Genomic DNA, 144,179 nt, shown 5'->3' on the forward strand with positions numbered 1-144,179 from the left:
AAGGGAGGGGTGAGGAGAGCTTGGCCGGGCAAAGCTGAGAAACAAAGTGGGGAGGGGGCGGTATGAACAAACAAGCAAGAGTGAGACAATGACGAGTGAACATGATGGCGAGTAAGCGGGCATGCGGGTGGAGCAACAGAGCAGAGCCCGGTGAAGGCTGACCAGTGAGCAAGTAAGGGGGCAGGGGGATGAGCAAGTAAGCGGGCGAGCGAGCAGGAACAATGACTGGCCGAGGGAGCAGGCGAAGTGGTGAGCAACAGAGTGAACCTTCAGTAAACAGGCAGACGAAACGAGGGCGAGCGAGCCGGTGGACGAGGTGAGCCTTGAGTGGCCAGTAGGGCAAGCAAGTGGGCGGGCAGGCGGGCAAGTGAGGGGGGCAAGCAAGCGGCGAGTGGGTGGGCAGGAAAGCGGGTGGGGGCGAGCGGGCAGGGGGAGCGAGCGAGCCAAATGGCTCTTTGACTGAAAAAGGTTCCCGACCCCTGATCTAGACGAAGGCAAGGATTTCTATGCCAGCACAGAAATCCAATGCGAAGGATGATATATTGTGTCTCAAACCAACTAGACCAAGGGATGTTCAGGCCAGTATTGAGCACTGAGGCTCGGGTGTGCAGTGTTTTTATACCCCCTTGCGCAGGTAAGGCAGGAAATTCAAACTTAGGTTTCGTTTCTCTGCAACGGCTTGGGGTTTCCTTGCTGGACTTGCGGAATTGAGCTAATTAGCAGCTCGATCTATTGTTTCTGCTTCCCGGGACAAAGAGGCCAATTGGTCCTTGATTATATCAGTGAAAGCTTGAATGGTTTATGCAGAGGTACTTCCTACAGTCTCTGCCTAGAGTATTCAAATTTGGCTGAGGCTTGAGTGAATCAGGGAGGGATTGATTGTTAGGGAGGTCACATCTAGAGGTGGAGGAAATGCAGGTAAGAAGCAATTGTTGAGGAAATGGTTTCTCAAAAGCAGATTAAATATAAAGTCCAGTATCAGGGAGTTCTCAGAGATCCATTGTGTCACAACAGCTTTAGCGGGGTGTGGTAATCAAGATATGTCCATGGTCAATGAAGCTTCCAGATTCTATTGCCTGGAGTAACTCATTCACTGATTTAATCTTGCAAACAGACCTTTTGCCTGTGGCCTGCTTTTATGGTGGACATTCTGCTACCTACACATACAAACATGGAAACTGGTATTTTATAGCACACAGTGTAAGAAATAATATGAAGATCCAATATTTCATAAGGCAGGGGTTGAAAGGCATGCTAATGTAACCTCAGCTTGTGAGGTTCTGTGGGGCAGAACTTGGAATGAGTTTGCAACAATAATTTTTAAAAACAAAATGGTTTACTTTCTTAACATATAACATCAAACATCAACAGTTAACATCACACTTCAAGGTCCTGTTCAGGTTGCATTTTCAAGTCCTTATATTTACAGTCTACTGATACTGCCAAGTCCAATTCTTCTTTGCAAGTGGGTTGGCTCCTGAAGACTCCAAGGGCTTGATGAACAGGATTCAACATGCTGAAGGTTTCCAGGAGAACTCTCACCCATTACAACCACAAAAAGAAACCCTGAAACAATAAACTCCAACATTTACAACATAGCAAAAATAAACAACTACCTTCCCAGTAGTTCCCAACAATATTGCAATTACCTTTACAAGGTGTTAAGGGCTTATAGAAATCAAGGTCCGAGTCTGGTAGCCTCCTCTCCTCCAAACAGCTCTGCAGCCTTCTGCTGCTTTGAGTCTCCACCCCTTTCTGGGTCAACCCATTCTGAGCATGGGGGTTACACTAACAGGAGCCTAGGGTCAGCACACCCTCAGGCAGCACAGGCCTAGCCAAGTATTCCCTGGCAACTGGTATCAAGGGACAGCGGCTCCAGGTGGGATTTGAAGATCCTGCAGAATTACAGCTTGTCTCCAGACCACAGAGAAAATGGATGCTTTGGAGGGGGCAGACTATGTCAGACCCCGCTGAGCTCCCTTTTCTCACCAGCCTCCATCTCCAAATCTCTGGCAATTTCCTAACCTGGATTTGGCAACCCTGCCTGCCATCTGCTGCTAGCAGCCAGAGGGAAAACTGGCAACCCTACTTCAGACACATTAACTTTTAATGGAAGATGTTCACACATTCAGTTCTGGTTCATTAAATGGTGAGGGGTCTGGTCAAATGCAGTTCAATGATACACTGTGTCTGTGTGATTCATCCCAGCAGCAGGCTCTCCTGCTCCATAGTTTTCTGGTAATCTAGTGATCAGATAATGGATTGGGGCTTATGTTAAGGACCCTTCCAAAGCTAACAGGAGTTCATAACTGATTCAGAGGCCATCTGGTTTCATGCAATTCTATATACCTTTACTAAACTAAAGAAAGAGTCTGAAGTAGCATTATTAGACAGAGTTTAATTTCTTTTTCAGAAATTCATTTGTTTCTAGGTACAGCCATCGATTACTCTTCTTTTTCTGTGTTCTTTTAAAAATAATGTTATATTTATTTCTCTTTTATTTCTCTTTGTAGCTTTCTGTTTTACTTACATACACACTCTTTAGTAACTTCAGCCCTTACGAGGTTTTTTAATGTTAAACATTGCAGGGTGCTTTAGCAGCAGGGTAGGAAGGTTGTGGAAGATACGGCCTTTCCTCTGAGCATCTGCAGAATGAAATTCGGAAATGTTGTAGAACTCCTTTCTTGCCCTTTGTCTATTCAAATTTCTCTTTTGCTCAAAGCAGATATTATTCAAAACTGACTCCCATCCCAAATGAATTTCTAAGAAAAGGAAAAGAAACCAATTGCTGGATTTGAGGAGAAACTGGGTAAAGAAGAATTAAAAGAATCCGCCTTAACAACACTAGTCTGAAGTGATTATTTTTATGATGCAAAGATATTCTAAATAAAGGGATGGCTTTCTCACATAAGGCTTCTTGGGAGGATATCATTTCTGCACATGATGGATTCTTTTTAAGAAGAGAATCCAAGGAGAAGCATTTCAATCTTCCCAGTACTTTACAGGAAACACTGGCTAAAATAAGACAAGAAAACTAACATAGTGGCACATATGAAGAGTACAACTGAAATCTTTAATTGCTGTCTCGGTGGCATATTTCTATGGTTTTAGATTAAAATGTTAATATAGTGTACTGTTAATTACTCGCATAAATGCTAAGCATGCCAGAGGTGCTTTCATCAATGCAAGAAACATGTGACTCCTCCAACTTCAACACACAATGACTTCTTTTTCGATTATTGCACAATAGTAAAGCAGAATTTGATCACACTATTCTTAAGATTCATGTCATAACCATCCTCCAGTCTGCAGCACTGTATGGAGAACAGAACAGCAGGAATAGGTAACCGATACATAAAACAGGTTTGCTAAATTTGCCTGTCGGTAACTTCATCACCATATTTTGACCAGCTAAACTATTTTCAGAGGCACCGACACATCTAGCACATTACAACCGTATAACCTAGACATTACACAAGCATGATTGACTGCAGCCAGATTGATAACGTCCCTTCAGTGCGGTACTTGCAGCCAGCTCAAACAAAGCTTGGCAATTCACCACCCACTTTCTATCACCCCACCCCTCGTGGACTCTGGAAAGCGATGTAGCGTAAGAAAAAGAGAATGAAGAAAATCAGCTTTTCCCTCAACAGAATACATTCCAAAAGAAGAATCAGCTTCATATTCAAATATATGACAAAGTAAAGGTTATGAAGATAGATTTAAACAAATGAAATGAACATGATTCTTAAAATTTACGTGTGTGGGGGTGGGGGGTGGGGATGCTGTCCACTTTCAATATTGGTTGAAGCAGCCAAACTGTAATTTAAATCAAGAGCACCGACACTGACGCCTTGTTGCAGGCAAAGTTGTTATAGCTTTCTAGCATATGGGAGGTTAAGACACCAGTGTAAATTCCAGTTGAAATGTCAAGCAAATATATTCAGGCCTTTCTAAATTAAAGGATAAAACGGTGGTTGCTGGACAGAAGGTAGGTTTCAGACAGCAGATTGGATCCAGCCAGCTTTTTCACTCTGTCTTGGACAATTCCCATCCGTGTTATAGACCAGTGATGGTGAACCTTTTCGAGACCAAGTGCCCAAACTGCAACCCCAAACCCACTTATTTATTGCAAAGTGCCAACACGGCAATTTAACCTGAATACTGAGGTTTTAGTTTAAGCGCACATTACTCGGGAGTAAGTTTGGTGGTAGTCGGTGGCTTTGCTTTGAAGCACCTGTTCAACGCTTTGAATGGGTGAATCACAACCCTAAGAGGGTTTAGAAGCAAGCCCCATTGCCAGCAACTGAGCTTACTCCCAGGAAAAGGATTGCGCTTTAGTTCTTCCCATGAAAAGCAGTGGGGTTTAACAGCACTTAACAGGGTTACCTACACATCGTGCCCGGCAGCCCAGGCCAGCCTAGATATGGGTGTGTGTGCGATTTTCCACCCCCACATGATTAACTGTGCATGCGTGCCCACAGAGAGGGCTCTGAGTGCCACCTCTGGCACTTGTGCCATAGGTTTGCCACCACTGTTATAGACCCATCTTCACATGGCTTTTGTTCAGGTCTCATACGCCCAAAGAAAGTGTTTTTAGTAGTTTTAGTGAGAAAACTAGTTGGATCCAATCCAGTGCAATCCTAAAAACACTTTAGCAAGAATAATCCCCACCTCATTGAATAGATCTGAGCAAAATTCTTAATAGACCTGCTTACGATTGTTTTCAGGGCTCACCCGTACTTTACAATAGACACACAGGTCATGTTGGGGAACCCATTTGGTGTGGCTCCAAGTGCTGCCAATGGGAGGAGGGCTTCAGGGTTCCCTTCTGTGCCATTTTTTGCAGTAGACACAGCTCTATGGAGGCTGCTTCCCCCTTTCTCAGGCTACACATGCCCTGTAACACAAGGTTGCAAGACATGTAAAGCCCAAGGAAGAGCCAAACAGTCCCTCCCCCAGCAGCTGTTTCGACTTGCAAAAACAGTGTGGAGGGGAACCCTGAAGCCCCTTTTCCTCCCTCAGAACACCAAAATGGCAAAGCACTTTGTAAAGGTGGATCTCCTTGTCCATGACTTGTATTCATTGTGATAACCAGTAACTGAATCTGGTCACAAAACTAATAAATCAAATAATTAATTTATCTGCATAGGAACACATATACATATTCCTATTGAGAGAAAAAGAGGCCTCCTTACCACATCCAGAGGTAGGCAGCCCATGATAATAACCCGGCATTAAGGGCTTACTGTGACTCCTGCAGGAGTGTGTTCTCTTTAAAGTATTCATTTAGCTGCTTTTGGAGCTTGTGGCTACAGTATACTTTGTGTGCATCTGTGCAGCTACGATTCTTTATATATAATTTCAATATAATTCTAAGGAGAAGTTACATCCCATGTTCACTTTGTATATATATATAGCTTTATTGAAATATTAAGGGACTGTATTCAATATTTAAACATTATATTGGTGTTTAATACACAGCACTTGAGTACTTGGAGCTTACTGGTACAGATCATTCAGTTTTCGTAGCCTCCAGGTAGGGGCTGTTCATCACCTGGAAATACCACTGATCTCCAGAGATCAGTTCCCCTGGAGAAAATGACTGCTTTGGAGGATAGGGTCTGTGGCATTATATGTGGTTGAGGTCACTTCCCTCACCAAACCTTGCCCTCCCAAAGCTCTATCCCAAATATCCAGGAATTTCCCAAGTTGGCGTTGGCAACCCTGAGGTGGCCCAGACCGGATATCTGCCGTATTTGCAGGAGATTCACTGTGATTCTGAGCTCAGAACGTCTAGATGTGCTCAGGGTCTGTCTATCAAGTCCTACCAGCATGGCCACTGCCATGCTGACAGAGGCTGATGGGAATTGTAGTTCCTGAACATCTGAGAGCCGCAGAGGTTCCTACCCTGCAATAGTTCAGGGGTAGGAACCTCTCCAGATGTTCAGAACTGAGATTTACGCATCAGCCCCTGGCATACATTATTGCTGACGAAACTGATAGGGTGATTCCTGATAATCAATAGTTCTTCAGGTTGGCAATCCTCGGAGAGAAGAAAGCGTGAAAAGGGGAGAGGCCTTTCCCTCAAGAAAGGGAAAGAGAAAATAGTGGTAGGGAGAGGAATGTGAGATGCTTCCCTCAAGTCTTTGCAGTTTCCCACTTGTACATATGCAATCTTGGATTTGGAGATATATAAAACAACAACAAGTATCACTAACTCAACAATGCCTCAGTAGACTCAATAGACTCCCCCAGTAGCACACAGACTCACGAAGAGGCATAACATGGGATCTCCCTTTTAATAAAATGGATAGAACCACACCAAGAGAGCCAAAGTCAAAGCTACACTGTGTTTGGCAACTGTATGTGAAGGCAGAAATTATCCATGCCCAGGTTGGCAGAGCACTTGAAGGTTAGAATGCTTATCTCCTGTTCTACTCTGGATATAAAATGCCTCCAGATACCTGCCATTTTTGCATTTTCATCATAGCCTTTTAGTTTGGCTTACTTAATAATACTGATACTGTCTTAAGAGAAGAAATGAAGCTGTCCTGATTTACATCTATGGGAAAAGAAAGGATCCTGGATCAGAAAGCAGGGTTAACTTTTCATTTCCCCACACAGATGCAGTAAAGAATGGAGCTTGGTTTCTTCAATGGGAATATAAGGGGATTTTTCCCCCAGATGCAGTTTCTGGGGTTGCTGCAGGGCTAAGGTAGGCTGCATTTGCAGAAACTCTTTACTTGACAAAAGCTCCACACTCTGTTACAAATAGTCACCTAGCATTGCTCAGTGGATGAGAGAGAACCGATCAGGCTAGTTCTGCTGGCAGGATTTGCCCCCTTTTCTCCTACTTTGACTCTACAGATCAACTGCCATCTACCAGTTTAGATCTGAAGATGGCAGGGGGGTGGTTGCAGGCAAGATAAAAGCACAATGGCTTCTGTCGGCAAGGACCATTCCAAAGGCATGTCATCTTTAACTGCTGTGTGGGGCTACAAAACCCATCATTCTTCATAAGCTGCAGGTTTGTTTGTGATAAGGAAAGCCTGACAGCCTAGTAAATACAGTCTCTCAGCAAATGCCTGTTACACAAAACACCTTCAGCACTGAGCTTAGCTCAGGGAGACAGAATTCTCATTAGAAGTCCTGGAGAGACAGCAGCTGGCCTCTTACTTCTCTGAAGATTTCACAGAAACTCTGGAAGTCCCATTTGGCAGTATCTTCCCATGCAGCATCAGCTGTTGCCGACCGGTTCTTTGTTCTGCAGATGAATCTACAACTGTCCTGCATGAGTACTTTTTTCCATATCATCCTTTGCTCAAATGTTTCTTTCTCTGTTAACTTTTAAGACAATTTGTATATAATTGGGGTGGGGGTGCAATTATCAAAGGTGGAGGGAATTAGCCTCAGCTCTTTCATTTTAATGCCATAATATTTGAAGGATGTTTTATCTTACCCATATTCACATTTCAAAAAATACAATTCCCTATAACATAAAAAAATCCTCATCTCCTACAAGTCTCTACTTTCACCATTTTATGCAGATCCTGAATATAAACATTACGTTTCTTATAATTTCATGACTAGTGTATGCTAAGGACATTGCATGGAATAATCTGGAACTGGCATCTATGTTTGTGGCGGCTTCTTGAAGCTGCCCCATGTTGTTTTCCCAGCTACTATAAATCTGCCAAGCACCAAATCCAGGCAGCTAGCAAAGTTCAAGGAAGAGCAGAGCTATTATGGAAAAGCTCTAAGTCTCTCTAGGGAAGCAGGACTAGGATCTGGCAGACCGGGGTTCAAATACCTGCTCTGCCAGGAAACAGGTTGGAGGACTTTGGGTCAGTTACCCTTCTCAGTCTAACTTAACTCCAGTGGCGTAGCGCCAAGGGGACTGGGGGCTGTGTGCGATGGGCATTCTGGGGCACGGCAGGGGCACAGGGGGCACATGTGCCTCCGGGAGAAGTTCTCCCTCGCTCCGGCCTTGCCTAACTCAGGGTTGTTGTGAGGATGAAATGAAGAAGGGGGGAGTGATGCATACTGAAGTGAACTCCTTAAAAGAAGGGGTGGGATAAAAGCGTGCTAAATAAATAGCAAGCTTTATTTACTTAGATTTCTATCGTGGAGTTATTCCAAGGAGTCTGTGTGGTCTCCAGTCTCTTATCGTCACAACAACCACTGAGAGATAGCTTAGACTGAGATATAGCAATTGACCTAAAGTCACCCAGTAGCCCATGGCAGAGTAGAGAGTTAACTGCTTTTTCAAAATTTATATCCCACATTTTTGGCCTGCGAGGGCCTCCAAGGAGGAATTAAGCCCACCTTTCCACAATAATATTTCAACAGTTTAACCACTACCTCACGCTGGCATTTGGAAAACTGTACCATAAATTATGGAGGTTGGAAGAAGCAGTCACAACTAAGGATATTTCCAGCTTCCCCTGCATGACAAACATTATCAAATTCTTCCTAGCATTACTTAATAAGTTACTGGGTCAGCACGCAGAAAAGAAAAACAAAGAACAGCAGCACTGGTATTCCTCCAGTCTATTAAAATATTTGGAAGCTGACCTGCAGTTTTGCCCAGCACTCCCAAAATCAGGACTGACTAGATTCATGTTGCTTTAAAAAAAAAAACCACTTGGAGAAAGCATTCCTTTCAGGGCATCTGGCTGGTTATTGTGGGAAACATGCTGCACTAGATGGACCATTGATCTGATTCAGCAGGGTTTTTTCCCCCTCAGTCTGTTATGCAAAGCAATCTACATTTTACCAGAGTCAAATTAAGCAAAAAGATGCCCTTAAAGTACCAGGTTTTTCACCTTCCAGAATTTTATGGACATAGAAATCCATTCCAATTTGGCATCTATCGCAGAACTTGGATTCCTGTGAATTTCACATCTCAGTTACAAGGGGGGAAAATTCCAGTTTTCATGACTGGAGATAATACCTGTACCAACAAGCTAAATTACTACTTATTATTATCCTTTTCCACATAGATGTGACATTATGAATTAATCTCATAAACTATTCTCAGTTTACACCCATTGTAGGAGGGAGGTTTAGAGCCCAATTTTAAAAAATAGCCCTATTTAAGCATGATGCACAAAAGGTGCATGCACTAGCTCTCCCGTGAACAGTTTTTTTGTTATAAACCATACTTGGCATTTGTGGTAACTTCCTAAATTTGCAGTCAAAAAAGAAAGACAGGATTCTTACTCTGTGAATTCTTTCAATGTGTGTTTACATGAGAAAGGAAGCCACTGAAAGAAAACAACCTATTCCCTTCAAACAAATCATCAAGTAGAACTTCTAGTCTGGTTAGTTTATCATTTCAAAGAATGTGATGTGCCTGATTAAGCGTTCCTTAGCAGACTTGGGTGGGTGGGTTTTGCCTGGGCTCAAAGTCTCAGCGAGTACTATGGGTTGGGCTGGGTCAGGATTTTTCAACAACAGATTTGGCAGTGAAGCTGCAATTTTGCAATCCCCCGCAGCATGGCTTGGATTCTCTGTGTGACTCTCTTCAAACTCTTTGCCCTAGAGTGGCTTCCACAAGGAGTCTGCTGCTTCTAAAGGTGCTAATGGATGGATACTTGCAGCTTGAGGCCAACTTGGGACTGGGTGTTTATTTGAGTTCCTTCCTACTCTGGGATTCCCAAGCCTTGAATTGGGATGTAGGTAGCCTGCACTAATAAAGTATTGCAAGTTTGCATTTCCCAAGCTGTGCACGTAGCAAAACAATGCCAGTTCAAACAGCTCAGCAGTTGCTGTGGTGTCCCAACACCCTTCTCTGTGTGTGGATACAGATTTTCCTGCCTTTATTGAGACTCAGCCGCCTTTCAGGTAGCATGTGAGGCCTTTTAGCTAAAGTTCTAATACTGCCCCACACTATAGTAGGTATTTCTGTGGCGTATCTATTCATCCAAAGAATTCCTGAAAGATTGAGACTTTTTATGTAAAACTTATTCTCCTTTCTATTACCCTAGTGAACTGCGACAGGTTCAACATATAAAAACAAAGATGTGTTGAACACAGAGTTAGGATTAGAATACATTTCTTCTAGTTAGAGGAAATTTCTAGTCAAACCCCAAGGGCCATCAAGTCCAACCCCCTGCAATGCAGGAACACACAATCAAAGCACTCCTGACAGATGGCCATCAAGTCTCCCTTATAAAACCTCCAAAGAAGGAGACTCCGCCACACTCTGAGGTAGTGCATTCCACTTCCCAAAGCATGATATATAATTCCCAATAGCTGAAGCAGCTCTGACAGCAAGATCCTTAAATGCCTTTCAGATTCCATGATGGCCCTGCATGATCAGAGTACTGCCTTCTGAGACACAATGTGTGAAGGTATGGGGGTAAAGCCCCTGTAGCAGAGTAGCACAATACACTGGAACGTAGTAGGATGTCAGAGGCACACAGCAGCTCAGCTTCACAAAAGCGGTCCTACTTTTATTTGTTCACAAGTATAGCTCACACAGACAAAGTGCTCCGCCAGGCAGTGCGACGACAAGTGTCTCACAGACCTCAGTACACTGCAGCCTTATATCTGGTTCACTGGCCAATCACAATTCTTTACCAATTAAACCCAGAATGAGGCTGTGTCATGTGATATCTGTTAGTTAGATTTTGATGATCAGACACCAGTTACAACAGTGCTCTGACACAATGTGGCACAGTAAACTGTAAGATTAGGATCCAGGTGACCCAGGTTTGAATCTCCACTCTGGCATGGAAGCTCACTAGGTGTCCCTCAGCCAGTCACACACTCTCAATTCTAAACTGCCTCACTGGATTGCTATGAGGATAAAACGGAGGAAGAAAGAAACATATAAAACACTTAGGCCCCTTCCGCACACGCAAAATAATGCGTTTTCAAACCACTTTCACAACTGTTTGCAAGTGAATTTTGCTATTCCGCACAGCTTCAAAGAGCACTGAAAGCAGTTTGAAAGTGCATTATTCTGCATGTGCCTTAGAGTCACCACTCGAGAGAAAGGCAAGATATAAATGAACAACTTAAGAAAGAGCTTGCTTGATCAGACTTGCAGTGGCCCACCAGATGCCTCGGGAGCTCACATGCAGAATGTGAAAGCAATGGCCCTCTGCTGCTGCTGCTGCTCCCGAGCACCTCGTCTGAATGAAGTACTAACCAAGCAAATAAAGTAAATATGAAAATGACAAGGCTTGAAGCTTAGAATTTCTCCAGGCAAGGCCTATGCTCTGTTACTGAGCCTTGGACCCTCTGTGGAAATGTAATTGTTGTATATATTGAAATATTATTATCATTGTACAATCACTCTGGGAAATTATCAGTGTATATCGATGAAAGTTACCATTTAAGATAAGAAACCCACCAGATACAAATCCAGAAGTCAGGATCAAAATACTGCTTGAAAATAACTAAAGATCTTGCACATGCCCTATGAAAATTTTGACACCCCCCCCCCTTGGCTCCTCAGACTCTTATTCCATGTTACATCAAGATCAGTCTAAAGAGACAAACCTCCTACACACCTTTGTTCACTGTCACTTGGCTCATAAGACTTGCAGACATCTCATAACTGTCTTACTTTTTTTCTCAAAGAACTCAAAGTGACCTTCAGGGTGATCCCATATGGTCTCCCACTGCCTTATTTGCCAGAAACTTTGCTAACTGAATAACAGAAGCTACCTCAAACCCCCAAGCCATTTTATTGCCCTTGAAAACCAAAAACTGTAGCACAGTAATGTACGGCAGTTGTGTTTGCTTGTGCAAAAGTTCAGGATCTGCAGATATCAATTGGTAAATTATTATACATTCTGAAGCCCAAACTTCCATCCAAGGAAGTGAACACAGGTTTTAGCAAACAGAGAATGTGTGACTGTTCACTTCTGAGAACTGCTAGAAACTGCGTATCTGTTATGTTTTGTACACAGTACTATATGTTCTCAATAACACATGCAAGATAGCTGGGGTAAAAACAAAAGCCTGACACCGTTATTAAGTGCATTGGTATATTTCTGCCTGATTTCCGAAGACAGTTAAGAGAATTGCACAGCTGGAAGAAAGCTTGAGAGATCGCCAAGCTTGAGGGTTGCCAGGTCAAAGTACCAAAGTAAAAGCCAACTGCCGAGCAATTATCTTTGCTCAGCATAATTTTTGCAGACCTGGAATTTAATGAAACAAGAAATAACCATTACTTGGGTGCTGTACTGGTGCGGTCGTATTCTGTAGTATTTTCTCCTGGATTTAAGCCAGCATCTGTGGTTTCGGGCTGTATACCCAGCATCTTCAGAGATCCTCTGAAGATGCCAGCCACAGATGCAGGCGAAACGTCAGGAGAGAATGCTGCTAGAACACGGCCATACAGCCCGGAAACCACACAGCACCCAAGTGATTCCGGCCGTGAAAGCCTTCGACAATACATTAATAACCATTACTTTTACAAAAGGATGCCACTTGAAAATAGATAAACTTAAGAAACCTGCTGGATTGATTTTTCCTGTCCTTAAGAATGATGTATTCATAAATCTGCAAAAATTCCCAACAGGAGTTTTGTTTAATTAAAAATAGGATCAAAAACATCTCTTCCATTGCTTCATCTCCTATGCTTTGGGATGGTTTCCGCAACAAATGGAGCAATGCTGAGACAGATTTTCCTTTGTTCATTACTTTCTCAGGAAGTGGATCTGACAATATATAGATTGACATTTTCTCAAGGAGGTGAGTTGCATCCCCAGCGCAGTATCATTTTCCAGGTGTCCCATATTTCAGTGGTGGCTGCACTAGTAACCCACTGCTGCAGTTCTGAATGATTTTGTTGCATTTCCCTTTTTTCCTTATTGTCACATCACTACTCTATCATTTGTGAAAAGAATTTCTGTGGCAGAGTGACATTTGTGATTCCTGGTTAAAGAAGTCTTTCCTAGATGTGTTCTACAGCTCCAGCAAAAAAGATTGTACTGTTGGGAACCAAACCAGGCCAGGAAGTATGGATGAGGTTGCGTTATATTTCACAATCTCTTTCTCACTACACTCACATACCATAATCAAACATAGATATGTCTGAGAACTATGTGAGTTTGCAGAATGCCAGAAGCAAAACTACTAGACAGGGCAAGAGCATCCATCCAGATAAGATTAAATTATTGTTTCTTACCCATGGATCCCTTTTTCTTTCCCACTGGCTTCATAATTCCCCTACTGAATCTGAATCTCTTGGAGGCCCTCAAACAAAAAAACCAATGATGCAGAAGGGAGAACCACAGAAAGAAGAAATGCTCAAACAGGCCAAATCAAAGGTTCCACTATGACAGTGTCTACTCTGTCAGTGTTTGCACCAGACTTAACATAGCAGCATGCCTATGCGTTGCCCACAGCAAAGTCAAACACACAATAATCACAAGGGAAGCATGAACTTCAGCATCTCTTACAGATCTCCTGGTGACTCTACCACCACTCAGAAATATGGTGCTCATTGATGACTTCTGGACATGGAAAGCCACCAGCCACCACACACCAAATGGAATGCCAGGATGGGAGCACGGAACACATCCAAAATGTCCTCTGACATACATGGCACAAGTAAGCTACCAAGCACAGTCTCCATCCACTCCCTGTCAGAGTCTTCCATCATCCAGTGAACCTATAGACAACAAGCCTGCAAGAGAAGGGCTCCAATCCTGCTATATTACCAAGAGTTCCAAGGACAGAACATTGCACATACCATGTATGTATTGGGGTCTGACTGGTGAGAATAAGCATTTTTGCTAGTGATGGAGGCCCTACAGATGAGGAAAAATGAATGAAACAAGGCTACTGGGGGGAGGGGGGGAGCTAACCTGACTAACCTGACTGATGGATCAGTGGGGAAAAAATCAGTGGGGAAAATGAGATTGGGGCTTCTGGGAGATGTGAATGAAACCTATATGTGAAAAAGTCCACCTTTGGGAAACTGGATAACAGAATTAAATGTTCTATGGAAAAGAGAGATGCAACAGAACAAGAACCCAAATCTCTGACTCCAAAGAGCAACACCAGAGACCACAAAAGAAGATCTGGAGGAGGTTGTTGTAGGTATCTAGACCAGGGGTCAGCCACCTTACCTCCCAGAGAGCCATTTGGACCCATTTTCCATGGCCCCAAAGATCTACCAAACTGGAGAGGCGGCTCCGCATGGAGCTGCCTCCCGTTCAGCCCCTCTACTCACCTTTCCTTCCAGCGCAGCTCTGGAGGGACACGGCTACGCTGCCCTCCAACCTCCAGGTCATGCGGAGCCACAGTATAAGGCTGAAAGAGCCGCATGCGGCTCCAGAGCCACGAGTTGCAGACCGCTGATCTAGACCATGATACTACCCATTCTCTCACGGGAACTCACCCAGGTTTGGAAGTCTACAGACAACAGGCTGGCATAGTGTATTCAGTCTAGAAGATACCTTTCAGATTGTTCAGTAACACAAAAATGCTGAACTACCACACACCTTTGAGATATCCTAGAGCCATGGGAAACAAGATGAGTCTGCATACCTTAGCATAGTGTAGGGGGGAGGGTGGAAGATGCTAAGAGTCTTGATTCCCCCTGCCTCTTTGCTTGCATTTGTGGAGCATTTTCCCCTTGCTGCTTTACTTACAGAAAGGAGGGAGTTAGGACTCGTGTGTGTGTGTGTGTGTGTGTGTGTGTGTGTGTGTGTGTGTGTGTGTGTGTGTGTGTGTGTGTGTGTGTGTGTTGATGGATTCCTGAGGTAGAATATCTGATCAGTAAGTGCTCAGAAAGTCCAGGGTCATAAACTTCCTTCCTGTATTTGTTAGCCTTATCTACTGGAATTTAGTGCTCGTTTGCTGAAGCTCATACTTTTGGGCTAAATAGTTCGATAAACGTAAGGACAAACAGATATATCTTAGAGTTGCCAAATCTGGCCTGGGAAATTCCTGGAGGTTTAGGAGCAGTACTTGGGAGGGAAAACTTTGGAGAGGAGAAGGTAGGGAGCTCAGCTGGGATATGATGCCAGAGTCTGCCCTCCAAAGCTGCCATTTCCTTCAGGGGAACTGAGCTCTGTAGTCTGGCAAACAGTAGTATTCTGGGAGAACTCTGCGTCTTACCTGGAGGTTAGTAATCCTAATCTAGCTCCATAAATCGTGAACTATGAACTGAGTTCCCTTACTGGGGTCTATATCAGTGGTGGGATTCAAATAATTTAACAACCGTTTCCGGTGGTAAGATTCAAATAATGTAACAACTGGTTGTTTACAAGTACCATTTTAACAACCGAAGTGGTGCGAGCCTGCTGAATCCCACCACTGGTCTATATACTCCTGGGGCTGTGCTACAATTGACTCTTGACATGCTGAACAATGCACTTCCATTCCTCTTTTCAATGAACTTTGCAACTGCATTTTACTGAGTGAATTGGCAAAATGCACTTGCAAATTATTGCTGAAAGTGCAATTATTGAAAGTGCATTATTCAGTGCGAATGAAAGTGCTGAATCGACTGAATCCTATCATCTCATCTTAGATCCATTCCACACAGCACAAATAAGACATCCTGGGGACATCTTTAAAAAATGCTGCCCCTCATTTGTTTTGCAGACCACATAGGCGTCAGAAGAGGGAAGAGACTTTTTCCCACCTGACCGGTAAGCTCTCTGGTCAGTTTCACCCTCCACTTGTGCCAAACATTTTGTTGCTTCTGAAGGGATTCTCCCTACCTTCATTTGCTGAAGGTTACCACAGGACATTTGCTCTGCAGGCTCTGATCCTGGGTGTCTTTTCAGCTTGAAAGGTACACAGTTGTACTCAGCTCTTTCTGCCAATTCTGGCAATATATAGTTTTCTTCATTTTTAAAATTTGTTTTGGAAAAGCTGTATTCGAAGATATGCAGACACCCATATGAGAATCTTAGCTGCTTGGAGGACTCACTGACAAGCATTGGGACCACACTATGTTCCAAGAAGTGATGAGTTTGGGCTAAGCTACCCAGGTCAGGGCACTTGGAATTATGTGTGTGTAAAATGCCCGTTTCAGCCAATCCATGGTGATCCCGCAATATTCAGAGGTGCTTTGCCATTGCCTGCCTCCATGTCACAACCTTTGTATTCCTTGGTGATTTTCCATCTAAATACTTCTCAGGGCCAACCCTACTTAGATTCTGAGATCTGATGAGCCTAGCCTGGGCCACCCAGGTCAGAGCACCTGGAATTATACTATATCTTTAAAGGAGCACGAAGATCACTCCTGTAGCATGCAAGAGAAAACTTGGACTTTATGAACAGATTGTTTTATAACAGAAGCTCGCTAAGCAAAACATTCATTAAATGTATGATCCATGCAAGAAATGGAATTTTTTCCTTAGGTTTGGTAATTGCCAGGGAGTTGCTATTTATGTTTATACAGAACACAAGCTCTGACTTCAGGTTCTCTGATCAGGAAAATGTAGCTATGTAGGAACATAGCTAAAAATGTTCCCTTTCATTCTTTGTTTTTAATGATTCTTAATGAGCAAACCTTGGTAAGGAGAAAAAGTGAAAATGTCATCTGGAAAGCAATTCCTTTTCAAAATCTTGACACTTATCTGTAGCTCATTGCTATGATTGCTTGCAATAATAAGTGGGGAGTTCACAGAAGTGACACAAAGGATAATACTGAATAGTATTGCTAGCGTTGGCTGCTGTTGCTGAAAGAATTGTCAAGGCCATTAGCACTTGTTCGTTTGCTTCTAGATTAACCCTGGGTCACTATCCACTCACCATAAGCCGCGGGGTCACCTCTGTAAAAGCCACGGGGGTCCTGGATGCTCCCCACATCTCCGGCGCTCACTGCGCGGCTGCCAGGGATTTACCTCTCTCCCGCCTCCTGGTTACAGTAGCGGCAAATTAAGCTCCGCTAAAAAACAGCAACTTTTAAAACCCGCGGGTGCCGCTGAGAGTTGTATGGGCGAATTCCTCGGCTGTTCTTGTACGGGCTGATTACGCTGTGCCAGACGCCGCAGCTCCACGGGCCAATCAGGGAACAGGGAGCCATCTTGTTAAAGTTAAGGGGTGTCCCCGTCTAAAAGTGCGCTGTAAGCTGATGACGTAGACACGTGTTGACACCCAATTGCATCTTTCGCGGAAGATTGAGACGTGTACACAACAAAGGCGCTCTCAACATTGCTTTTTTTCTTACTTGCTCGAGCTCTCACAGGTTTATTGCCGGGTTTGCAAGCGCCCATTCAAGACACATGTCCGGTTCCTAACGGTCTCTGTGCGTTTTTCTGTTTTCGCTTTTACTGCCCTGAAATATTTGCTTTTCATTTCGATCCTCGCGAGAAGGTGTGCAGCGCCTTTCTGATGAGCGTTCCTGCGACGCACGCGACGCATTTACTGAACCAATCCACAACTTCAAAGCGTTCCAGCCAATCGAGACGGAGACCAGCCCTCGGATGGCCGCGTGGACGCCAGATTTCTCCAGCCAATCGGAACGCTCTATTCCCCCTATTTCCATGGAACTTCTGCTCTTTGCTGCCCGCGCAATTTTCCTGTGGGGAACAAATGTCTCCGTGGTCAGAAGCCGCGGAGGTTTTTCACTGCGGGGTCGCTGCAGCGTTGCGATTTGAAGAGGTAAGTGGATAGTGGCCCCCTCTTACCTTATCATATTTGACTACTGTATCATATTAACATACAGTAACCATTACAGGCTGGGTTCATATTGTAAGTTATTAAAATCTTGATAATGTTCCTATAAATCACTGCTCTGCCCAAAAATATTTAAAAAGGTAAACATGATTGTGGTCATAAGGGCAGGGGAGGAGGCGAGGAGGGAAAGATGCACACAGAAATCAAGATGGAGTCAGTCACAGCTTTATTGATTACACCATGGAGTATAGGCTGGGCACAGGTCATGGATCCAAGCATTGGATTACCTGTCTGTTGACCAGTGGAAACCTTTCCCCAGTCCACTTACTGGGGCTAAACCAGAAATGGCAAATCAGTGGTTCTTCCTTGGGCACAAGCCTCTGCATGTACCTTTGCCATCTGGGAGCAAAGCCAGGTGAAACCCCCTTGCTGGCCATACTGCTGCAGGGCTCCACTCCCAACTCTGACACTGGAGGAAGGGAACCCACCCTTTCTACCCATACTGTGAGTAGAACTATCACCTGAGAAATGCCTTTTAACATAGCGCTAACCTGATATTCTCAGAAGGCTGGGTGCAAGGCCAACGGAATGTACCCTAAATCACACTAGGCATGGTTTTTGCTTGCATTTTAATTGAAAACATGGGACTTCATTCCATTTAGGAAATTATGAATATATCTTTCTCAGTGTGGCCTCATCTGTGGATATTTAAATTCAGAGACTGGACTATGGACAGACAAGACAGAATCTTTCTACAAACCTAAGAAAAGTTCCAGGTTTGCAGAAAAATCTGAAATCTTAAAGCACACACACAACCACCGTGACTGATCAGAGAAATACACTGCCTCTGAAGGCAAAAACAGCCACTCAGCTGTTTCATCCCTGAGCCTATGGGACTGCTGTTCTACCATTCAATCACCCTTTGGTGGTGGTGGTGGTGGGGGGGGTTGAAATGCTGGAGAGAAATACAGAAAGAGTTAGTTGAGATCTGCCTCAGGGAGGGTGCAGTGTTAGTTTTGGTCTGTCTCAACAAGACAGCAAACAGTTTGAAGGGTAGATCTCCCTGGTAGCTTGGCAGAGGCTTAATTCTATCAAAGGGAGAGGACAGATTATTCAATTGTTAAACTTGTCTTGGGTAATGAGCAGACTCATACCATTCAGTCTGACTCTTGGGAAATAGCAGGATGGTGTAGGTAGAATCCTGTGTGTGAGAAATGATCAACCTAGAGGCTAGTCAGTGAAAGCCTGTTTGTACCTGCCAGTATCAGACCACACTCTGAAGCCATAACTAGTTTAAATTTATGTGCCTTAACCAAAGTTCTCCGTTGACTGTCTGGAGATCTGTGCTGCTGATCTGTTCTTTGAAACCAACCTGTAAACACAGTTATCTCTTCCACATCACTGGGGTTAGGGGTGCAGTGCCCCCCACAATCTGGAAATCTGTGTAAAAAAATTTGGCCCTTCCTTTGTACCAGAGAATAAGTCTGATTTTTTTCTTTTCTTTTAACTTTTTAAAAAGAAATTGTGTATATTTATGGTATTAAAAGATAAAATATGTTCCTATTATCCAATACTAAACATATATTTTCTGCATTTCTGAGTTTCTAAATATTTTCTGTGTCATCGTGTTATTGTCTGTTATGATGAGGTAGGAATAACTGTAAATAAATCTTCTTTGGCCTTCCTCAGTGATTTCTATATTTGTCTTGTTCACCACAAAACTTTCCTCAACAAACCCAAACTTACCTCAGCAAAGCTAAAACCTTTTCACTTGCTACCTTAATAACATCTTGTAACTGAAGGAAAGGTTTACAGTTCTGAACAAACCTGGTTTCCCAAAATTATAAGAAGTTGTGTAATTCTACTCACTTTGAAGAAAGGGACTGCCATATAGCCCTGCAGTAATAGAAGCAGCATCTGTACGTTTCATAAATGAATGCTCTCAGTGGATGTTACCAGACAGCCACAAGAATATTGCCAGCCTTCAAGGCTTTGTTTCTGTCAGGCAAAGGCAGAGGGAGATACAGGGTCCTTTCCAACAAGGCTGGTTTGGAATTTGAGGGAAGACTTATTTGGACTAGGCTGCTGGCAATCCCCAGGCAACTAGTCTTGCTACCATGCAACAATCATGACTGCAGCCTAGCTGCTCGCTACAGTTTAACAGCAACCACGCCATGAAAACAGTGCAGTATAAAGTATTTTATACAAGGATCTGGAAGACCCATATCCCTATTCTGCCTTGGAACCTCTCCAGACGACCTTGGGGCAATCACACATTCTCAGCCTAACCTATCTGGAGGTGTCCCCTGCATGTAATTTTGGGTTTCCTACGTCAGAACTGGGCCCAGTGAACCACACTGCACAACTTGGTCATAGTTTTCCCTGGGAGACAACGAAGGGAAAGCTGTTTCCCTGCCAGACAGCTAAAGGAAGGTTGGCTGGAGGGTAAAAAACAAAAGGAAGCAGGGAAAGGGGAGAGGCTATGTGGGCTTTCAGAAAAAAGACAGAGTTGGAGAAAGGGAAATTAGGTGTTCCCTACAAGTTCCATGCAGCTCTTCATATATTTCTGTTAACGTTACTTGGGTAGTGTACACAGGTGTAAAGCTCATTTGTAGGTGTTTATAGCATGGAAGTATATTTAACCCAGATTCAATTCTAAACGTGTTACTAACTGCAGCTCAGGTTTTATTTAAAAAGTGTCATATCTCTTTCTTCAGGTGTAAGTCACCAAAGAGCCATTGTATGTTTATTCATTGAGCAGTTCATCTTGTGCAATATTTTACACAGGCATAATTCTCATTTGATTCCACAATCCAATCAGTCAGTCAATCAAGCCTTTATTGGCATAAGATTCCACGATTCAATATTTATCCTTTTCCTTTGGAGCATTTTATTCATCTCCCATTTTAGCAAGCTCTAATGTTTTATTTCACGCAAAGTCCTTTTTGTGCTGCTAGTCCTTTTTTTGCAACACACTTTTTTTCACTCTGCCTTCCATCCTGATGGAATATAGAGATGCGATATTCATGAGATTAACACTGAAAGCATATTAACTAGGGTTACAATCTTTAATTGACTTAATTGGTAGATTAATCAGCTAAAACTATATTTGGTTAATCAGTTCAGACCAGTTTTAATCAGCGGAGCCATTAAGGGCATACTTTTTTAAAAATTGGTTCTTACATATTAAGGTAGTAAGAAATGAAAATAACAGCCCAATCCTTTGTATATGTTTGTGTGTGTGTGTGTGTGGGGGGGGGAATGGGCTGATGAAAGCAGCCCACAGGCAGAGAGGGCAGACGGCCCCCTCCCATATCTCTGTGGTGGTGAAACCTGGAAGTGGGTGCCACCAGGGAGTTACGTTAGCATCTGACCAAATGCCAGCGTGGGTGGGGAGTGGGGGTGGGGGGCTAGGGCGTGTCCCTCACGTTAGGAGCACTGTAGCCCTATAGAGAGCTTTAGGTGGCCAGATGGTTTGTGGGGGTGGGATTCGGGTGACTGAGGAGACTTTTCGGGTTGCATAACTCTTTAGCCCTTTGGAGGGCTTTCAGTCAACTGAAGGGTTTTTTTTAAAAAACACATTTTTCTGCCTCCCTGTGCTGCCTAAAAGCCCTCTGGAAATGGTGTGGTGGCGCAGCAGCAGCACTGTCCCCAGTCACCGGGGGCTTGTGGACTGGGCTGCCCAACTATTCAAGATGCACTTTTCTTTCAAACAAATAAAATTTTGTTTATTAAACTGTGGATTTACTTTATGGCTGTGTAGGATCTCAATAAGGAATCTATATTGAGATTTGGACAATATGCATGTTTGTTTAAGTTTAATCCATTGATTGACTGAACTAAAAGTAACATAATAGGTCAACAAAAACTAATGAACCAGTTGTCAGCCCTTGTGTCAATCTAGAAAGGTATTAAGAACTTTATCCTGAACCACTAATTAATATCCTCTCACATTTCTTCCAGCATTCTATATCTTTGAGCAGCTTCAGGGAAGCTATCAATTTATAAAAGCTCCACATATTTTTCATATATCTTCCAAAAAGTATATTGATTTGAGACCTAAGAGGAATGAGAGTCAATCCTGAACCAGCAACCATTTTGCTGTACATAAAAATGTTACAGCTTTGGAATCGGATATCTTCCTGCTGCAAGCTATTGTATTGCTGCAAGAAAAAAAGAAGAAGAGTTTTTTCCATCAGAAAGAGGAGACAAATAGCTTTTCTATAAAGCGCTTTTCTTCCTCCTTCTAACCTTGAAAGTTCTTGAGATAACAATCCAGTAAAAAGACTGCAATCTGAAAAAAATGTCAGGTGATCTCCATTTAAAGAATTCTAGCTCAGACTGAACCTATCTGTGCCTTTGGGTCAATAAATTCGGGTTGCCAGCCTCCAAGTCATGGCTGGAGTCGGGAGATCTCCTGGATTTACAACTGATTCCCAGGCAACAGAGGTCAATTCATCTGGAGAAAATGGCTGCTTTGGAAGGTAGACTCTACCCCATCGAAGACCCTCCCCTCCCCAAACCCCACCCTCCTCATGCTCCACGCCCCCCCCATGCGCAAACGTGGAGCTGGCAGCACTAACAAGAATACCTGGACCAAACAACAGGTCTGTGGACATGTTTTTCTCAGACAACAGTTTCCCCATGCTGTAAAGCAGCACTGCTTTTGAAACTGATGAGATTTTCAAAAGCAGCCCTTCATAGGTCTTCAGAGATTGCTGTTCCAAAAACTCCCATGGTGCATGTGTTAGCCATTGAATGGATTTAAACTAGTTGGATCTCATGATTTTGAAACAAATTTACAGTATACTTCATAACCCTCATGGTGCTTTTATAACCATGGAAAGGATTTGCCATATGGCTCAGTGAAGCCTCTTCCATTCTTTTCCTTCCCTGGTAGATCTTTAAGAGTGCACGCTCACACTGCAGAATACCAATCAGTATACAGAACGGAGAGCCTGTGCATGCCTCCCTGTATCTTTCTTCTTGAGAATTTTGGCCTGCACCTTCCTCTCCTTAAACCATCTTTCAATAAAACCAGGGGCATAATGAGGGAGCCCTGGGCAAACTGTAGCCCTGGGCAAAACCTGAGTTGGATGCCTGCCCCCCATGGGCGGCCACTCCACCACGACCAAAAATTTTTTTGCACCAGAACATTGGTGCCTACAGGGGTTGAAGTTTTTAGACCTAACAGCACCAAAATTTCAGCATATCATCAGGAGACTGTCCTTATGCTACTCCCCAAGTTTGGTGAGGTTTGGTTCAAGGAGTCCAAAGTTATGGACTCCCAAAGGTGGTGCCCCATCCCCCATTGTTTCCAATGGGAGCTAATAGGAAATGTGGGCTACAGTTTTGAGGGCCCATAACTTTGGCCCCCCTGAACCAAACTTCACCAAACCTGGGGGGTATCATCAGGGCAGTCTCCTGATGAGACCACAAGCTGAGAGACTGTGCCTTCAGAAAAGCCCCAGCCTGCAACCCCCCATTGACAGCAATACAGAAAACTCAATGCAGAACAAAGATTCTTGGGCAAATTTCTGGGATGTTCCTGCAGGGGGCGCATTTTTGGATGTATCGGCACCAAAATTTCAGGGTATCATCTGGAAACTGTCCTTATAAGGTACCCCCAAAGTTTAGTGCAGTTTGGTTTAGGGGGTCCAAAGTTGCCCTTGGACCCTCAAAGGGGCACCCCATCCCACATTCTTTGCTAAGGAGATGGGGGCTACCCTTTTGAGGGTCCATAACTTTGGACCCCCTGAACCAAACTGCACCAAACCTTGGGGGTGCCATCATGACAGTCTCCAGATGATACCCTGAAATTCTGGTGCTGATACGTCCAAGAATGCCCTCCCTGCAAGAACATCCCGAAATTTGCCCAAGAATCTTTGTTCTGCATTGAGTTTTCTGCAATGCTGTCAATGGGGGTTGCAGGCTGGGGGGGCACATTTTTGAAGGCACAGTCTCAAAACATTCAGGGTCTCATCAGGAGACTTCCCTAATGATTCCCCCCAAGTTTGGTGCAGTTTGGTTCAGGGGGTCTCATCAGGAGACTTCCCTAATGATTCCCCCCAAGTTTGGTGCAGTTTGGTTCAGGGGGTCTCATCAGGAGACTTCCCTAATGATTCCTCCCAAGTTTGGTGCAGTTTGGTTCAGGGGGGCCAAAGTTATGGACCCTCAAATCTGTAGCCCCCATCTCCTATTAGCTCCCATTGGAAACAATGGGGGATAGGGGCACCCCTTTGGAGTCCATAACTTTGGACTCCCTGAACCAAACCTCACCAAACTAGGGGGGTAGCATAAGGTCAGTCTCCTGATGATACGCTGAAATTCTGGTGCTGCTAGCCTAAAAACTGCGCCCCCTGCAGGCCAAAAATGGAAAACCATTAAAAATACCCAAAAATGAACCCAGCATTTTGATGCCCCCCACAAGGTGATGCCCTGGGCAGCTGCCCACCTTGCCCAATGGGCATTATGCCAGTGAATAAAATGGTTAATCTTGATTATATAAAATATGCAATCTATGTGATATTCAGTGGTTATCTAAAGTACTTTTTGATAGAACTCTTTAACCATGAATACTTGCTGGATCAAATTGATATGATGATAATTTGGAGCATGGAGATCTTGGTTCAAATTGTCTTAAACTAGATATATTGAATGACCTATGAGCAAATGTTCTCCTTTTAAAAAAAATAAATCTGATAATAGCAGCTGTTGGGGGATTTAGGTTGGGGCTGCAGCAGATGGGCAGTGGGATTAAATTATTCTCCTAGTTTCCTGACTTAAATCACCTCCTGGAGTTATTTGCTCCAGGGAAAAAAAGGCAGGAAAGTCATTCATGGCCTTCAGCCATTGACTTACAACATAGCCTTCTCCTTACATTCACAGATGTTACCTTGGCAGCAAGATTGACCTATTCCCATAATAGGGAGAAGGTTTCTGGACTTGGCAGTAAAGAAAAACAACATCTATTTATCAGCTATCTAAGGTAACACTACCTGCTACAAACCTAGCATAAACACCCATTTCCCATGAAGTCTGGAGCATCGATATTAACTAGAGAAGATACAGCCTGGCCAATCATACTGTTTCACCAGCTAAGTAGAATGTGGCCCAAAGGAACAAATTATCTCTCCCAAGGCAAAATATTTATGAACTTGGAAGAAAAAGATTTTGTAAGCTTACATGTTACTGTGACCAGATATAACACTATCATTTTAGCACCCACTTAAACAAGTTTATCTCTAGTAGGGAATGGTTTAACTTTTCAAGGCAAATATTAAATATGAGATGAAGAAAAATTAGAGGTGGAAATGAGATGGCCTCATGAGACTGCACATTCAACTCACATTGCAATCCCATGCAGAAGTGCCCCAGTCTACGCCCACTAATTTTATTGGGATTAGACTGGATGAACCCTGCATAGGACTGTACTGTCGGAAAACTTTGTTTACAAGAACATTTTAAAAAGGAAATAAAAATGTAATAATATAAATTTAATTTGAAAGTCACTTGTATATTTTAAAACAATACAGGTTGACTTTTGGGCTTCCTGGCAATTTAACGATAGGACTGAATGAGGAAAAAAAGGGGATGGCCAAAACATAGCAACAATTGTGCTGCAAGATGCTACATTTAATACTAATTTAATGGCTGAAAATGCAGTTTTGTTTTTTGAGGTTTTCATGAACTGGAAACCTGTAAAATGTCTGTATTAAAATGATTGCATCCCAGCATGGAGTTAAGCTGGACAAAGTTAAATACTTTTCAGTCCCATTCATTTTGGTGGACACAATGAAGTCATCAGAGCACTTAAAATGATTAGAATTCTGCTTTTAATATTTGCAGAATTCAATTTTTTAATCTTTAATAAAGTACTCTGTGTGAGTATTGCTTGTGAAGATCCAAGTAATAAATGATTAATTGACTATCGCGTGAATTTTCCTATTACAGAAGCACACAGCAGCAGATACCAAAGGTCAGACAGTCCCCCTGCCCTCTATGCATGTTGACTTGTGGTTCTTTAGTTCACTGTTAAGCATGCTACATTATTATTGAATACCCCCCCAGCCCCCCGCCCCCAAGAAGCCAGAAAACAGCTTTCCAATAAAGGCAACTTTATGATAGATGCATACCATACACCGATCCTCAGGGTATACATTCAAAGTGACCTTGGAGCCTCATGGGCATGTTAGGTTAGCTTTCTATTTGTTATGTGGCAAGTTTTTTAAAAGGGGGAGAGTGGGGAAATTTAGGATTGTGTCCTCAATGCTGGGTGAGCAGTCTAAAAGAACTAACTCGCTCTCCGAAGTTATTGCAGGGGGAGAGGAAGGGATGCCCTAAATCCTGAATGCTCCTCAAAACACACACACACACACACACACACACCCTCCCCAAAAGTATAGCTAGCCGGCTTGCAGAGAAACGCAGTTCGTGGTCTCTTTCCTTTCTAGAAATCTCAATAAAAGGCGCCACAATTTGGTGATTTTTTTGAAAAAAGATCAAAACGGGGTGGCGGGGGCGGGGGCGGGGGCGGGAGCAACGAATGCGATCTTCAGGTCAAGTTCCTCTAGAAAAATATTGCTCCAGTGCAACGGAGTCCACTAAAGTATTTCTATTTCAGCCTACATTACTGGCTGAATAGTACCGGTTTGACATCTTGTGAGACAGCTGCAAATGTCCTGCTTGAAACGATGAAAGCTTAAATTGTATTCATTTGTTCATATACTGTTTATCTACTATCATGGTACTGTAGTACTGTTGAAATCCATGCCAATAAAGGCTGAGTATTATTTACTGTTATTATTATCGCTTCAGTGCAGGGATGGGTCTTCTTCTCTGCAGGTGATGTTCCACCTGTAAAAGGAAGAAGCGCGTGTCTGTCTGGGCTCGTGGGTCGGAGAGATTAATCTTTTCTCCCTGCAAGTGGGAGGCGTGACCCTGTGCGCGAGGCAGTTTCTTCTCCGGGCCAGCCGGGGTGGGGTGGGGGTGTGTGTCTGTTGCGCTGTGTGTGTGTGTGTGTGTGTGTGTCGGGGGAGGGGGGGCAGAGCCCGAGAGAAGGTCTGAACGTGAAACCTCCTGCTTTCGGCAGAGCCCGTGAGATTACTTGACCCGCGAGGGGCGCCGAAGGAGAGGCGGGGTGGAGGCCGGGCCTCGCTCCCTTCGCAGGCCCCACTGGCCGGGCCGCGTTGCCGTGACGACGAGGCAAGCCCGCGCCCTCCGCCTCGCCTTCCCCGGCCCTCCCACCGCCCAGTGAGCCGCAAACATGGCAGCGGCCGCCCGGAGACTCCGCGCTACGGTGGTAGCGGCGGGGAGGGAAGGTCCCAGGTGAGCCCCGCTTCGCCTCTCTTTTGCCGAGGAGGGACAGGAGGCTGGACGGAGGGGCTGGCGCGGCGGTGGCCAGCCTCGGGGGTTGGCTTCAGCATCAGGGCTTGTGGCGACCTCATCCTTTGGCTTCATTTTCCTCCCCGGCTCCCTGGTTTGCAGCTGGAGATCAGCAATACTCTGAGCAGCGCAGAGCGGGTTGCTGCCCCGTTCGTGGACGGAGCCTGGTTTGCGCTGGCGAGTTTGGGTGGTTGTTGGGCCATCAGCCCTCTTGCGCTGCTTAGTTTACTTCGCTGATGCACGTGGGGATGCTCCTGGAGCCCCCCAGCCCTTTCGATGCGGAGCCTCTGTTTGTCTGCTCTTCCTCCTTCCCACACGTGTGTGGTGCCTTTGCTCTGCCCTCACACTTGTATCAGCCTGCCCGTTTCCCCTGGCCATGTGTTTCTGCTAATACTCTGTTGTGTCTGGATAGGGGTCTCCCACCGCATTTTACCCTCTTTCTCTTCTCCACTTCTTAGGAATAAATAAGACGGGGCCCCCATAAAGCCGCTTCTCCTCCCCTCCCCCTTTCCCCCTTGCCATCCCCTGAGAATGTGGAAACTCAACAAGACTGGCAAAGTTCTCCTGGATGATTCTCCAGAGGAGGAAGAGAGCCATGCACATGATTCTCCACCTTCACCAGCAGCCACCTTTTCAGCCCAGGTAAAAAGACTCCATAGTACTGATTCTGTGCACTGCAGTATTTTTAGTATCTTTGCAGCTGAGCCGCCTGTCACCTTTCATTCTTTTGTAGAACAGTCTCTCTTTCCTCCTTTACCCATGCCAGGACCTTGATGCTTCTATCTTTGATCTGACATTTTGAGTAATCACTTTCCATTCCTCTTGGATGCCTTAATAATGAGTTCTGTGGCAAGGAGGAACTGGTATGAACTACTGCTGTTTTCTGAAATCGCCTCTAGGAAGCTGTTTTCTAACCCCCACCCCCCCTCCTTCAGCAGTGTTAGGATCCCACAGCCCAGGAGCTTTTGTTTCAGAATACTTTGGTCTCTTTACCTTTCCCTCTGTTCTCAAGCATAGTTCTTTTTATTAATGGCACTGAACAAATGCATAGACAGTAGCAACATAACTTCAGTGAAACATGTAAAAAAGTGGGAGAAAGAATAGAGGCTTGTTGAAATGTAACATTCATAATAAAAAAACAAAAACTACTTTTGGAAAGGGAATTTTCTTACATTTTGCCAGTTGTTGATATTCAAGAACATGTTGTTTTGACTCAGACTTTTTTAAAAAACTTGTTTAATATTGTATATTCCACAGTTGTTTTTAGTGGAATTCACCAAGTACATAAGTACTGTAATCAGCATTCTTGGGCATGTTTGTGAATGTAAAATCTACATACTGCACTTTTATCAATTGAAACTTGCTACAATTTATCATTATGGCATACTGTTTTTGTAAATTTTATGGGTATCTTATTCTTCCACAATGTTTTGGAAAGAAGAGTATGAAAGAGGAATAAAAGAAATGACTTGAATGTTTGACTGTTTGATGTACATTCTGAACTGAAATGCTTCAAAGAATCTCCATCTATATGTGAAACTTCTGTGAAATAAGCGCCAGAAGCATAACGTTTGCTGCTTAATTATAAATACAGTACCAAGCCAAAAGTCTAATCATGTTAAAGAAGCAAGAATTATCCAAAAAAGTTATACTTTCCTATTTTTTGAATATGAAACTTAGAATGTTGAGCAGTAGAAAACTGTAAAGGCACTTCTCATATTTAAAACTTTTAAAGACAGGATTGGTAATTGATTAAGGCAGAATTTATATTAATGATGAATGTTATTTTGAATATGATGAATATTATTTTGAATTAAGAAATATTTAATCTGAATCTGGATGTAACCGTTTATGTACCTTCTTTAACTTGGGGAGTGCACATAAACAGGCAAAAATAGAATGAAAATAATAATAAATAGGATTGCCAACTCCAGATTTATTCATGGAGATTTGAAGGCAGTGCGTTTAGAGAGGGGAATCACACAGGATGTGATGTGATGTCATGTCCAAATCAAAGATCACCTCTGCCAATTCCTCCCTTTCCTTTGAGATCACTTCCTCCAATCTAAATTCAAATGTCCCTCTTTTTAGCACTTTTCTCCCACTGTGCATCACTTGTATAGGCTTCTGTATACATACATACATACATACATACATACATACATACATACATACTATAGGCTTCTGTATGTCATACTAATCTTTTCATCCTAAATATTCATGCTGGTATAGGTTACTGCTTATCTTTTATGTGTTGCTCAATCTTTTTTTTTTTTTAGCTTCAGAGTTCTCTTTAGGTTCAATCAGAAAATGCCATAGGAGAAATAGAGGTCCTAGAGCCATGGTGACGAACCTATGGCCCTCCAGATGTTCATGGACTACAAATCCCATCAGCCTCTGCCAGCATGGCCAATTGTAGTCCATGAACATCTGGAGGGCCATTAGCTCGCCACCGCTGTCCTAGAGCGTCTGTCCTCTAGCTACTCCAGACCTTCCATTAGTCATATACTCCATAGTGCCTACTTAATTGCCACTTCCTCCTGGAAAGCTAATCTCAGAAGACTGGAGATCAGTTCTAATTCTGAAAGTTTTCCTGGCCCCACCTGGAGATTGATAACCAGGGATACTACACACTTACCTTAATGTAGCTAAGGAGATCTGCATGTAGAGGAATGCAGCAACGTGTTAATATTATCTATCTGTATAGTATTACTTTTACTGGATTCAGTTGACATTCCCATTCTGAACCAACTAGTCATGTGTAACATTCATGTAATTGGTATTGTGATTAAAGCTTGATCAGGGTACCTCTTTGCTGTTGTTCAAAGTATTCCCTTCTCTAGATCCCTTGTAAAGAGAACTGTTGTAGTGGCTGTGGAGGCCCATAATGTACCAACACTTGTAAAAATCACTTTTGTGCCTGCTATGCAAATTGTTCAGTTGTCTTTTTCTAATTTTTCTCATTAGTTCAGGTATATTCCGAGTATATGATCACTCACTTAGTTGCACCACTTTATTTTAGGCTATGCATCATAGACTGCACTAACTCTTAACACATGGAGTAATTCTGTATCATAATGAATTTCTTGATAAAGATAGTCTAGCAGAGTATCTGTTTTATTACTGTCCTTCCTCTAGGGAGCTCAGGCAAGCATCGTCCTCTTGTGGGTTACTCTTGCAACAATGTGAGGTAAGTTAGGATGACAGAGAAATGACTGGGCTGGGGGCACTTAGAGAGCCCAAGGGCAGAAATTTTAGCCAGGTCTATCCAGTCCTACTGTAATGCTCTGACCATTATAGTGTGCTGACTTTGTTGTTTTGTGACCTAATTCACAACATGTTTTAAGGAAAAGATCTTAGATTGAAGTTTGTTTGGCTGAAAACATCATCTTAATTGGATTGTAGATTTGGTTACCTCCGTAAATCCTATTAATTTTCTTGAATGGGATTCTTTTTGAAAGGTCTTTGAAAAAAAACTAATTGAAGAGAAAAATAGGCTTATTTTATTTGATGAAAGCTAGAAAATGTTAAAGAAACAATCTTCCAATCTAAGGTATTTCTTGGAAGTGTTGCATGTTTAGTTTGAAATTCTAACATTTGATTCTTCAATGATACTTGGCTGCCTCCTAAACAACATTAGGGAACTAGAACGTTGATATTTTAAAGTCAGAACTGAAGTGTGCATGCTATAAAAAGTAGATGGAAGGTTGCGTAGTTAAAGCCTATAAACTAATGAAAGGAATTGATATCACCACTAAGAATTGACCCCTTACTATGGAGCTGGTATGGTGTAGCACAAAGACATTCATGGGAAAATATGGGGTTCTTTGCATTCCTCTAGTGATACACTGAAATAAAAGACTATATTATGATGCAGTCATCAAGTATATCTTGTTCATCAGATAGATTTTCTTTTCTAGGTAGCAAAAATTGTTATCCTAAGCCGTGGTGGTGAACCTTTGACACTCTAGATGTTCATGGACTACAACTGGCCATCCAGATGTTCATGGACTACAATTGGCCGTGCTGGCAGGGGCTGATGGGAATTGTAGTTCATGAACATCTCGAGTGCCTTAGGTTCGCCACCACTATAATCCTTGGATAACAATAGTGCTGTCATTGCCTGTTGTGCTTGTATATTAAATGAATATTTAATGTTAATTGTAAGTTTTAAATTATCATTTTAACCTGATAGATAAATAATGTGATCCTTAAAATGAAGAAGGGGACATGGCTTTGACCTCCTTGGAGTAAAGGCAGGGCAAAATTGTTTTGGAGTGATTGAGCAGTTCTTGGTCATTTGGGATCCCATGAATGCTATTTGAGAAAGTCTCTCCATTTAAAATTGGTGTGTGCATGTATAGTACCACTGTAGGTAACAGCTAAGGAAAACTGGAACAGAGTCTAGCGCTGGGGTGTTGAACTCATATGTTATGAGGGCAGGGTATGACCTAAATTTGTTTTGCAGGCAATGGCTGCTTCATCTGTCAAGGGTGCAGTAGGTTTGCTAGCCTAGAATGGTACTGGGGAGGTGGTCAGCACTAGGGAGGGTGGCTGCCTCAGCTGCAAGTCCGCAGCCTTCTCGCCAGTCCATAACGGCACTGGGGGAGGTGATTAACACAACTGGTGAGCCCATTAGCCTTGCTAGCCTAGATAAGAATGGGGGGTTTGCCTCAGCTGGCGAGTCCACAGCAAGATCACTAGCTCAGATTGGAACGGGATGTGTGTGTGTATGACTCACCAGGACAGATTGGTAGTGGAGGATGGGTGGGTGCCTGGACTGGCTAGCATTCAGTGAACTTTCCACATCAGATTGGCAGCAAGAGGGAGGTTTTTGCTTCAACTGACTTGTGGGGCTGATAAGACTTCTTAAGGGGCGTGATCTGAATCTCCGGCTGCATGTTTGATACCCCTAGGGTAGTGCACTCTGTTGAGACAGTCTGTTGCACCAAATACATCTCACCTATTTTCCCCTTGGGATTTAACTGGCTTTTGAATTTGATAGTACGTTTTGACAGGTATTCCCAGTGGTTGAAACAGCTGATAGGATGATTGCATTCTTCAATTTTTCGGTCCTCTGATTCTAAATATTTGTATCAGAATGTTTGTTGGCAATACCAACAAAAAAGTACCGCAGCACTATCATAGTGTCATGGTTTGTGATATCCCATACAACACATCGGTGATGTGTTCCAGGATAAGGACTTAAGCTCAGAAGTCTGGAACATATATGGGCAGCCTTGGGCTACATTCCTTTTTCTGTTTGGCAACTTGGAATTTCCCTAGGTCTCTACATATTTGGCCAGTCTTTCTTCACGTCAGGTCATGTGATTCTACCAAAAGTGGGTTTATTGCTCCCCTTTTTATTGGAAGGGTTGGGGAGGACAGAACCAGGATAGCTGTAGTAGCCTAGCCACAGATGTGGATTGAAAGTGACCTATATAATGTTGGAAATGTGATATGCAAATCAAGTTGTCACATCATAAAGCCTGGAAACAGTTTAATTCTCTCTCTTTCCCTCCCTCTGTTCCCCCTCTTGCTGGATTCATGGAGGTGGTACCTTTTTATCCAGCCTAGTGTAGCTAACCCTCAACATATGAATAAGCTGCATGCTGCCTCTGAACGCTAAAGGTGGGGCAGGGGAGGGAGGGTCAGAAACAAAACAAAAATAGAAGAGTTTGAAGGAAGGAGGAATTCGCAGTTGCAGAGAGAAAGAGCTAGAGAGACCCAAGAGATGGACAAAAATTAAAGGAAGATAACAAAATTTGGGGTCCAGAGAAAGAATTTGATTGTAAAAAGGCAGAAAGAAGAATGGAGAGAAAAAGCAGGATTTGAACTTGTGGTGCAGAGAGAGAGAGAAAAAGAAGAAAGCATAGGCTTTTGGGTCCAGGCAGAAAAGAGAAATTACACTGGACTGGAAACACTGGGAAGATTGAGTGGGGTGTACAAGTAGGGAAGGGAAAAGATACATTGGATTTTAAGGAGGAACAGGGTTTAATTTAGAGAGGCTTAGAAAGAAAACTTTGGCTTAAAAATGGGACGGAATACTTTTCCATAGTTCACGTAAAGATGTGTTATTCTTGAGTTTAAAAAAATGTAAATGTGCCTCAGGATTATGTTGTCTTGTCCTGCTTTGGCCTAGAAACATTTCTCTGTCTTTTTACTTCTCAGAGCAGATTTGAATTCTGCATTGTATATTCAGATACACATACCTTACTAGAAAATGTGGAAAAAATTGTGACATTCCCCAGTTAAAAACCTCATATCCCACTTTAATTATATTTATTCCAGATCAAGGAAGGGGAGGAGAGGGTGTATATTTGGGAGGCACTAAAAAGATTTCACTAAAATTAAAATTAATTTTATACAAGCAGCAGGAACATTTTAAAAATCATGTATCGTATGTTTTCTGCTTTGTCTTCTTGTTCCTGGAGTAATTTCAACAATCTTTTCAATCATACATGACAATGTATATTTGCTTTGTAACATAATAAACTTATTACAAGTTGTAAGCGCTTGAAAACTGTTTGCTTTAGTCTTAGTAGACTCATGCGTTGCCATTCCTGTTAAAGTTTTTGTTTATTAGCTTCTATAGTGGACGGTACGTAGATGCATGGCATGAGATTTTAAATATACAATTTTGTACTTTTACTGGTTAGAAAGTGCTGTAATGATGACCTTGGCTATTAAAAAGGGGCAATACTAGGGCTCATTGGATCTGTATATACAAATCCTTGCAGATTGAGAGCTCTAATTGCAAGCATAATTGGACAAATATATGGCTTGCAGGACAGAGCTACTGTTTGAATCAGATGAGTTCAGCCAGATCAAGGAAGAACTCTGGACTGACTTTCCTAAAAAACCCTTGCTAGACAGTAATTGTAAAATAGAATATTTTCCTCTTTTAGCAGAAAGCAAGAAAACTGAAACTCACTGTCCTCTTGTACAGCAATTGAATTCCAAGCCCAGCCAGAATTTTTGGATACTTTTGCCTTTTGCTCAACCAGGTATCTAACATTTTTGGCTGAGTTTGATAGTCAATCATTACGTTGAGTAGTGAGTGAAGCTCAGCTTGTTTTTCTTCAGTTGAGCAGGTAGCACTAAATCACATCTTCTTGTGTAGCCTGCATAGTGGGTATCAAACCAGAGTAGTAGCAGGTATCTGTGTTTGTCTCAACTTCCATCCATGTTGCTGATGCTTATGCTCCTAGCATAAGACACAGCCACATGTTGTTTTGAAAGGAGAACTTTCTGCTCCTGTGTTGTAAGCAGGCTTTAAAAATCTTGTTATGCTTTTGGTGGTTCAACAGAATTAAGTTTCAGATTACCTTTCAAAACCCAAGAACTGTATTTTTTTAAACCTTTGTTCCACGTTCTCCTTTGAACCAGCTGCGGTAATCCTCTGTCTGCTTACTTAGCTAAAACTGTTCTAAAGTTCTGTTTCTGTGCCACATGCGCCAAGCTTCAGCAAATGTAGCTAGCTCTACCATGTCAAGCCTGTGTGAAGACTGAAGTGAAATCCACCACATCAAAATTCAGGCCCCTGCATCGCCTATATATCATTTCTGACCAAGTGCAGTTTGAAACAAATCATACACTCAGTCTCTTTTCTTTGGTACATGATGGGAAATATTCCACAATGTCCAACAGTTGTCAGAAGTATTTTCCATGTACGTGCCCAAATTTGGGCAGAAATTAGCATCATAACTGTCTACTTTGTCATGCTGATTATACTGTTTCACTTCTGAACTTTATTCCTTGTTTTCCAACTACAGCTTATTGTAAAAGCCAAATCTTGTGCAACTGAAAGTCACTCTGAGGTGAATTTGTCACGTTGAATTTGTCACATAATGACAGTTTTAGGAATTCATCCTCATGTAGTGAAAAGAAATATTTATCTTATAAACACTTGAACGTTGGATCCAGCCAACTGGCTTTCTGATGTCAAAAGTTGGTGTGGTTGCCTCTGACTGCTACAAAGCCATACTGGGACCTGTATGGACAAAATCCATATGGAATGGAGGCTGTAGAAAGGAAGGAATTGGGTGAGATCCTGTGAAAGGTGCTGGCTGGATGCCACACAGATGTTTAGCTTGTGAGGCTATACCAGAACTCTGTACAAAACTGCATCGTATCAAAGTCATCACACAAAGCTGATGTAATAAATTGACTTATGGTTGTTGTCCAAAGGGCATGAAGGTTTCTCCTTTGCCACACCTGGTGGAAATAAGACTGTGTTATATTGATAAGGTCTATGTTTTGGTGCTGGTTCTGAGCTTTTAATGCTTTGTTGCGTATGTAGAATTTATTGTTTTTATTAAACAAACAGTAGAAAATGATAACAGTGCAAACATAGAAGTGTAGAGTTGGGAAGGGCTATGGAAGCCATCTAGTCCAACCTTCTCCATTCAGGATCAGCCTAGAGCAGTGATGGTGAACCTTTGGCACTCCAGATGTTATGGACTACAATTCCCATCAGCCCCTACAATTTGCCATGCTGGCAGGGGCTGATGGGAATTGTAGTCCATAACATCTGGAGTGCCAAAGGTTCGCCACCACGGGCCTAGAGCATCCCAGGCAAGTGTTTGTTCAGCCATGACCTAAAGACTGACAGTGAGAGGGAGCTCACCACCTACCTAGGTAGCTGATTCCACTGTTGAACAACTTCTACTGTAACTTTTTCCCCTAATATCCACCCAGAACCTTTTTGCCTGTAAATTAGACCCATTATTGTGAGTCCTATTCTCTGCTGCCAATAGGAACAGCTCCCTACCCTCTTTTAAGTGACAACCTTTCAAATACTTAGAGAAATCATGGTCGATTCCTCACTACAAAAATTGAAGTAGATACAAACTGGTTTGCTTTGTTTTGGGACCTTTTGATCGTACTTTCAAGGTCCCCACTGCAGCTTGTGGTCACCAAACTACCCCTGCTCCAGGCGACACAGGAGCCATGCAGAACTCCCCACTGGTCGTGGATCTGCAGCGCGATCCACTCAGGGGCTTTTCTGATTGGCTGCCGTGTTGTGCTGGGGTGGGAATTTTTTTAAAATTTCAACCAGTCGAATCCATTTCTGCGCAAGCATGCGCAGAAGAACTGTAAGCACAAACAGGGAAACGGGCATTTAAAGCAATGCCCCATTTCTGTTTCGGTTTGTCTCCTCATATACATGTGGATATGAGGTGTAGCGTTCGTTTAGTCTGTCTTGCAGGGAAAAATCATTCAAAACCGGCCCCATGTTTCCACATATACACATGGATTTCGGCTCTGAACGTTTTTTTAAAAAAGGGCTATGCACACATCGCGCACAGTTCACTGCGCCCTGATTGGCTGGGAGGTTTCACGTCACACACAACGTCAGGAAATTCAGCCGCCAATCTTCCCCACTGCTCCCCTCAAATCCGGATTGATCCCGGCTTCATTCAAAAGGTCTACTTCCATCCAGGTCCGGGAAAAGCGCGCGCTAAGGGGGAGAAGCAGCGGTGAAACTTGGTTCAACCAGAACACCATGGGTAAGTCTTCCCCAAACCGGGTTTGTTAAGTTTGTTAACACGTGATTTTTGACCAGTGAGGAATTGACCCATCTCACTCTCAATCTCCTCCAGATTAAATATTCCCAAATTCCTCAGTCTTTCCTCATAGTGCTTGGTCTCCAGGCCTCTGATAATCCTCATCACTCTCCTCTGCACCTGCTGTATTCTGTCTTCATCCTTTTTGAAGTGAGGCCTCCAGAACTGTACACAATACTCCAGGTGAGGCCTGACCAATGTGGTGTACAGCAGGACTATGACATCTTGCGATTTAGAAGTTATGCCTCTGTTGATACTCCCCAAAATTGTATTACCCTTTTTTTGTCACTGCGTTACACTGGCTGCTCATGTTTAACTTACAAACCTGTACTCCGAGATCTTGTTCACACGTACTGCTATGCAGTAGTGTAACCCCCATCTAGCATTCATGTTCCTCATTTTTGTTATGCATTTTTTATATATATTTGTCCTGCGTAGGTACAACTATTCCACAAAATATCGTGTTTACTGCCATGCTGCAGGCATGTGCATCATCACAGCCTGTCCATTACTTCATGGCATGGCCTCCCATTCTTCTTCTGGAAGCATCTTTCCTGGGAATGTAGCATTCAGGATACCCCTAGAAAAGCACTAGTAGTACTACATAGGACGCTTTGGGAAATGATACATTGTTAGATGTTCTCAGGAGAATGCAAAAACTATATAGACTGTGTGCAGCGCTCTGTGCCCGAGAACTGTGGCAGTGAGCTCTTCATGGAAGACGTGCGGTTAAGGAAGCATTTGTGGAATCACTTTCCACGCTACTACATGCACAAGGACAGCAGAACGTCATGTTTTATCTTTTTTAGTGTAAGTATAATTAAAATAGCTAACAGTCTGCCACAGCAATGCTACAGCCACCAGGATCACAGCCTCGTATCTTTATTTTCCATAAAAAGATATCATCCCAGTTCCTTATTATTCCATCTGCGTAATTAGTCCCCTCCCTCCCAAAAAAACTATTTATGTAACTATTAAGGGGAGGAGGCTGAGAATGTACTAACTGGTGTGCAGTAATATGTAAAAGCTGCCGGTAATACACTAAATTGTAGTTAAATTTTTTTTAAAGAGAATGTAATAAGATCAGTCTTCAAAGCAAACTTTTAATTATGTATGTTGAGGATGGGCTGCCAACTTGATTTCCCGATCCTTAAAGAAAGGAAAAATATAAAACCAGCTAGATTTTATTGATGTTTTTGTTTAACCAATTTTTGTTTGATCTTATATTATGTTGGATTTAAGTGGTAGAACTGCAGAGACATGTTTCTCATTAATTGCAACTTACATCTGTTCAGTGAATGTTCCATAAGTTAACTGTGGAGTTTTTCCTGTATATTAATTAATGTGTTTAACAGTCTTTAATACAATTTTGACACTAGCTTTTATGTTAAATGGAGGAATCTCAAGAGAGACCCTGAGGAAGAGGGAGGGGATCAGTAGCTTCCAGGTATACTTTGGCAAAATACATCTAATGAGGTTAATGATGTCATGTAACATAGAGAACAGAACAGAAGGCAAGTAAGACTTGGAGTCTTTACTTTGAAAAATGAAGATTTGGGACAAAACCCAGAAAAAGAATAGTACAAAATACTGTTCTCATGGCACCTTCTCTAGTTTTGTGCCTGGCACATTTCCCAAAATTTGCAGTTAGTGCAGTGACCCTACCACCCGCAGCCACCAAATGCAATGTCCACTCCTTTTTCTTTATGAATAAAATTTCATCATAAGTGCCAACTAATATATGTTCCCTTATCCCCATATGGTAGCTGCCAACAGGAATGTGATTTTTTTTTTAAAAAAAACCTTTATCTCTTTTTGGTAGTGTGTACAAGTTTATAAAGCAAAGTGGATGGGCTGCGTGGTCCTAAGAAAAATGGGGTGGGATTCCAATACTTCTTCAAGCAAAGTAATATTTTATTTATAACTGATAGGTAACGTCAAGGTTTCAAGTAAAATATTTACAAAATAAAATCAAACTGAGACAAACGTACACTTTGAGGGCTTTACTCAACATAAATTCACTCTGACACTTTCTGACGGCTTCTCTCTCTGTCTCATAGTTATCTCAGACTCTCTGTCTTTATTTTTAACAGTTTATTGAGCCTCTGATTTTCTCTGTGTACTCTGACTTTCTGACTGATTCTCTCATAGAGCTTTGACACTCCATGACTTCTCACTCAGAAATCCTAACACTGACTTTTGGTCACACATTGAGCTTAGGCACACTGGGTCTTAAAAGCCCGAGCACATTCGGCTATGATCACAGAGAGATTTAACTCTCTCTGACTAGAATTTCGACACTCTCAGTCTTTTCACTCTGAACCCCTGTCACCTTCTTTTCTATGGTGGATTCCACATGAGTGGAGCCGAGGGCTGTCTAAAAAAAAAAAAAAAAAAAAAACTTGAGGTGGGAGGCTGACCCAGAGTAGGTGCCACAGAAGCTCATGGAGGTGCTCTCCATGCATATGGAGGCGCCTCCATTTTCTTTTTCCACACTTCTCTCCCTGTGGAGCTCTGCAGGGACAGGGAGGCATGCCTACACTGCTCTCCAACCCCCAGGGGTCGAAGGGCAGCGTGGGCCTGTCTCCCTGTCCCTATAGAGCTCCACAGGGAAAGAAGGTAAGTGTAGAGAAAAATGGAGGTGCCAAAAAAAGTGGCACCTTCAACCTGGTGCCGTTTGCGTGGCACAGGCTGGGAAACACTGTTTCCCAAAAGCCTTACTCATTGAGCGAGGCAGGGAAACAGCACTTTTGCCCCAGTGGGGAGGGGGGGAAGCGTGCCGCTGCCTTGATGTAGAGGCGGCAACCGTGCAAACAGCACTCCTGGAACAGTGTTTTTACCATTCCTGGGGTGCTGTTTTTGACCTGTGCAGACTCTGCCTATCTCTGACTCTCTGACACCTTCATCCAGTTCAGGACAGCCCTCCCACATGCACATGCTAGAATCAACCAGTCCCCTCTCTCTCTCTCTCTCTCTCTCTCTCTCTCTCTCTCTCTCTCTCTCTCACACACACACACACACACACACACACACACACACACACACACACACACACACACACACATATTAAAATCATTACAGCTAGTCCTAAATTCTGAACTCTGAAATAATTATACAAATTGTTATAAAACAATAATTTTACTCACACGTTTAATCTGAAACTTTTGTTTTTACTCATGCCTCCCTTTTTTTTAAAAAAAAAAATCAACTAGCTTTTAATGACTTCTGGCTTTAAGGGCGAGGTCCTGTGGCCAGAATTGAAGTTTCTGAACACAAGGCTGTAGTAGTGATTGTTGCTGAGATCTTTGGAAATCCAGCACCTTTGGAGGAAGTGCACTGTTTATTGTGTATCAGTTACTATTTTTAGTGCATCCTTTTGAACTAATATGAGGGGAGAAGGGAGGAGGAGGATGAAAAGGACATTGAAGCTTGGGGTTCTTTGGCAATGTCAAAACCATAGCTTGGCATTATATTTGAACCAAGCTGATATGGGGTGGGCAAGCAACACTAGGTGCATGAGGTGTCCAACTTAAGGCAGGGATGTATCTTTTAACACTGGTAGGAAGTGGAAGTAATTGATTTCATCTCAATAGAATATATCTTCAAGTTTTAGCCAACTATACACTTGCGATTGTACCACTCAAGAAATTCTTAAATGAAAATGTATGCCAGTGTTGTGCAACCAAATGAGTGTTTGAGTGTTCAATAGGAGAGAATAAACCATTTAGAATATTCAGTTATTGTCAAAATCCACTAGATCTTGATTAACATTGTAGAGATAATTTGGGCTTTTAAATAAATAGAAACAGAACAGGGGAAAAAAAGAAAAAATAGAAACCGTAACACAACAACAAAGAAGAATAAGAGCAGAAAAATGTCATCTAATAAACAATGATATACCAAACAATAAATTATACCAACAATTATGAGCAGTAAGTAATTACACAGTAATGAACAATTTACAGCCCAGTCCAAAGGTGGGGACGACAACACATCACTGCTTCCAAAGAGGCAATCGGTGTTGCAGGCACTAGGAAAGAGGGAGAAACTGATTTATTATTTAACCACAAAAGAAGCAGAGGGAATGTGGAAGTAAAGTGTAATCCATATACAAAAAAAGATTTGTGTCCTTGTTGAATTAATCCATTGTACGCCTTATGGTGTGTAGAACACTCAAGAAAAGAGCATTTGTACATTCCTGTGTAAGCACATTGAGTGCTCCACCACTGTGTGACCAAAACTGGAAGGTTGTTGCCAAGGTGTTAATCAGGATTTTCCTCCTGCGTGGAAAGCAACCATTAGTTACCTGTTGATTAAGAGAAGAATGCAACTCAAAGTATTAGGGGGGAAAACATGTCTTAATCAAACAAAAAATAGGTGTTAACCAGTATTCAGAATTTAACATTTTCTCTATGGCCAATGATAATAGCCTCTGATTAACTGAATCTTGGAAGAGAAACATGAAAGAAACTAATATTAGAACAAAAAGAAGATATAAAGATATATACTTGATACTTAACTGATTTTATATATATATATGTGTGTGTGTGTGTGTGTATATATATATAATATTATATATTATTGTGAAAACGTGAATTGTTAAAAGTAATGAATGACCAACTTTTCATGATGTTAGGTTGAACAGAAATTACCTTCTTCCGTATTGTCTTGCCTAGACACTGAGGTCATCATTGGATGCTGTCCTTCACGTCTTAAGTGACTTGAGGATTGCCAAGACAGAGAAAGAGAGAGAGAGAGACTTCTCTTTAGTTGCTTTTAGTCTCTAGGAATAAGCTCACTTCCACCCAGTTTTCTCCACATATCCCTGTTCTCGCTTGACCCTTTGGATTAAAAGTATCACGCTTTACTTAGCGTCAAAATATTCAGCAGAGTGTCTCAGTTTCCTTTGGATTTGCATGTGCTGCAGTGGCTGTCTGCTTCCGACTTTGCTCTTAATGCTAGTGATTTTAATTCATAAATGGTGTTTTGCTGTTTAATTTTACCGACAGCTGCCTCGAACACGTTATTGAAAGGTGCAGCATGAGATATTTTTAAGTAAGCAAGCAACTATAAACAAGAGCTGTGTTTCTGTTTGGCTTTTTTCAAGAAACATGAAGGTCATCCTGTAGCTGCACATATTAAAAAATAAATAAAACACAAATAAAACAAAGTGGGGGGAAAAAGGGGGGGAAAAACAAACAAACTGCTCTGCTGAAAATTTAACAGAAGCATTTTTAATAACTATCTGATTACTACAGCCGAAATTTAATAACTATCTGATTACTACAGCCGAAATCAAAAAGGGGGGAAATTCTGTTTTTAAGGGCAGTTGGGCTAAGTCGATACAAACACGGTCCTCTCTCTCTACAATTATAACTGGTGGCCAGATGAGAAGCTTTGCTGTGCTGCTGAGGCTCCTGATTGCTGCAGGCCGAGAGGGCAAACAGACCACACACCTGCCCCTGCCGCATTAAAAATGTAAGCTATCACCTGCAGGCTGCCAGTTTTACCTCTGTGGAATATTTAACTGTATTTGGCTGATCGCTGTCGAATAATAGGTGGTCAATTAATATTTCACCAGTTAGCTGACTGGATGCCAGCTTTGTGCCAGTCTGCTCCCTCCATTTGAATAAATAGAACAGTTTTCCTTCCAAGAGATTTACAGGCTTATTGGAGCATTCTTGGGTGTGCTGACCAACAATTTGGTATATCTGTTAATTTGTGCAACTCTCCTGTATGAATAATTTCGGCTGTAGTAATCAGATAGTTATTAAAAATGCTTCTGTTAAATTTTCAGCAGAGCAGTTTGTTTGTTTTTTTATGGGAAATCTCCACTCTTGTCCATGAAGCTGGCATATCCTGTTGAACAGGCTTTGACCAGGAGACTAAATTACAAGAGCTAAACAGGTTTTATCCTGAGAGAAGATAGCTGTAGCATGGAAAGGCAATCTGCAAAATATGACCCTCAGAACGGGATTTTTTTCAGACGATTACTTTTGCAGCAATTTATAGAAAGCTTACTAGTGCACTTTATTGTCATGTGCTTTGTTTTTGGGAAGAACGTGTACATTTTACCTATTTTGATGTTGACAAAGCTCCTATAATTCTGTATTTGCAGAAATTTTATAAATGAGAGATTTGTTGTAGTTGGCATGAGTATAAATATAATTAAAAAGGAGAGTTTTGAGGACTTGCATGGAAGGAGAAATCCTTTCCCCGCTGCTGTTTCCACTTCCTCTCCTCAACTCCCAATAGCTTCCTATTACCACTACTGTTTCCTTTAAAACCACAAAACAGTCATGCACTCAAGAGTACGCAAATAGCTAGAACACCTTTGGAACACTGGCATGTAAGTATCCCCCTTGTAGTGTCCGTGTTCCTTACTCTACCTCATGCATTGGTCTAAACTGGATGCTTCATAGGAAATCCTAGCAGGGAACGCAAAAAGAGAAGGGGGAAGGGGGTAGAAATCCTATCTTTTCCTGCCTGCTCACTCTCCAGGCGGGCTACTTGCCAAACAGTCAGCCTGCCTGCAGCAATGTAGCTTCTGCTTGACCAGCTCACACAATGATGGGATAGCCAACAGTTGGCTGCCTGATAGCTGCAGTTAGCATGCAGGGACCTATGAAAAGAGATGATCCTTCAAATATGTGGGTCTCAGGTTGTAAAGGGCTTTAAAGGTCATAACCAGCATTTTAAATTGAACCTGAAAAGTGAGTGGCAGTCAATGAAGCTGCTTCAAAATGAATTGACATATGTTCCCAGTGGCTTGACAGCAGACAGTATTCTGGAATAGCTGAGGTTTCCAGATTGTCTGTAGGGCAACCCCATGTAGATGCATTGCAGTAATCCAATGGTGATGTTACACAAGCATGGATCAGTGTGGCCTGATCAACTGGGTCTAGGACCGTGGTGGCGAACCTTTGGCACTCCAGATGTTATGGACTACAATTCCCATCAGCCCCAATTGGCCATGCTGGCAGGGGCTGATGGGAATTGTAGTCCATAACATCTAGAGTGCCAAAGGTTCGCCACCACTGGTCTAGGTAGTGAGAAAGTTGGTGTATCAGAAGCAGCTGATTGAAGGTGCTGCTGGATACCATGCCAACCTGCTTTTCAAGCAGTCCATGAGCACCCCCAAGCTCTTTACCTTCTCTGAAAAAGCCAACATTACTCCATGCAGAACAAGTGGATTCAGTCCCTCTGGAATACCAGCCTTCCCAACCAGCATTACCTGACTTACTGAATTTGACTTGAGTTGGTTCTACATGAGCCACTTGACCACATTCTCAAAGTACCAGTTCAGAACCAAGACAGGTGCATCTGGAGAATTAGATAATGAAATATAGAACAAATTGGTGACACCCAACTCCAAAGTTCCACCGAAGGGCTATGCTCTTAATACCTACTCCATATTCAAGACAGTGCATAGGAATGGAGTGGTCAACTGAGAGGCCATTGAGAGGTCCACAGGGAAGATTATCCTCTGCCCAGCTTTAAATGATCATCCACTAGTGCCGTGGTGGCGAACCTGTGGCACTCCAGATGTTCATGGACTACAATTCCCATCAGCCCCTGCCAGCATGGCCAATTGTACTAGTACAACTGAAGCCATCTTGGTACAAAACCCAGGCCTGAAACCAAATTGAAATGTATCATGGGCAGAAGGGTCATTCATGAAATCATGGAGCTGGTCTGCCACCTTCTGTCATCTTCTGGAAAAGATGATATGGAGACTGGCCTGTTATTGCCTCTCTTGTGCCCAGCTAATAAAGGTTTTTTGAGCTGAGGTCTAATAACTGTCTCTTCAAAGGCCTAGGTAAAGCCCCTTTGATCAGGGAGAAATTGGTGATTCTCACCATGGCTCCAACCAATACCTTTTCCTGGCAAGATTTAAAAAGCCATGGTGGGCATGGGTCCAGAGCACGTGGTGGCCCCCATATTCCCAAGAACCCTGTTAGTATCCATAGGCAGAATCAATCTGAAACTATCCAAAAAGAAAGGATAAGCAGACTCTTCTGTCCCCTCAGGTAATTGCATCGGCACTCAACATGTCCTTTGAGTCAGAATGGATGGGAGAGATTTTGTCAGCAAAGAACCTTGAAAAAACATCACAGCTGAGAGCCAGATTTTCATCACCCACAGGGCTGGACTCAGGGGGTACCAAGTCATGCACTACATTGAATGACTGAGTTGGATGATATTTTGTTGATGCAATGCTGGCAGAAAAGAAATTCTTCTTTGCTGCTGTTACCTCCTTCTCAAAGACCTGCAAACGGACTTTATGACATGTCTGATTCATCCCAAGATTCTGTGTAGCTGATTCATCCAAAAACTTCCACCAATATTGTTCTAGTTTCTTCCAGACCACTTCATGTATAGTTTCCCTATTTTTTTAAAAATTTCCAGTGTGGTTTCTGTGAAGAAATACAGACACGCTATGAGAATCTTAGCTGCTCGGAGGACTGGTCTACCTCCCATTGAAATGTTGAAGAGCTGCTATCTGAGATAACCTCATTCCCTGGCATTATGTGGTTGACTTGGCCTCCTGTGGCAGCCATTTTGTGGTTGATCCACCACCCTGTGTCAGAATTCCAAAGGTGCCTGCTGGCTGAAAAATGGTGGGGAGCATTTGTATTATGGTTTTCTCACTTTTTTTGTGAAAGATTCTCCAGGGTAACTGTGAGCACATTCTATGAAAGCTATGGCAGTATATTGCTTGCACACAAAATGTTCCGACAGCGGACCTTTGTAAAGCAGCTACCTGGGCATAGATCCACATATTTGGAAAACATTTTTTTCTGTTGATTCTATTCTTATGCCAATTTGGAAGAACAATTTAACAGTCACCGATACGCTTCACAATTGCCAACTGGGAAGACTGCTTCTGTTTGAACTATCTGTGGAACTGTATAGAGGTTGTCACAAAAGGAGGCAAAATCTCTTTTTTAAAAAGCGAGAAAGACTCTTTACCATCTTAGAATTCTTTCTTTTGTACTCCATTTTGTAGTCATAGTTTAGGCTCTGTTAGAGGCTTTGAAGTAGGAATGAATGGAAAGTAGAGAGCACCTATTCCTTATATTTCTTTGCTTGCTTTCTTGGAAAAAAAGGATATGGTATGGGAACATCCTATGAGTGCTGCTTTCTCATTTGGATGTTTCTGTGTCTCCAAAGAACGGTCATTATAAGCTAGACCTTTTGGTGGTGGGAAAGGGTATCAGGGGCTGTTGTTTCAGAGGACTAAGCACCACATTATAGCAGAATTGCTACACAGACATTCTAAAGTATAATAAAAATACACCATAGCATTTTGATTCAATGAAGGACTATGAAGGCCTTTATAGCATGCAGAAATGTTTGTATGAATTAGTCATGCATCTAAAATACATAATTGTACTCTCTGTATTTCAAAGCTGCAGGGGTATAGCTTCACTGCATGGCCTATTGCCGCAGGCTTCCAACCTGAATTCAGTTTCCAGGCCTAAGGTTATATGCTGCCGCACAATACTTGGTCTTCTGAAATCAGTGTTTTATTGGTTTTTTGGTGGGTTTCTTTTTGGAAGTTCTTCTGACCCTTTTTGTTGTTTTTGGTTGATCTTATAGTCTAATAACAGGCTGCCCCATCCAAACCTGGAGGCAGCGGGACACTGCGCCAATACAGCACCACCCCGCAGCCTCCAAGAAGACTTTCCGGCAGTGTGGGGAGCAAGAAAGAGCACTGACACCCTCCTGCCACCAGAAAACCCCTAGAGCTAATAGCACTTGTGCCACCAAAAAAGGTGGCGTAGGCCCAAGGGCCAGGCTGCTGCTTTCTCGGCTCTGAATCCTGGGAGAGAACCAATTAATGTTAGTCCCTGGAAACGCCCTGCCCTGCCCTACCTACTCTGGTGTCTGATTGGAATGCCAGCACAGCCCCACCGCAGTCCAGACATCTGGGTATTGCATCATGGGGCTGAGGGATAGCCAACTGCTGGCGCATCAGCCACCTCCGTTGGGGTAAGTGCCCCGAGGAGGGCAAATGTGCTGGAGCAAGGCTGTGCCTCTCCCTAATGCCCTTTTGCTGCCCACAATTGGATGGGGCTGCAAGTCAGCCAAATCTTTGGATGCTTAAATCTGGTGACTATGGAACTATGAACAAGCAAGACAGATCTTTCTACAAACCTGAAAAAGGTCTAAAGTTTGCAGAAAAATCTGAAACCTAAAATATATATATTGGGGGATTTAAAAACCCTGAAAATGGTAAAGGGAGCAATTGTGGCTGTGGGCAATAGATTCCCTCAGTGGCGTTTGCTCAGTAGCCACAGCATTCTAATCTTCAGTTTCAGTGAGTAAAAGCAAGGGGAGGGGGAGGGACTTTTTCAGCACTATTTTGGCCTTTGAGGAAGACACCTTGGTGCCAGGTCTAATTAAGGCTGCCAACTCCAGATTGAGAAATGCTTGGAGGTTTTGTGGTGGAGTGGGAGGAGGGCAGAATTTAGGAAGGGGAGAGGAGTATAATGCCATAGAGCTCATCCTTTAAAGTAGCATGATTTATTTTTAATTCTATGGTTCTAAGGGTGAATTGTAAGATTAAGGAATGTCCGGAGATAGCCCAAGGGACATCTTCCATCCCACTTTTCATAGCAGTAACAAAACATTTTGAAAGCATTTTGAAAATGTTTTAAAAAAATATTTCTGCTGTGTGGCATGACCCATTGCTGTGCTCAGATTTGTGAATTGGGGCATGTTCTACAATATGATGGTGACTTTGAAATGACCTGGTGGAAAAAAATCATTGTTTGGTCATGGTAGGAGAGGGTGGTTGCCCATTGAGGGGGGGGGGCATTAAACTCAGGTTTTGCCCAGGGCTCCAGTTTGCCTACATACGACACTGCTGATATTATGAACTTTCTTAGAATCTGCTAATCTTGCCAGTCTGCTGTTGAAGACGGTGAAACTACTAATTGTTGTGTCCAATGAGAAGCACCTTTTACACCATTTGGTATTGATCATGTTCTGTCCATGCCACTGAATACTGTAAATTTGATCCGCCTGTGGATTGTTTTCACTGAAGTGTTAAGAATCTAGAGGTGTACTGCACAGTCTAATAATAGTTTGGTGGTCACGGTTATATTCTGAATTGCATCCCTCAGCCACCAATTTAAGGTGTGGGTAGTAGATTATACACAGGTGGTAGAGGTTTTTTTTTCTGTTTTCCCCTTTATGTATCTTTTAAAATCAGGAACAATTATTCTGCTTTCATATTTTATTCCAAAAATAACAAGAGGAAATTGGCACTAGGGTTGATTCTTACACTTATACCTACTTTTATAGCATAAAAGTAAATACAAGTTCTAGAGGAATGTGAATCACTACCAAATTATAAACTGCCTATGAACTTGCCAGGGAGGGAAGGGGTATTACATTTTCCACAGTGTAGTGTGCATTTTTCATTTGATAAGAACATTTCTTTCATTGTCTTTGGACACTTAAAGATTCTTGCAAATGCGCTCACAGAAGTGATTTACCCACACAATTTAGTTAGCATATCTACCCACACATTCTTATATTAATCATTGTAGCTTACTGCTAGACTGAAAGAATAAAAGAATCAACACCTTTCTAATTTATAAAATCAAATGGTAACATTTTATCCCACAACTCTTGATATCTTCCTATGTCAGTGATGGCGAACCTATGGCACGGGTGCCAGAGGTGGCACTCAGAGCCCTCTCTGTGGGCACACAGAAAATTACCCCCCCACACACACATCTAGTCTTGCCTGGGCCACTGAGCATGATGTGCGCATACCATGGTGAGAAGGGAGGACTTGGCTGGCGGGCCTGGTGCCTGTACTCCTGGTGGCTGCTGCCCGAGGAGGGGTGCAGAGGAGGCAGAGATGCTAGAAAGGCACAGAGCGGTGCACGCGGGACTTGCTGGAGGTTAGAGCAGGCTGGCCTCTGCTGGAGCGGGTGGGGCAGAGGAAGAGGGAGCCAACCAGTTTTTTCTAAACTAAAACCTCAGCATTCAGGTTAAATTGCTGGGTTGGCACTTTGCAATAAATAAGTGGGGTTTGGGTTGCAATTTGGGCACTTGGTCTCAAAAAGGTTTGCCATCACTGTCCTATGTGGTTAAGTTCTATGGTAGGTTGTCTGGAAGCTACACTGACCTCAAGGACGTAGATATAGATTTTTTAGGGGGGTTTCAGGGTTGGGGCCACACCCCCACCCACCCCTGGGGACGTGGCCACACCTCCCCAAGCCCTGCCCTCGGCCTAAGTGCTTATAAATGCAGCTCTCCGAGGCCAGGGATGGCAGACTCCCCCCCACTGGCTGGGCTCCCAGCCAGCAGCTGGCAGTCCCTTCTGCCCTCCCCTCTGGGTAGAGGTGTAGCTAGGAAAAATGGAGCCTAGTGAAAAATCTGAGTTTTGCAGGGGGCCCCCATGGGCAGCCGCTGTGATGCTGGAATCCACCCCCAAACAGCATCACTTTCAATGGTGTTTAAACTAGGGGCCCAGCTAGCAGCACCAAAAGTCTCTCTTTAGGAGACTATCCTGATGATGCCACCCAGGTTTGGTGAAGTTTGGTTCAGGGGGTACAAAGTTATGGACCCTCAAAGGTGTACCCCCCATCTCCTATTAGCTCCCATTGGAAACAATGGGGGATGGGGCAGTACATTCAGTTTCAGCCATGTTTGTGGTATTTTAGTAAACATGTCTTTTTTTATCCTCATTAAAGGAATAAAATAAGCTAAGCATAAAATGTATGACATAAATATGCGCAATATATATTAAAACACTCATTTTTCATGAGTTTCTTGGGCATGTTGGCCATCTATTGAAACATGTCCTGCTTTCTTCACTTTTTTATAAGAGAAGTTTGATAGGAATTCCATAGGTAGAACCGTAGGCAGAAGAAAAAGCAGGGTATCTGTGCACAAAGAACCATTGCTTTCCTTGTAGATACACAGAATCTGAAACAGTGTGCAGCAGTGTTTTAAATTATAGACTATTTGTTCTATGAAACAAAAAAAAATCTGTTGCTGAGGCCATTGTTTCTTCTGAGTTACCTCATCCTCCATTTCTTCTAGACAGGGTTCTGGAGCCATTATAGCGGTCAGAAGGTTGAATAGAGGTACTTTGTGTAGCTTAGTGATTCCATGTTCCCTTCTGGGAACATGGTATGTATGGATCCCTCCTTTCCCACATTTCCAAAAGCGGAGTACCTTCTGTTTCTTTTCCCGAGATACCACTGGTTTCTGCTGCTTGAAGCAAGGACAGCATTCTACTGTTTGTGTGATTAGAGGAAGAAGAGGAATGGGCGTTTCAGTTGTAAATCTGAGCACTGACAGGTCTTTTCACTGATGGGGTTTTAATTCTGTTGTATATTTTCATTGATTGTTTTATTTCTCTGCCCCAAGCCTGACTTCAGTTGAGAAAGGGTGGGGTACAAATTTAAACCTCATTCCCCTACCACCTCAAAGATGGACAAAACAAATACCCAACTACACAAAACACTCCACACTGTGCCAGAGAAACACATCTCATGTGACATGCTCCTGAAGATGCCAGCGTTAGATGTGAGTGAAATGTTAGGAGCTAAGAGTACCAGGCGACAGCCACGCAGCCCAGAAAAGCCACAATAGCCAGTTGATTCAAGCCATGAACGTCTTCAACAATACATTGACTACATATTCCTTTTTTTTAAGAGCAAGGATCCATTTCTTCATGATGAAGTTTCATCCTCTGTTTCACAAATTGCAACAAAGGTATGGATTAATTTTTAGATGTTTTGTGCAATATCTATTCTGGATATCTCTAGCATACTATACTTCTGTTCATTAAAGACTGAAAACAACATGATTTTATTCTCATTGATACCACTTAGTTATCTTGCAGTTACAACTGCATGATTTTGCGCTTTGTGCTTAACACATTCATGTAGTTTTAATATATGTGAGATGTTTGCTAATGGTCTTTCAATTGAGAATGTATGGGCAGATTAAATTTCTATTCATCATTATGGCTACACTGTAGTTGACTTTGGGAGTTCAGAATTTTTTTTCCTTTTTAAATAATAGGCACATGGGACCAGTTGAGATCAAGATTTCAACAATGGAGGGGGGTGGAGGGTGTTTAGGGTTTAACCTTTCCTTTTGGGATATTTTCCTGGCCTGAAATGGTCTACAGAGCTTTTGTTTGCCCCATGAGAAGAACTTACAGAAAACATATAGTGTCTCCATATTTGCTCCAGTAGGCTTTTTCAGGTTGGGGAAAAGATATAAGGTGGAAGGGTTAAGTCCTTTCTCCTCCCCTTCCCCCCTTGAGATTCCCATCTGAACTGGGTCCTTGTGTGCCTGTTATTTGTGTTTGTTAAGTGCTGTCAAGTTGCTTTCAACTCATGGTGTGACCCTATGAATTAATGACCTCCAAAATATCTTATTGTTAACAGCCTTGCTCAGGTCTTGCAAACTGAGGACCATGGCTTCCTAGAGTCAATCAATTTCATGTTGGGTGTTCCTCTTTTTCCAACTTCCTTTCATGTTTCCTAGCATTATTGTCTTTTCCAGTGGTCTTCTTATAATTTGCCCAAAGTACAACATTCTCAGTTTAGTCATTTTGGATTCTAGGGTAGGTTCAGGCTTGATTTGATCTAGAACTCACTGATTTGTCTTTTTGGTGGCCTGCAAATTCTTCTCCAACACCACATTTCAAAGGAATCAACTTTCTTCCTGTCAGCTTTCTCCATTGCACACTTTCATATCCATACATACCATGTTTCCCTGAAAATAAGATCTACCCTGAAAATAAGCCCTATCATGATTTTTCAGGCTTTAAAAAAATAGTTTATTTAAGCTTATTAAATAAAAAATAATAGACATAAACAAAATGTTGAGTATAGTAGAATACAAAAGAATATCATTCGTTCATGTGTTGAATAGTTTCTTTGTGTTCTAAATATATGTAAATTTAACAACTTTACATACCATATCTAAAAGAGAGAAAGAAAAGTAAAGAGAAAAAGGAAAGAATAGAAAAAGAAAAAGAGAAGAAAATTATGAGAGAGAAATAAGGGTAGAAATCAATATGTAGATTACATCTTAGGAGAGAAAGGGAGTAAGTAAAGAGAGAAAGGAGAAACAGATCCAAGATTTTTCAGGCTTTTTGGAGGAGGCTTAAAATATAAGACCTACTCCAAAAATAAGCCCTACCGATAGTTACAGATCAGGATGGTGTGATCCAGCAGGGTGCTCCCTGCCAATGAGGATGCAGCTTGCATCACATGTGTCAGGGAAGCAACAGGGCTGCCGAGAGCCCGCCTTAATGAATTGTGAAGGTACCGTATTTCCCCTAAAATAAGCCCTACCCCGAAAATAAACCCTAATGCATCTTTTGGTGCGAAAATTAATATAAGACCCTGTCTTATTTTCGGGGAAACACGGTAGCAATGGGGAATACTATGGTATGGATAATCTTGATCTTGGTCTCCAGAGACACATCCTTACAACTGAAGAATCTTCCTCAGCTCCTTCATGGCTGCCTGTTCCAGTCTCTATCTCTTTCTGATTTCTTGGTTGCAGTCTCCCTTTTGGTTAATGATGGAGCCAAGGAATAGAAAACCTTGAACAATTTCAGTTTCCTCACTGTTAACCTTAAAGTTGAGTAGTTCCCCAATTGTCATTACTTTTGTCTTTGTGCCTATTATTTAAAGGGGGAAAAATAAGATCTCCTGACATGGAATTTCCAGCATTATGTGTGATTTGGCTCTAACGATCTTGAGTGTAATGCCAGTCTTTGTACTGAAAAAAAGCATTACTGTGGGCAAATTTATATATTGTTATATGGCTAATAAGTTGATTCTTAAAACTTTTTCCCCCTGCGTATTACTATTTTGGAGAGAAAACAACAATAGAGGTATATCACCACAACTTTACTATGGTATTATTAGAGAAATAGTTTTTGCTATAAAAAGCAGACATACTAATGCAAATATTTAGCAGCATAAGTCAGTGTTGTTTAATAATTCACACTATAAAACTAAATTTCATTTGCATGTACAAGGCAGAATTTTTCTAAAATTCAGATCCTTAACCTTACAGTGCAAATAATGTTTCTTAAGTTTTATTTTCATTTTATAGAAGTTTGCAATATTAGAATGGGTAAATTACTGTACACCCTTGCTCTTCAGTCATAAATTATCAGGTGGCCTATTTCTATAGTCTTAATTGGAACATTTGCTACGCCAAAGTACCAAAATAATTAACACCCGAGTGGGATTGCATAACAAGGTACTTATGACAATACAACTTTATTCAGTGTCTAATTTTATGAGCATAACTGCCATTTTCCATTTCTATGTTTATTCTAAGGGTCACTTTCTAGTGTTTCCTTCTATCAAGTGGCCACTTTGAATTCCACTCCAGGATGTAGCGTACACCGTTTGCATGCCTCCAGAGTCTGTCTGAGAGTCTATTTCCCCAACAGTTCTCATTGTCTCCTCTCTGCAACTGCTTTTTAAGTTGTAAGCAAGGTGTTTTTTAAAAAATAGGCTTAGGAATTCACCCTGAAAGCCACCAAAAGGTCAAAGAATGTCTCCCATTCATTCCCACTTCCTGTCACCATTGCACAGATACTTTTAGAACGGAATCAGCCATGTTATTCCCAGGCATTCTTGTTTTAATGCATGGTTTCTGCTTTTGTTCAGTAGTATGAGTTAGGCTGTTTAGGATGTTTGTATTCAATTGTTATTCTGAAATGCTGCCAGTTTTTTCCCGGATGAAGACCAGACAAGGAAAATAATATTTTACCAGTTCATTATTTGGGGAAATAACTTCAGGAGAAAATAAAGTGATTTCCAACAATCTTAAAAGGAGCATATTGTCAAGGATTTTTTTTTACTGTTGAAGCTCCTTTATCCTTTATTTGTCAGTTATAAAGGCCGTTTCTGCACGGCCAGGAGGCGCCCCCACGCCGGCAGGAGTTCTGCCGGCGTGGGGGCGGGAGCCTGCTCGCACGCAAGCGTGCGAGCAGGCGAAGGGGAGGCCGGCAGGCGGCTCCGCACGGAGCCGCCTCTGCGCCCTCCGCAGTGTCCCGCACCTCACGGCTTCTCGACGCCTGCTGGGCGTCAGAGCCCCGACGCTGCCCTCCGGACTTGGAGGTCGGAGGGACAGGGTTGGGCTATGGCTGCTAATGCAGGCTATCGCAGGAGGACACCGTGGAGTGGGCTGAGATCGGAGACAGCGTTTTCAGGCGGGCGCTTCACGCAGTGCCGCCGGAAGACGCCTTCCCAACAACAACCCTTTAAAGGGTTTGTTTAGCGACGCGTTTGACGCCTGAGGAGGGAAGAAGATCAGGTGCCGCTGCTGCGTTGCAGCGGCGGCTTCTATCTGGCGCGCCTGGGGGCCTTTTGCCTCCCAGGCCGTCATAAATGGGCCGTGCGGAAACGGCCAAAGACATGTTCTAAGAATGATTCTGCCAGAAATTATGTGTGTCACTGTGGAAATTGCATTCAGTGTACGAATCCCAATGGCCAAGAATATACCCTCTTCCATATGCAAGATGCATAGTCTCCACATAACAATACAGGGCACATAGCTATTGGATATTAGTTAAATCATGGTATAGTTTTCTGGCCTATATAATTTGTTTTTTGTAGCAGACGGCTTTTAAACCATGGGAAAATGCTGCCTGTGTGACTCAAGCGGATTCCGCATGGGCCAAAAACAGCTGTGTGAAAACGGTGTGAAAACAGTGTAAACCCTTTTACACTGTTTTAAACCATTTTACATTGTTTTCACCCCGCTGTTTTTGGCCCATGCGGAATCCCCCTCAAAATTCACTACTCCGTGACTAGGATTGCCAACCAACAGGTGGGAGCTAGAGATCTCCTTGAATTACAACTGACCTCTGCACTACAGACATCACTCTGTCTGTCTTGTCTTGTCTGTCTGTCTGTCTGTCTGTCAACATTGAGAAAATTAGTGCTTTGGAAGGTAGACTTCAGGGCATTATACCACAGATCCCCCTCTCCCCAAACTCCATCCTCAAATCTCCAGATATTTCTAAACCCAGAGATGGCAACTCTATACATGACACGTGCCCTGGAATGTATAGTCATACTTTAAAGCTGAGCGTAGTATATGTCCTTATGAAACTGGGTTCCACCAAATAGTTTCTTGTTCTATCAAACGTTGGTTCAGGTTTTAAGGTCTACTTGAAAATAATAAGACTGGAATTTACCTGTGCTGTGTACTTGCAATGTAGCCAAGCCCTGACCTTTTGAAACTGAGATAAGGGACCAGGTGGTGGGAATGAAACCTGATCTCAGTCTTGACTCCCTGTGTCACCAAGGCCACAGAACCACTGCATCACATTCCAGTTAATTAAACTGATGAAATTATTGCTGTGTCATTGTGAGAAGGGAGGGTTGATGGCTATAGAATAGTTCATCCCACCCAGCACAAAAAAGACATCTGTGGGATGTCTTAAAAAGAGGCAACTGCCTCTTTTCACTCTGCACACTCAAAATAAATGTCATCTTAAAAAGAGGCGGCTTCTGGTGTGCTTTCTAGACAGCAAAGGTGTCAGAAGGTAAAATAAGCTGTTTCCCGCCTGACCATTTTGCTGTCTGGTCCTTTTCATCCTCTGCTTGTGCCTGACATTTTGTTGCAACTGAAGGGATTCTCCCTGCCACAATTTGCTGAAGGTTGCCCCAGAACGTTTGCTTCAGGCTGTGATCCTGGGTACCTTTTTAGCCCAAAAAGTACATAGTTGCAGTCAGCTGGTCCTCCGATTCTGGCAATATACAGTTTTCTTATTTTTTTTTCAAGGAGCTATCTTCATGGCTATGCAGACACACGTGAGAGAATCTTAGCTGCTTGGGAGACAGGTCTGTTACCCATTGAAAAGCACTGGGTTGACCTGCCCTCTGTGGACCAACTGCACAGGAAAATTAAGTTAGAGGAGAGGTCAACCCAATGTTTTTCAATGGGCGGTGGACCCATCTTCCAAGCAGCTAAGATTATCTTCTGCGTAGCTACAAAGAGTCTCCTTTGGAGGTTTTTAAACAGAGGCAAGATGATCATATGTCAGGAGTGCTTTGCTTGTGTGTTCCTGCATGGCAGGGGGTTGGACTTGATGGCCCTTGTGGTTTCTTCCAACTCTATGATTCTATGAAGATAGCTCCCCACAGGTTTTTAAAAAACAAGAAAATTATATATTGTCAGAATCCGCAGGACCAGCTGAATACAACTGTGTGCTTCTCAAGCTGAAAAGGTGCCCAGGATTGGAAGCTACATAGCAAATGTCCTGGGGCTACCTTCAGCAACTTGTGGCAGGGAGAGTCCCTTCAGCTGCCCACAAAATGTCAGGTGCAAGCTGAAGGTGAAACTGACCTGAGAACAAAACAGTCGGTCGAGAAACATAAGTCGCGTCCTGAGCTCTGCATTTCGCACAGCCAGGCAAGAGACATCTTGCAGATGGTTTGTGGGGCAGGGAGTGCACTCTGAAGTGTATTTTAAAAAGACATCTTATTTCAACTATGCAGAATGGACCAATAAATCCTACTTCATTATCTCGCTTTGAGTTTTTATTACCTGGTTAGTAACTGAGTTGTATGGTTATCTTAGATCACCAGACATGGATTTGGTTGATCATTGGGCCTTGGCCACCTAAAATCCTCTGCCCATAAAGTTAGGATATTCAACTTAAACAAAGTGTGCTTCAGGATTTTTTTGCTATGGTTCCTTCAACCATCATTTGGACCTTGACAAATGTGTTCTTGGTGCCTAATACTATGTCTCCCTGACACCTTAGGACTTTGCTTTGTATAGAGTAGCTGAAACTGAAGGATTTACACCTGGAATGGTAATATCTTGCTTCTTGAATTTTGAATCAGGTGTCTTCAATCTAGTCCAGTCCGACCTGGTTAATTGTTTTATGACACTCACTCTGCAAGTGGTCTACCTTGCATGGGTGACTTTCTTAATTGTAATCCCAGGAAAGTTGGAAACTTGCTCCGCTGGCTGTTTAGGTAGACAAAAGTGCTGGTGGCAGCTAGCAAAGTTGGGGTTTGTGGATTCAGACCTCAAGGTTTTGTTCTGATCCTCCCTTTAAAAATGATGCCCCGGGATTAGGCTGTCATTGCAGTCCGGTCCCTAAAAGACAGTGTAATAAATTTAGAAACTTTGGTGCAAGAAATGACCAGTCAGTTTGAATCTCATGCTGGGCATTTATTGGTATCCGAAACTGGCCCTTTCTGCACAAACCATTTAAAACATTTGGGAAACATTTTAAAAAGAATCATTTTGGCTTTTTTGTCTACATAGCATGAAAAATAAAGCATTTCAGGGGGGAACGGTTCTTTTGTCCACCATTCAGTTTGATTCTCTACGCTGCCCACCATTTTCTGATTCTTTCCTTCAGACATTTCCTCTACCGGCATCACAGCTGGGTGCCAGTTCAGTGATGGAAATACACAAATGCCTGCCAATTACAGAAACATGTCACTTCCCCCTTTTTAAATAAAAAAGTATCTCCAAAGCTTTGATTGTTTGATATGAGAATTAGTATGTTGCTGTAATCGGCAGGCACAACCGAGTTTGTTCGTGTACTTTAATAATTAGAATGGCGCCCAGCCACGATGCCAGTCTGTGGAAAAGAATCAGAGAATGGTGGGCGGCATGCAGAATAAGTCTTGAGGTGGCAGAAAATGGTGGGCACAAGTGACAGACAAAATGAAAGTGAGAACTTTACATTCAGTGGGAAAAATAAAACCTCTCCTGCTCTCTACGCAGCAAGCTGGAAATGTTTTTAAACTGGCTTCAAGAAAAAGTCTCTAATTTAGCATTTTCAGAATAACCTGTTTTGTGCACAAATAGAATATTTCCCAAAAGTTTTGGGTAAAAAAAACTCCTCCCTAAAAAGCTTCCCCCCCCCTTCATGAAAATGTTTTATTTGTGGTGTGTGTAATGGGTCACTGAGAAACCCAATAATCTAGCAGTTCATCCTTCAGGAACACCTCACTGAACTTAATTCTATCAGAATGTGTTCTGAGGCCCTGTAAGCATTGAAAAGCAGGGAATATTGGGGCATTTTTCACCCACTGGCTAGCTGTTACCTTTTTGTCAATGAAACAGGGTGCTGACAGAAAACAGATCTTGGTTACAGACCTCCTCACAATTTCTCTCCTCAGACCTCCTCACAATTTATCAGGGATTAATATGCAAGCTTGTTTTTCTACCTTGGCATTACTCCCCCCCCCCCCAAAAGTTTTACAGAATAGCCTTACTAGTTTTTCAACATCCTCCTTCCTGTGCTCTGCTTCATGTAACCTTTGACACTGAAGGAATGTAGCACCTTGTTGTGAACCAGAGGTTGCTAGCAAAAAAAAGAAAAGAAGAAGAAGCTTGGATTAGTTAGTCATTGTCCATAAGCTGATGCTCTTCATACTGTTCTTCTAATGAAATTAGAAGCAATGTGGATTTCCTCAGATTGTACAAAGCAACGTGGATTTCCTCAGAAACTATCTGGCTTCTAGGGTGACACTCACTAGGGAAAGAAGACCGTCCACTTATACGGTCAACTTCTGGGGGCAGTGTTATGGTAGGAACTCCTGTGGTAAGATGTGCTTCATTGAGGATAAAAGGAATGGCATGAGGGGAAGGAATTTACTAGTAACGAGTAGTAATCTACCAGGTAAAACTGTTACAATAATATAATCGTTTTGAATTCAAGAAAAAAAATAGGTGCTTTTGCAGTATCTGTGAATCGTTTATCCTAAGTATGCGGGTAAAGACGCTTGTATTCAGGAACAGAATTTGAATTGTGGATTAATGATCTGTCCTTAGTAGTAATATTGCTTTTTCATATTTCTTCCAAGCTTTACTTTCAAGAGTTTTCCATAAAGTGCTGTCTCTTATTTCATCTCTACTAAAAGGCATATTTGTAAGACATATTGATTTGACATGAATTTGTTAGTTGGAATGCCCTTTTCTTTTAGGAGCAGGAAAATCTGTACATTTTTCATCCGTCCAGTTAAAATGGGCGGCAGGACAAGCCCTTGACCAAGAGGCACAAAGCAGCTGAGATGTGGGAGCTGCTGGTTCTGCTCACTCAGCCATAGACAGGCAGCTGTCTTGTTGGACCATCAGTGTGCATAATAGAGGTGGGATGGTGGGAGCTGATTCCCAATCAAATAATGCGTGGTGATACCATTTTAAAAATACATTAGGGCTAGCTACAATTCTGGGTAAAAGCAGGAGTCCTCCGCTTGTCTTAATAAATAACTGCAGATTTGAAGGATAGACAAATAAAAACTGAAACAATGATTTGTTTGTTTATTTATTTGGAAAATATTTTTCTATAAATATTCTCATCCTTTACTTAAGATTGAGGTACATAGTTCTAAGACACAATATTCTACAGGTAGAAAGTCTGTAAAAAGTCTTTGGGTTCAGTGCCATGTGGTAAGTTTTGTGGTACACAAGGAGATTATTGAGATAATTGAGGCAAGATCAATATATTAATCACTAAGCTTTATTTATTTACAGGTTGGTTTAAAGGAACAGATTAGCAGCATAGACCTCCAGGTAGACAAAGAAGAAACCTGGCTGAAGCACACAAATTTAAATTAGTTATCACTTCAGAGAGTAGGTTTTTTTCCCCCTATATTGCTTTTCTATAGTTTTCTTATAATGCTTTCAAGCACAAACAGGTTTTTGCTGACTAGTCACTAGATCAGCTAGACACCCACCCATACCAGTCTGCCCTTTCCCTAGAGTCCAACTGAAATTGCCAGAGACAGGCTTAACAATTGGGTGCTCTGTTCTCTCCCAGAAATAGATCTAAATCACTGTGCCACACTACAAGGCAGAGCTACCCTTCACTCCATCTGCTTTTTTTCTTCAGTCAGACCTGAGCTGTCCCTGCTCTTTCCTTGAGGCAGAACTCTTCTCCTGTGTTCCCTCCAACATCTCATCCCCCTTTCTGAAAGTGAGTGGATGCTGGAGTAGCGCTCACATCATGGGCTCTTCCGAATGACTGTTTTCCCCTTCAGTGGCAGAACAGCCTGTTCTATCACAGTATGTGATTTATCATTAGTGAAATGATCATGTTTTTAATATAAGTTTTGAATTACTTATTTTCTGCATTAAATACGATGAGCACTGAAAGCAAGGTGCTCTGTCCAATCAGTGACGTAGTAAAAAAGAAGTAACTGCATTTCAGAATATCCAGTGTCATCAATGGGGCTGTGCTCCCTTAAATCCAATTTCTGCTGCTTAATTGCACTGGGGACTTGGCCTAAAATAGGTGAGATTCAACTTTAAATATTTCCAGGCAAGCCATATAAAGGTGTCGGTTACCAGTTATGTAATCTCAGGAGGATGTAAGAACATCAGATTGTGCCATGTTAGAATAATTGCAGACATAGTTTTCCATTGTGTATTCAACTACCGCAAGTGAGACAGCACAGAAACTGTCCCATTATATTCTGTCTTTTCCTCCCGCCCATCAGTTATAACCTGCCAAATATGCAGTTCTGTAAATTTAGGAAGCACCTTTGGACACGGGTATATTGTGTCACAGTGGTTCGTTCTACACAGCCTAAATAAGACATCCTAGGGACACTAAAAAAAGTCATCCTGGGAAGGCACTCCACACAGCTTTCTTCCCAAGACATCCTCAGGACACCTTATTTTAGCTCAAGGCGCCTTTTTTTGGAGAACGCTTCAAAGTGCACCGCTTCCCCCTAAGCCACTCTCCTGCCTGGCTATGCAAAATGAAGAGCTCAGGAGCCATCTTATTTTTCCCACCTGACCATTTTGCTCTCTGGTCAGTTTCACCCTCAGCTTGTGGCTGACTTTTGTGTGCAGCTGAAGGAATTTTCCCTGCCACCATTTGCTGAAGGACCTTTGCTCTGCAGGCTCCAATCCTGGGCACCTTTTTAGCCCAAAAAGTACACAGTTGTACTCAGCTGGTCTTTATTATTTTTTTAAAGAATCCATTGGTTTTAAAACATACATGGCATTCATTTATCATTCTCACTTTTCCAAATGCCCACCGTATGCATTATATTCCTGATTCTTGATGCATGGTGTGATCTTTTCCAAACAAATCCAAACCGTTTCATTTTAGTTGTGCTGTAGTTTCTATGATCTCCTTTTCCCAGCTGACATTTTTTCTCAGAACTGATGGCCTTTTTACTATTTAAGGGCCTGGCAGAATTCCTGAGCTGTGACTTCACTAACACTGTACTAGTAACACAAGTTGATTCAGTATTGTCATCCTGTTCTGTTTTCCTTTAACAATGACATGTAGCTGTTCACCTTCATTACCCTGGCTTCTGTGCAGTCCTACATGGGACTATGCAGGCACAGTCCTGCTGCAAAGATGAAGATTCTAAAGCTTTCTGGAAGAAACTTCTCACAAGGAGTGGCCTCCTCCCATCTGCCCCTCATTATAGTTTTCTCACCCCACTGGGCATTGTAGCAGAGATGGGGAGACAGGAGCTGAAACGTTCTTTATCAAGATTGATCTTTCTTCAGAGCACTGATTGGTAAAATTCTAACAGTGGCTCATTTCAAAAATTTTAATTAGGGGACAAAAATGGCCCAGTTTAGTGTAGCAGCCAAATGCAGGACAGACCCTTCTCCGGATACATTCTGATATCACCTTTCTAGCCCTGCCCACTCTGACTCTTGATCCTCTGGGACCTGTCTAACAGCACCTGTATCCCACTCCTGCAGGTAGAGGACCTCTGTCCAATTTCACAATGTCATGTCACAACACCTAATGGCCTAAAGGTGGGATTTCAGGGCTCTGGCCATTCAGAGTCGCTCAAGTCTTTACTGCAGCCCGTAACCCATCAGCTTGCAGGTCATATAAGTGGAGGAGGTTTATCCTGTGGGCATGCGAACAAAGAATCTGAATAAACACCAGAATCTTGCATGCTGACTGGTGTCTTCTCTTACCTATTACCCCTGAAGGTTTCTGGTTTCATTGTAACATCTGTTATGGTGCACCTACCTGGGATATCAGCATGTGGGCTTAGTAAGTGGCACTGTGCTTTCAAACAGTATGTCTAAAAGATTTCTAAAAGGTTCGTACAACCTCTACTCACCAGTGTCCCCTTCAGTACCCCAGTGGGGTTTATCCTTGGTTTGGTTATCACTATAAACCTTTTAAACTCATGACCACTTGTGACTTGCCATTCCTACATATAAGACAGCATTTCTTGTGGCTATAACATTGGCTTGCAAGATGGGAGAAAAAAGGCTCTGTGGTGTGGCCCTCCTTTCATAAGGCTTCCGCAGACAAAGTGTTACGTAGACCAAGTCTTACATTCTTCCCCAAGGTAGTGTTGGCCTTCCACCCTTCACAGTATTCCACAGTGTGTTTTGCCTACCCCCTCCTTAGAAGTGGAAAGAAGCCTCCATACACCCAGGGTTAGAAGGGACCTACTTTTCTATTTGCAATGGACAAAAGATTTCCAAGCATATTATAGTGGTTAAGAGCAGGTGGACCCTAATCTGGAGAATCGGGTTTGATTCCTCACTCCTTCATGTAAATGGCGAACTTGAATCTGGTCAACCAGGTTTGTTTGCTTACTCCTTTACATGAAGCCTGCTGTATAACCTTGGGACAGTTACAGTTCTCTCAGAACTCTCAGCCCCACCTAGCTCACAAGGTGTCTGTTGTGGGGAGAGGGAAGGAAGCTGTTTGTAAGCTGCTTTGAGACTCCTTACAGTTGAGAAAAGCAGGGTATAAATCCAAACTGCTTTGCTTCCTCTTTGTCATATGTCTCAGTGGCCCCAGTAAGGGTGGAGTGTCTTCATCCCAGACACAGACCTGCCAGGTGATGTGGACTACTAAACATGCATAATGGAGGACTGAGATCCTGTGTCCATTCCCTGTGAAGGCTCATTCTACCCGAGCACATGCTTCTTTGGCAGCTGTTGTATGCAAGGTCTGAAGTTTGCATCCTTCACCTTTATGAAACATTACTCAGTAGACATTGATTCCAGAAAAAAAGCAGCTGTGGGGAAAGCAGCGTTACACAGTTTATTCTGCTGCTTGGCCTACCCTTTCCACCTCAACATCGAGTAAACTGTTGTTCATGGAATGGCCTTCTGTGAAGGCACACATGCCTCCCTCCTTTTCCTCATGTGGGCCTCTTCCCAAGGAGTTCATGCGCAGCTTTTACAGTGGTGAAGGGTGGGTTGAGGGAAGGAGAGCTCTCAGTCTTTGGGTACATGTTGGTTTAGGTGGGAATCAACGTGAGATGAGGGTAGAGGGAGCACTCCTAGCACTGTAGAAAGTGCTTGAAAGCAAAGAAGTTCCATCTGTGTGACTGGTCTGCACAAGAGCAGTCTCTATATGCAACTGCACAGAAGACCATCTGATGAAAAACTGTCATAGGAAAGTGCAAACCTGTTTTTTTCATTTATAAACTAATTAAAAACGAGTAGATCAAAATAGTTGTGCTCTGCAAGTTTTATTCTGCTCTATTTTCCTTTATCATATATTGCAGCAAGTGGAATGGACGTACCTGTGGAGAACATGTGCTGTAATTGCATGGTATTCCCTATTATAGTTTTAATATAATGTGGGATTCTGTTAATCCCTCACTGTTACCTGTTTTACTTGACTGGAATGCAAGATTATTACATATATTGGAATGCATGGTCATCTATTTTACATACATATATTAATTTATTTTTATAGGTTCAGGGAGCAGGTTTTCGGGGCTGGAAGGAAGTAACCTCTATATTCAATAAGGATGATGAACAGCAGTTGCTAAAAGGATGTAAATCTCCAAAATCTAAAGGGTATGTTATGGTGGGAAATGAGAAATGTAATTAATTGTGCACATGACAAAGTTGGAAGAAACATTAAAGCTAGAATCAAAATCACCACGGGAGAAAAGCAAAATCCATTCTAGTTCTGGACAATGAAACAGTTTTTACATTTTAATACTTTGTCACCTGCATGGTGTATTGGTTAGAAGCAGCAGACTCTAACCTGATGAACCAGGTTTGATTCTCCACTCCTCCAATTGAAGCCTGCTGGGTGACTTTGGGCTAATCACAGTTCTCTCAGAAGTCTCTCAGCCCTACCTAGCTCACCGGGTGTCTGTTGTGGGGAGAGGAAGGGAAGCAGTTTGTAAACCCCTTGAAACTCCTTGTGGTTGAGAAAAATGGGATATAAATCCAAACTCTCCTTTTCTTGTTGTTGTTCAGATTTAGAATTGCTGATGGAACTAAGATGGAGCAGGGTTTTAAAAAAGACAACTCAAACAGATCTCTAGCCAGCACATTACAGTCTTCTCCTACCCTTTTGACTGGAAGTTCTACATGGTTTGGTTTCACTTTAAGATAAGCAAAGGTGCATATGGGGAAATATTTATCACCTCCAATAATGCCAGTTTCCAAAAACAGGCAATCTGTACCATTACTTCCTTTCTCAATCACTCAAGTCAAACAACTCTAAAATATTTTGGTTGATTGTTTCAGGTACTCTCTAAAACAGATACACTCTACCAATAGGCAAGACCCCAACCCAACAGTGGGTTGACTACTTTTTAGCTCTGTTGACAGATTCTTCACACCCAATATCCAACAACAATCTCAAATGGCTTAAAGACATCCCAGCTTGGCCTAAGGTTGAGATTGACAAAATAATTCCCTTAATGAAGCTCTTAAAACTCAGTAAGCACAGGGACCAGATGGAATTCCAAATGAAATTAAAATCAGTCCTCAGTAGGGGCTCAGCCCCTGGCTAACCTTTTTACACTGCTAAATTACTCCGGATCTTTTCCAGACAGCAGGCTTAATTCATTTGTTATCCCCATTTTCAAGAAAGGTGCGACTGATCAACCTCAAAATTACCATCCACTAAGTTTCCTTCAGGCAAGCTCTGTGCTAAATTCCTAGAGGGGAAACAGGTTTCCTGGCTGTAAAATAAAAATGGCTTGACACTTAAGCAAATTAGTTTTGTTATGGTAGATCTGCAACTGATTATTGCTTGGTCCTGACTTTGCCAGCCAAAAAATATCTCAACACTGGACAGAAAAGGCTATTTGCACTGTTCTTAGACTTTAAGTGTGAATTTGACATCATACCCAGAGAAGCATTATGATATAAGCTTGCCGAAACAGAAATGGACCCTTATCTACTTATCCTTTTGTGCAATGTGCATTTAGAAACTTCTTGCCAACTCAAGTACTCTTCTAATGTTTAACTGACTCCCAATATTCCAGCAAGTAAAAGAGTCGAGCAAGGCTGTGTTCTAGCCCCACACTTATTCAATCTGTTTGTTAATGATTTATCCTTGCGCTGGGCAAGAAAAGATGGTCATCCCCCCAAAATGGGGAAACAACACATACCTTTACTCCTTTATGCAGATGATGCAGTAATCCTTTCTTGTACTTGTATTGGCCTTAGATACTATCTTCATGCATTCCAAATTATTGCCATCTCAACTCCCTTACCTTTAATGTTGACAGATCTAAAGTGATCGTTTTCTCAAAGAAGTGGAAGTTCAAATGGAAGGTTGAGAATGTAGAACTGAACAAGTTAAAAGTTCCAGGTACCTGGGACTGAATTTTAATTACAGCCTCAGTTGGTCACTTCATACCGGTAGATCCTGAGCTGTTAGCTTAGCTAAATGTACATCATCGGCAGTCTCAAATTTCTACTTCCACTAAGGAAACGTAACTGCTGCAGCAACCATCTTTAATGCGAAAATCATCCCAGAACTCCTATGTGGAATCCCTGTGTGGCTTGTAACAGCACAGCGAAATGTCCACAGGCTCATTTTCTTCCTCATATAACAGGAATGCCTAGATGCTATAATTATTTTACCATTTGTTGCAGAAATCAAACAATCTCCTGTGAAAACCAAAGCCTGGATAATTATCAAATATTGACTGAACATGCTCTTTAATTCTCATCCTTTGAATCTGCTCTCATCAATGTTAGAAGTGCTTACCAATCCAGCTAGCATAGGAAAATTGTTCATATGATTGGATCTGCTGATACTGACCTTGACCTCTTGGTTCAGACTGGCCAACCTAGTCTTTTGAGGACAATAACACAAAGAATTTGTGGTCATGAAATAGCAACAATATTCCCACATGAGCCAAAAATCTGTTCCCCCACCAATTCTTTGGCATCCAGTTTAACCACAATTCTAATTTATCCTACTTATCTGCTCTTGACTTACCTTCCCACCAACTCGCCTTCAGGATGGCTAGATTGAACTCTTTTCCATCATCTGTTCTTTCTGGAAGATTTCTCTGTGTTCCATATTCTAAATTACTTTGCTCTTGTGGGGGAAAATCTCCAGACGTTATCTCTCACATATTTTTAGACTGTCAGCTTTATAATGACCTGCGAGAAAAACTAATCAATCCAGCAATCCAAGCCAAAACTACCCTGAACAAAAAGAAGCAACTCTCTTTCCTTCTGTCAGGTAGAGATCCCATTCTTACCAGCTCTGTTGCCAAAATTTTCTCAGTGATGCTAAAAAATAAAATCTTGTTAAAATTCGAAAAATGGCCAGGCTGCTTAATCACTGTTTTTTTTTCTTTATAACCTACTGATTTGAATGTTTAATAATCTTAACTTATCTTTTGTATGCCAATAAAGGTTTTTGAATCTGTACCATTACCCGTAATCTGACCATCAATGTGTACACAGAGATTTATGGCTTTGTTATCTGTTTTTAAATCATACTATTTTGATTCCTTTTGAATTAGTTCAGTGTGCAATCTCTTTAAATTCTAGCAAGATATGATTAAAAAGTCTGTATTTATGTGTTTATCCTTAAATGTAAAATAGAACCTGCACTGTTGGCACACAGGCTCCCAGCTTCCAGTCATAATTATTAAAAACAATATGACTGAACAACAGTATCAACTAGAGCAAGCAACAGCGCAGTTGGGTTGTCACACGTAGGCGGGCAGATGGAATGATTCATACTTGGCAATGTATGGATCCAGTGGGTTTCCAAAATGATCTGGTGGATTTTTAAAGCGGTGATATGACTGCTCCAGTGAAGCTGTAGCTGTTATCTGAAATGACAGATTATCGGGGACAGTAAACACAGTCACTTACTGGTGCTCTATCCCTACAGCATCAACTGGTTTATTGAGTAAGGGGGTGAAATGAAAAGGGTTAGAAAGACATCTTCCTGCAAATAACTTGAGGTTGCATTCTGCCTCAACCACATATCTGAGGCCAAAGTAGACATGACAGTATCCTCATGGTTACCATGAAGATGGTGATATCATTTAAAGTAAATGAAAAAGGTTCTAAGGGCAGAGGCACTGTTGTCCACCCTTCATGCCTTATCAAGTGCCAAAATGGGTGCCTCCCGTGGCTGTTTTCAGCATTTGGAAAGACTTGAAGGGGAACAAGAGTGTCATGCTGCAGACCTGATCAGGTCTAGTTTGGCCTTGAATCTAAGCCACGTTTCAACCACAAAATAAACTGCTCAGGCCTTTGGAAGAGGATCCATTCTCAGTGAACCTTCACATTACCCAGAATGGATCTTACCTGTTCTCACTCTGTCTGTCTCGTCTCTCATTGTTGGTAACAATCCCTAACCAAACACAGAAGAAACAATGGTAAACTGAAATATGCACACGCTAAAACTGGCCTCACCCTCTTTCATTCCCCAGTTATGACCCTGTTGGGTGATTTATAGTAATAAGGCTTGGCCAGTTATACAAGAACAATGTCAAATGTTTGTCTCCTGGCATTCCTGTCTTGAGTAAATATTTTTTAATCATTTCTGTTGAAACAGGCATTCAAATAACAGCATTTTTTAAAAATCATTCTCTAGAGCAAGTTTAAAATTAAAAGAGGACATGAAGCCAGAAAAGAAACCTGGATTTTGGGACAATTTGGTTATCAAACAGAACATCCAGTCAAGGAAACCAGATGAAATTGAAGGATGGGAACCTCCACAGATTCCTGCCAGTGACCATCTCAGCGATGCAGGAAATACTTTAAGTGACTTTTCATCTTGGTCAGGCTGGGAAGATGAAACCAAAGGCTCCACAAAATACACAAATCTGGCAAGCTCGGCTAATAGTTCCAGGTGGAGTATCAAGTCTGCAGGAAGATTGGTTAGCATTAGGCGACAGAGCAAAGGTAATCTGGCCGATAATTGGGAAGAACTAGAATGATACACAGAATGTGTAATGTTCTATACATTTATGGTAGGTGACATGATTCACGTATGTCTTCAAACCAAAATCAAATCTGCTTAATATTGCACCTTTTTACAGAGCTATTGTTCACTTTACTACAAATGTCCTGGTACTTTGGTTTTTCACACTGAACAAAGCACCTGATTTGTGCCTCTATTTTACTCAGTTGTACTGGCTAGTATCTTGGTTTGTTCTTTGAAATATAGTGAATGTATAACCAGTTGAATATTCAACTGCCTTACGTAAGGACTTCATTAGTTTGAAGTTCTGCATTTTCTAATGTTTGGATATCATAAGTTTGTACTTTGAATGCTGTTCTCGTTATGCAGAGGTGCTAATTTGCATCTCTTGATAGCGGAATATCAGCTTTATACATTGTTTTTCTTAGCCATGAAAGCAGGATTCTCAGGCTAGAGCATCACAAATACTGCATTTTCCAAAATACTGAATCATAAATGAAGTGTGAAAGCTGTACACTCACATGCTTTTATAATTCTGTTAGAAGGTGTTTAGAGATAAGTAGAACCAGGCTTCTACATATTGTGTTGACTAATCTGCCATACAGCTAAAACAAGTTTGTCATTATAGGTTGTCAACAAAGCTGAGGCGGCAATAAAGGTCCTGTTCATCCATTCTCTAGGTGTTGTAAAAACCAACACAAAATAGCTTCCACATGATTCAGCTTCACATTGCAGCAGCAGCAGCAGCAGCAGCAGCAGCAGCAGCAGCATAAACAAGGCTCACTCAGTTTCATAGTCATGTAGATTGCTTGGGTGCCCCCCTTGCCAGCACTATTTCTGCCCAGGGTCTTTGCATGTGTCAATATTGCACTGTGGATCCTGAAGTGGGTTTTCGGCAGCTGCTGCATTGTTTAGTATGAATCAGGCCTGAGCTTCAGAAAATAGTCTATGCAGAAACCTCTTTCCTCAGTTTGGAGGCCTGTTTGTCAACCTTTGTCCTCATTCTTCTTCAGCTACTTGATTTTGTGTTCTTACCTAACACTCAATGATGCTCTCTTAGTGCATTTTCAGGGTTATCCAGGTTAATGTTCAGTCTGTACTGTGTTCAAGGGTAATTTTTAGTCTGAGTGTTGTCATTGTAAGGTTCAGTCTTGCTGGTTGCTGCTAACTTTCTTTTTATTACTAAAAATGAGCTATGCATTAAAGTTCACGTAAAAGATTACAAATGTATTATAAAGGTAAGGTTTATTTGGTTCTAGTTGAACATTTCCATATGCACGTTTTATTTAAAAGTGTCCACTTTGTGTTAGTGACTGAAGGGCACTGTAATGCAGTGTGCCAACCACTGTGAAAGCCATTGCAGAAAAGGATTGTGGTGAAACAATTTGAACAAGTCTTTCTCAATCAGCTGAAGGAAGAACAATATTGCAAACATGTGTGTTGTTTTTGCATCAGTCACAGCCAGCCTATCTGAGATGAAACACAAGGTCATCTTTGTTGTTCAAGAAGTCAAATATTTCATGGACAGAATAACTGAGCATCCATGCTTTTAAGTTCTTATGACTTGGCTGCATGTGCAAACTTCCCTCAAGGTTCAGAGAGTTCACCGGCTAGAGATATTTTGCCACAGAGTGTTCTTCCTTTTCTAAAAGCAATCCAACATGATGGACACCACTGCCTTTCAGAAAAATGGGAGGAAGCAGCAAGTTACCAGAGTAGCAGTGGGAGTGTGGAGGACAGACGCCATGGGTGAGCACCTGACTCAAATGGCTGTTACTTGCCATTTGTGATTTGAAATTGGGGGGGAGGGGGAGATGGACAGACGGACATAAAAGTGCCTTGCTCAAGACTAATCTATCCTGTCAATGTTCAAAATCAGACTTTACATGTAATTTCTTGCTGTTTCTTATGCACACTTGTTGACCTCCTGTCAATGTTTAATCAAAGATGTTCAAAATCTGTTTCCCCTCAACTGACATGAAACCGAAATCTTTACTTGACACTGATGCCGAGCTTTATATACCACTGACCATGTAATCTCATTCAGCAATACAGACATGCAAACTCAAATCAAGATCCGCTTCCACCAGTTTGCAGTTTTTACGTGAAATGAACTATTTTGTAACTATGCAGAGTGTTTCCATTTTGTAGATGTTCTGACAGTTTAATTGCCCAATTTGCAGGAAGACTTTACAGCACTAATGCATGAAAGAGCAAGGGTTTCCTCCATCCCTAAGATATAGTTGTGTGCCCTCTCCTCAGTAGACAGACATAGCCCTCCCCACACACAGCTGGACAGCCTCTTGCAGCAGTATAAATATTCTCCCCTGCCTTGGAACATGGCATGATCCTTCCTCTTGGCTGTTTATGTTGCTTATGCTGCCCGTTTTAGGATACAATCACAGGATTCTGGCACAAGTCCAGCACCACCAGATAATACTTCTTTAACAATGAACCCTGTCCCTCTCCATGCTTCAGTAGCCCTGCAGCTTGGACTTTTGGTCCGTCTCTTCAGGCTTATTTCTCCAGAGGGAGATATTTGAAACCATTGAAATCTTGCTGTTTTGAAGAACGGATCCTTCGAATACAAAACAGCCTTGCTTGGTGTGACAGAACTCAGCCATTTGTTGGGTTGATGGAGTTTTTGAAGTAACATCGCGAAAAGCATAAATTTACATTAGGCAAATTTTTTAAAAAATGAATTGGAAGCACGATCCGGTCAAAGTTAATTGTATTTTAAGTTTCATGGAGTTCAGTGAGAGAGTTAAATGCCCACATGGTACTCTCTCAGTGAAATCACTCATATTTAACTTTGGGTAAATCAGCCTGGATTTTGCTGCTGGTATTGTTGCAGATGTAACGGCAGAAAATAGGCATTTTCCTTGTTCATAGATGCCTCGACTGTACAGTATATGGAAGGCCTTCACAAAAGAGGAGCAATGGTGTTGGCCTGGAACCCTGACAGATAACAGGAGTGATAAGAGGGACAGAGTCTGGAGCACGTGAGAGCTCATGTATACTGTGACATATAAAGGATACGCCTTGCACATTTTACTGTCAAGTGTTTGTGTTCCACCATGGGGACGTTTGTTATGCGCAATTGAACTAAATGTAAAATTAATGTTCACACATTTGTATTATGTTTGGATATTCAATGAAGGATACGCAAAGGCATATCTACTAAAAATAGTGCCCAGCATACGAGCTGCATGGCCTGCCCTTGGACTCCACGTGGAGAGGGGGGGGGGGGGACAGAGTTGAAGGCTGGGCTTGGCCAGGTTCAGCTTTAAGCTGCAGGCATCACCTCCAATGTCTGCAGTTTAAAGCTGGACCTGGCCAGGTCAACCCAGCCTTAAACTGTAGGCTCTGGCCTGGCCAGGTCCATCTTTATACTGCTAGATCTGCCTCTGAAGTTCTGAAGTCAAGTGGACTTCAGAGGCGTAGCCAGGGGTATAAAGCTGGACCCAGCCACACCGACCCTGCGGTTCAAGGCTGGCCTCTGCCTGGCTGGGTCTAGCTTTAAACTGCAAGCTTCAGAGCCTGCAGCTCAAAGCTGGACCCAGCCAAGCCCAGCCTTAAACTGTGCATCCCACCCCCATGGGGACGCAGTTTGACAGTGAGCCCTCTCTCCTTCGCCCTCTTTTCTGTGCCCTTTCTGTAATGGGGGTGGGATGGGGGACTGCTGCCTATCTGGCCCATCTGTTTGCACCTGGCACTGCCATGGCAGGGCAGGCAGAGGGATCCATGGAGGAGGCAGCAGCAAGGGCAGATCTTGAATGGATCTATCGGGGGGTAGGACTCTGGGCTTCCTGGCACCCCCCTCAAGGAGCGCCCAGCGCATCTGCCCTGCATCCCTTAAATACGTCCCTTAGGAGAGAGATAAAGCTGATTTTTTTTGGAAGACAAAGACAGAACCCCTATCTGAATTCTGTGTGTTAGCTAAGCTGCAGTAGCGCAGGGAAATGACTGTCACTGCTAAATGGCACCCTCATGCCTGAGAAGCATTGCTGGTTTCACAGAAGACAACTATTCCCTGCTTTACTTTTGGTTATATTTGCTTATAGCCACTGCAAGTCCTGGGGGACCTAGCCCTGGCCTTTCTCCATCCATAAAACAGCACGTAATGGCCCGGAACAAGAAATAGTTCTGCACAGGATTCAGTGAACATACACTGTCACACAGCATTGATTTCTGTGAAAGACAGCTATGTATGGGTTGAACTCTCCCACTGAAATCAGTAGAACTTACGTGTCCTTAACTTTGGCTAGAGCAGCCCATGTTTTTCCTAAAGCATAATTGTTTAATTTTAAAAGCAGTAATTATATTTGAAATAATTTATTGTTGTTCTTTGGTAGAATAATTTGTTTGAAATGAGAGTATCTTCTTTTGTAGTGTTTTATTTGTTGGTAATTTAAAAAGAAATTCTGCCTGTTCGTTTAAAATATCACTACCTAGTCATATGTGGGACTTCCCATGAATGGTAAATGCCGTTGCTTGTTTGCTTTTAATTATTTGATTTGTATGTCCACGGGTTTTAAAGAAGATTCTAAGATTGCACATATGTGATGATTCCAGTGTTGTCTTTTCACTGTGCATAGGCACAATTTTTGGCTTTAACTCAGTGACATTGAAATGCTTTATGGGACTATAACCAGTCACAATGTTCACTCGGTTCCTCTTCTCTGGTATTTTGTTAGCAACACTTCAAAAATATAGTATTTTCACACCAGAATAAAAATTACTAGTTGAAACCAAAGAACTGAATTTCTTTATTTAATTACTATTCTTTAAAGTCTTGTATATACTGAGAGTGTAGTTGGGCCTATATCTTAAAGGCCTTGAATATTCCTCTGATGATCACACCCCTCTAAATAACATGGGCGAACTTTGCTGGATGTCATTGCAGTGTAAATGACATTCCATTCTAAGAGAATAATTTGCTTGGCCCTGGCCTGGAATATCCACATAACATTAAATGATCTGGATGCATCACAGGTGCTGCAGCCATTGAATTATGCTTTGATTAGATAACTGCCTGCTCAAGAACAATAGAGAGGCCTGTGATTTACACCAAAGGTTTTCAATTATATCTTGTTAGTGTTTTTGACATTTAGTGATATCAGAACTTTCCCCCAGAAACACATGAACCTAGCCAACTCTCTCCCTCAACTTTACCCTCTTTATGCCAGCACCCTGTCCTATGTGGCTTTTGTCCACAGCTTCTTACAAGGTCAGAAGGGATCCCCTTTCTGTCTTTATCACTAGTGGGAAATCCAGTTGGCACTAACTCATTTGCATGCAAGTAAGCAGGAAGTTGGACAATTGTCCCTCTGGTTTTACTATTTTAAAAACATTAAAAGAAAATATAAAACATGTCCTCACGCTGAAAGATTTGCATAATATCTGTATGCTGACATCAGTCTCTGTATAAGAAGGACAGACTGATAGCCATCAGTGAACTTTACTTCCTTTTTGGTTTCTTTGTTTTTCAGCACAACGCACCAGCTATTGAATGGCTTATAATACAACCAGCTACATCAATTTTTTAACATACCTATCAAACATAGCTATGTTTACATAGCTGTGAAAAACAAACAGGAAAAAATGCAGATAGGTGTGCTGGTCTAATAATAATAAAAAATCCAAAAGCATAAGCATAAGCATTTTATTGTCATTGTGCACGCACAACGAAATTTACAGCAGCATTCCTTGATGCACACAAATTCAGACTCATACATCATCCTCACTTTCCCCTTCCTCCACCCATCCCTACACAGCCCCAAATACATCAATATGAAGCAGCGGAGTTTAGCATAGCCACAGCTCTAGAGTAGAAGCTGTCTCTAAGCCTCTTTGTCCTAGTTCTGAGGGCCCTGTATCGTCTGCCAGATGGTAACAGTTTAAAAAGAGAGTGTGCTGGATGAGACGGGTCCCTCAGAATATTTTGGGCTTTATTTAGGCTTCGGGAATTATAGATTTCTTCCAAGGAGGGAAGAGGGCAGCCGATAATCCTTTGTGCAGTAGTGATCACCCTTTGGAGCGCCTTCCTATTCGCCACTGTGCAACTGGAGAACCATACACAGATGCAGTAGGTTAGGACACTCTCTATAGCACAGCGGTAAAAGGACACCAGAAGTTTTCCATCCAGTTGTTGCTTCCTTAAAAGTCTCAGAAAGTACAGTCTTTGCTGGGCTTTCTTAACCACCGCGGCAGTCTGTACGCCCCAGGTCAAGTCCTCTTTAATCATAACGCCCAGAAATTTAAAACTAGCCACCCGCTCCACTTGATCTCCATTTATAGTCAAGGGCTGAATTTCTGAGCTATTCGTTCTATATTTCTGAGCTATTCCTTCAAAAGCAACACTAGCACAATATTGTTTATTAGGAGTCAGTCAGTTCAAAATGAAGTGAACCAGTTTTACCGTTCTCTGGAATTCTACAGAATTCTAAAGAAAATGAATGGATAGGGGAAGAAGAAAGATGTTTTGGAGAATAATAACAAAGACCTTGGTTTATAGCCATCTTAAGGAGGAGTAAATGAATGGGTTATATAGACTTATCTAAGGAAATATTACATGCCATACTAGGAAACATCCGGGGGGGGGGGGGGGGGAATACACCCCACCCCACAATCAGTGGAAATTTCTGTATCCAACCCATGGTGCCAGTAGTATTATGTTTGTACTAGCGGGGCCCGGCCACGTGTTGCTGTGGCTTATTGTGGTGAAATGGAAAAAATTGCATGAGTCTGAAATTGTATGAGTCTGAAATTGTGTGCATCGAGGAATGCTGCTGTAAATTTCGTTGTGCGTGCACAATGACAATAAAATGCTTATGCTTATGCTTATGCTTAAAAGGAACAGTAGCAGCAAATCAATTGCAGAGGCCAGCAGTACGTGCTCATGCAAACACACAGCCTGATACTGTGTGATGTCATTGATGTGTGTGCCCGCATTCCTTGGGGGGGGGATGGAAAGGCACCCCTCCCACACATCTAGGCTGGCTGGTCATGATCCTCTACCTGGGAGTAAGTTTGGTTGGTGGCAATGGGTGTCGCTTCTGAGGAAACCCTCTGAGGGACGCGACGCAGCCATTCAAAGTATGTCATGGTTGCTGAATCGATCTTACTCCTGAGTAATGCATGCCTGGTTTTCTTAACTGTAACCGCAGTATTCAGGGAATCTAGGGTGCCTGGCCCCTCCCTCCCATCCCTTGCATGTTGCCCCTCACTCTCTTCCCTCCCTCACTTCTCTTCCTTTGCATGTCACCCCTCCCCCTCCTTCCCTTCCCTTTCCCTCCGCTAGGGTGGGTGGGTCATATCAAGATGCTGGGCCCCCTGTCTCCCCTCCCTTGCATGCCACCCCTCACTTTCTCCCCTCTCTCACTTCTCTTCCCTTGCATGCCACCCCTCCCTCTCCCTCTCTCCCCTCTTCCTCGTGTGTATGTGTGTGTATGTGTTTCACTTCCACTCGAGTTACTACCTATGTACTGTTTCCACTGCTCATATCTGGCCATCTGAGCGAACATTCTAAGCTGCATGTCCTTCACCAGGAAGCGCCAGGAAAAAGGCATTTTACCTGAGCCAGGTGTGAAATTTCAGGTATGTGAACATCTAAAAACACTCTCGCCTGGCTGACTATAGTGGCTGGGAATTTTCAGAGGAATTGGCCCAGCAGTTACTAAGGTATACTGTCATCAACGAAAACACTGTTACCTTTTTATATATATAGATGACAGTCTGACTAAATAGTCTGACTAAATCATACACTTCTTTACGTTTATTACAAAAATCTGTGTATTCTGTTTCAGATTTCAAAACTAAGAAAGTTGCTTTCTCTGTCTAGTCTACTTTAACATATATATGTCGTTTTCCTTGCGAAAAACTAAAACGTGTTCCAATCAATATGTTATATGTTAATTGATGATCCATCTTAGGTTGCTAACACATAAAATAAGTTTATAGTAAAAAAATTGCAATATGTTTCAAATTCTCCTCCCCCATTTCCCATCATCACCAATTTTCCGTTTTTACTGGGGAAAACCAGTTGCAAAATTTCTGAAAATTTTCTCCCTTGGACATGTGTTGCTTACAATTCCCACTCTGAGGTAGGCGTTCCCTCGCGGGAACATGCCAGAGCTTTTGGAGGTATGTGGAAAAAATTACATAATGTGTTTGCCAATATCAGGGTACAATTTTAGGGTAACGGGTTGCCAAAGGTACACAAGTGAAGAAAGTTTAGGAACCACTACTGTAGAAGAATAAATAAATGTAAACAGTGGGTGCTGAATGCCAACAGACTCAAAAGGTGCATTCTCTTATAATTCTGTGTATAGTTGAAATGCATACAAGATAAGATTATTCACCACAGTAATAATTGGTAAGAATACAACCTTTTCTGTTTGGCTATTCTAATTTAACACATATAGAGGGAGAAAACTAAATGAATAGTCTCAGATTTGCCGACTGGCAATGTCATGCTGGAATTTCCCTTAGAAGTTCCTTTGTTGAATAATAGTAACCTACAGGTTAATTGCAGAGTGTCCTTCTGGGAAAAAAGAAATGTTTCATCAGTGAATATGGCCCAAGACTCCTGCTATGAATGGTCATTATTCTATTTAACCTGTGTAAATTTCAGGTTTGTATAAAAATGTCACAGGCTTTAACTCTTGCATTTTTGGCTCCACTGTTTATATTTCTCTACATGTATGTGTGTGTTACTGACTGACAAATTCATAAATCCATGGAAGTGGACTCTAAACAAAGGTTTTAGGCCACACTAAATTGTTAGCCTCACTGCCCAGTCCAAGGTGGCGAAAGAAGGCGCAGATACTATGTGCCCTCCAGAGGGCATGCAGGGGGACAAGAAAAACTCACAAAAACCCAGCCGCCCAAAAGCCCTCCATAGGGCTAAACAGAGAAAAGGGGATGTAAGTCCGATTCCCTTGCCATCAGCATTCCCAGGACCAAGGTTATTTTTGCTCTCCCATTGCAACTCCCCACCCCCTTCAATTGCCCAAAACAAGGTCATCCTCACCCCTTGGAAGAGAATCTCCAGAGGTTCACCACAGGGAAGCAAGGAAGTTAAACTATGCAAGCTTTTTGCCTGCTCATATTATTTTGGAGACAGCCCATGAAAAATAACTGGTAGACTAACAGTCCCATAAGTCCAACTTCCAAGCCTGTCTCAGGGAAAAGGCACTCAAACTTCTATGTATTTTAAACTGGGGATAGTGGGGAGGGTTGAACACATGGAGTGTTCGACTGGAAGCAAACTTGAGTATTGTGAGCAGGGTATGTTTAATTTTCTTATAGGCAATCCTTTCCCCAGGTAATATGCATACAATTCTGGCAGCACTCTTTCAGGGTGACCTCCAAACCGAGACAACATTAACATATACCTGTGTGATGCAGTCACATACTAAAGCTCCCCACATAAGTGTGTGCTCAGGACAAGTTCACAAAGGGGGGGGGGGCGGTTGTTGAAAATGAATGCCTGTGAAACAATGCTTAGTAGCTTCTCCTAGCATCCCATTTTAAATGAGTAATAATGAAAATTGTTTAAAAATGACCTACCACAGACTTCACATATTTTTCCACTGTTGATCAAAGACCTGTGCTCTTCCCTCCCCCCCACCCCCTCTGTGCATTCTGTTTAAAGGGTAAACAGACTCACAACAATAACTTGGCAGTACAGCATACTCAGCAGCAAATAAAAGGGAAACGAATCGGGGTTTCAGTTCCCATGCGGATGTAAACTATTGTTAGATACAATCAACAAACTTGTGTCCATCTGAGTGGACTGTAAAAACACATGACAGATTTTTGCACCACAGTAATTAACATTCCTAAAGTAAACTATTTTACATAAAGAATAAGTCTGATTGATCATTGATCATAATAAATCACTCCACATTGTACCCCAGAAAGAAAGAAATACACACACATAACACAAACCTTTAATGGCATAAGATGAATGGTAATAAGAGAAGGAAATACATCTTACTGTGACATTCCTCTGAAGATGCCAGCCATAGATGGGGCAAAACGTCAGGAGCAAAACCTACCAGACAGCCCGGAATATCCACAACAGCCCGTTGATTCTGGCTATGAAAGCTTTTGACAGTACATTGAAAAAAAAATAAGCCATAGTTCCAAAGAAGCATAAAAACTGTTAGACTTCTTCAGCAGTGCCAAATGTGCTCCTTAGAATAAAGCACTGGGAATATCATTCACCATTCATTGCATCCACAGTTTTGAATTGAATTTGGGCCAGAGAACAAACTCCTTTCAATTTTTTTTTATTCAGAGCTTGGCTTGTATGACCCCTAAAGTTACTGCTGATCAATTTCCAGATTCAGCCCTCAAACCCTCTGAAATGTTATTTCTGGAGGATGGGGGACTTCAGTAGTAACATCAAGCAGGAATCAGCAAAATCACCCTCTTTTAGTTGGATCAGGAGATCCAACTAATTGTCCAGCAGTAAGGGGTCATACAAGCCAAGGGGTCATACAAGCCAAGCTCTGAATAAAAAAAAATGAAAGGAGTTTGTTCTCTGGCCCAAATTCAGTTCAAAACTGTGGATGCAATTGTCCTAGAGAGGCATTGTCCTGGCGCCTCTACTTGGCCTTTAGAAAAGAGCTATGCTCAGTCAGACCAATAGTCTTTTTAGTTCTGATCATTTCCTTGGCCATCACTGATTAGATTCCCACAAAAAAATTTCACCCACAAAATATGCCTTGTATTCCTGCAGTGCATTTGAAGCAGATGGCAGGGTATGCTTGCCTGTGCTCCACCATTCATAACCTGATCTTAAAAACAAGGCTCTTCACCAGAAGAAAAATAACTTTGGACAGAAATGAATAGTTATAAGAGGATTCCAGCATCCTTCTCCCATGCTTACCACAGGCACTCAGCCCTACCCATTACTGCACAGCAGATCTAATTCAGATGTGAAGGTCTCCTACTATATATAGTTTTGTCCTCTCCGAAGTGGTATATCTGTGTTTGTATAGTATCACTTCACATATAGCAGATGGAGGTCCCATTATACAATGTCCCTGTGTTATTTTTTTTAAAAAAAGCATTCCCTGCGTAAACAGTAGCAAGCTAGTAATCAGGAGGTAGACTAACTACAGTTCTCTTCCTGATAAATGATTACTATGTGGAGGCAACTATTTGTATGGAAGAGCGTTCAATTATGTGAGAGTCAAGTGTGTACCTTGAATGGTGCAATTCCACAAGGTAAGAAATAGGTCTCTGTTTCTCTCTGAATTTGAAGAATCCAAGCATACATACCACCACGGTTGCCCGGCTCCTTTTTTCTAAACCAAACAAAAAGTTCTAAACAGACCTGATCATAGGAAATAAACAATTGGTCCTCTTTCTGCAGTTTGTTTTCTCTACAAGCTGGTGATTCATTTTCTTGACAAAGGTTCCTTAATTCATAGCTATAAAAGATAGTGCCTGCCTTAATTGGAAGGAGAGAGTGCTATAAGAAAAGCCTTCATTCAGACATCTCCTAGGGTTTCTGAACATCAATGAAAAATTCCACCTGAGGTACTCCTTCAAGCTTTGAATGGCTCCTATGTTTCCTCTCCATGCTGAAGCAAGAGACAGAAAGCGCAATTGGGCCATTTTTTCCTCCTCACTGCTGCCTCCTGTTTTGCATGGCATTTAGTCTGCACATGTCTCTAGTCTTAACCCCAAGCATTGCCTTTTGGGTGTTCAAAAGTGGCTGCTAGGGAGCAGAAAGGTGGGAAATATCCACCTCTAATGGTGACTTCTGAAGGAGCTGCGTAGAGAGAGAGTCCTATATTGCTTTGAATTCCATACACTAGATCCAGTGTCCTTGAACTGTCTAACTGTTTGGCTGGACTGGATACCTCAGCTCTGCACATTTGGCCAATAGAATTAAGAACAGATGAATTCAGATTAGGGGGCTAAATTTCCTAATACAATGCCAGAGAAACGCAATTTCCTCTAAGGCTAACAAAGCGAGGAAAACAAGATAAGAAAATGCTGCATATTTTATACCCACTCTGCTTCAGCCTGACCGTACGTTGATCGTACTAAAAGACGCACCACCAAGTCTTGAGTGAAGTTTCCACTGAAAATGTTGGGGCTGATCCAATTTAAGCTATGTGTGGCCTGGCCAACCAACCCACAGCAACTCAAGACCCTTTGGAACTATTAGCTGCAACACACTGGTTAGCACAAAGGCATTTTTAGTAACTTCTAGCTTTGGTGCCAGAGTCACCTGATCTCTGCTCATTCATATGTGCACATTCTTCCACCTCAGGGGTACATAATATATTTTTCAAAAATGTCTAAAGGCCGATTTTGTGTTTAATAATGTGGGCTGTATTGCTGCATTGATTGTGAACATTTTCTGGTAAAAACATAAGAAGTTTGTTCTCTATTCAGCCCATTAACTGATAACCCAGTTTTCTTGATCATGTAGTCATATCTTTCTCTCTCACTGCAGATTTCTGAACTGTCCATCCTCAACATTCTTTTCTCTCTGCATCTCCTAGCATTTGTCACTCACTCACACATACATGCATACTATTTGTTGCTTCCCTCTTGCATATTTCCATGTGAAGGTTTCATGTTTCCCCATCTTTCTGCACCCGCACATCATAGCTCCCACCTTTTCTTCCCCTATTTTCTGCTCTGTTTCTGTGTCCTTCCAATCTTTATTCCCGAACTAGCATAGCATACAAGGCTTTACCTGGCAGGCTACAAAACTGTTTCCAATTCCAGCTCAGTTGCAGAGCTTTATGTGTGTATATTTCCCTTTGCGGAACAAAGAGCAGCTGATGAAATGGCCAAGGAGAAAGGGTTAAGTATCACCTTCTTTCTTTGTTGCTTCTTTGACCCTATTTCCTTTTCCTGTCCGCTATTTTGATTTAAAACAAAAGGCCACAAGAAATTTTAATCACAGACCTCCCTGATCACATCTAGTTGGGTTCTTTAAAGAATGAATAGTTGGGATTCTTCCAAGAAGCCATAAATACTCAAATAGGAAGCTGTAATTGAGCTTGTGTACCACATTCGAAAACAGGCTGAAAATGTTGTCCTGGTCACTGTGCTGCAAAAAGGACCCCCAAGCTAGTGCCAGTTTCGTCAGTGGAAACAGCTGAGACTTGACACAACTAAATAAATTATAGCAACTCCACCCAAAGCCAATTTCCCAGCACAAATATAAATCTTGCATAGAAACTGGACATTCTACCAGTTACTAGCTGATCTCACACCTGAGGCTTAACAGTTAAGAGTGCGTGTGTAGACAGAGAATGGGAGAGAATGCCAGCATGGCATAGTGGTTAAAAGTGGTGGACTCTAATCTGGAGAACTGGGTTCAATTCCTCACTCTACTACATGAAGCCTGCTGGGTGACCTAGGGCCAGTCATAATTCTCTCAGAACTCTCTTGCCCCATACAGAGGAAGGCAATAGCAAACTACCTCTGAATATCTCTTGCCTTGGAAACCCTATGGCAGGGGTCTTCAAACTATGGCCCTCCAGATGTTCATGGACTACAATTCCCATCAGCCCCTGCCAGCATGGCCAAGTGGTAGGGCTCATGGGAATTGTAGTCTATGAACATCTGGAGGGCCATAGTTTGAAGACCTCTGACCTGCGGGATCACCATAAGCCAGTTGTGACTTTATGGCGCACGCATGCACACGCACACACACAATATTTAATGTGTGAAAAGGGAGATTTCATGAAACAGAAATATGTAACATCACCTAGTAAATAACATGCTATTACACTTCAACTAAGGACAGTCGGGTTTTTTTGCTCCAGGCAGTTGGCACCCCTCCTTCGTGGATCTAGATTGCAAGTCAGAGTGGTGGACCGGCAATTTGACTTCATGTGCAGCACCTGTTATAATGCTCTAGAAACCCCACCAACTTTTTGGAGGCCTTGGTCAAACATGGCCAACTTTTTGGAGGCCTTGGTCAAACATGGCCTTATTTTTGAATTGGCTGTAACAGTGATGCACTTGAGTGCCAATACAGAGTGACATTACTTATGCAATTGCTACACCTATTTCTGCCATGACACAAAAGAAGCTACACTGGGTAATGAAGCTATTCTTTGAGCAAGCACGTGGAGCAGGAAATCAGCCATCCCCTGTAGGGCTCTGGATGCATTTCCAGATATACGTGTTTATGATATGATCAGGCTCTTTGAGATGGATTTCCCTCAACACTTTTATTTCCGGGGATGGAAATAAAATGCTCCCTGCATTGTTTTCCTTTAAAAAAGCACACATGAAGAGGAATGTGAGATTCCTATCAGGCGAGTGACACGAAAAGGTAAGAAAGGGGGGTTAAGCTTTCTCCCGGTACTGTTTTCCCACCAGAAAATGGGGAGCTGCCTTGTGGTAAAATCACACACAGTTCCAAGCATTTGTATGTTTACTTCAGTGAGGTAAAATAGCGGCCTCCCAGGGCTATCAGGAAAATGGCAGTGCAGGAAAAGCCCCCCTGCCCTAATCCCAGCCAGAACTTCCTCCTTCCTGCACACTTGTTAAAAGAAGAAATAAATCTTGACATTCTTGGTTGTACATTTTCTGCTCTCCTAAAAGGATGCAGTATAGATAGGCTTGCCATCCTCCAGGTATGGCCTGGTGAGCTCCTGGAATTGCAGTTGATCAAGACAACAGAGACCAGTTACGCTGGATGAAACGACTGCTCAGGAGAGTGGACTCTATGGCATTATACCCCAGTAAAGGCCCCTCTCCTCTCCAAATCCTGCCTCCCGAGGTTGTACTCACAAATCTCCAGGAATTTCCCAACCTAAAGGTTGCCATTCTAGGCACAAAGGAGGTGTTTTCCGCTTTAGGACACAGCCCCAAGCGATCCCCAATTTGGATCACTAGTGGCAAAAAACCAGGGTGTTCTTTTTCTCATTCAGTAAATAGCTAGTGCGGACCCCATATAACTTTCAGGAAAATGTTGCCAGACAGAAAGCACCCCACCCCCTCATCAACCCCCAATCTGAATCGGCTTTGTAGCTATTTCATCATTAAATTAATCATGTCTTTCCCAACATCTAATTTGGCTTGTCTTTCAGGTGTTCAATGTTGGTGTTCAAATCAGACTCCCTGGCAGTTAATCGCTACATTTGATTCTTTCCCCTAAAATAAGACCTACCCTGAAAATAAGCCCTAGAATGATTTTTTGAGATTTTTGGAGGATACTTTAAATATAAGCCCTGCTCCAAAAATAAGCCCTAGTTACAGAGATTCCCCGGCGCAGCTGATCTGGTCACGTGGGGGGCTCAAAATCATGGAAAAAAATAAGATATACCCTGAAAATAAGCCCTAATGCATCTTTTGGAGCAAAAATTAATATAAGACTGTCTTATTTTCGGGGAAACACTGTATTATGTGTGACTGAAACAACCCCATGTGTAAGGAATTCCATAGAAGCAGAAATAAAAGGCTTTTTGGGTGTAAAAGACCGTTTATTAAGACATCTTAGAAAGCTCACGTACACGCAGTGGCAGGAATGAGACCTCCCGCCAAAAACACAGGTTATAACTCACTGCATCCCATTCCCCCTCCCGGATTCCCATGGGAACGGAGGCCTCATCTCCCTCGGAGAGATAAGGTCTCCGTCGAAGAAGCTGGCCCGTCGCCCGCGCTGTGGAATGTAGTCAAGGTCGGGCGGCTGGCCCGTACATCAACACCATTGAATCCTTTACACTCTGCCTCCCTTAAAAAAGACTTCTCCCCCCCAGGTTTGTGCGGAAAGGCCCGAATCCTTTACACATGTATTTTTCATGCATGTAAATCTTCTGTACACATGAATGGCACCTCAAAGTTTTGAGGGAGTGATTTTTGCATATTAGTGCAAGAATACCACATTCACACAAAATGGCAACCATGTTTATGAGAAGAACTGTACGTAGTGCTTGCTCCCATGATGCCCAGTTGGGAGGGCAAGAACTAAATGTCTAGAACTGCTTTTAGCAACAAAAGAAAGCAGTAGGCTATCATAGCTCAGCAATTATTGCATTATAATAAGAACATATGTAGATTCTTGCTGGTTCAGACTAGTGGGTGATCTACTACAGCATCATATTTCACACAGCATCCAACCATTTAAAAAAAACAAACCCCAGGGAAGTTCCAGGTTCAAATTCTACTAAGGCTAGTCATTTTTCCTGTTGGAAGGATAAAATGGGGGAGGGGAGAACCACACATACAGTCCCCAACTTCTTAGAGAAAGAATGGAAGAGAAGTATGTTGAAAAAACCTGTCATACTTGTTTATAATTTAGACACTGTATAAGAACAATGTCTTCACCAGGCCAACCAAGTGTCAAAGGGAAAAATTAAGTTCACCTGAAATGGCTCCCTCTTTTCCCATGACTGAACTTATAAATGAAGCAACTGTTACTATATCATAGGCTATTTTTACTTGGCCAACTCTGGAAAGCAGGATGGTTGGGGCACAGGACAATCTACAACGGCACGCCCGTATCGACGACTTCCACAAAGCTTCCCTTGTAGAGTTTGCTAGGTGCCGGCTTATAGAGGAAGGGATTCCTGTGATGGGCCTGCCCTCACTCTTAGGAATGGCAAGGGTTTCTGGACCCTTAATTTCCAGGACATCCAGAGCATCGCCCTACATACCTGGTTTTCCAGTTGGTCATGATACCATGTTCTTCATTTCTGCCTCCAGACTTGCCCCTAAAGGTGTTAGGGATGCCATGTGGTACCATTCACAGAAGATATCAAGTTTAACCAGAAATACCAAGAGGTTCCTTTACTTCTACAAAGTACAATTTAGGGCAGCTATGTTCAAATGCTGGAGGGAGAATGAGCAGAGAAGCCCCAATAACAGTAGTCTAAACATATTCTCATCTAGTGTGAAGGTAATTGGCAAATGGCCTTGCAGAATATGCATATTTGCCTGTATTGCATGTGTGCAAAACTTTGGCAACACAAGGAGCATTCTCCCTGAGAAGAGATGAAGAACGGCATAAAAATCACCATTTTGTCTCAGGGAGTGCTCATCCTGGAACAGTCTGAGTCAATGACTCAAGTGGTTGTTGCTCCTCAGTGAGGCTTGCATTTTATTCTGGCAAAACAGTCATTGAACACCGGATCTGAGGCTTGCATTTCTGGTAACCTGTTGAGAAAATGTACATTTTGTGCAAAACTGATAAGTGGAGTGAGAGATTATGCTCCTTTCGCAATATGTCAAGAAGTCTCACTTGACCCACAATAAATTCAACAGGTAATCTTAGGACCCAAGTAAACATTACCAGCAAAGGAGAGGAAATAAGCCCTCAACAGTTTTATTCTGTTTATTTCTGAAGAAGAAGAGTTTGGATTTATATCCCCCCCTTCTCTCCTGCAGGAGACTCAAAGGGGCTTACAATCTCCTTGCCCTTCCCCCCTCACAACAAACACCCTGTGAGGTGGGTGGGGCTGAGAGCTCCGAGAAGCTGTGACTAGCCCAAGATCACCCAGCTGGCATTTGTGGGAGTGTACAGGCTGATCTGAATTCCCCAGATAAGCCTCCACAGGTCAGGTGGCAGAGCAAGGAATCAAACTCGGTTCCTCCAGATTAGATACATGAGCTCTTAACCTCCTACGCCACTGCTGCTCCTAGAAGGCTATTTCGAACAGAAACATGGCAGACTGCTCAGCCCTTTTCCTTGCCTGCTTGCTTTTCTTGTCGAAGCAGATCTTGTGGAAAGATGGCCAGCAACTAGATATGTTTCATGTCCTTCCATGTTAAAGTTCTGTAATCCCTTTCGGAAGTAAATCTCATAGTCTTATAACTATCTGATCTATCTGATCCACTGCAAGACTAACAAGATAAAATACATTAAACGTACTCTTATATTAAATACATTAAACGCTATTATATTATAAGATAGGGGCTTGCATTTGGAATTCCCTTCCACCTTCACCCAGTAAAATCTCTTCAGGAGAATGTACTGATTTTCAAGTGTTTTAACAGGCTAATATCCCCACTCAACTTTTTTCCATTTAACTGATTCTCAAGTGCTGTCAACTTTCTAGGCCTCCCAGAACATGCTCACTTATCATCAGGGTGGGATTTGAGGGACGGGATGACGACTGTTTTTCTTGCATACCTGTAGAACTGTAAATATTTATACTGTGCTTTTCTCCCTAACGGGGAACCAAACGACCTACATCGTTATTCTCTTCGTGTCTCAGCTACTTGCTAAGCAGGTGAGGCAAGTTTCCCTGGCAGCGCAAGGATTCAAATCTAAGTTTCCCACATCCAAGTCCAGCTTGCTAGCCACTACACCACCATGGCTCACAAAAACTCCTCATCTGTTGAGGGCCTGGTTTTACTTTCCTCATGACTGGCAAGTTCTTCCCCATTAGATTTAGTGATTGGAAAAACAACCCGATTCTCTTAGTGTACAATGAATTGCCACAAAGACGACAAAACAACAGCAGTCGCGTACATCTGGATAAGCACTCATTCTCACAAAAATGCAGAACTGCAAATAGTCACATTTCCTTCCGTCCTTCAGATTAGAGTTAGGGTATCAACAGAAGAACACGTTAGTTATAAGGCAAAAACATGATTTATTCGTGTACAAAACTAGATTCAAAACACAGTTTGGCATATAACATAAGGCCTATAATCATCTGTACACTACATTAGGTTGAAACGATTAAGACTTCCAAAAGACACTGTCAATCATTTTAAATTTTCGATACACTGACTTTGTCTTCCATTCTTTTCAATACCTGTCGGAGACAAGAGCAGCAGCCAAGAGAATTCTCGCCATAATCACATCAACTTGTAGGAGATGCTTCACACCAGCAAGCTGGCCAGAGGTTTTTGCACACAACCCTAATTATTACATCAGAACAGTCTACTAACATGCCACTTTACTTCTTTGTTAAAGCTCTGTTTGGCCCCTGCACCAAATCTTGACAGCAGTAAGGCTATAACAGTAAGAGAACTAGAAGATCAAAGCAAAAGGAATGGACCACCACTGGAAAAACTCCACCACAATTCAGAAATCAGCAACCCACACAGATAGGTCTGACAGTATTAATAAAATACTTTTTAAGAAAAATAAATATTCTGCATAATGTATTTACATAAAGGCGCTGGCTTCTTTCACAAAGGGCGCCGCAACAGGGATGCGCAACTAGGTTTTTGCCAACATGCAACACTCACAGGTGACACGATAGGTACCAAGAAGCCCTGGAGACCGTTCTCTGAAGGATTCAAACTGTGTGCATCTAGAACGTGATGGGGAAAGGAAATGAAGCCAGGAAGCGAGTTGTTTTTAGTCAGCTCTTGAAACTACCTGTATTTCCCAACCCAGAAGTCAATATAGTCTTACTAAATGTCAAGTGATGAAGTTCCAAAATCTGATGTAGTTACCAGTGAATCCAAGTAGCCTTCTGTAGATCCTGTTCCATGGTGCATCTTCCCTAGCAAAGGTTTACTGTCCTTCTATGAACAGTTGATTGGCTCTGGTCCATATTCTTTCCTCCTGACTCAGCTACATCCCTTTTTAACTACAAAGCACATTCAGAGAAATATTGCACAAAAAGCATTATACATACACTGCCTGATTATGCCCCTCAAAAGAAAAAAATGCAAAAAAGGACAGAATGATGTGACTGCACTTAAAATTTGAAGAGATCTATGAAGTGCTGGGGAGATACGGGCATGAGGCAACTGTCTGGATCGTTGGCTGTGCAAGGATGTCCCATATCCTGAAAGAAATAAGCGGCATGGTCATTTTCTCTTAAAATCCCATCTATTTGCACATACAGAACTGTCAACAATCCTAAAGCAGCATCTTGTTAAAGATCTAGTCCTAGTTTTAAAAGACAAAAGGAGGACCAGAAGGACCAAATCTATAGTGCCTGCTGGTTTCCCCTTTCTGCTGCATACAGCTGGGTTCCTAAAGGCTGACCTTCTACAGCAGCTAGCTGGGGGCGGGGCCCAAAAAGACAAGGCAAGAGCCTCAACTCATTCATGGTTTAAAGCAGTGGTTCTCAACCTTCCTAATGCTATGACCCTTTAATACAGTTCCTCATGTTGTGGTGACCCCCAACCCTAACATTTATCCATTTTACAGATGGAGAACACTGATGCAGAGAGTCTTAGGCGACCCCTGTGAATGGGTCATTCGACCCCCAAAGGGGTCCCGACCCCCAGGTTGATAACCACTGGTTTAGAGGATCTGATCATTCAGAGTTCGCATCTCAGAAGAGAGCAGCATCGCAATCCTTAAATTTGCAACATTCCACCTTTTGAATAATCTGAAACCAAACAAATGTTGGCTAGATCCCCATCCCACACCAATAAACTTTAAAGTCCTTACAAAAATAAAGCAGCCGCCTGTTTGAAACAAGACAAACAAGCAGAAAGGACTGCATTCCCGCTACTATTTTATTTGTTTGAAACATTTCTAGGCTCTTTTTCCAAATGCCCCAAAGCAGCCAAACAGTATCAATTAACAGTTGTATTCTCTAAAAAAAAGAATTAAACAGGCCTGCTATAGAATGGACAGAAAGGTAAGAACATAAGAACAAGCCAGCTGGATCAGACCAGAGTCCATCCAGTCCAGCTCTCTGCTACTCGCAGTGGCCCACCAGGTGCCTTTGGGAGCTCACAAGCAGGAGGTGAAAGCAATGGCCTTCTTCTGCTGCTGCTCCCGAGCACCTGGACTGCTAAGGCATTTGCAATCTCAGATCAAAGAGGATCAAGATTGGTAGCCATAAATCGACTTCTCCATAAATCTGTCCAAGCCCCTTTTAAAGCTAAGAGTAGCTTTAGGTAGCTGAAAAAGAAAACGCAAGAAAAGCCTTGTTGTAGCAGACCACAAGTTCATCTAGTCCAACAGCTTGTTGATCTTTTCAGGCATGGAGGCTCCAGCCTTCCAAAGTTAAAAACCAGCACACCAAATCTGGCTCTGAAGATACAAATTTGATGCTGAAAACTAAGCTTAATGGGGAAATATATTATCCCCCGTAACAACAGATGGCTTAAAACATGTCAAATATGAGATGCTTTATGTATATATATTAAAGCCATCAACCGTCAGCTTCTTCATGTAGGATTACAAAGTATGATTTGACAGTCTAGCAAAATAAAATGGCACATGGAGTACTTTATCTCCCAGTCCATTAAGTCTTTACATTATGTTATACACAGTTGTGATCTGACAGAACTCCCCCTGGCACATTTCCTCCAGCACCATAATAAAAACATCACACAATATTGTGTCTTTTATGCTGTCTATAATCTGTCCTGCAGTTTAAATGCCACTCATCTCTCTCTTGCTAGCTTTCCTCCCACTCTTCAACTGCTCTGGCTACTTTATTCATGTTTCAGTCATCCAGAACGTTCAGCAATTGAAGGGAGAAGAGTTCATCACACACCTGGATAAATACATGCAAATTGTATTCTAGTGTTATCAGTTCTGACTTGCCAGGACCAGGGAGCCAGTCTGTAATTCTCCTTTGTGAGGCCTACCACATTTAGAAGCACAACAACCTTTCAGCCTCCATTTTGTAGTCTTTGCCTCAAGATTGCTGGCAAGACTTGTGAGCCCCAATCTGGGCATTCTCAAGACTACAGAGGTAAAATTGGTCAGAAGAAAAGGCACTCAAAGAAGAAGAGAAGAAGAAGAGTTTGGATTTATATCCCCCCTTTCTCTCCTGCAGGAGACTCAAAGGGGCTTACAATCTCCTTGCCCTTCCCCCCTCACAACAAACACCCTGTGAGGTAGGTGAGGCTGAGAGAGCTCCGAGAAGCTGAGACTAGCCCAAGGTCACCCAGCTAGCGTGTGTGGGAGTGCACAGGCTAATCTGAATTCCCCAGATAAGCCTCCACAGCTTAGGCGGCAGAGCGGGGAATCAAACCCGGTTCCTCCAGATTACATACACGAGCTCTTAACCTCCTACGCCACTGCTGCTCCAGTTAACAGGATTTTTGGCTATGGAAATACAATGCTCACTTACCCAACAATGATAAAGTCTGAAAAGTTAAAGCCTGACACAGAGGAAAACACTGAGAACGACTGTATTAGGCACAACCAGTTCTGTGATGCTACTGGAACATGGCCATACAGCCCAGAAACCACACAACACCTCAGTGATTCTGCCCGTGAAAGCCTCCGACAATTCAGTTCTGAGATGCTTTATCAATCCAATAAAAGTACAATTAGGCATAATTCTCTTTATGTACTTAACATTTCCTAAGAAAAGAGCTCCTGCTGATCTCAGCCTACTGCTCCCAAAGTGGACACCTCTGTTGCCTCTAATATGGAAAAGTTGCCACTATACAAGGACTTGAACCTTTTCTGTGCCCCAAAGTCTCCTCCCTTCTTTAGTGTGGGGAAGTTCTCAAGAACTGGAAATGCCTTCCCCAAACAATCCAGCTTCCCCTGAAGTCTTCCCACCTAGCCCAGGAAATCTGAAGTGTTCTGTTTTTCTTATTCTCTGGCTCCTACCGCCATTCCGACTCCTCTTCTGGTTTTTGAACTTTGCCTTCTGTGAAGCCTGGGAGCTCTTTCTTTTTGCCTGTGTATGTCCAGTGGTGTCAAGTCGCTGTCTGCCTGGTCCAGCTTTATGCTACCTGAATCTATAACTGTATCAGCACTTGGCTTCTCCACCAAACCCCTCCCAGAGTGGGTGCCCAGATGCCCGAGAAGTAAATGGAGGTCATTCCTGGTACTAAAACCTAAACCTGTTGTTCTTTTAGAGCACAGGTGTCAAACTCATGGACCTCCAGATGTTATGGATGATGCATGATGCTGATAGGGAATGATGGGAACTGTAGTCCATAACATCTGGAGGGCCACGAGTTTGACACCTATGTTTTAGAACAACGGTGAGAGGTAGAGGATGATACATTTCTTCCCTTGTGTTTGGTTTTCCCAGAGTAAAACTGGGCTTCCTTCAAACAGGCGTGTTTCATTTTCTTTCTTTACACCTTGCCTTTCTCCCCAGTAGGAAACCCAAAACGGCTTATAACATTCTCCCTTGCTCTATTTTAGGCTCAGTTTGTGACTGGCTAGAGACCACACAATAACTTCCACAGCATCGAAGGGATTTGAATCTGAGTCTCCCAACTGGTAGTCTGACACTCTTATTTACCATGCTGTGCAGGCTCTATGCCTTGCATGCATGGTAACAGGATACTGGATGCCACAGAAAGACATTTTACTAACAGGAAAAAGGGGGCCTGCAGCATGGTTTATGAGACCGCTACTCTGCCATTCCAGTCCCACATTGTATAGCTGTTGATACTCTACATCAGCCGTACCTACCACTTGAGACAGCCAACATACCGTAGTATCAAAAAAAATCCTTATTCAAGGAAAAGCCACATCACAACTCAAACAGCCATAAGGGTACTGCAGTCCACATTTCAGTAGTTCTTTCCACAACTCTGACATTGGTTTGTTGTAGGCATACTTGCCAGCCAAGATGGCTGGCTGCGCAACCACTGATCTAAATAATCATTATATCTGAGGTAAAAGTCTCCCAGACCTTTCCCCTTCTGCTGCAGATTATGATTCAGCTCTTGAATATGAGTTACCAAGAGTTATTTGGTCTGCATACAGTGACCCTTTGCTACAAAGAAAGGCGGGATATAGTTAAATAAAGAAATTCTTGCAGAACAGACTATACCACATGGAGTCCATCCTCAAAAGAAAGCAACAATGCTGGCCATGGTTGGTTCTGGTTATTCATCACAGAGAGCTGGCCTTTTGCAGTCAAGCTTAGAATTCTATAAAAGGTAGTACTGAAAGGAATATTGCAAAGCAACACTTTATAAGTTTTTGTGGTAATTCACATGGGGTGGAACCTATGGAATATTTTCTGCTGACAGAAGGATTTCCACCTACAGAGAACAACTTTCTCATCTCTTGCCTCCTACTGTACACCAAAATGCCCACTGAAATCATGCCGGTGGGGGGGAGGGGGGGGTTCACTTTGGCTGTAGTTGACTGGGAGAGGTGAGAAACTCATGCTCTGTGGGTAGAAATCTTCCAGGCTTGGAAGCGCTGTGTGATCTACCTCTTTATCTCTACAGAAGCACTCCAAACTACAGGATCTAAAATGAAGAAAACGTCTCACGACAACAGGAAGTTTGCTTTCCAAGAGGTATACTTTTGTGACAAGTGTCCTGTGGCAAAGTGGTTTGGTTCCCGCCCCATCGAAGAGTTAACTGGAAACTGCTTCTTCTTACATCAGGCAACAAGTACTTAAGTACTGAACAAGTATTTCAAGTACTTGAAAAATCAGCATCTTGTGGTTAAAGACCAGTTTCATTCTGTAAACTGTGACAAGTACTATGCTCAAGGCTGTGGGAATTACATTAACATAAGGAACATCTTATTCATTACAGCTACATAGCAAGGATACAGAGAAAAGCCAGGATGAAAAGCACATGGAGTACCTTCAGTAACAAAGCAAGGTGGTAGTCCTTTTGAGATCAGGAGAGAAGAAGCGGGAAGGAGGGCAGTAAAGCAAAAGAGAGGAAGATTTTATTGGACTAAATGACAGCGTACAAAATGACATAGTTTATTACAGATTTCTGAAGACAATTCCTAAAAGTTTCAATGGTCGGAGAAAATTTCCTATAAAATTATTTAATAGGCATCTTGTGAAACAGTTTCTTTGCTGTGCTGAACTCCTGGTAAGTAGTGAAGACTCACAATTGAGAAATTAAGACAGGATAGCAACACTAGGCTGGATTCAGTTAGTTACCTTGTGCATAGTCAAACTTACTATACCCCCACTTGTCTTTCTGCTTGACCAAGATCTTGTGCAATTCACTTTTGGGGCACTATAATATATATATATACACAGAGGGAAGTGCTGGGTGTTGTACAAAGTCTTGTACAAGTGGAACTGTACCAAGTCTGTGTATCTTTCTACACAAGCATCACTGGATTCAAGCCACTGAAAGCTACAACCAAAAAAGTGGATGTAATTGGGTATATGAGCAAACTAGGCTGGCAGTTGGCAAAGTTGCACAAAATCCTCCACAATCTATTCTGCAAGTGGAACTGGGCTATTTAGATTTCCTCTTCCATCAGTGCACTGCTGGATCTAGCCCATTAGTTACTTTACCTTGCTCAACCAAGCAAAATATCTAGTGACAGCCACTAGCCATCTTCAATTCCTCATTAATGCTGGTAAGCTAATAACACATCTTCAACATTTTCTTTTGAAACAAGTCCTACCAAGTGAACAGAGCTTGCGTCCAAGTTACTAGTGGAACGTTAGGGGAAGTAGACCCTTAAAAGTGATCATTGGCCATGGTCAACAAATAAAGTCAGATTTTTCTCCTCTGATCTCTTCAGCATTTCTCTTTGGCTTGTTTCAACAGGATTAGTCAGCTATGTGATGGAGTTACCTCAGCTTTAGCCTAAGTTTCAACCTAACTAGGAAATCCTACTATTACCATACCCCAAAGAGGAGGTGCATTTGCACAGCCTCATTCCAACTCAGATTGATGAATTAGCAACTTCTACATCGTGTGTGAAGAAATTTATCAAGTAGCTTTGGATGTTCTTAGATGTGCCAACCAGTGGATGCAAGACTGGTTCAATTTTTTTTAAAACTTGCAATGTAATATCCAAAGGGAGATACTCAACCTCCAGATTCATGCATGACGGGCAGATCTCCCCAATTATGCACATAGCCATTTGCTTGGTTACTTACAGAGACTAAGAATAAAAAAAGAAAAGAAACTTGATAGACACTTTTCCTTTTAGGCTATAAATGATTAAAGACAGGGATGCTTGGGCAAGCAAGCCAATAAACCTTAAAAAAAAACCTTTAAAGCAGATTTTAAAAAAGTTTCCACACACACACACACACACACACACACACACAAAAGAGGAGGCGGGAAGCATTCTCACATCTGCTGGCTTTAACATTTTTAACACCCACAGATGTTTTCTTTGTTACTTCCTATATGTACTAACTAGAAATTAATAGTTCCCAAAAATCTGATTGACAATTAAATCTTTTATATGGTTGAATTTTTAAATTTGTTTGATGAGTCATTATAATTTGAACAGTGACCATTCCAATTTATATGCAATAGGTACTACTATCTACAACAGTACTGATCTCTTAGCAAAATTTTCCATAATTGGCTACTTCTCAACCTGAAGTTCTTTTTTTTTTAAATGTTCTTACCTTCCAGAAAAGAATACTGCAGTGACGACAGAAATGCAAAGTATCTCCATACTGCTCCTTTATGGGGTAATATTTCTGAAGCGCAAAGTACATCAGCTTCCAATCAATAAGGCCTTTTTCTGACAGAATAAGATGCCTACAGAACTGAACACAAAGGCAATATTTAAAGGGAAGCATGTTATTTAAACCCACATTTCCATCAGACAAATAGCTCCACAGAATCCAAACCTGAACATGGTTATAAAAAAAACCCCTCATCCGTTTGTTAAATATTTTAGGAGATTGCGGATATGCTAAAAAGTGTTATATTTAACATTGCTGTGCTCCATTAATTTGAGCAGATCCAAGTTATCAGCAACACTAATAATATAACTCTATGGCAGAATTACTCCAGCCTAATGTTACTAACATTTACAGGCCTAGAATAGAATAACTTTGCATAGGACAGCATCCAAGCAGACTTCCTTACAGGCAGACATGTTTCAGGTTAGACTACAAAGCTACATTCCTGAGTACAGTTAATTGGCAGTCAGTTCTGTTATTTCCAAGTCAAAAGGCTTAAGATAAATATGGGAGGGCAAAGTTCTACGCTTCTGCTGGTGTGAACGTCCTTTTACAGACTTGAAACCACTCGGGTGGAAAGCTGCCTTCTTGTAACACAGGATCCAAGTTTCCTCTTGACATAGGATCCAAGTTTCAGAATTTCCACGAATTCCTCTTACCTGCTTTTCAGTAAAATGGTACTGGCAAAGCTTTTTCCATAACTGCCGATCTTCGCTGAGCATATACAACGTGGGAGTCACTTGGCCTAAGGTAATAATGTCCCAACCGTCTGAGAATCTATACAAGATGTTATTCAGCATATGTAAAGGAAGATCACTGAGTGTAAATCCATCGTTGACTTGCTGGAAAGAAAATTAACAGCTGTTGATTTCAGGTTAAGAAAATGGGCAGTCCACTCAGGAGTCCCAGGCAGCCTCATGGCCTCCAGAGCGCTTTCTTGCAGGGGGGGGGGGGTTTCCTCCCCACTGCCAGAAAGCTCTCCATTGGGCTCAACAGACTTACACCACCCAAATGTGTGGTGTAAGTCCAAGGTCCGGGCTAATGTGCATTTCCCCACAAACCTGAGGTGGAAGCCAACTGATGGGACTGGTAGCAGCATGGGAGTGTCCCAGAGGAAAGCAAATCTGCCAATGTAGCCCTGAGCCCCTCATGGAACAATATGCCCCCCATCTGGATTGTGCCATAAGTCATGATCTCACTTCCTAGTTTCGGCACCCCCCAATGCCCAGGGGAAAAAATCCTCCGCAATAAAATTTCCAAAATATAAATAATAAATAGCCAGGCTAAACAGTTGTAAACGCCTGGGTATTTCACCTTAGTTTGGGTATATTGTAAAAGGCTTTCATGGCCGGAATCAACTGTCTATTGTGGGTTTTCTGGGCTGCGTGGCCACGGCCTGGTAGTTTTTTCTCCTAACATTTCACCCACCTCTACGGCTGATATCTCCAGAGGCATGTCACAGTGAGACACAGGACTCATATGGCCAAGAGCAGCCCATGGTAAAACCCATACAGCTAATTTTGGGGGTAGAAACAGTCTGCTTTCCTCTTTGTTGTTTAACATATACAGAGATAAATAATGCTCTGCCACTCTCAGTGATGGGATTATTCATTGCTCAAGTGTATGCTTTGAGATTAGGAAAAAAAATTAGACAAAAACCAAGAATTTGGTGAGATGTTGAGAAAAATGGATTTCTCACCATTTTTTGAAAATGGCATTCACATAATCCTTTCACGTTTATGATATAAAATTTCACATACCTTGGTCATCTGAAGATTATTGAGCTGCTGTTGCCACAAAAGGATAGTTTCTAATCTGCAAATCCAAATATCAATGTTCCCTATCAAGACTGACTTCCCAACGCTCCTTAAGTTGCAGAGTGCAGAACTCAGATCCTGAAGAAGGTCTTTGATGAGACGTGGGTTGTACTGGTCTTCCAACACTGGATTGAAGAATTAACAACAACAACAAAAACCCCTACACATCTGAACATTTTTGATTTTTTGCTAGATTTCATCAGCTTTCACTTTGCTAGACCAATTTAAAGTGACAAAAACCCTAATTTAAACTGTAAGTATTCAGAGTTTATGAAGGAACAGGCATTTGGAGCATCATCATAATGTTACAAAATGACACTTATATGTGTCTATCTCTGCTTGTAGCATCAACGTACAATTTATAATGCAGCACAATATACAAGCTGGGGAGTGCAAAATTTGTAGGGGAGGAACTTCTGTCCTTCCCAAACTGCATCACTTTTATTCCCAACCTTCTCCATTCTCTTTCCCCAATGCCATTTTCCACTCCTTCTCCTCTGTTGCTGCTTTCCCACTAATCTGCAGTGACATTGGGATTGCTTAGACTCTGGTTTCAGTGCCTTAGTTGCTAAGCAACAACACAATGCTATCTGTAATCTCAAGAGATACCAGTTGAACCCCCCCCCCCCCGTTAATTTAGGAATTCCAATAGGAAGTCTCCCCTGCATCTGCACATGCCTCCACTGTGCAAATCTTTTCAATATGTGATCTGGGGCCATTGTTCAGAATCAGACACAAGATGTCAAGGATTACACAAATGAACACATCTTTAGTCAAATCCTCTTTGAACTGGCAAGAACACATAGGTAAGGAGAGTTCCCGCCTTTCTCCTCAGGCTAGAGAAGAGCAGAGGCTTTCCCTTCCCCTGAGATGACATTCATACTTTTCACAAAAGTAGTATGAAGTCTCACTGCATTCCAAGTGACTCTACAGACAGCACAGCATCAGGGAGAGTCTGCCTCCACTCACTCTCTTCTAGCCTTGAGAGATGCCTATCTTGTTCCTTTACTGCTGTACTGATCCGTGAGCCAGCTGGGAAAGCAGGAAGGTTGCCCCTTTGCTGGATTTCCTACCGTCTGAGCCCCTTTCATGCAGCTCAAATGGATAAGGAAGGCAACGGCTGACTCACGGTCACACTGGAGCTCACGTTCACTATGCCATGCTGTATTTCTCTTGTCCCCCTGTGAATTTTACATTGATCGCTCTACATGCATGCATGCTGGGAAAATAGTGACCTATCAGTATGGATGACATCCATTTATTAACTGCCAAATTTACAACTTCGAATAATTTTTTCTACCGCTATGGCACAGCTGCCACAATTTCTATACTATGAAGAATAACTACAACCTAGGACCTTCTAATGTAATTTTAGAAAAATCTAAACGGAAGCTCTTGAGGAAAATACATTTGGAAAAGGTTTTTTTCCTTAAGCCAACTTGTAAGTTTGGAAGATAATGAACAAAGAAAACACTGTTTTCTAGGACACCAATCTTAATGTGCATGATCTGTAAAATGTTCAGATAAGAGTAAAGGGGGCTGGGAAAGAAAGGAGATTTTTCCTTCTTTTAATCTTTCCACTATGGTCTCCATCCAAATTTTGTTGGCTCCAAGGATCCAGCTGCTACCTATTGCCATCTATTCAAACTGGGAAATACATAACAACACATTACTAGATATAACATGTGGATCAGCAGAGGAGCAGCCTTACCCTTTCGGACAATTTTACCCAAGATGTTGAAATAGTTCTTCTGAGCTGCACCACTCAATGAAGTCAACTGGGATCGTGCAATTAACTGTAAAAGCTAAGTGAAAACAGATGAATAAAGACAAGTGAGACATGATTATGCTACACATTAATATATTTTAAACTGTTCAGCAGGGTAAGCAGGGCTGGCCCTGCGTAGTATCTGGATGGGTAACCTCCAAAGGCCATCAGAGTTGTGACGCAGAGGCAATAAATGGCAAACCACCTCTAAATATCTCTTGTCTACAAAGCCCTACAGGATCACCGTAAGTCAGTTGTACTAGACAGCATAAAAACAAAAAAGAGAGATCAAAATACAACTGGGGTGAGGGGGTGAGAAGCAAGAATCCAGTGACAATTATGGCAAAACATACTGAATTCTTTAAAAAAAACTTTAGATAAGTAGATATGCCCATGAATCATACTTACGGTGAGTTATTTAACTATTCTGCGAAGTCTAGTGAATGAAAATGAAACATATGATGGGGAGGTGTGTAAACAGAACCTTATATTTGGGTTGACTTATGTAAGTTTCTCTTTCGACGTGACAGCAGAAACACAAATTACTCATCCACCCAGGATGTGTCAGTGCTTGATATTAACACCACAGGCTGCTCTAGAAGATACAGCCATATGCCCTCAAATCTAACCCTATTAGGTCAGATCCGGAACGTTTATACAACTTTCTTCAATGTCTCAAGCATCATCATGCAGATACAAGAGAACACTTCTGCAAACTGATTTCAACAGCAGGATTAAAACCTAAGGACAGCATCAAGACCAATGGCTCATCTAGTTCAGCATTCTTTTTCCAACAGTGGCCAAATACCTCCAGAAGGCTTACAAGCAGGCCCTGCAGACAACAATCCTCACCTGCTATTAGCCCATGACGGTCAGCCTCCATACATCTGTCCAGCAGCCTTTTCATTCCATCTAAACTAGTGGCCATCCCCACTCATCACGAACTCCACAGTTACTTGTATGAGCTCATTGAATAAACACAGAAAGGTGCAGTTCTTTGATTCCTGACCATAATTTGTTAACCCAAAGCAAACCCATTGTTAAGTTGACACGCTTATTCCCCTAAATTAACTTTTCTGATGTTTAAATAATGCTACATTACGCAGGATTCAGTATTAGTTTTTTTTTTGAAATGCACTCGGTCGCTCCCAAATGAGCCAAGCTACTTCAAAAAAGGTTGCTAATGCATGGCAAGGTTATTTTTATAGCAAACTGAACCCGTTCCCCACCCCCAGCCCCGTGTTGATGGTTAGTATCCAACTATGATCAAGAGCCCAAAACCAAACCCCTAATCCAGGGATCTGCAACCTGTGGCTCTCCAGATGTTCATGGACTATAATTTCCATCAGCCCCTGCCACCATGGCCAATTGGCCATGCTGGCAGGGGCTGATGGGAAGTGTAGTCCATGAACATCTGGAGAGCCGCAGGTTGCAGAGCCCTGCCCTAATCTGTCAAGAACCTTACGGGGTTACCTTGAGCAAGTTACTCAGCTTAAGTCACTGGACAGGGCTGTTGTAAGAACAAAATGGAGGTGGGAGAACAGGGAACACGGCCCTTAGTTATGGGGAGGTAGGGAGAGATTAAAAAAATACAATCAATAACTAAACTGACTTACTTTAACCACATAATTGAACCTTCTGATATCCTGAATGGCGCTTGAAAAATCTAAGCGATTAAAAGCTTCTCCCAATGTGCAGTAGCCGTGCCGCTGGAGGAGAAAAACAAAAACCCGTGTTAGATGCGCACCGGAAACTTCTCTAGAGTGGACAGGAACTCCACGACCTTGGAGAGCATCCCCCACCCAATTACCCAACCGTACAGCTTCCGATGGGCAAGTGTGTCCTACCTGCCCCTCATCCCTGCCTTTCCCTTTTTCTTTCATGCATGCTTCCATTTCAAGGGCAGCTAAAGATTTCTTTCCTTTGCATTCTCCCAAGACCGCCTATTCAGCAAAAGTATCTGTAGTAAAGGTCACTGAATTTGATAATTGTTCTTAAGTGGTTCTGTTAGATAAATGTGATAAGTGGATCAAATGTGATTTGTTGCGTATTTCCATCTTTGGTGCTCTTGTTTTTTTTTCATGTATGGATCTTGGGAATATGGTTCTTGGGAGTCTATTGCTGTACTCTCCAATTTTCATTAAAAAATAAATAAAGACATCCACAAATTGTAGGGAATGTCCAGTGGATGAATCCCTATGGGATGTGTAAAGCCTAGAACTAGTGTACATTGGTCTATTCTTCTAATCATAACTCTCCCCATGTTATAATTGAACCATCACCAAAAATATTATCTTTATGACAAAGCTTATGCTATGCTACCAAACTGCTTATGTAAACCAACTGCAATTTTGACACTACAACTGGATATAGATGGCAACCATATCCTTTCTAAATCTTGTAGTTCTATTTGTGTCCATCTGTATTTTACCTTGCTATGCCAATAAAGGTTTTTGTATTGTATTGTATTGACTGCCTATCATGCATACATTGTCTGCTCTGAAGACTGTCATTTACCCATTTTGACAGGAATTCTCTTGCAGCATTCCTTCAAGTAGCAAGAAGGAAATGGGGGAAGGGGGGGAGGAGGTAGTATCAAATGCATCATGACATCATTTTCTGTGAACACCTGGAACTGCCATCACCCTGACAAAGAAACACCCTAGGAATTCCTCCAATCTCTTAAGAGTATTCCTAGAGCATTGTGGTGTGGGTATAACGGCACTTGCGAGCTTTTGGAGGAAATGATTTCACAATGCACATGATGCTGTTTTTTAAGGGTTCCACCCATGAAATCTTCTGCTATCTGTGGGAGCCCAGCTGGCAATCTTACTCGTGCTTTATCAGTCTAGATAGGGAAGGCATGCATGGTACGATATTATACATGGATTTAGTACAGTGCCTGAAGCCCAGAGGTTTAAGTTATTTTTTCTAACAGTTCAAGACAGATTTCCAAAAACAGCAAAAACAAGACAAAAAAACTTTATCTTGCAGCTCTGTAGAACTGACAACCACCAAGACAAACCAGGCTCACTAGATGCAGCACTTACTTCTTTGGTGCTCTCTTTATGAACATATATCCATTTTTCACGGTAGAAGCCTGAAAACAAAAAAAGTTCATTTTAAAAACTTTTTTGGTTACATAATGGCCTAATTTGTGAAACAAACCCCCCAAAATCTAGAAGTAAAACAATATGTCGCTATATACCAACCGCAATTCCAGCAGTAGGGAGCAGCAGTGGCGTAGGAGGTTAAGAGCTCGTGTATCTAATCTGGAGGAACCGGGTTTGATTCCCAGCTCTGCCACCTGAGCTGTGGAGGCCTATCTGGGGAATTCAGATTAGCCTGTCCACTCCCACACACGCCAGCTGGGTGACCTTGGGCTAGTCACAGTTTCTCAGAGCTCTCCCAGCCCCACCTACCTCACAGGGTGTTTGTTGTGAGGGGGGAAGGGCAAGGAGATTGTAAGCCCCTTTGAGTCTCCTGCAGGAGAGAAAGGGGGGATATAAATCCAACTCTTCTTCTTCTTCTTCTTCTTCTTCTTCTTCTTCTTCTTCTTCTTCTTCTTCTTCTTCTTCTTCTTCAAAACAGGAAAACATATTCACTCTCTTTGACTATGGTATTGTATTAGCTTTGAAGAAGACAAAAGAAGGGTGGTTGCAGAGAATCAAAATACACCCAAGGACCTTTATAATTTCTTTTAAAAAACCAAAGTACTGCCATAATCACACATTTGAGACCAGGCTTCCACAAGCTGGATAGGAATCACATGCAGAAAAAAAAATGCTAGAAATAGTTTCCATCTCCCTTGCAATACTGGGGAAGTGGACAACAACCTTTCTAAAAGAGCTAAAACTATATCCCTCTGCCACATGGGAGGGGGAGCAAAGGTGGGATTCAGTTCTGTCTCCTTTTCCTGTCCTTAGTGTTGAAAAGCTGTTGCCAAGATTTCAACCGCTTAAGGGTTCAAGGCATGCACCTTTGAATGTTTATACCTTATGTGTGATTACACAGAGTTGGTTGAAAAGAGGACCTATTATCATTCTTCCGATAAATTTAAATACTTACAGATATTTTAAGAACAGATTTTGCCATCTATCAATGGACTCTATTTTGATTCGTACACGCAACAAAAATTAAAAGTTGATCCTTTGTGGATCTAGTCTATGACACCGCATAATGTAAAAGAAGAACTACATCAGAATTCCACAATGCTAACCTACTCAGAATTTTACCCCTCCATTTCACTGGGTTCATTTGTCTGATGTGACAGAAGACTCTAGGTCAATGTGGCCCTTGAATGCCAATGCTCACCTGGTTGGCAGGCAAAAACTGGGGACAATTTTTTGGGGTGGGAGGGAATTGTCCTGTTGAGAAATACAACAACAACAAAAAAAACAAGGCCTGGTACACTTACAGGAAATTCTGACCACAGAGTTCCTGGTGATTCCTACAGCTACCGCATTTATCTGTAGCTCTAGGGATCACCAGGAACTCTATGGTCAGAACTTCCTGTATAGAGAAAGACTTAGTTTTAAATATTCTCCTGGCAAACCCTGGAGTAAGGAATTATTTCGAAAGATTCTGTATGGGTAATGTTTTGCAATCATTCATCAACCAGATTCCCCCCACCCCAAAAAAGACTATTCCCAAGGACAACCAACAAGGAACCTGGGCTATGTTCCTCACCCTCACCATGGTTGGAAAGTTATCAATATCTTCAGACAAAAGAGAGGTACAGTTAATTATTTAAACTACAGTGGAGTCAGGAACACAGAGTTCTGGAGAGTTATCAAGATACAGAACCGAGAAATCCCCATAGGGGAAAAAAACTGTGTAAGATGCTCTTTGTAATCTGGCTTGTGAGTTGAGACACTGATTTAAAAAAAGGCTACAGGCCAGGCAAAGAAAATGAACAAACCTAACACTTCGGCTCAGGGATAAATATCAAGCACAACACACAAGGTAACCTAAACCAGAGTAAAATCTGTAGTAATTGGAAATTCATAATGCAGAACCTTTGTTTCTTAAACGGAGCTAGCTTTTTGATGGCTGCTTCCGAATATTTTTTCTCCCAGTCTAATAACTTTGGTCAAGTTCAATAAACTCACTCAAAACCTAACTTTAAGAACTTACCACAGGCCATGATGAAATCAAATTAAGCAGCCAGAGGTTGCTAATTTTGCTCAGAATATTCACTGTGTCGAAACTGAAAAATTCTGAACTAAAAAGTTTGTATATCATCTGTAAACTACAGGTCCTCTTCTCAACAATTCTGGTCTAGTGTTTTTTGCAGGGTTAGCATGGCTACTAATGCAGTGATCAACACGCTGATCCAATACAGTTATAAGAAGAAGAGTTTGAATTTATATCCCCCCTTTCTCCCCTGTAGGAGACTCAAAGGGGCTTACAAACTCCTTATCCTTCCCCCCCTCACAATGAACACCCTGTGAGGTAGGTGGGGCTGAGAGAGCTCAGAAGAACTGTGACTAGCCCAAGGTCACCCAGCTGGCATGTGTTGGAGTGCACAGGCTAATCTGAATTCCCCAGATAGGCCTCCACAGTTCAAGCGGCAGAGTGGGGAATCAAACCCAGGTCCTCCAGATTAGAATGCACCTGCTCTTAACCACTACGCCACTGCTGCTCCTTAGAGGAAAGATGCCTGGGGGAATAATCCCCAAGCCCATAACGTGAATGAGGAGAATCATGCCAGAAATGAATATGCTTGGGGCATCTGAACAGAACTTTTACAAATTCCTTACGAGAGAATTCTCCAGGAACTGAAACCAAGTATTGGCTTTTAATAGAACAAGCTATTGGTATAAAAATCTGCGCACATGAATACATTGGTAACAAGAGATTCTTTAAAAATCAATCCATTCTGGAGCAAGAGGCAAATGATATTTCTGCCTGAGCTGCTTCTATGAACAACTTGGGCATGCAAGTTACGTTTTCACAGTCTCGTAAAAGATGTCTAACCTATTCTTAAGTTTCTTAGGCACTAAAGCATTTTATGAGAATGGAGAACCAGCAGGAGCAACCAAATAAAAATAAAACTGCATTACATTTTCTATTAGCTTCACTGAAATATAAGGACTTGCATCTAGAGGTAAATTTTCACTGATGGAAAAGGAGTGACTTTTACCTCACTGCAGATCTCCAAGTTGCTTCTCATGCAATTTTGCTTCTCATACCCTCCCTTGCATGCCACCCTCCCTCCCTCCCCTCACTCCCTTTCCTTTGCATGGCACCCCTCCCCCTCCACTAGGGTGAGTGGGCCCTGTCCAGATGCTGGGGCCCCTCCCCTTCCTTGCATGCCAAACCTCACTACCTCCCCTCACTCACTCCCTTTCTTTTTGTATGGCACCCCTCCCCCTCCCTCCGCTAGGGTGGGTGGGCCATGTCCATGTTGGGTCTCCTCCCCTCCCCTCCCCTGCATGCCATCCCTCACTCCCTCCCCTTCCTCTTCTTTTATTTTTAGTTGCACGGAAGTAAGAAGAAATATCTGATGGAAATACCTTCTGTTAGTGGAGATTTACCTATTATTTTAAAACTATCCAATCAGAAATGCTTCCAAAATGTAAAAAAACAACAACCCAAAACCTGGTCAGTCTTACACTGAGATTTTGCATTATTCCTAAAATGGTCCTTTTTCCTTTTCTTGCTTGTAAATTCACAATCTTCAGCACTGTATATAACTTCATCATCATTCAAGATGCTGAAAGGAAAAAAAACAAGTCATAAAGAATCAATCCCTAGGATGCATTGGACATGCTGACAGATTAACGCATGCTGAAAACCCTCATGTTGGAGTTCAATTTAATTTTTCCATCATAAACAAATTTAATGTGCCCTTATGAATCAGCCATAAAAATGGTCCTATTGGTTGCTTGGGTTGGTCATTTCTGCTACCTGGTTATGCCCTGAAACTGTCTTCATTATGCAAAAGCTTCCTTAATTCTTTTGAGAGCTTCGTAACTCAGCCTTACACAGAGGTGCCATATTACAGCCCACCTTTTGCTCCAGTGGGGATCCAAAGTGGTCCATACTGTTCTCCTTGCTTCCAACAACCCTGTGAGGTAGGTCAGGTTGAGAGTGTCTGAGTGGCCAAGCTCACCCTGCCAAACAGCAAGGAGGGCGACACCAACCAAAAAACAAGGGACAGTGAAGTGGGAAAATTAGTTTTAATTTAATTAATTCCCCTGCTCATGGTGCAATCTGCTTCTTTGGAGGCTCTGAAGTAAATTCTAGAATAAATAAAAACCTTAAGAACATTAATTTAAAGTGTACCTTTAAAAGACAATACACAGCAATACCAACTCAGTTTCTCCACACAATTAAGAAACAAAAAAGCAAAGTTAACATTAATCCACCATTTAAGAAGTACTTTCACAGAGCCCTTGTCAATCAGCAGGCAACATTGCAGGTCCACCACCAGTTTGAGAAAAATCCAAATATATTTTATGGCTTACCATATGCTGAAGATCATCAAGCATTAGGAATAATATGCTTTAAGGAATGAATATATAACTATAAAGGTGAGAGTCTGACTTTGCAAAAACATTAGCCTAGACCTCAAAACAAAACAAAACAGGACATTTGAAACTAGGTTGGGTAAAAAGTGAACGATCATCAGCCAGTCACCAGATTTGCAATGCAATAAAACAAATGGGGTCCCCAAGTATGTGTTGCCCCCCGCCAAAAAATCTGTGTTTAGGAATCCAAGGCTGATTCCGCATGGGCCAAAAACAGCAGTGTGAAAATGGTGTGAAAACAGTATAGACTCTTTTACACTGTTTTAAACCCTTTTACACCATTTTCACATCAGTTTCACACTGCTTTTTTTGGCCCATGCGGAATCAGCCCAAGCTCCTTCTGACTTGCCAGAGAGAGAGAGAGAGAGTGGAGATTGATGAGCGCTGTCCTTTCAAATTTCTAAACAGAGATTCCCAAGCATGTCTTCTTTATAAGTCTTGACTTGCGCCCAGCCTGGACAGTTCCTTTCAGCAGATAAAAACCCTTACAGTTTGTAAAGTCCACCTTCAGCAAGTGACAGGTAATGATAAGGCTTTATGTTTCTGTACTGCTCATATTACTGCTGGCCTAGCTATGTCTATATCGCTGTTTTAGTGTTTTCTTTGTTATTTCATTGGCTGTTAGTGGCCATGAACATTTTTTAAATGCACATGCAACATGAACAGGCTTAAGTGAAACTTCTGGACTGATCAATAAATCAAATCACCAAGGACTCCGTCTCATCTATCACACAGTCTTGTTGAATATAGGAAACACTTGTGGGAAAAACCATGTTGAAATATTTCATAGTACATATGCTTATGTAACCAGCCGTTGAGAAGGGTATACTTTCAGTGAACACCGGTTTGCAAACATATTAAATCGCCCCCAAGTCACAATGTAATTTGTTAACAGATTTATTTCTTGCAGGCTACCAAAATAAATTGGTTGTCAAAGGTTTTTACAGTTCATGAATCTATTCAAAAGAATATGTTAACTATACTAGGCAGATTATTTAGAAAGCAGTACTGATAGTTTAGTTTATGTACAGTTATTGACCAACAATATTACAAAAAATAAACCCATAAAAAAAGCAAATACAAAGTATCCATGCATCACAGATCAGATATTTCCACACACTGCTAGCAGCAAAATCAAGTAGCTGCTAGTACCCTGACAAAATTCACAATGAAATAAAATATGAAAGCAGCTATGAACCAATAAAAATGTTTGTACATTCACACTAGTATTTTTGAATATCTTTTTCATGTATCCCTCTGAAACACATTCTTTTAAATTTTTATTTTAAAGATTAGTTTGATGCAAAGATTACCATAAGATTTCCAAGTACTGCTAAATTAAACGTTGGCATCTTGCACCAAAAAAAAACTAAAGAAAAGAAATAAAAAGGACAAAACATCCACTTTTCCAAAATAACAATAATTTGAGATTGCCTCCTTTTTTTGCAAAGCACTTAGTCTAACAGAGATAAGTCGAACTGCTAAAGCTCTATGGCGCAAAGCATTCAACAATAAGAAAGTCAAATTGCTTTATCTTCCCATCCGCGTTTTCTTGCAGGAAAATTGTACACAGGCATTTTCCCTACTTACCAGCATTCACTTTTTAATAAAACAGCTGGGTTTGTCAAATTAAAGTATTTATCACTGTCAGTTCAAGTTTTAAAAAGCACCCAAAACATAGCCCAGATGTTGTAAATCACTAGGGCCAACAAGAATAACAAAAAAAGCTATCAAAAGGGGGGAAAAAACCCACATGTACCTGTAAGGGCCAAACTGCAAATATTAGAAAGGGATGAGAATTTAACAATGGCTTTTTCTGTACAGCACAAATAAAATGTTTACAGGATGAAAAGAGCATTTTGGGTGGAATTCTACACAGTTTCCCTGGCCCCCAAATTTATTTGTGAACAAAATGTTTTTTTCTGAAAACACTAAACTAGCCAATTTTTTTCCAAAAACTGTTTTGAAAACGTTTCCTGCTTGCCAAGCAGAAACCGGAAACGTTTTATTGTTCCCGTCTGACTTTAAGGCTTCCGCTTTCGTTTTCTCTGCAGCTTGCGTCCAGCATTTTGTGCTTCTCCAGAGATTCTTTGTGCCATTTGCCATTTGCTGAGTGATTCGTGCAGCCATTTCCTCTGCTGGCATAGTGGCCGCCCGCTGTTTCAGCATTTAAAGTACATGAATAAATTTGATTTGCCTGAAGACTCCACTTGTGTTCCCCCCCCCCTTTTCAATGAAAGACACCTCATTGAAAACAAAAACATGGAAAAACAACAACACATGCAGAATCGCCAGGCAAAACTAAGTTTATTCAAGTATTTTAAATGCTGAAATGGTGGGCCACAATGCAAGCAGAGGATAAGTCTGGGGAACCTTCAGTAAGTGGCGGGCAGCACAGAGGATCCCTGAAGTGGCACAAAATAGTGGGTAAAAGAACTATTTTTGCTTTAAATTTTAGTTTTTCCATACTTTGCAGACAAAAAAAGCCTACACCATTCTTTTTAAAATGTCTGTTTTAAGTGACGTGGTACCAAATGACTCTGGTCTGCAACCATTTCATATACAAAGTTGCATTTAGCTGGGGAGAGACTGGTTATACAGAAACCCGAGTCAAAGACGTAAGGAACAAGATTCCGTAATACTTATGCTCTGCCTAGCAAAACCAGATTCTGGAACAAGTTTCAAAGCCATCATATGATGCCAGAAAACTGAATTAATATAGAATTCACTTCCAATTGCACGCCTATGGCACAAGTCTTGACATTTCTTAATTTGGGCTGAGCATGGAAGAATCCTCTTCTTCCAAGTTAAGAATCTGTCCATTTTCCATGGAGAAAAAAGTAGAAATAAATAGCTAGAAGGCAGGAAAACTAAGGCCGTTTCTGCACGGCCAAGGCAGCGGCTCTCTACCGGCTTAAAGTAAGCCCATGGAGCATCGGGAACTGCTCGCACGGATCCATGCAGGCAGTTCCGACACCGCTGCTGCCCACAGGGGCGGCTCCATGCTGTGTGAGAAGAACCCCCAGAGGGCAGAAGGCAGCGTGGGCGTGTCTTTGCATCCATCCCGAGCTGCACACAGAAGGCAAGGTAAGTTCCTGTCGCTCAGCACAGGGGCCAAAAGCAGCGTCCTCATGGCAGTGTGCTTCGCACCACGCCAGCAGGAAGGCCCCGCTTGGGGGCGGTGCGGCTGGCACTGCTGCGAACGGATCCCCAGGGACAGCATTTTTGCTGTCCCTAGGGCGCTGTATTCCACTCATGCAGAAAGGGCCTAAATTCCATGGAATTGCAATAATTCAGAGAACTCCAATTCCTGGAGATTTGGGAGGCAGAGTCTGGGAAAGGCGGGATTTGGCAGTCGAGGATAGGTAATCCTAGGCGCTGGGAGGAACTGTATTTCCTTTGTTTTGCTCCATATTTGGTATTAAAGCCATTCTTGAATCTGTTGCTCAAAACTTAGTGAACTCTTCCATAACTAGGGTTCCAACCTCTAGGTGGGGCCTGGAGATCTCCCAGAATTACAATTAATCTCAAGACATTAGAGATCAGTCCCCCTGGAGAAAACAGCTAGTTTGGAGGGAGGATTTCATGGCATCATACCCTGCCGAGGTCCCTTCTCCTCCCCAAACCTGCACTCCACCCTCATAAATTTTACATTAATTTTGAATGTTCAAAGGATAAGAGACTGAAAAGAAATAGGGTTAAATATCTTCTAGTGGCAGGAGTGAGACGGAACGCTCCCATCTGCAGATCCAGGACCAACAGTGTTAATTGATCTATCCAACCATCAATAGAGAATCCAGTGAATATGTTTCCACTGTGCTTCAGTGGAAGCTGGAATGAGAAACGTGAAGTTGCCTTTCCCCTTCCTCCTTCTGGGCGAGGGATGTTTCCCCTGTAGTGACATCCCTATACCTTTCATAATTCTAATTTACCTTTCAAAGGCAACATTCCTATTTAAAAAGCAAATTGACTAGAGACACAAATTATATATACACTCCAACACACACCAGCTGGGTGACTTTGGACTAGTCACAGTTCTTCTGAGCTCTCTCAGCCCCACCTACCTCACAGGGTGTTTGTTGTGAGGGGGGGGGGGAAGGGAAAGAAGTGAGGGGGGGGGGAAGGGAAAGAAGTTTGTCAGCCCCTTTGAGTCTCCTATAGGGGAGAAAGGGAGGATATAAATCCAACTCTTCTTCTTATAGGAAAGCAAGGGACATAAAGGATATAAATAAAGCAAAACAAGACATAACAATGTTCCCCGGGAGTACAGTGAAGATCCAAAGAAAGCCTTTACAGCTCAGTATCTTATGACGTTTCAACTTTCAGTGACAATACGCCTATACGGCTTAACAGAAAGGCAAAGTTTGCAGCAATTGCAGACTGCTATGGAACTAAAGGTCGATGGGAGTGTACATGTGTTGTAAGCATAATGTTCCAAGACCTGGGAAAGCAGCTGCCAGCCAGAGCAAACAATGCTGACTTGGATAGCCCAACAGTCTGACCATAAAAGGCAACTTCATCTGTTCAGGTGACAAGATACCGGCTGCAGAGTACTTTGGCTATAGGGCCCAAAGAAAATCTTGGAAATATGCTGCAGAAAGCCTAAGCATAACAGGTCTACACCTCTGCCATTAAGCCATCCTGATCAGATCAGTCTATAATCCAGAGGTGTGGTTGGGGCTATAGTTAAAACTGCTGCGGCTTCAGCTTCATCTACACTGCAGGACAACAGTGGCGCCACACAGCATAGCCAAAACTGACAAGAAAGACCTGACATAGAATTGCCTGGTCCAACTAATCATAATGCCTTTCTGTACTATTCAGTATGTCATAATACAGCAGGAGGAAAAGCTACATCTAGACAGCCATTGTCAAGCTCAAGTTGCAGCAACTGGAAGAATTAGTTCTACTGGAGGAATCAGTTCTACTCACTCTGTCTACTCTCCCCCTCGACCTTTCAGATGTTCTTCATACACTTCCTGAACCACCTTCCCCCACCCCCATCTTGGTCCATCTTAACCATCCATCTACCTAGGCAGGAACTCAGCTCCTGTAACATTCCACAGCACCTAGCACATTTCCGACACTAAGCAGTATAGAAAGGCTCAGTTGCTACTACTCTAAGAGCCTACCCAGACAACCAAGGGGCCAGACAGAAGAGCATTTCATTGACTGAAACTTTCATTTTGTTGTCATCACAAACGAGGGAGGGAGGGGGGAGTGTGGAATTTTACCTTTGTATTTTCTGTGCCTATAAGGAGCACTAATAAGCCCGGATGTATGAAATGGAAAGAGTGCTTGGGTTTATTTGTGTAAATATTCATTTGTCATTTTTGCCATTTCAGCTTCTGAGGCTGATTTTTCTTTTTTTGCATCTTCCATGCCCATTTGTTGAAGATCACGTAATGAGTCACCCCAACCTGCAGTTTTAAGCTTTTAACTGCATTAACCTAGATTTTAACATGAGTATAAAAGCTCACCTTATATTTAAAACACTGCTGTCCCCATGGCAACAGTCTATCAGATAATTAGGCTGTTATGTTATTCCTGAATGCCATGCTGTCGGTTGCCTAATATAAGAACAGCTTTCAGCTGCACTCACAAAACAGGTGCCCTTTCCCTACAAAATATGCGCTGAGTGCATCACTGCAACAATATTTTAAAGCTTACTTTTATACACTGGTCAGTTATTATTCTACAACATTCAGAGCATGTTACGCTTTCTAGCCAATCAAGTGATGTAACCAGAGCCTTCTATATTACTTGTAGCTATTAGAAAAGATTTAAATAATGTATTGACGCCTAAAGACATTTTATTCTAGGAAAAAAAATACTGTGCCTAAAACCTGAGGCTTAAATCCACGTTGCCCATTTCAAACCTAAATCCACAAACCCACTGGTTTAGTTGTCATCTTCTGGACCCCAGAGTAAGGGCGTCTGACAATTCACCACTACACTCTTTTCCTCGCACTAGAGTTTTTAAAGCTCAATTGTTTTCTGTGTCTGAGTGACAGCGTTCGGGTCTGTTTACATATTATGCATAGTGCGTTGAAAATACTGGAAACTGCTTTTGCATTGGCTCAAAATCCCTGATGAAGCTGGAACGTTTACCTCAGCTCACCATACAGTTTCAATAGACCCATTAAACTCAGAATGGAATCGTTCAAAGGTACTTGAAAGATCTCCTTTTCCCATATGGGCTGCTGTGTTCATTCAGATAATAGTTAGAGAACTCCTTAAGGTTAGACAGATTTCAATAAACCTAGCATAAGGCCTGTAATAACCACACTACTTGTGGAATGCTCTTGCCCAAAAAACACTAATATATTTTAGCTTTTACATGGCACATAAACAAGGCTTTGGAAAACTATGCTAAACAAGTAACGCTGTTCTCTGCTCCTGTCAATTCGGGGGTGGAGGTGGGGTGATGAGGTTGTCTGTTTTTAATGTTGTACAGATTGCTTTAAAAAAATTAATTTCCCATTACATGATGAAAACACTTTAAACAAACAAGTAAATGATAGCAAAAAAACAGATAGTTTTCAATATGCTCCACATACTACAAATTCAGCACAAAGAAGCCCCAGCAACCTTTTCTACTCCTCCCCAAGGAAACTTACATATCATGACTGATGTTAAGATTACTGTTCTCATCCTCAAGTTCTGAACAGCAAGGCTCACATCTCTTCCAACCATCTTCTGTTTTAATCCACCTCCATCCTGGAGACCGCCAGTCCTGGCCCAAAAAAGGCATGATTTTCTGAAAGGAAACAAACCACCCATAATAGTTGCAAAATGCCACAGCTTCCATTTTACTGTTAAATAAAAAGGGTGCTCTTCAGAACACTGCCACAAGAACCTTCGCAACAAGGGACTAGGGAGGGGTAATAAACCATGGAAAAGAAAAATATTAGTGGCAATTATCAGTGGCGAGTAGAATTAGTGGCAATTAGCCAAGATGGTGAAAAAGTCAAGATGGTAAAAACAATAGTTCTCCAGGCTCATTAGGCCTCCAAACAATTCAAATGCAAGAAGAAAGAGGAGATCATGAAAACAATACAAGAATGCCGTTTGCTCTTATTTGTGGCATTGGCTCTAGAGATAAAAGGCAAATAAAGCAATAATATGTTTTCTTATTCAGTTAAAATTCCCTACACGTTTCACCAATAGGGTTTTTCAGAGGAACCTGTAATCTGTAATACGTAGTGTACAAATTGTAATTAGATTTTGATACAATGCTTTATTTGAATAGTTTTAGCCATAAAGCCACTGCAATTTGTGAGAACTTTTTTCCCCATGTATTTGCATATTATATGTTACAGATTTCTCTGAAGAAGCCTGTTGGTGAAATACTTAGAGAATGTTAACTAAATAATAATGGCCCAGGCTGGCCCAATCTTGTCAGATCACAGAAGTTAAGCAGGATTGGCCCTAGTTAGTGCTTGGGACTGGAAACCACCAAGAAAGTCCAGGATCACTCTGCAGAGACAGGCAATCACAAACCACCTCCGTTCGCCTCCTGTCTTGGAAACCCTACCCAGGGTGCCATTAGTTGGCTGCGACTTAATGGCACTTCCCACCTAATTTTTCACTTTACTTGCACCATCAGCCTTGGCCTTATTTTTTAACCTCTTGGTGACTACTGTGATTCTTTTATTTCTCTTGGCATTGAATGTAGAACAAATATGACATGGTAAAAACATGCTCTCTTTTTTGGAGCTAGCAAGTCAGAAACAACTTATGGTGACCCCGGTAGGGTTTTCAGGGTAAGAGATGTGCAGAAGTGGGTAGTCAATACCTGCCTCTGCATCACAATTCCAGTATTCTTTAGTGGTCTTCCATTCAAATACTGACCAAGGGTTGATTTTACTTTGTTTCCAAGATATGACACTGGAGTAGCGTATTCAAACCCATGTTTTTTCTGGACTAGCTATTTGTTACCACAACACCAGCCAACGTGGTGTAATGGTTAAGAGTGGCAGACTAATTTGGAGAATCTGGTTTGATTCTCCACTCCTTCACATGAAGCCCATTGGGTGACCTTGGGCTAGTCACAATTCTCTCCAAACTCTCTCAGCCCCACCTTCCTCACAAGGGCCCCTTCCGCACACGCAAAATAATGTGTTTTCAAACCACTTTCACAACTGTTTGCAGGTGGATTTTGCCATTCCGCACAGCTTCAAAGAGCACTGAAAGCAGTTTGAAAGTGCATTATTCTGCATGTGCGGAATGAGCCAAGGTGTCTGTTGTGGGCACAGAAAGCAAATATTAGTTGTTCTGAAACTCTTTTCAATAGAGAAAAGCAAGTATAAAAACCAACTCTTTTTCTCCTACCAGCCTCAGAGGTAGTGACCGGGAAAACTTAATAACATAACAATAATGACATCCTTGATATTTTTTAAAGTAATGCCACACAGATGGGTTTTGCATTATTATATGCTATATTGCATAATTTTCCTTCTGTGCATCAAACAAACAAACAAGGAAAAGTCAATTCTGTGGACCTACAACAAACAGCTGGATGTACCTCTGAGTTAAATAAGATTTAGCTCATGGTCTCAGATTATTAGAGGCTTCTAAACGTTTTTTTCAAAAAACTAAGGCTCATTCCGCACATGCAGAATAATGCACTTTCAAACTACTTTCAGTGCTCTTTAAAGTTGTGCGGAATAGCAAAATCCACTTGCAAACAGTCGTGAAAGTGGTTTGAAAACACATTATTTTGCGTGTGCGGAAGGGGCCTAAGATTACTATTTTCAAAGGGTCTTAAATGTCACATAGCTGGGGACTCAGGATAACTTAATCTTGACACAACCCAACAAGCCATCACAGTGTGTGTGTGTGTGTGGGGGGGAACCTTTATAAAAGCTATTAATGAAAAAGAATTCAGTGTCTGAATAAAAAGAATGTTACAAGAAATATGAATCATTTCAATTTATTTCATTGAATTGCTGAGTACTTTGGAAGAACAATGAATACAAATGTGATTAATAACCATGATAAACAGTGATATTTCCTCAGTACATCCTTGGATATGTACAAATGTTTGAAAGCAGCAGGAAAAGAGGAAGTTCCAATATGAGATGGGTATATGACTCTATAAAGGAAGTCACGGCCCTCAGTTTGCAAGATCTGAGCAAGACTGTTAACAAACAGAACGTTTTAGATGACATCAATTCATAAGGTCGCAACAAATTAGAAGCAACCTGACAGCACCAAACATACATACATTTGCAAATAACACATGCAAAGCTCCCTGATGTAATTTACAGACTTCCCCACTCAAAAATAATGATCACCCTGGTCTTGTTAGAACATACAAGGTCTACTTCCCTTTCCCACCAGGCATCAAGCAAATCTGAAAAGGTAATTCTGCCTGTTAACACTCCAGTCAGTCACAGCAACATGCATCATTGCAGTGTGTTGATAAGTATCTCTTTGGTGTGAAGACTGCTGTCATTGTTCCATTTAGGGTTTACATCTTTGCAGTACTAATTTACGAAGGACATCAACTTGTATTTGCAAAGGAATGATTCCTGAGCTTACAAAAACTAAAGATGAGGACAGTAGTGTTATAATCTTCGGTGGGCTATTTGTCATTTGAAATGCATTGAGACTTCTGTAAGTCTGATTCAAAAACAAAAATCTTGTGATCCATTCTCATCCAATTTAGGATATATTCAGTGGTGGGATTCAGCAGGTTCACACCACTTCAGCAGAACCAGTTGTTAAAATGGTGCTTGTAAACAACCAGTTGTTAAATTATTTGAATCCCTCCACCGGAACCGGTTGTTAAATTAATTGAATCCCACTACTGGATATATTTGTCCAAAAGAAAAAAAGAGTACTTTAGGGGAGATACTAACTTGGGCTTTGATCAGCATTACACACCCCAGCCCCAAATGTGACAGTAACTTCCTTCTATTGCTGTATTAAGGGGGACATCCCTTGTCCCTATGTGGATGCCATTGAACTGAATCAACTAGCTCTTGGTTTCGTCAGACAGCTGTGAGATGTTATTTTTCTGTGAAGGAAGAAAGGTTGGGAACACCTTTGTATTTTGCATTAGGGAAGCGAGACTCTTGCACAGGCCAAAGAGCATTTGGCTCTTAGCCCAAGGCTTGTTGCCTCTGGCAGTAAACGACCTAGTCCAATGGATACAGGATCAGCTCAGGAACTGGAACTGCATTATATACATTTATATGTTTAGTTGCATTTTTGTAAGCCAGTCTGAGCTCCCAGTGGAAAGAAAACCAGAACAGAAATACTTAAACTGGTATTTGGTACCATTCAAATTACATGGCTCTACACAGAGTAGTTTCCTAGAAAGGAGATACAGGCCTTTACCCTCAAGGACATCCCACTCTACATTAGAACAGATCACACAGGTAAGGAGGGACTCCCATCAGTGGCTCCACATCACCAGATTGAATACACTCCCCAACTGTCCCGTGGCATCTCCTTGCGGGCAGAAGTTGGTGTGTGGTTTTTTTGCCTGGTGCTTTGCATGAGTTTTTTGCAAGAGCCGCCCCACCTCTGGGTCATGCTTTGGGTAAGGCGGCCGAGTGGAAGGGGCAGATGGGAGGTCCAGATTCAGCTTTGCGCCTGCCAGGGGAGTCCTGCTCTGACTTCTATGCATACCTGCAGGGTAGGCTGCCGTGTGGGATGAACAGAAGCTGCTGCTCTCCGTAGGGCAGAGGGGGTTTGCATGCCTAGTGCTGCTGGCAGCACCAGTCAGGCTGCTGCTGCCGTCGTCCCCTCTCTGCCCCACGGAGCAGGCGGCTGCCTTCTCTGTGGGGCAGAGAGGGTTTGAATTCCCGGTGCAACCGGCTCACGCAGCACAAGAGCCGGCAGCACTGAAGGCTGCCGCCGCCACCCCCTCTCTGCCCAATGAAGCAAGCAGCTGCCTTCTCCATGGGGCAGAGAGGGTTTGCAAGCCCGGTATTGCTGGCTCATGCGGCGCAAAAGCAGCAAGCGGCGTGCCCGCTCTGCCCAATGGAGCAGGCGGCTCAGCTGCCTTCTCCATGGGGCAGAGACGGTTTGCATGCCCGGTGTTCCCGGCTCGCGCAGCGCAATAGCAGCAGGCAAGTCCCCTCTCTGCCCAATGGAGCAGGAAGCTGCCTTTTCCATGGGGCAGAGAGGGTTTGCAAGCATGGTGTCGCCAGCTTGTGCGACATGAGAGCGGCAGCACCAGGCAGGCCACCGCCGTCATCCCCTCTAATCAACAGAACTGCCTTCTTCATGTGGCGGAGGGGGTCTGTATACCTGGTGCTGCCGTCCCTTCTGCCCAATGGAGCAGGTGGAACAGCTGCCCTCTCTGTGGGGCAGAGGGTTTGCATGGCTGGCACCGCCGCCCCCTCTGCCCAATGGAGCAGGCAGCTGCCTTCTCCGTTGGGCAAAGGGGGTTTGCATGGTCGGTGTTCCCAGCTCGCACAGCGCAAGAGCAGCAGCAGCACCAGGCAGGCAAGTCCCCTCTCTGTCCAATGGAGCAGGAAGCGGCCTTCTCTGTGGGGCAGAGAGGGTTTGCAAGCATGGTGTCGCCAGCTTGTGCGACGCGAGAGCGGCAGCACCAGGTAGGCCGCCGCCACCATCCCCTCTGCCCAACAGAGCAGGCAGCTGCCTTCTCCATGGGCAGAGGGGGTTTGCATGCTTGGCAATAAATGGTTATCCTGTTCGGCCCCCAACCTAAGGTGCACTTTGAGTTTTGGCCCCCTGTGCAATTGAATTTGACACGCCTGCCTTATGGACACAGCTGGGGGAAGCTTGTTTTAGTATGCTGGTACCCATGTATGTTCTTTCCTAGAACCCGGAGACTGAGTCACCCTGTTAAGGCAGGGGGGAGGATTATGGTGTAACTCAGGGTCTTTCCAGACATGTACATGATACTTTGAGAAAAGCAAAAACCCTGCCTTAAAGAAGCCCAGTAAAAGATGGACTTTGTTTCTATTACCATTAAACAAAAGTGAAGAGGGAGCAGAAAAAGCTACCCCCACCCCCCCACCAATAATGAATAAACCGAGCCAGCCAGGGTACAACTGCAGCACCTCCCCCCGACTTGCCCCAGGCGGCTTCCTCCTCCTCGGGAGACTTCTAAAGCGCCTAACCTTCACCCCTCTCTTTCTTCCCTCCCTCTCCCCCTTTTCCGTGCTGCTTCCTTCCCGCGCCCCCTTTTTTGCAAAGTCTCACCAACGCTTCTCCTCGCCTAGGAAGGGCAGCTGCGGCGTCCCCAATTTCTGTTATTGACCGAAGCAACAGGGAGCTTCTCGTGCCCCGCTCTGCCGCTATTAACTGATTGGCTGGCCTCCGCCGTTCTTGTTGCCACCCCGTGTTTCAGCGTTCGATTGGCTGTTCAGAGCATTGTGACGTCCCAGGACTCCCGTCTCACGTGATGGACGAACGCCGGAGAACGTGTCAATGTTTTGTTCGAAGGAGGAAGGGGCGGAGACTGGGCTGACCGGGGCGGGGTTTGCGAGCTGATGGTTCAACGAGAGGGGGAGTCAAGCGAGGAGGCGTGTGAGGGGCAAGGGGCGCTACGAAATAAAAAAAGTATTCACTTGCAATTATGCATCTGTGCAGTAGCAGTGTGATAGGAAGAGCCGCTGAGTTCAGTAAGGGTTGCAAATATTGCAATCTATGGTAAACGTTATATTTATAACATTACTTTGCATTTGTCGTTTTAACTGGATATTGTGAAAGGAGGAAAGATCAGAATGCATGCAGCAGACAAATAAGGGACAAGATTGCAGCATTAATTACGGTGGGCCTATCCTGTCTTCCTCCCTCATGCCTGGCAATTCAACAGGAGTTTGCTCAGTATGCCGAATGATTGCGCCGCGCAAACAAAACAAAACAAATAGGTGTCAACGCTCTCTGGTCCAAGGAAGTTCTGGGTTCTCCTTAATACAGGATGCATTCCTTCTTTCCAAAAGTTCCGGGAAACCGTTGACCACCAGAAGGGGAAGGGGAGGGAGCAGAGCTTGCATTGTGATGTTTCCCTCCATAGACTGGAAACAAACGTTGGGGAGCAGGGGAGAGAGAGAAGGAGACTTATTCTTAAGGATACTTTTTCATAGGGTTGCCAACCCCTGGGTGCGGGCTGGAGATCTCCCAGAATTGCAAATGATCTCCAAACTACATAAAATCACTTATTTAAATAATTTACTCCACTTTTCCTGGAGGAAATGACTGCTTTGGAAGATGGGCTGCATGGCATTCTATCCTGCTGAACTCCCTACCCCACTCTCCTAGGCTTCACCCTCCTGGGAATTTCTCAGAAAGAGTATCTAGTTGTAGTCATGGGGAATTTTGGGATCCTGGACAAGGCATTAAAAAAAGGCCAATTTTGGTAGGCCAAAATGACTTTATTTGACTCACAAAAAGTTCCCTGACAATCTATAAACGTTTGGATAGCCTTCTTCCTTCTGTACTTTTACAAAGTTTTATACAACCATACATAATGTGTGGAAGTTCAAACTAACCAACAGGCATTGTACACGATGATGCATTAATGCAAACTATGAAGAGTGCCAGCTAAGCAACCTGATCATTCTTCTTGTTTACCATATAAGGGGATTGGAACATTGACCAACTTCCTTATCTTCTGATACCAAAAAAGGAAGCACAAGATATCTGTTCCAGAAGATCCAAGATAACAAAAGGAAATTTAAAGCACAGTTAGATACGCTGAAAGATCAACAAGGAAATACATTAACTGAACAGGACAAAATACAGGACAGATGGGAACAATACACTGAAGAACTCTACAGAGGAGATGCAAGAATTACAGATTCCTCCCTTTCTCTCCCTTTCCCCCATTCTGTCTCTTCCATCCCCTTTCTCTCCCTTTCCCCTAATTCTATTTCCCGGATCATTCTCTAGCTTTCCCACATTATGTCTCTTCCCCCTGTTCTCTCCCTTCTCTCCTCTTTCCCCCTTTCTCTCCCTTCCCCCCCAAGGACGTAGGTATAGATTTTTAGGGGGGGTTCAGAGGTGGGGACACACCCCCACCCGCCCCTAGGGCATGGCCATCTGCCTCCCCAAGCTCCCCGCTACCCCTGGCCTAGATGCTTTATAAGTTAAGCAGCTGGCTCCAAGGTCGGGGATGGCAGACTCCCCTGCCCTGCCCTGCCCTGCCCTGCCCTGCCCCTCCCCTCTGTGCAGAGGCATAGAGGGAAAATGGAGCCTGATGCAAAAGGAATCTTTTCAGAGTTTCTGTCCCGAGCAGCCGCATTTTGGCCAGTGCATGGGATCCACCCCCAAACAGCATCACTTTCAAGGCTGTTTAAACTAGAGAGCCCAAATTCTCCTTTTAAATCCACATTAAAGGGAGAATCTGGAGTCCCTAGTTAAACAATCTTTGCAGTTTTATTCTCAATTAGGAAAGGAATTGAGAATAAAACTGCAAAGATTGTCATGCCCTTATATAAAGCAGTGGTGCGACCAAGGTTCTAGATTACTCAGTGTCCAGTTCTGAGTCGCCGCATCTCAAAAAAAGGATATTGAGGGGAGATAGAAAGAGAGTGCAGAGAAGGAGCCTTAACAAGGATGATTGAGGGACTGGAGCACCTTCCCTATGAGGAGAGGCTGCAGCGTTTGGGACTCTTTAGTTTGGAGACGAGACGGCTGAGGGGGGATATGATTGAAGTCTATAAAATTATGCATGGGGTAGAAAATGTTGACAGAGAGAATTTTTTCTCTCTTTCTCACAATACTAGAACCAGGGGGCATTCATTGAAAATGCTGGGGGGAAGAATTAGGACTAATAAAAGGAAACACTTCTTCACGCAACGTGTAGTGGTGTTTGGAATATGCTGCCACAGGAGGTGGTGACGGCCACTAACCTGGATAGCTTTAAAAGGGGCTTGGACAGATTTATGGAGGAGAGAAGTGGGAGGATTTGGCATGGCTACCAATCTTGATCCTCTTTGATCTGAGATTGCAAATGCCTTACCAGACCAGGGATTGCTCCAGGAGCAGCTGTGGCCGCCAGAAGGCCATTGCTTTCACATCCTGCATGTGAGCTCCCAAAGGCACCTGGTGGGCCACTGCGAGTAGCAGAGAGCTGGACTAGATGGACTCTGGTCTGATCCAGCTGGCTTGTTCTTATGTTCTTATGTTCTTAAACAACATTGAAAGTGATGCTGTTTTGGGGTGGATTATCCCCCACCCTGAAACAGCATCACTTTCAATGTGGTGTAGTGGTTAAGAGCAGGTGCATTCTAATCTGGAGGGTTTGATGCCCTGCTTTGCCACTTGAGCTGTGGAGGCTTATCTGGGGAATTCAGATTAGCCTGTGCACTCCCACACACGCCAGCTGGGTGACCTTGGGCTAGTCACAGCTTTTCAGAGCTCTCTCAGCCCCACCCACCTCACAGGGTGTTTGTTGTGAGGGAGCAAGGGCAAGGAGATTGTAAGCCCCTTTGAGTCTCCTACAGGAGAGAAACAATGGAGGATGGGGGCACCCCCTTTGGGAGTCCATAACTTTGGACCCCTTGAACCAAACCTCACCAACCCCGGGTAGTATCATCAGGAGAGTCCCCCAAACAATCCCTGAACGTTACAGTTAACCAGATGTGCCAAATCACTCTTGAGAGAAAATAACTGTTTTAGGGTCATACAGTGCGCTTCAGGGGGATCCAATCTTCCAACTAGTGGTCTGATAACAAAGTCTATGCCACTCTTTCTGACCGGGTTTTATGTGCCACCTCCAACAAAGTCAAATAAATGTACTTTGATTGGATTTCCAATGATTTTAAAGTGGTGGCATGTTATTAAATAGTAGCGAATGATTAAAACAGTGTGATCTTGAACACCATGATCTTATCTGATGGTTCAGTGACACAGAAAGACAAATATTCCAATTAAACACACAGCATCAAATAAAAAAGGTCTCATGGGGGGTTTCTTGGAGTAAGTGACAGTGACATTTATTTTACCAGATCCTTTGACAAAGAAGCAACGGGCATGCCAGTGAATAATTTTTTAAAAGCTATTTAGTCATTGATGACTCATTAAAGTCTATATTAGGAGCAACATGAAATGTTCAAAGTGTCTATAACAGGACTTATGACATCAAACAGTAATAACATGTAATTGAGAACAAACTTGCTGATAGTATCAAGTAAACTAAATAAACAGATGTTTCATATATAATTTCTTTGATAGTCAAGAATCAGCTAAACAAATAACCACATTTTCATCACCAGATGTTTTTGAGGTTATAATGGGCAGCATACAGTGGCAATGAGTTCTAGGGGTAGTATGAAAATTGTTTCTTTCAGTGTACAAGTTGGCTATTATTCACTTCTTTATTCTGACAGAGAATATTTTTAACAGCATACTTGTGAGCCTTTGCTAAGTATGCAAATTAATAATTTGCATATTTAGCAAAGGCTCATGGGTGTGCTGTTAAATTTTTAAAAATTCATTTTTTACTTTTGGTTTCATATCCTGACCATCCCAGAAGGGCTCAGGGTGGCAACAACATGTTAAACCTACATTACAGTTAGAAATCATAATTTTAAAAATGCTCGCCATAACTTAAAAGATAGCCCAAAGTCAGGACCAAACTTGCTAAAAGGTAACATTTTTCAATGCACAGAGTCAGTAGGCCTGCATCTGAGGCACTTGTGCCTGATATGGGTGTGGTCTTGTTGAGAGACTAAATTGTACCTTCTCCATGTGACCTACAGAACCAGTAGGCCTGGGTATCTGAGGCGCTTGTGCTAGACCTGCCATTTGTTGGACTGCCCCTATCCCCTAGAGTGCAAAAAAACAGACATCCCCTGAAGATAAGTCCTACTGCATCTTATAGACAAAAATTAATATAAGACCCTATCTTAATTTTGGGGAAACATGGTAAGTACCCCTCTGTAACAACAACCTGAGAAGAAAACCTTGTAAAGTAAGATCTAGTTTTGTTTTTAGCTTTCAAAAGCCTCTATAAGTTCAATTTTTACTTCAGATTTTGGTGGCAGCTTATATATTAGTTTCCTGAGGGGATTTCTGATAGAAAGGGCTTGTGTGTGGGCGTGAGTTGGGGAGTGCCTTGGCCATCAACAGCTATCAATCATCCTCCACCCCGCAACACCCTGCAACATGCTTCCCTCCCTGCTGGGCCTCTATATCTCTTCAGGGAGTGGGAGCTGTTGCAGTTCCCCACAGAGGAGGCAGACCTTGGGGTGATACAACTGGAATTCAATGCCATCAGTGGCTTCCTCCACATTTTGGAGGAACTGCACCAACAGCACTCTGAAAGCCCCTCATGTGGAACTACCACTGTTTCAACACCAGTAGAGGTGTCCTGCAGCCATTGTGGCATTTTTTCACTGACCTTGCACCCAAGTTCTCAGGGAGCATCCACAGTGCCCAGGTCTGTGCTGCCTTCACCCTTAAATGGCTACTGGAGCAGTGGCTGGAGAGTATGGGATGGCTGCTGGGTGAGTTCCGCTTGGTAGGTGGCCCCTGCCAGGATCCAATGGCTTTCTTACTAGCTGTCTTTCAACAGGTTACTGTGGGTACACACACAGGGATGCTGACCCTGAGGACGGCTGTCTATAACCAGGCCCTCCGGATGATATGCATGGCCACTGAGTGAGCATTCAGCCAGCTCAAGATGCACTTCTGTTGCTTTAACCATACTGGTGGTCATCTGGCCATACAGCTGTAGTCAGTAACCAAACTGTTGGATGTCTGTGCCATGCTCTACAACATTGCAGGGCATCAGCATCTCCCCGTCCTTGTCCCTGAACACCTAGGGGGCCATGGTGTGGTAGTAATGAGATGGGACAGGGGGCTTTGGTTGCAGCAGCTGGGCAGGATGTCTCAGACCACCTTGTCCCATAGTGGGTGCAGTACGCATTGCGGTGCTGGCTCCTGTCCACGCAATGGGTCTCCCTGGCTGGGTGGTGGGGCTCCCCCTCCAGCCAGGGCCCCCAGCAGAGGGGTGCTGTTCAGGCTTGATTGCAAGAAAGTGGCTGGGGTTCCTCCAAGTGTGTGTCCACCTTTGAACAGGGAACAAGCACTCCCCTAAAGAGGGAGGTGAGCAACAATGTATTCCACACTTGGAACTCTCACAACCAGTGGGAGTTGGACAGCCCCCCATGCACATCTGACAATGGTTGGAGGGGCTCAGCCTCTTGCAAAGCAAGAACTTTTTCAGAGCGTCCAGCCATGTGGTCTGAACAGGGGAACGGACCATCTGATCAGATGGTAATTCCCATGTCCATGCAGACCCCGGCTATCCATCACTGGAGCTGGGGTTTCAAGTTTGGATTACACTGAGCCCTGTAATATCCATGCATGGCAACATCTGAGCCATCCAGAGATTGAGAAGTCCCCCTCCAATACCATGGCCCTGCTACTGCAACCCACTGCCAGGCCCCCACAGTGTGCCTGGATGCCATCCAGTCCTTTAATGTGCACCAGTGCCTGTCAAAAGGTTGCAGTGACCATATGTAAATGCTCAGGAATGATCCTGAGATCATCTCAGACCACCTTGTGAACACCACCTGAACTCACCTGCCCTAGAGCCCCAGAAAATGCTGCTGCCACTTAGCCTCCATGTTTTGGCTGAGCTAAGATTGTGCCAGCAGGATTGGGTGTTCCTGGGTTGCAAGGGCTCGGGGACTCTGGGAGCTAACATCAGCCCTGCCACCTGCATGCCCTGTTTGGCACTGGTACGGGCCTGTGTGCCAAGGCTGCACCACCACCATGGCTGTACTGGCTCCCCTCCATCACATTCTCACACTGTTTGCTGGCATCAGCATAAGTGCACCGACTCAAGAGGCATTTGCACTGACGCCAAGGTTGTGCCCCTACCATAGCACTTTTGCATCCTCTTTGTGGATTGTGCTGTAAGTTATTTGTTGCTATGCTATTTTTTTACAGCTGCCATCTGAAGCATTTAGTTGAAAGACAGAGTAGTTTGCTTTAAAATTAATAAAATATAAATTCCTCATATATTCCATTGTGCCCCAGGTAACATTGCTTTTGAAATGGAATTTTGTTCAAAAAAAATAGAAGAAAATTTTATGACTTTAAATGCCGGGGTGTTGTGGAATTTCTGGGCTGTATGACCGTGTTCCAGTATCATTTTCTCCTCATGTTTCGCCTGCATCAGTGGCTCAGAAGATCCTCTGAAGATGCCAGCCACAGATACAGGCGAAACATCAGGAGAAAATGCTACTGGAACCATGCCATACAGCCCGGAAACCTCACAACACCCCAGTGATTCCGGCCATGAAAGCCTTCAACAATTCAATTTAAATACCTTTTTCTCTGTCATTTGTTTAAATCTCATTTGTTTAAATTTTGTAGAATGCATTTGCCAATCCTAAGCAGTAATTATCACTATTAACCTTTTCCATCAAATTAATTATTGGGCTTTGACAGGATGTTTCAGTTATACACTGATCAATAGATTCATCACATCTTTTTGATTTGCACATTGGAAAGCTGTCATGTATTTAAACAGAAATATGACAGAATAGCTAATGCCAAATTGGAAAAAAAAGATCTGCCTTTTTAATTAATTTCAGCTAAAGCAATCATTTTTCTTTTATTCTACTGAGAATCTTAAATTCTTGTGAACTATATTGGAAATCTTTTAGAGTCAAATGTATCTTATTTCTATCACTAGTATATCTAATTCTCAACATGGCCAAATTTGTGGATGCTTAAATCTGGAGATTGGAGCTGTGAAAAGACATGACACATCTTTATATAAACCTGAGACAAGCCCAGGTTTGGAAAAAAATCCAAAATCTAAAAACACTGGGAGTTTAAATACCCCAAAATAGTAGAAGCAGCCCCTGTAGCTTTAAGAAATGAACACCATCAGTTGCCATTGCTAGGCAGCCACAATTGTATTGTTAGCCTTCAAGCCTTAGGTACTGTCAGGAAAAGGCTGGGTGGGGGAGAGGGCCTCTGCCAGGGCTGTTGTGGCTTCTGAAGGACAAGGCATTGAGGCCAGACCCCAGGCCTGCCAGTAAACTTGCTTTTCTATCAATTAGCTTCCATGACTCACACAGATCTAGCTGCTTGCTACTGCTCAACAGCAGCCTCCTATGAAAAGCAGTGTGACGCAGTGGTTACAATTTCAGATTAGGATCTGGGAGACCCAGGTTGGAATCCCTACTCTCCCTTGGAAGCTCACATGATGACCTTGGGCCAATAACAAGTCCTTGACCTAACATATCTAACAAGACTGTTGTGAGGATAAAATGAAGGAGAGGAGTGGAAAATGATGGCAGTTACTACAGGGTGGCTATGAGGATAAACAGAAGAAAGGAGAACAATATATGCTGCTTTATGCCCCCATTGGGGAGCAAGGCAAAGTTTAAATGGATTAAATAAACTATAGATAATTTAAAGACTAGGGGGCCTGGAAATTTGGTGAGTAGGAAGGAGAGAAGGAAGGAGGGGCAAGTGAGGATATATGACTTGCCAGGAAGAGAAAGAAGAAATAGTATGGGGAGAGGAATAAAGAGAAAATGAGGGATCCCCTTCAAGTTGTGCAGGTTCCTAGATTTTGTGTGTGTGTATAGGTGTCTATGTATGTGCCACGCAGATTATCAAGAGTCCGAAATGTTTCTCACAGCTCCAGATTAAAATGGCTCAAAGCTTCTCTAGAATGAAATGAAACAGGTTGCTATGACGTGTGGAAAATTCTTTACCGTGCTCTGGAATCAAGCATATTAGAGAACTTGGGGAGCAATCCCAGGGAGGTATTTTTAGGAGGAAGTCCAAATTTATTCAATAGGGCTTCTTGCCAAGAAAGTGCTCTTAGTATTGCAGTAAAGGGCTGATGGTAACTGCAGTCAGCTTTTTCTAGACTAAGGGAAATTTGTCATCATAGGGAAACTGCAGTGGAAGGATGGGAAAAAAATGTTTATTTTTAAAAGAGATCCCTGGCCAACTTAGAGGAAAATTCTTTCTTGAACTCCAAGTGGCGATTGGTGTTAGCCTGGGCGTATAAGAAAGGGCCACAAGAGCTAAACACTGCCTTATCCCTTCCTGCCCTCCCTCTCACAATCTGCCTAAATTTATAGTGAGTCATTGCATCAGCATCGCTGCCAGATGGCCTTCTAGCCTCTGCTTAAAAAACCTCTAAAGGACAACAGCCCACCACTTCCTTAGCAAGCCTATCCCACCGAGGAACTGCTCTGACAATCAGGAAGTTCCTCCTAAAATTTAGCCCAGGGCTATTTTGATTTAATTTCAACCCATGGACTTTGATCTGCCCTTTTGAAGCAAAGGAAGCAGCTCTAACCTCTATATGACTGCCCTTTAAATATTTGACAATGGCTATCACATCATCTCTCAAACATCTCTCCAGGAGTATCTGCTAATTGTTCTCCTAGGCTAAAAATCCATTCATCCATTTAAAGCATGAGTACTATAGATTTTTACAACCTTCACGAGCATCGTCTAGAATAGATGCTGTTTAAGTTACAAAAATTATTTTTTAATATAACCTATAATTTGTTTCTGCTCCTGCACAACAAACTAATATTAATGTGCTACAGTGTAAACAAACCTTGTTACATTCTCCATGAAAATGAAATGCGGTGAAAATGAAATGCAGTGGCAAAATGAATATCTATGCATGTCAGAACAGTTCATTGAGGTTAATGTTTTTACTGTTTGGATATTTTAAGATAGCCTCTACCCAACCAAAATGACAAGAAAGTTTTACGTTTCTAAAACCTAGAAAAGCAATATGCGCAGCCCAATCTAGGGGAGGGTGGGCTGACTTCCCCTCAGGAGGCAGTGTGGGCTTATGCTGGCCAATTTGTCCTCTCTAGGGCACTTACACTGGTGGAGGAGCAAAATCACCAGCACTCTGCTGCAGCCCCCAGGTGAACTGGTGGGGGGGAGTGTTCTGGAGGCATTTCAGGGAATGGGGACAACCTTAGTCAGCCTTCAGAGTCCACTTGGCCCCCATGCGCCAGCAGAATCCCCAGCAGAGATATGCCATGATTTTAATGGTGTATCTCTATTCTTGCCTATGGGGAAATTCAAAAGTGAGTTTTCTTGTTTTGACTTTTTCAGGCTTCCCACACCACAGGAAAGCCCTTTGGAGTGAGTGGAGAAGTGCTGAAGTGGCACCGTTCCCACCTACCTGACAACACTGTAGATGTTTAAGGAGGGGACTCCTCTCACCACTTCAGGGAACCCATTCCACAGAGCTGGAGCCATGATGGAAAAGATCTGAGCTCTGGTCAATTCCAGATGGGTCACCCTAAGTTGTGAGATCCAGTCCCTCTAGATTATCAACCTTCCTGACTAGTATTACCTCAGTCTCTGACTGTTTCATTTACTCCCTTTTCTTGGTGATAACTAGGAATTTGTGACCAGAATAGGTTTGGATGCTCAGAATCAGACAGAGACAGAGTTATCACCATACCTAGGCAATGAGGGTAGCTCTGTAACCTCCCGCAGCAAGAAGGGCTTCTAAGGTTCTTCCTTTTGAGGCTTCTGTCTCCTGTCTAAACCATTTAATGGAATGATGTGATAGGGAAGGGCTTTAATACGTTGTTACATACAATCCCTTCTGTCGTTACCCGTGGATTAATGTAGCTCTCCTCTGCCTAGACTAGAGAAAGGGAAGGAACAGGACCTATGAGAGTATGATAATAAAGATTGGGGGTGGGGAAATTGGTGACTAAACTCATTGGGAGAGTTCCCACTGGGCTGAGTGAGGAAGGGCCCCCCCCCTCCACAATTGCACCCCTAGGCAGCTCCAGAGTCTGGCCACCAGGGACTCGCACACTCCTGCTCCTCTCGCTCTTTCTGCATCAGCACAGCCCCTCCCTGCCTCTGCCTTGCACATGAAGAAGCACTGAAGGTTCCATTTTGATAACTTAGATCCAAACCAATGGATTCTAATTCCTTTTTGCACATGTAGTTTTTATAAGAGAAACCAACATGATTGCTATAGTCCCAATAGTAAGGAGCTCACAAAGGAAAAAAAAGCCTGTTTGTTCAAAGGCAAAACAACAGCAACAACCCCTCATGGACACCCCCTTATCATGGGCAGATTGTGCAAGGAAGCCAAAGAAACTGTGGCTCATGTACTCAGCTGCTGTAAAAAGATCACCCAGTGTGAGAACAAACAGAATCACAACTCAGTGGCCAAGACGATCCACTGGAATTTCTGCAAGAATTACAACATTAGGACTGCTTAAAAACTGGTGGGAACATTGTGCAGAAAAAATCATAGGAAATGAGCAGGTCAAGATCCTGACAGACTTTTGAATCCAAATGAACCAAGTAGTGGCACGCAAAACACCGGACATCACAGTGAGGACAAGAAAGTGACCATCATCAGCATAACAATACCTGGTGACAGCAGGGGCGTTGAAGAATAACATGGGTAGGTCACTAAATACCATGGTTTGGAAACTGAGATTCAGCGACCATGGCACAAACTAGTTGGGGTCGTTCCAGTGGTAATCGGTACCCTGGGCGCCAGTCAGAAAACACTAGGGCGGCATTTGAAACATCTTAAAATCAACAAAATCAACATCTGTCAGATTCAGAAGGCAGCCCTGCTGGGATTTGTACAAATACTTCGTCGATACTTTACAATTTCCTAGGCCTCTGGATGAGGCTTGAATTGTAATGAAAGACCAACAACCAGCTAAAGAACTGGCAGCTGTGATAGTAAACAAAATTTAATAACAATAACAACAACAACGGAAAATATTTTCTGGTTTCTGAAAGATACTATGAACAATGAAGCATTATAAACTTGACAAAGATTATATGTAATTATACAAGACAACATTTGTGTGCAACAGTATAAACTGCTGAGATTTTCTTCAGTTTATTTAACGATGCATAATTTCAACTGAACAAATGTTCCACCAAATGATTTACATCAAGGCAGCACTCAAAGGCATACTGTTAAAGAGGAGAGGGGGGGTATCAAGACTCATAGTGTACAGCAGTTGAAGACATCGAGGGGGTTATTTTGGCAGAAATGGTAAGCAGAGGAGGCAGCAATTTTGTGGTTGTAAATCTTTGAGATGGGAAGAGAGATGAAAAGCATGACAAAAGTGGAATGTGCAGTCACTCATTTATCCATCAGTGTAGCATTTGGCATGGCACTTCTCATCCTTTAATGAAATCCTGTTACGAAAACATCAGCACAAGTACTTTGGAAAGCGAGATCTAGGCATGCATTGAAAGAGCGATGCACCATTTACAAACTGTATTACTGTAAAGTCTGCCCTTTCATTTGCTCTCAACCAAGTTTTCCATTAATGTTGGACCATAACACCTAAGTACCACTGATTTGCCATAGGAAAAGACTCTCTTAAAGAAACTAAAGCACACACATGGAAATCATACATTAATTATGAAAACTGATGAAGCATTCAGCCAGGAAAGCAACTAAAAGAAGCATCAGTGAGGGACACAGTTACGAGTGTTCCAGGAGATAAAACACAATGAAGTAGCCCAATTCACATTCCCTTCCAACATAGGTTGAATCCCCACTACCGTCTTAGCCAGGTTTCAGAACACAGACTAACCAGGTTTGAGGGACGACCTCCCCATTGCTTGTGTGGCAGATTCTGTTTCTGGCGCTTGTTCTCCCCATTAATCTGTGTTCTGGCAGGACCTGATTACAAGTGGCATAGACTCCATTAACACGGTTCAGAGCTGATCCAAGGGGAGGGATGAGGGTTGAAACCCTGACTCGTTTCCCGCCCTGGAGTGTGATGCAGAATTCAGGCAACCAATCAGCTCTGCAATGAGCGCGCAGCCTTTCCTTGGTTTCATTTTCGCTTTTGCGATCGGCCAGCAGAAGGGGACGCAAACGTGTAACTTTGAATCGTTAATGGTTTACACAGGTAACGAGTAACTGTTTGCACAGTTAAACAGTTAAACATTAAACTTTTACATGCTGGGTTTTTTGATCATGCCCCTACAATGTACGTTTCCGCAGTGGGAAAAGGTCCCGCCCCATCAAGGCACACCAGCCAATCAGGGTAGACCGGCAAAGCGAGCTCACCTGATAGTGGGGATTGCTAAGAGTTCTGCAACCGGATGTGTCTGCTGTGTGCTTGCTGCGGTGGAGAGGGAGAAACTCCGATGAAGAGTGACTACGGGTTGCCTCACAAATCCAACAGGTTTGGATCTATGGCGTTACCAAATTTCAAGCTAGAGGATCTCGACTGATATTAACAAATAGTGTGTAATGTTTTAAGCCATTGTATTTAATCATATAAGTTATATGAGTGTAATTCACTGGGCACTGAGCACTTCAGAAACTTATTTTTGTTAAGAAAAACAAAACTCAGAGCAGCCTGACAACTGTAGCAGAGTTGAAAGACAGGAGCCCACCAAAGGAGATAAGGAGATTGAAACTTACAAGTGAGATAACAGTAAAATAGAAACTTAGTTATAAAAACCTTTGCATGTAAGATGTTTTTTTAGCTTGGATTGCATAAATATGGGATGAAAAGGTGTGAGGTGAAAGGTGGGATGAAATGACAGGGTCTGGCCGCGTCTTCTTGACTCCAAACCAATAGTCAGAAGACAAGGAGGGATATTTGTAAGAAGGTATAAATTATATTTTTTACAAGCAGCAATTGCCCGAACCTCCTCCCTGTTGCCCCAACGGAGGAGAGTTCCCTCTCTTCATAGCATAGGAGTGAAACAATAAACTCTGAACACTGAAGAAGCTTATGGATGGTTATTTGTGAGTAGCAGTAGGACAGAGTTTTAGCTCTGAACACAGGGCTCTGCCCTGTACTAACTATTGGTAGCCCGATGCGAGGAATTGAAATCTTGATCTAGCTCTGGTTTGGACAGTCTCTCTGTGAAGCCCCTTGCTCTTAGGTGGTCAGGGGCACTGTCATTCTACAGCTCAACGTGGGATTGAAGACTGGAAACAACTTTTAGAGCCAATTCTTCAGTTAAACAGACTTTTAGCAGAGGATTCCATGAAATAGAGGGGGGTCCCTGCAATTGTATCTTAAAAGGTAACAGTTAGAGCAAGGATTCCTAGAACAATGGATATCCTGGGTAGGTCCACGAAAACAGGGACAAGTTGGTGACAAGATGGTGAGTGAGTGGTTATTGAAATACACTACAGGAGAAGAAGGGAGGGAGGAAAGAGCGTTTTTCTCAGAGGTCAAAGGTGGGGAGACGCGGCCCCTCAGACTAAGGCACAAATTTTAATGGTAGAATAAAAGGGGAGGAAAGAGATACATGCAGAGGTTTTAGATGGGAGGTATAGTGAGCAGGATACGGAGACCCCCAACTTATTAAAGGTTGGGGTCAATTGGGACCAAGATGACCTATTGTTTTAAAAGGTATGGCTATCAGAGTATAAAAAAAGATTGTTGTATTTTAAAGTTTTTTTTGTGAGTTTAGCTAATTTTTTAGAGCTCTTTTTATTTTAAAAAAATATTTTGATAAAAAGAATTAAAACAGGCTGTTTAAAGTAAAAGAAAAAAAATGCTTTTTAGGAGCAGTATTTTTATAACAGGAGAGGGAGGAAAACTCCTGCTCAGTGGTCTAGATCATGTTTATTGTGTGAGAGAGAGAGCTTTTTAGCCCGATACAGGACTGAAAGAAGGGGGAACCCTGCAGCTGCCCCCATACAAAGAGAATGTTAAAGTTTCTGTTTTAGTTTACAGAGACTAGAGGCATGGAGAAACAAAAGAGTTTTTAAGTTAAGGAATGCTTAGAAAACCGAGAGAGGGAGGAGAAGAGGTTGCACCACCCTTAGAAACAACCCTCTGGCCTCAAGAAGGAGATCAGGAGTATAAAAAATGCAGAAAGGAAGCAGAATGATGTTTAAAGATAGATCTAATGATAGCGGTTAAGCAATAAGAAAACAAATTGAAAATAGGATGGACATTTATAAAAAACATAAATTGTAAAGTGGGATAAAAGTAATTGGGAGGCTAGTCCTCAGTTCTTGAAATTACAGAGGGGAAAATGGAGAGGGGAGCTAAAAATGTTGCAAACATTGAGTAGGAGAGGAAACAGATGCGTTTTTTAAAAGTGATAAAAGTATGTTTTGGAAGTAAGTTAAAGTAACAAGATAGAAAAGGGGCTGAGTTAAGGTCAAGTTTCCTTTAATGAAATCAGACATGTTTTAGTAATGCAACAAAATATATGAATGGCATAGTAGTTTTAAAAAAATTCAAAAAATTTAGACCTAGTGTTTTTAAAGATAGTGTAGTCCTTGTACCCAGTTCCAGAAGACCCCAAAAAAGGCTGGGGCAGAAATTTTAGTATTAAGAATCAGTTTTAACAGCTGCAGGAGAAACCAGGGGAACTCAGGGCGCATGTTTGCATCTTTTTTTAAAATTAAAATTTTTTTTAGATCAGCTGAAATTGAAGTCAGAGCCTCAAGAACAAAGCATGAGTAGGTATCCTGACAGTAATATTGCTGTGCTTCCAAATTGTTCAGGGAGAAAAAGCTGTATTGGAGTACGTAAGATGAGGATGCTTGGAGGCTGCATGTGCCTGAAGGAGAAAAGGAGAGATAAAAGAATTAACCCTTTTTCTAACTGTGGGACGCCAGCTACCCTACATAGCAAAGCGGGGTATGAAAGTCACCATGAGATAGTGTGAGAGATTAGAGCACTTTCCTTATAAGGAAAGGGCTGCAGTGTTAGGATTTTTTTTTAGTTTAGAGAGAGAGGCGTTGGGGGGGGGATATGATTGAAGCTTCTATAAAATTATGCATTAAAAAAAAATGTTATTATGAGAGAATTTCTCTCTCTTTCTTATGAGTATTAAAAGCAGGGGGGCATACATTAGAAAATGTTTAGGATACAAGAGGAGGTAGGATTTAATAAAAGAAACATTTCTTTCACATAATGCAACAGTGATTAGTGTTTTAAAATATGCTACCACAGGAGGAGGTGGGGATGGCCACTAGCCTGGATAGCTTCTAAGAGGGGTTTGGACAGATTTCCATGGAGGAGAAGCCCGAACTATAGCTATAATTTTGAGTCTCCTCCTTGATTTGGGATGGCAAACTGGCCAGTGAAATTTATGACATGCTCATTTGCTTAAATATGAAGCTGTAAGTTACTGGAACAAACAGATTTAGTAAGTTAAACACAGACTTATTGTTGTTAAGAAGAAATGAGAGAATGTAAATATTTGTTAATGATCTGATTCAAAATATTCACATGGGGTTATTGAAACCTTTGGAAATTATAGGAAGGAAAGGGTCTTTTGAATACAAGGGGGCAAATTTTTGTATGCCAGACAGTTAAAGTGGAAAAGTTCTAGGAAGCTCTAGAACTTCACTTGAATGCCAAATATTAGTGCTACATGTCAAAAAGGGGCATTAAACAAGTTGGACTCTAGAAATTTTGTAGCTGACCAAGTGGAAAGAGGAAGAAAAAATATTTAGGGTAACTTAATAGCACAAAAAAAGGAGGGTGACTGTTTTTAAATGGGTTTTAGGGTAATAAAGGGAAAGAGCACAAATAATGTGGTTTTAATGGTGGATGGAGAAACAAGTAAAATTTTTGGAGGCAGGGAGACTTTACTAATACCTGGTCAGCCTAGGCTACATTTAGCTTTTATACATTGAATCAGGCATTACAATTATTTAAAATACCAAGATGGAATACTTCTACAGGGTAAGTTATACTTCTTTGGAAAAAAAAAAAAAAGGGGTTTCCTTTTAAGATAGAAGGGGAGAAGAAAAAAGTTGTTCTAGAGATCAGAGGGTGTGGTTTATAGAAGATGTGATCAAAGTTGTGGGTTGGTAGAGCAGTAGCCTACTATTTTGGTGCTGCATGGGATAAATACAGAGGGGGTATTAGTGTGTTGAAGAAAACAACTATAAAATGTTTTTATAAAAGTTTTATAATGAGAGATAATTGTATACATAAAATTTGTAAATTCTAGGAGGAGAAAAAGAGGTTTACATGTTTTGTAAAAAATGTATTACAATATATATAGTTTTTTTTGAAAAGTAATACATAGAGGGAAAAGGTCAAAGGGATAAGTGTAATTATGAAATATATGTAAAAGAAAAGTTGGGAAAAGTAGAAATTGAAAACATAGATAAATATAGTCAAACAAATTCCCTGGCCAAGTTAAGGAAAAGAAGTCTGTCTTAAATGAAAATCCTTTTTTTTAGTTTATTCAGAGTTTAAAAGCATAAATCCATGGGATTATAATTTTTGGTTTTTAAGTAATGTGCAAGATTTTTGTATGGGATGTCATTTTACTCACATGAGGGGGGGTAATTTTAGGAAATTAATGATTGTTTATTAGGAAATGCTTTGCTGCTGGTCTGGCCTTTGTTTCTGTTTGTTTTCACTTAAGCATGGGCGGCTTTATCACACCAGATCCCTGGAGTCCAGGATCATAGAGTTCTTGCCTGGAGACTGGAGTCCCAAGTTAAAGCACTCCAAATGGAGCCAAAGTGGAATGAGGCCTTATTAAGTGCCTGTTGGCCTGACAGAAGGTATCCAGTAAGGACAGAGCATTAGTTATTTTATTATATCTGAGGAAAAAAAGCTTCCATTGCCTCTTGAGCCTGAACTACTGGGTTATGCAAAATCCAGGACCAGCTGTTTAAACTGGACTTTGAGAAAGAAAAGCCAGATTAAACAAAACTGAACTTAAATTTTAATATTTAACTTCAGGGACATTGACAGTTAAGAAACTATAAAGAGAAGACAATCCTGTTGGATACTAGAGAGAGGAAAGAAATTATAGAACTTTGCTTTTTTAATTTAAAACCCCTTTGACTTCCTTATGGACTCTGATTTGAAAAATATGAGGACTTTTGTGTGTAGAAATGGGAGAGATAGGAGTTTTCTAGGATAGTGGGAGGTGCACCTGGTAAGCATTATCACATTATTATGGGAAAGGAGAGAAAGCAGCCACAACTTCTAAGACTAATAGATTCCACAAGATGCGATTGGTAGGAGTATCAAGACTGAGGCCTACAGTACTCTAATTGTAGTAAAATGGGTGCGTAGCAATGTGTAACTCATTTTTTTTGATATAAGTAAGGTGTCATATAGTACATACATTATATTATTAGTGGTGTGGGGGTTACCTTTTTTTTTTAGTGTGAACAGAATGTTATAATAATAAGCTCTTTATAAAGTAGTAAGCAGGTTAATATGTTATTAGTGGCAAATGTTCTAAAATGTTGAGGTATGCTCCTAGAGAGCCTTTTACTCTTTGGAGAGATGGGTTGGGTGGCTTACTAATTGAATTTCTCTTATTTGTGGTTGAAAAAAAATGTCCTTATGTTTATTTTAATAGTGATAGTAATGGGTTATTATATGTAATTTCCAGTATGCAATGTTTATTACCTTTGGAAGCAGTTATTGCACATGCTACACGTCACAAGGTTCAATAGCTTTAGTTACAGAAAGGCACTTATTTCCAAAAAAGAGCGCAAGTTAACGTGGCATGAAAGAACATAATACAATTATGTAAATGCAAGTTTTAGTGGCTTAAAACAATTATGAAAAGAAAAGCAGTAAGCAATGGATTGATATGAACAAATGGTTTGTAAATGTTTTTTTTAAGCCATTGTATTTAATCATATAAGTTATAATGAGTGTAATTCACTGGGCACTGAGCACTCTCAGAAACTTATTTTTGTTAGGAAAACAAAACTCAAGAACAGCCCTGACACTGGCCTTGAGTTGAAAGAGAACAGAGGGCCCCTACCAAGGGAGATAAGGAATTAGCAGAAGCTTACAAATACAGATAACAGTAAAAATAGAAACTTAGTTGTTGATAAAACCTTTGCAGATAAGATGTTTTAACTTAAGTTGCACCCAAATATGGGATGAAGAAGGTGTGAGGTGAAAGGTGGGATGAAATGGCAGGGTCTGGCCGTCTTCTTGACTCAAACCAATGGTCAGAGAGACAAGGAGGGATGTTTGTAAGAAGGTATAAATTATGTTACACAAGCAACAGCCCCTTTGAACCTCCTCCCTGTTGCTAACAGAGGAGAGTTCCCTCTTCTGCGCAGAATTGAAACAATAAACTCTGAACACTGAAGAAGCTTATGGATGGTTATTTGTGAGTAACCGGACAGAGTTTTAGCTCTGAACACAGGGCTCTGCCCTGTGCCTAACACGACCAAAGACATGCATTGCTACCTGAACCTTTTCCCTACCAGTCAGTTTTGTTTTAACCTTTCAAATTTCAGTGGATGGAATAAGAGTCACAACAATGTGAGATCTTTAAAAAAAAAGAGGGGTTTATTAATTTCAAAATAATAAAAGTAGCACCTGCAGCTTTAAGCAACAGCTTCCCGCAGAGGCTGTTGCTAGGCAATCACAGTTTCCCAGGCTGTGTCTTCCTGAATAAAAAGGCCAGGGCATGATACTATCCAGGGATTTTGTGGTGGACTCTGAGGAGAGCAGGGTTTGGGGAGGGGAGAGGCCACATTAAATTTAATGCCATAGAGCCGACCTTCCGAAGCAGCCATTTTCTCCGGGTGGGCAGATTTCTGTCATCTGGAGTTCAGATGGAATTCCAAGAGATCTCCAGATCCACACCTAGGCAACCCTAGGCTTGGAAACAACCTCTGGGTGACTTGATACCACCCAACTTCTATGACTCAACTAGACCTGGCTGCTTGCTACTGCTCAACAGTAACTACCTTACGAAAGTCAGTGTGATAAAGTGAGTAGAATCTGGGAGACCCAACTTCAAATCCCCATCTTGCTGTGGAAGCTCACTGGATGATTTTGGGTTAGTCACATACTTTTTGCTTAACTTACCTCACTTGATTATTGTGCAGATAAAAGGGAAGAGAGGAGAATAATGTAAGCTGCTTTGGTTCTCCACTGTGGATAAAAGTAGGGAACAAATCAAATAAGTAAATAATAAATACAGCTGAAGATGAGAGGCAGATAAATGTAGATTGGTGAATGGCTGAGAAGGAGAGAAGGAGACAGGGAAAAGGGAGAGGATATAGGGCTGCCAGGAGGAAGGGAAGGGGAAATGTATGGAGGTGGATATGGAGAAAAGTGAGGTGCCACCCCGCAAGTTCTTATAGTTCCCTGCCTTTCAAGTGGGGCTGGCCTAGTGCCTGGCATCACACAACTGGGGCATGATTTTCCTATGTAGAGGTTGCTGCAGGGTGAGGGAAAGCTGAAGACAGAAGGACAAAAAATGTGGTTTTGCTATTTGGTGGGAAGGAGAAAAGAAAACAAAGAGGGGAGAGGCTGGGGTGGCTTTCAGGGAAAGAGGAAATCTTGGGGGAGGGAAAATGAGATGCTCTCCTCAAGCTTTTGTGGGTTCCCACTTGTCTATATACTAATAGCCAAATTGGCCAGATCTGAGAATACTTAAATCTGGTGGTTGGAGCCATGAACAGGCAACACAGATCTTTCTACAATCCTGAAAAAATGCCCCAGGTTTTCAGAAAAAATCTGAAATCTAAAGAAATACACTGGGGAGCTTAGAAGAACCCAAAATGATAAAAGAAACACTTGAAGTTTAATAAATAGAGTCCCTCAATGACTGTTGCCTATTGTTCTTTTTATAATATTGCAGAAAACAGCTGATGAAAACCATAGACTGACAATTTCTGGCGCAATTTTCTGCTGTAAACATGTCCTTCTGAACACTGATTTGATGGCACAGTCTATAGTGAGATGAGATTGCTTCTGGTTGCACAGTCTGAACTCAACTGCATCCAAACAATTACTTGAGGAAGTCTGGCATGTACTACAAACTGGCAAGTTTAACTGGAGTAATGAACAGCATTAGTGAAGGTTCACATCTTCTCCTTACATAAAAAGTCCCTCCTACCGCAAATACTTATGTAACTTTCCATAGATTTCTTTTTTTACTAAGGTAAAAAAATTGAATCCAGGCTTCAATCAATGGATGCTACATTATTCATAATGTAGATATGTGAACACTGAATGCCTTATATCTGACTGGCATTAAGGGCCAGCACAGTGGAGCACCTGCCAAGTTTACCACTAGAAGCTATTCCCACCAGCAGTGGGATATTGGTCCTGCAATGCTTCAATATCCTATAGGGTGATTTTCATCTGAGAAAGGTACTGGAGCATGATTCATTTGTAAGGCAAGAGAATGGTAAGCAGATTAGCCTATCTGAGACCTGTGTATTATCTGAATAAGCTCCAATATGATACATTTTTTTGAAATTCAGTGATATATATGCGTGAAAATTATTCAGCTATTCTTTTAATAGTGTCCTTGAATTTATGAAAAAAGCTAAAGAACACTGATAGGCACCCATGGTAACCAAAGTACACACCAAGGTGAGAAGTCACCTGAGTAGAAATGTGTTAATAAGGAGGAAGGTAGACACAATCACTTAGACTGGCTTTAATTGAACTGTTGTAGCTTTCCCCCAAAGAGTCCTGGAAAGAGACATTTGATGAGAGTGCTGAGAAGCATTCCGTAGGATCCAGAGCGGAAGTAAACACTGTTGATGGTATGGTATGGAGATGTAACTGGAAAATGTATTTTGCAACGTTCGAAATATAGAACTGGGTAAATTGCTTGTGCTTGACACTAGATGGCAACAGTATTTGTTGAAAATAAGGGTTTATTCCCCTCTTTTAAATATACAAAAGAAAATATTTCAAACCTTACAGTGCACAGAATCATCTTCGCATGTGTTGAATTATATCAAATGAAGGTCAAAGTAACACAAGTTTTTGTACTTATTTTGCTGCATTTTCTCATTCAGCTTTGGAAGACAAAATTTTAAAAGGCTCTGAAATATCCTTGAACAACCCTCCCCAGCAGTTTTTAAAGACTATTGATAGTTCCACAGTCCCCCGCTCCGCCCCCATGTGAGACCAGATTCTTTCCTTTGCCCTGCATGGTTTTATCACTAACTGCTGATCTCCCACATTACAACCTATCTCCAGACAACAGAGATCAGTTCGCCTGGAGAAAATGGTTCCTTTGGAGGTTGAACATTATTGAATTACACCCTGCTGAAGTCCCTCTCCTTTCGAAACCCTGCTGCTCTCAGGCTCCACCCTCCAGATCCCCAGGTTTCCCCCAAGTGTGTGTTGGCAACCCCAACACCAGTGGTAGGATTCAGCCTATTCGCACCACTTCAGTAGAACCGGAACCAATTTTTTGTTCAGTTCAGAGAACTGGTTGTAATCCCACCACTGAGTCCTTTCGGAACTGGTTGTTAAATTATTTGAATCCCACCACTGCCCAACACTCTTCTAACATCTTTATAGATTGACCCTTAGTGGCATTGCTAAACTATTTCACTTTCTCTTATGCAGTGCTGCTGACTGACATTTACCTAGTATTGACAGATGGGCAAATCCTTCCATTTAAAACAAATGTGAGCTCCTCTTGTTATTATTTAAAAAGCACCTAAAATCACTAGATGCTTTATATACTTTTAAAAATAAGACAGGTTCTTCCTGTAGATCTGCAATCTAGTAATGGAAAACTTATGCTACCCAGTTTGCCTAAAAGGGTATAATTTTATATTGAAATTTCAGTTGTCATGTAGTAAGCCAGGGTGATGCTGGAAACATCCTATTGTTATTTGTTCAAGCTAGTCTTATTAGATTCTTTATAAGCAGGGAAGCTGAATGTACTAGAGTATAGCTTTGTCCCTGCTCCTAAATTCTGTGTATTCAGTGAAAATTATTCTTACGCATAATTAGGATTCTAGATTACATGTATAGAATCTACCTATATATGCTTGTATGTGTCCTATGTAAGCTTGCCATGCCACCAGTGGGGGTGGGGGATCCCCTGCTCCAGGGCTCCTCCCCCTGGGCAGATCAGTTGGCTGGTGAGAAATTGACTAGCAGCAAAAGAAGGCTACAACCTATCACTGATAACGTGGCGATGCTACTTTTTGTGCACACGGGAAGTGATGTCATTTCATCACTGACAACACAGGGACACTCTGGTATTAGGGTATTTTGGTATTTACTCTATGGTAAAAATGACTTCTACCATAGAGTTTTTGCCCAGAGCATCCCTCATCACCAGTGTTGCGATGATATTATTTCTGGTATGCACCACAAGTGATGTCACCACACTGCTGGCAATGCTGGCCTAGGCCTCTCTTTGTTTCCGGTAAGCCCATTCAACCCCCACCAGTTGCTAGGGGGTACTGGCAAAACTCTATGGCTTCTGTACAGTTTTTGTGGAGAGTGATAGATTTCCCCCCCCGTGCGATGCCAGCACTTCTGCATAAACCAGAAATGACATTATCAGGCAGGGGATGCCAATTGCCATTTGTGGACAGTTGGGAACCCTAGGTATAATGCCATACAGTCCATCCTCCGAAGCAGCCATTTTTACCAGGAGAATTGATAACTATCATCTGGAGATCATCCATGATCTGGAGGTTAACAACCTTAAACTCTTTGTACCGTCTAATGAAAATCTGGTACTTTCAGGTTATGGTCAGGGGACATCTAACTCTTCCAGGTCTGCTCTTAGAATAGTCATCCTAAGGTAATAACCCAAGGCTTAATTGTGTAAAAACCTCAGTCATTAGTACATAGCCCTGAGCCATTATAGTTCTTCTGCTTTATTGTTTCAACAATGGATCCTTATAAGGGCATGTATGTTTCTCTGAGAACAGAAAGTAGGCAATAATATTTAGCTCTCATATTTTAGCCTTCCACATCCAGAGTCGTAGAAACCCAATCTGCTTAACTATCTATGTTTGCAATCTCTATTTTCCTCCGAGGGTTGCTGCTGCATTTGTTATGATTTAAAACTGCTTGCTGATAGTTGTGGGGTGGGAGATTATATAAATGTGTTAGTATTTTAGAGATTCATCATGTTCACCACCTTCCATATAAAATTAAAATATACTGGAGCAAGATTTAAAGTGTGCTTCTTAGCATCAGGCCTGTGGAGTCAAAATATATTCTATTCCCCACTCTCACCCCCACAAAAAAACCCCACTGTTTGTTCCACAGTTGTTTGTTCCACAGTTCATGGTGTTTTCTGCACATAACATTTAAAACATTTTCAGGCAGGAAATGAAACGTTTTCTCTGTGGAGTTTTGCATTGTTTTTCCCCCTTTGGCCCTGAAAACATTTCCAAGCAGCTTTTTTTCAATGTTTAAAAAACCCTTTTATAACCATTTTCAAACCATATTCTTTCACTGTGCAGTCATATTTACCACGTTTTATCTTCACCACTGCTATTTTCCACATCCCTGTACCACTGGCCAACTTCCTCCTCTGCACTATTTTTTTGTGTCCCCGACTTCACTCCTTTCTCCCTCATCTTTATTTTCATCATTTCTGTGGGGGGATTTTTGTTGTTTAGTTGAATCTATGAAGAATTAATTAAATGGGGCTACAGAGAATTAAAACAAAACAAAACAATAAAGTCTCATTTCTATGAATACCCCCCCCCCCAAAAAAAAACACCCCTCTTGGAGACTATGAAATATTTGGAGAAGGTGAGTGCAGACAACCATCATGGTTAAAGGGTTTTTTAAAAAAATGTTTTAAGGGGGTTCTTGAAATGTTTTAAGTAACTTGTGCAAAAAAAGACCCAAATCTTCAAATTTTCTTGAGAGATAATAGCTGTTTCGCTCTAATGCTCCTCCAGATGACCATGAAGTAGTACTCCCTGGATAGTGAATAATTGAAACGTACATATTCCAGTTCACTCTCCTCTTGATTAAAGACTGTAGTGGAAGATTTTGAACGTGCCTGAGTTGCTGTTCATTTTCTGTGCGGAGAGAAGCAAAGGCTGAGCAGACCAGGGTGTACAGAACCTTGTAATTATACGACACTGTGCACAGCAGGCTCCCTTCTGTGCCACTTCAGATTAAAATGGTAGGTAGGTGAAGAGATTCAAAAGCTAAGACTGTGCCAACTATAGCAGAGAGCAGCAGCTGTTTCCAGCTTTCTGGTGTAGACTCAGCTCAGCATCCATGATGCTTTGGGGAAACATTTAGGGAATGTGTTAATGACTTCGTTTATTGATTCAGCCACACCATTTTCTGCTTGTGTGTTTATTATGCATCTAATTGCATTGGAGGCCAGAGTAACCAATGAGAGGCCATATGCAGATGGACAAGCTATGACAGGAAGTCTGACTGAACTTGGACCCAAAATCCACCTGTATATTTAATTTCTTCCCTGAGACAAGAAAGGATCTGAAATATTATTTGACTGTAGAAATTTAAACTGGTATAAAATCCCCATAAATATTAAGACTACTGGTTCAGAAGAAACATCTAGTTTTAAAAGTAAATTATACTGTGATACGTTTATTGGTCCCAGCCAGAATGAATCATGGGCATGTAAAATTATCATTGTGAGGGATTTTCACACATTTTAGCTTGATTTTGGTTTCTGTCAGCTATTCTCTAAAAAGGCTAGGAAGCGGCAAGTGGTATCAAGGGTTGCTGCTTCAGGAGTTGGGGCACTCTGTTCTAATTAAAGCAGTGAAATATGTTACCATTTTAAGATTAAATGCTCCAGCTATTTCATTTCATTTCATAGTTGGTTTGTGGTACTAAGGAATATGATATGACACTGGGGTGTGAAAGATATTTCAAGATTTCCTGTGTGATTGAAATGGAACCAAACTGGTTCTGGAGGGTGGCTGGAATCAGAACTACCCAAAACAGTTTACAGCATCATTCTCCCTTCTTTTGTTATCATCATAACTATTCTGTGAGGTAGGTTAGACTGAGAAAGACTGACTGGCCAAAGGTGTCCAAGTGGGCTTCCATGGCAGAATAGAGATTCAAACCTGCCTTCCCCAGATTCTTGTCCAACACTCTAATCTCTACATGGTGCTGCCCATTTCACAGGTGAACGAAACTAGAACAATAAAACAGAAGCCCAGTGGCACCTTAAAGACCAACAAAATTTATTCTAGCCTAAGCTTCCACAAGTCATATCACACTTCATAAGATCCAATCTTATACTAGAGTAGGTGGATAAGGGATGCTGAGTGATGATTTCTTAATTTCATATGCCTTGTCCATATACTACAGTATGCCCATCACCATATGAGAAGATGGCTGCTAACTGGCTGTTAGCCAAGGAACCAGTGCTGGCTCAGTTGACTGGTAGCCAACAATGAGATAGTTGATATGCCCCCTGGAAAAGGGTGGTTGCCAGGTTAGAAAACGCCTGAGAACAAAGAACAGAAAGACTACTATACCATGGCAGTATCCAGTGGTGAGAGTCAAAAATTTTAGTAACAGATTCCAATGGTGGTGGGATTCAAACAGTGGTGTAGCGCCAATGGGGTTGGGCGAGGCACGGCGGGGGCATGGCCAGGCATTCCGGGGGTGGGGCATTCCTGGGCGGGGCTGTGCCAAGGATGCAGGGCATGCAACCCCAGGTGCAGTTCCCCTCCGCCCCCCCTCTAGATTCAAATAATGACTGTTTAAAGTATTAAAAAAGCAATATACCGTATGGTAGTGTATTATTTCTTTTTAATATACTTATATTGATTGATTTTAAATAATAACATAAGTAAGGAGAGAAACCAAAAACTGTTTACAATTGTTAACACATTACAAACATATCTAATTGTCTATCTCTCTGAACCGCCCCAACTAAAACATCCTATATTGCCTCCCTCCTTCCCATATTTCCCTCCCTCCCTACTTTCTACTTCCCCTTCAGATTCCTATAACTACTTTTATCTATTCCACTTGAAAGAAAACAAACAGAGGGAGAGATCCAAAATCCTTAATCTAGTAAGAGTAGTTTAAACTCCTCTCTTTCCAATATAAATTTCAAGGGAAAAAAGAGAAAATGAAAAATCTTTACCTATAATTACTTTCCCAACCTTTTATACCCAATGAACAAAAAAAATAGGAATTCACTATATATTGTATTATTCTTCATACACAGTTCATAATAACAATAATAAGGGGGTGCCATGGGGGGCAGGGGGGGTCGTAGGGGGCCCTGGGGGGCAATTTTGCATCTCCCACTTGACGAGATTTGTTGTACCCAGGGACAGAGATTACCCCCTTATCCCTAGTGGAGTTAATCATTAATAACCGGTTCTCCGAACTGAGAAAATTTTAGTAACCGGTTCTACCGAATAGGTGCGAATAGGCTGCATCCCACCTCTGGCAGTATC

General features: G+C 42.3%; 2 protein-coding genes across 5 annotated transcripts; one reads left to right on the plus strand and one right to left on the minus strand.

The window, feature by feature from the left end:
* Positions 1-26,694: 26,694 nt before the first annotated feature.
* Positions 26,695-68,932, plus strand: LOC125433260 (testis development related protein). Of its 3 annotated transcripts, none has more exons than XM_048497772.1 (5): positions 26,696-27,033; positions 27,447-27,630; positions 50,244-50,303; positions 63,259-63,362; positions 67,381-68,932. In XM_048497772.1, the coding sequence occupies exons 2-5, from the start codon at positions 27,520-27,522 to the stop codon at positions 67,724-67,726; spliced, it is 621 nt and encodes a 206-aa protein (XP_048353729.1). In that variant the 5' UTR covers positions 26,696-27,033; positions 27,447-27,519; the 3' UTR covers positions 67,727-68,932. The 3 variants fall into 3 exon arrangements, with proteins under 3 accessions (XP_048353737.1, XP_048353729.1, XP_048353721.1); XM_048497764.1 differs by having other exon boundaries at positions 26,699-26,931; XM_048497780.1 differs by lacking the exon at positions 50,244-50,303 and having other exon boundaries at positions 26,695-26,931.
* A 17,351-nt stretch (positions 68,933-86,283) lies between these two features.
* On the minus strand, positions 86,284-117,435 carry FBXO25 (F-box protein 25). 2 transcript variants are annotated; one of them, XM_048497791.1, is made up of 11 exons: positions 117,281-117,434; positions 111,715-111,854; positions 104,177-104,277; positions 100,610-100,659; positions 99,176-99,268; positions 97,503-97,596; positions 95,735-95,916; positions 94,634-94,816; positions 93,912-94,055; positions 92,158-92,184; positions 86,284-87,455 (listed from the first exon to the last, which is right to left on the minus strand). In XM_048497791.1, the coding sequence occupies exons 2-11, from the start codon at positions 111,846-111,848 to the stop codon at positions 87,366-87,368; spliced, it is 1,098 nt and encodes a 365-aa protein (XP_048353748.1). In that variant the 5' UTR covers positions 111,849-111,854; positions 117,281-117,434; the 3' UTR covers positions 86,284-87,365. The 2 variants fall into 2 exon arrangements, with proteins under 2 accessions (XP_048353748.1, XP_048353755.1); XM_048497798.1 differs by lacking the exon at positions 92,158-92,184 and having other exon boundaries at positions 117,281-117,435.
* Positions 117,436-144,179: the final 26,744 nt, after the last annotated feature.

The sequence above is a fragment of the Sphaerodactylus townsendi genome, linkage group LG01 (assembly GCF_021028975.2).
Source record: "Sphaerodactylus townsendi isolate TG3544 linkage group LG01, MPM_Stown_v2.3, whole genome shotgun sequence".
NCBI lineage: Eukaryota > Metazoa > Chordata > Lepidosauria > Squamata > Sphaerodactylidae > Sphaerodactylus > Sphaerodactylus townsendi.

Coding starts and splice junctions, on each gene's coding strand:
- LOC125433260 (XM_048497772.1), top strand. CDS start 27,520: ATGTGGAAACTCAACAAGACTGGCAAAGTTCTCCTGGATGATTCTCCA. Junction 50,304..63,258: donor TTTCACAAATTGCAACAAAG/GTATGGATTAAT, acceptor TTATTTTTATAG/GTTCAGGGAGCAGGTTTTCG. Junction 63,363..67,380: donor AAATCTCCAAAATCTAAAGG/GTATGTTATGGT, acceptor ATCATTCTCTAG/AGCAAGTTTAAAATTAAAAG.
- FBXO25 (XM_048497791.1), bottom strand. CDS start 111,848: ATGCCTTTTTTGGGCCAGGACTGGCGGTCTCCAGGATGGAGGTGGATT. Junction 104,278..111,714: donor CTTAACATCAGTCATGATAT/GTAAGTTTCCTT, acceptor TTTTCCTTTCAG/CATCTTGAATGATGATGAAG. Junction 95,917..97,502: donor GGGTAAAATTGTCCGAAAGG/GTAAGGCTGCTC, acceptor TCTTCAATCCAG/TGTTGGAAGACCAGTACAAC.